Source organism: Necator americanus, chromosome III (genome assembly GCF_031761385.1).
Source record: "Necator americanus strain Aroian chromosome III, whole genome shotgun sequence".
Taxonomy (NCBI): Eukaryota; Metazoa; Nematoda; class Chromadorea; order Rhabditida; family Ancylostomatidae; genus Necator; species Necator americanus.
In genome coordinates, this window is record NC_087373.1 from 5,105,183 (window position 1) to 5,244,762 (window position 139,580).

At 39.1% G+C, this 139,580-nt stretch overlaps 8 protein-coding genes across 13 annotated transcripts; 4 read left to right on the forward strand and 4 right to left on the reverse strand.

Annotated features, from left to right (window-relative positions):
* Window positions 1–13,850: 13,850 nt before the first annotated feature.
* Window positions 13,851–30,816, forward strand: RB195_008655 (uncharacterized protein; the record flags this gene model as incomplete). The annotated part of the gene is made up of 38 exons (XM_064195261.1): window positions 13,851–13,951; window positions 14,638–14,692; window positions 15,694–15,806; window positions 15,885–16,013; window positions 16,384–16,492; window positions 16,788–16,956; window positions 17,939–18,046; window positions 18,460–18,605; window positions 19,507–19,586; window positions 19,789–19,874; window positions 19,929–20,017; window positions 20,615–20,739; window positions 20,906–20,998; window positions 21,099–21,186; window positions 21,350–21,476; window positions 22,293–22,414; window positions 22,902–23,003; window positions 23,056–23,144; window positions 23,220–23,366; window positions 24,153–24,271; window positions 24,337–24,503; window positions 24,573–24,655; window positions 26,111–26,219; window positions 26,301–26,402; window positions 26,496–26,586; window positions 27,299–27,447; window positions 27,540–27,631; window positions 28,378–28,474; window positions 28,531–28,677; window positions 28,780–28,866; window positions 28,927–29,044; window positions 29,345–29,451; window positions 29,512–29,688; window positions 29,756–29,916; window positions 29,981–30,118; window positions 30,220–30,325; window positions 30,414–30,527; window positions 30,718–30,816. 38 exons carry the CDS (start codon window positions 13,851–13,853, stop codon window positions 30,814–30,816), a joined length of 4,341 nt encoding a protein of 1,446 aa, XP_064046406.1.
* Window positions 30,817–33,327: 2,511 nt separating this feature from the next.
* On the reverse strand, window positions 33,328–37,870 carry RB195_008656 (uncharacterized protein; the record flags this gene model as incomplete). 2 transcript variants are annotated; one of them, XM_013449208.2, is made up of 4 exons in its annotated part: window positions 33,328–33,391; window positions 34,390–34,573; window positions 34,845–34,963; window positions 37,827–37,870. In XM_013449208.2, 4 exons carry the CDS (start codon window positions 37,868–37,870, stop codon window positions 33,328–33,330), a joined length of 411 nt encoding a protein of 136 aa, XP_013304662.2. The 2 variants fall into 2 exon arrangements, with proteins under 2 accessions (XP_013304662.2, XP_064046407.1); XM_064195262.1 differs by lacking the exon at window positions 37,827–37,870 and having other exon boundaries at window positions 34,845–34,944.
* Window positions 37,871–42,788: 4,918 nt separating this feature from the next.
* RB195_008657 (uncharacterized protein) lies at window positions 42,789–45,311 on the forward strand (the record flags this gene model as incomplete). Its single annotated transcript, XM_064195263.1, has 3 exons — window positions 42,789–42,921; window positions 44,958–45,032; window positions 45,238–45,311. 3 exons carry the CDS (start codon window positions 42,789–42,791, stop codon window positions 45,309–45,311), a joined length of 282 nt encoding a protein of 93 aa, XP_064046408.1.
* Window positions 45,312–45,321: 10 nt separating this feature from the next.
* Window positions 45,322–55,282, forward strand: RB195_008658 (uncharacterized protein; the record flags this gene model as incomplete). Of its 2 annotated transcripts, none has more annotated exons than XM_064195264.1 (4): window positions 45,322–45,361; window positions 45,783–49,872; window positions 49,922–53,624; window positions 53,885–55,282. In XM_064195264.1, the coding sequence occupies 4 exons, from the start codon at window positions 45,322–45,324 to the stop codon at window positions 55,280–55,282; spliced, it is 9,231 nt and encodes a 3,076-aa protein (XP_064046409.1). The 2 variants fall into 2 exon arrangements, with proteins under 2 accessions (XP_064046409.1, XP_064046410.1); XM_064195265.1 differs by lacking the exon at window positions 45,322–45,361 and having other exon boundaries at window positions 45,770–49,872; window positions 49,922–53,612; window positions 53,885–54,995; window positions 55,057–55,196.
* Window positions 55,283–65,307: 10,025 nt separating this feature from the next.
* Window positions 65,308–93,423, forward strand: RB195_008659 (uncharacterized protein; the record flags this gene model as incomplete). 3 transcript variants are annotated; one of them, XM_064195266.1, is made up of 9 exons in its annotated part: window positions 65,308–67,122; window positions 67,212–68,143; window positions 87,373–87,482; window positions 87,615–87,678; window positions 87,840–87,937; window positions 88,963–89,135; window positions 89,194–89,265; window positions 91,243–91,370; window positions 91,430–91,601. In XM_064195266.1, 9 exons carry the CDS (start codon window positions 65,308–65,310, stop codon window positions 91,599–91,601), a joined length of 3,564 nt encoding a protein of 1,187 aa, XP_064046411.1. The 3 variants fall into 3 exon arrangements, with proteins under 3 accessions (XP_064046411.1, XP_064046412.1, XP_064046413.1); XM_064195268.1 differs by lacking the exons at window positions 65,308–67,122; window positions 67,212–68,143 and adding exons at window positions 93,175–93,283; window positions 93,383–93,423 and having other exon boundaries at window positions 87,377–87,482; window positions 91,430–91,520; XM_064195267.1 differs by lacking the exons at window positions 87,373–87,482; window positions 87,615–87,678; window positions 87,840–87,937; ... (2 more) ...; window positions 91,243–91,370; window positions 91,430–91,601 and having other exon boundaries at window positions 65,308–67,141; window positions 67,243–68,147.
* A 1,182-nt stretch (window positions 93,424–94,605) lies between these two features.
* On the reverse strand, window positions 94,606–112,176 carry RB195_008660 (uncharacterized protein; the record flags this gene model as incomplete). Of its 2 annotated transcripts, XM_064195270.1 has the most annotated exons (30): window positions 94,606–94,803; window positions 94,895–95,008; window positions 96,394–96,453; window positions 96,527–96,667; window positions 97,126–97,308; window positions 97,903–98,052; window positions 98,109–98,162; window positions 98,223–98,312; window positions 98,508–98,532; window positions 99,056–99,141; window positions 99,475–99,602; window positions 100,658–100,758; window positions 101,082–101,193; window positions 102,212–102,321; window positions 102,500–102,594; window positions 102,696–102,790; window positions 102,904–103,021; window positions 103,089–103,216; window positions 103,275–103,417; window positions 103,479–103,578; window positions 103,642–103,835; window positions 103,943–104,076; window positions 105,129–105,269; window positions 105,486–105,613; window positions 105,696–105,820; window positions 105,958–106,114; window positions 106,442–106,539; window positions 106,654–106,724; window positions 107,178–107,315; window positions 112,120–112,176. In XM_064195270.1, 30 exons carry the CDS (start codon window positions 112,174–112,176, stop codon window positions 94,606–94,608), a joined length of 3,474 nt encoding a protein of 1,157 aa, XP_064046415.1. The 2 variants fall into 2 exon arrangements, with proteins under 2 accessions (XP_064046415.1, XP_064046414.1); XM_064195269.1 differs by lacking the exons at window positions 98,508–98,532; window positions 99,056–99,141 and having other exon boundaries at window positions 98,109–98,312.
* Window positions 112,177–114,526: 2,350 nt separating this feature from the next.
* Window positions 114,527–114,843, reverse strand: RB195_008661 (uncharacterized protein; the record flags this gene model as incomplete). The annotated part of the gene is made up of 2 exons (XM_064195271.1): window positions 114,527–114,646; window positions 114,724–114,843. 2 exons carry the CDS (start codon window positions 114,841–114,843, stop codon window positions 114,527–114,529), a joined length of 240 nt encoding a protein of 79 aa, XP_064046416.1.
* Window positions 114,844–128,563: 13,720 nt separating this feature from the next.
* Window positions 128,564–134,377, reverse strand: RB195_008662 (uncharacterized protein; the record flags this gene model as incomplete). The annotated part of the gene is made up of 17 exons (XM_064195272.1): window positions 128,564–128,736; window positions 128,825–128,993; window positions 129,053–129,199; window positions 129,758–129,895; window positions 130,122–130,276; window positions 130,435–130,555; window positions 130,786–130,878; window positions 130,952–131,041; window positions 131,124–131,371; window positions 131,975–132,077; window positions 132,267–132,362; window positions 132,425–132,508; window positions 132,595–132,742; window positions 132,811–132,922; window positions 133,320–133,401; window positions 133,563–133,729; window positions 134,290–134,377. The coding sequence occupies 17 exons, from the start codon at window positions 134,375–134,377 to the stop codon at window positions 128,564–128,566; spliced, it is 2,214 nt and encodes a 737-aa protein (XP_064046417.1).
* Between the last annotated feature and the right edge of the window lie 5,203 nt (window positions 134,378–139,580).

Here is a 139,580-nt window from a genome sequence, read left to right on the forward strand (position 1 = left end):
CATGAATCACGATACAGTTACGTAAGCGGTTGCGCAAGAAGCGGTACGGTGGAGCGTAGCGGTTGGAGTCGAGTAGGGACCACCGTGCATTGCTGCAGTTCGCCATGGTCCCACCTCGATTCCAACCGCTACGCTTCACCCGCACCGCTTCGAGCGCAACTGCTTGCGCAGCTATACCGTTCATCATGTCGTTTTGACCCAACTATACCGCATCCGCAATAAATGAGCAAATAAGCAAATAGATGTAAAATAGGGAATATGGCTAGAAAAAATTGAAAGAATAGTTCGGACTTAGACGATTTTCATTACCCGGAGAATGTTGGAGTAACATTCTGCTTCGGGAAAAATAGAACTCTGAGAAATCCTCTCGAACAACTCGTCCAATGGGTTGTATTTGTCATTTTAGCCGAAAACATCCAGGAGTGATGTCATGGGCGATTTTTTTGTGTAATATCTCATCTTGTCGACGTTTAACATATCGTAATATATCCTTTGCATAGAAAACAAAAATGACGTGAACGACCTTTCAAGCAGTGAAAAATCGATTGAACGGATAATGGTACTGTTATAAATGACTCCGCCCTACCTCTTTTGCTAAGAAATTCCGTTAGGTGTTGGTATTTTTGTTCTAAAAGTGTTTTCTTGGAAGTAAATAGATATTCTTGAGAATTTTACCCAACTTTCTGATCAAAGAGGTAATGTGTGTTCGCCTTAACGGATTTCCTTTAAAGGTATCACTCCACGTAGATCGTAGATTATGGAGAGAAGGGTGATTCGTTCATTTCTTCATAATTGCCGTAAAAAAAACGGCTCTGAAGATACGACTTCGAGCGTTCCGGCGCGCTATTTTCTACAACAAGTTCGATTGGAGCGCGCCAGCCTTGTGCACGCGCCGCATCTTCCGGTCTTTCTACGGCAATTAGGAAGAAATGGACGAAATCACCCTCCTCTCCATAAACTATGACCCCGTATGGGAACTCTCCATCTGAAATCCGCACCACCCCTGATTCGTAGGGTGATGCCTTTAACAGATTTCCTCTAAAGGAAATTATTGGGGCGGAGCTTGGATTTCGCAGGCTAGGTGCATGGAAAACAAAGTTGGCAATTGTATTCATGTTTTCTTCTTATGCCAACGGTATTCTGGTGAAATTTTATTATTGGGCTGCTTCTTTATCAAAGGCCTGAAAATAGTTCGCGGTCTTTGATGCTCTGCATATTCCATCAGAGTCCTCCTCTTTCTTCTTGTCAAACTTCGATATCGTTCTAAACACACTACGCATAAATAAAACAAAATAAACAAAAACATGAATAAAACATAAATACAGTTTCCATTGTTGAAGTTTCAAGAAGAGAGCACCTGAAGAAACTTCGCGATTTTTCCCCATAAAGAAGAGCATCCACGAAGAGGTGTAAAGATTAGGATATGGTTTGTTTACGTAGTAGACGGTAGGGATGGGTTTTTTTTTAAAAAATGGAGTATAACCATTTCAAAAAAAAAAACGGGCGAGTGTTCTGCTGTTGATAAGAGATTCGGCTGCACCATCGCTGGTTCGGTGGGGAAACCAACTCTATCATCCTTCTGCGGTTGAAAAATTGCCTCCAGACTTTTCTGGATCGTAAGAACGCTGACTGGCTGGCTCCCGTAATTCATTGTACACGCCAGACATCCGCTCGTAAATTTCAAACGATTCTGAATTGAACTAAAACGGGTTGGCGCATTCGAAAGCTTGAACAGATTTGCGTCAAACCCTTAATCCTTCATCCTAAAAATCCTAGCAGAATCCCGATACAGTGTCGTTTCCACTTCGTCTTTTGGAAAAACAAACAACGAGCATCAGGTGGTAGTGTTATCGTACCGTACTAATAATTGCCTCTAAGCTTGAGTTGGCGAATAATTTCTTTTCGAAGGCGTATAATTATTTGCAGAGTTTTATTTTCTGGATTCTGCAAGTTGACGTCCTCATCTCCGCAAAAATGTACTCTGTTCGCTTAAAGGGAGACATTTCTGCCCTGATTTCGTCGTCACGACGAGAAATCGTCAAATCACCGTAATGAAGAAAACAAGCACATGATCCGTTCAGAAGTGCAACCAACCTTTGCTTGCTCGTCCTATTCCAGTCCACTTTTCTTCGATTGCCTTATACAACATATCCAGCCATCCCTTCATGGATTTTATATCCCATTTCTGCAAAAGATCGTTATTTAAATGGAAACCGGGAAACCGCTATTCTGGTGATGTCGTTTCCATTAATTACCCGCTCATGGCAGTTTTATAGCTGTGTTGGTCATGCGTCTGTGTTGCGAAATGTGCACTAAGTCGCTTTTCCCAGAGTTCACAGCGGGATAATTGGGTAAAAACCACCTGAAGCCTGGCGCAGTTGCGTAAGCGGCTGTATTCGAAGCGGCACTGGGTGAGGTGGCGACTATGAGGGCCCTCATAGTTTTACTCGGACTTATGCGATGAGTGCAACTAGTGAGGGTCCCATCTGAAACTTCGGGCGAAGCTGCACCGAATATAACGTCCTTTTTACCATCTTCACTATAAAGTGAATTTTGTGCTCCAAATTCATCTCTATAGACGCAACGCAGTCGCGTATGCACCGTGTAACCCTGCCAAGGCTTGAGAAAAGAGGATTTTACAAATATTTTAGAAAATGCATGTCACCAAAAATTACCGGGGACCTGTTGTTCCTGTTGGCTCTGACGAAAAATCTTCTGATTCTGCTAATTCTTTGCATGAAAAAAAAAATGTCCAGAAAATTGTCTTTCGATATCATTCACACTAACCAGATATTAACTGACTTGGACTAACCAGAATATTTATATTTATATTTATATTTTATTTATTATTTTGTTTTCATTTATTTGTAATATTTAGGAATTTTTATCTTCTATTAACTTTCTCTCACAAGTTTTTCCTTCGATATTTTCTCTAATTCAAAATTATCTCACCACGATCTCTTTTTGCTTCAATTTCTCTCGATTCTTTTTCTTCTCATATTTGAATCTGTATTGAAAATTGGCAATTGCGCATATTGTTCAACATTTGGGCATGTGATTACAGACATTTTTCTCATGTTCTGTTCCTGACTCATTCAACATGCATAGATGATACTAAGATCAAATTTCAGGAAAGAAATTCTGACTGTACAATAAATAATTTCAGTGAACCATCGTCTAATGTCTGTTCAACAAAGGGTATTAAAAACTTTCAGTCTCTAGCTTCCGTTCTATAGTGTGGTGTATCGTTGACTCAGTGGTAGAATCCTCGCTCAGGCGTTGTATAAGACTATAGAGTGAGTGCTAGAGATTTGGGGTTTTTAATACCCAATCTGAACACCAGGACTAGGACAATGGTTCAGTGGAAATATTTATCGTACACAGACACAGAAATGTGCAAATTCACAGCTGGAGCAGTTTTTTTTTCTTTTTGTTGAAGCAACAACTTGAACGCGTTTATTGGCATGAATGGGAAGCTTTTGCTCAATATGTGGACAATCGTTGTTTGTTTTGTGGTTGACTGGTATTTTTTGCATATTTCCTTGAAAACGGACTTTTGTATGCAACAACGTGTGAATCTAACCAATTACTGTGACCGTCGAGTTTCAGTTTTAAATGCAGCATACCACGAATCTGAGGTGGTACGGATTTCAGGTGGATTATTCGTATACGGGATCGTAGATTATGGAGAGGGGTGTGGTTCCGTACATTTCTTCCTAATTGCCGCAGAAAAGGCCCGGAAGATACGGCTTCGAACGTTCTGGCGCGCTAGTTTCTACAAGTTCGAGTTCAAGTACAAGTTCGATTGCAGCGCGTCAGCCTTGTGCACGCGCCGCATCTTCCGGGCCGTTTTTTTACGGCAGTTAGGAAGAAATGGACGGAATCAGCCTTCTCTCAATAATTTACGATCCCGTATACGAATACTCCACCGGAAATCCGTACCACCTCAGATTCCTGGGGTGATGCCTTTAAGCCATCAAGTAATCTCTGAATGATGTCCATGTCAGATTTCTCGTCTTTGTTCTATTGAAATTTTCGTCCTACTTGTACGTTCTTTCGGTTCCACTGGACCACAGATTGAAATGCTTTAATTACTTTTCCAGCCTTCTTTCCTGTTTGGAATGCAAACGAACAAAAATGGAATTGGAATCCTCGGTAAAATTCGTTTTATGTAATTGCATAATAATAGAAGTTCGATAATAATAACAACCTATGTGAAATTACAGAAATTGCTTGAACCCAAAAACCCTAGAAGTTTGCTAAGATGAATATGTTGAAAACACAAATGCTTTTAAGTCGTGCATAGGTAGAAACGGTAAAACTTAGATGCTACGGCGGTGGGTAGAGAGACTCTGGATGTTATTTCTGGAGGTCCTATCTTCCTTTTTTCTCTTAGTAGCTTTCGTCCTCATGTCATAGGTCCTCTAAGAGAATAATGCTTGGGTTCAAGGGACCTGACTAACCTAGTTATTCACATCCAGAAATAAGAGCGCTAATGAGTGCAACAACCTCCCAACCCGACTACCTTAGCAGAAAAAATCGTGGTCGGAACTTAAAGGCATCACCCCACGAATCTGGAGCGGTACGGATTTTCGGTGTGGTATTCGTATACGGGATCGTAAATTATTGAGAGAAGGGTGATTCCGTTCATTTCTTCCTAATTGCCATAGAAAACGGCACGGAAGATACGGCTTCGGGCGTTCCGGCGCACTATTTTCTACAAGGAGTTCGAATGGAGCGCGCCAGCCCTGTGCGGCGCCGCATCTTCCAGGCCCCGTTTTTTTACGGCAATTAGGAAGAAATGGACGGAATCACACCCCTCTCCATAATCTACTATCTCATATACGAATACTCCACCTGAAGTCCGTACCACCTCGGATTCGTGGGGTGATGCCTTTAAGATGGGCTGATGAACATTAAGTGTACTGGGTTTCGTTACAATACACCTGGACGAAGCAGAAGTTGTTAATCAATCCCTTACCCCCACCTATTCTCAAAAAAAAATCCGCATCTACCGTCTCTATCCCTGTTCATCTCGGAGTCAGCAAGTGCACTGTCATACCATCATATTCATCCTTGCGCAGTGTGTCCGAGATGTTTGTAGTTAAACCCCATCGCAACACTTCTGCGCTAACCACCACAGTAACAGCCACGCGTCGGAGCTGATCGCCGCCGACCTGTACCAGCTTGTGGCGAGCATCGTTTGGGGTCGTGGAGCAGTTGTCCATCTTCGTAGTGTCGCGTTGTGGAGAATGATTTGTGCATTTTCGACACGTTGTCCCTCCTTGTTATGCCGATTCACTCAATATGGGCTTTTCTCACTATATTAACCGTCTAACGCTCCGGCGCGAGTCAACTGAGGGCTCCTGGTAGTGCTGGTCGTGGACGTCGAAAACAAAAAGGGCATCTGATGTCCGTCGTGGTCGTCAACATGGGCGCTTTGTTCATGTCGGCAACAGGCTGCTGACACTTTTACTAAGTTCTTTCTCTCGGTTTTTTTTTTCTCGAAAAATTCTATCCATTCCTGCATCGTCACATGCAATCGTGAAACCGCCACATGCAATCGTCTTCCCCTGTGTCGGCATTCGTCTTGATAAAATCCCGGAAATTATTCATTTAATCCGCTTGCAGCTTCTCGGCCTTTCCAATGCCGTCGTGAACGATTCGATGGCGGGTATGGGGGACGTGACGCCACTTGGCAACGACGGATTATCCCGTGTTTTTCTCCGGATATTAACTATGGATTCCTTGCGTGTTGTCGTTCCCCCCAGTATTTGACGGCATTGTTCAATGCGTGTATGTTGTAAAGTCGTTTCACATTTCAAGCGTTTTCATGTGTAATTGATGTAAAGGCAGCTTTTGACGGCATCTTTTGACGTTCACACCTTCGTTCATCACATCTGTTCTCTAGTGTTCCTGAGTTGAAATATTTTTAAAACTCTTCAAATGTACAATTCCAGGATGACCATAATTATATGGGAACTTAAGAATCTCCTATTTACTTATGATATTTTTATAGACTTTAGACTCTTTTCATTTCAAATTTGTTTTTTGGGGTGCTCAGAAGGTGCGGTGAGAAGACAAAAAACAAGGTAACGATTTTAATCACATCCTGTTTTTTTTTCTTTCTCGGAAAACCGCGAAAGCTTTCAAATATTTATAGCCGTCTTCTTTGAACTGTTGAAAATGGCGAAATTAAAACCAGCATCCAAACACCAAGTGGATTATTGAGTTTTGGCCGATTCCTAATATGTATTACTTTAATATAAATATATTTCTCACGGGATTCTTTCAATTTTGTGAACCTCTGGTCAGGAAAACCTCCAAAAATGCAGCTCAAAGTTGCCAGATCTGATAAATGTCATTTAAATTACAAATAGATTTCAATTTGATATCGCGGTAGCGTTGCGGTAGGTACATTTGAGGGCCGAAATCTAGTGATGCATAGGAATTTAGCAATAAGAATTTCTCTAGATCCATATATTCTTCTTCTATACTTGCTTTAATCATAAAAACTATTTTTTACTTTTTTTTTTTAAAAACATAGTTTACCTTTTCCACTTGATTCTGACTCAGGCAATTCGAGTTATTCTGCTAACTGCTGCTGACATTTTTATACAGGAAGAACTGATAGCACAACATTTGCACGATTGCACCACTCATTCATTCTGCGCCTATCGTATGCTATCTTTTTTCGTTGCTCATGCAAACTTGTCGTTCATCTTTTCCCCGTTTCCGGTACTTTACGCTAGTGTCAGAGGGAGAAAGAGAGAGAGGAAAGAAAATTGAGGAGAGGCAGTTGTTTTGCCTTTCTTTATCCCCTTCCCTATTACCTTACTCTCTCTCTAAACTTTCGTCGTGGACAATGTGAATGTACCGAGATCGTTTCGCAATTTTCACTTTCCTTATCGTATATACAATCTAATCTCTAAGGAAATATTAGTTGTACTACTAACTTGCAGCTAAAATTCTATTTCGCCGCCTATGCTACCTTCTCTGAGTTTTTCTGATGCCTGGTCCGCATTATTACAACGGTCAGAACGTTGTTTTCGTGCTGTTGTTTTCGATTACATTTATTTGAGGTTCCGAGAAAATGAGTCCGCTCAAAATGAGTCCTATTCCCCTTGCTAATCACCGATCACCGACACGTGTTGGTAGCGAGGTTACCTGAGTTGTCCTGGAGCGATTTCCAACGAGTTCCACGCCGTTTATAACCATGAAGCCTCAGTTTCCCCCTTGTTTTTACATCCTATGGTTGTGTTAAGTTGATGGATTTCTCAATTTTAAGCGATATTAAGAGGATTTTGACGCTCGTGCAGATTGTGAAAATCACGCCCTCATCCAGACTTCCTTGTCTTGGATGGTTTGATACGTTGATGAAGAAATTTCCCTGTAGCTTGCCTAATTGTTGTTGACATTTTTGCTTAATGTTTTGCTTCACTTTCAACCGTAGTTGTGAGTTTTTTTTCTCTTTAAATTTCTACTGATAACTTTTTTCACACCTGGAATTCCTGGCATTTCTCACATCAGCTAGATTTCCGTAGCGTTTACGACTGTCTGATGTGGTTCGAATGGAGGTGTTCTGATCAGTTCACAGTTTTTATTGCGATACTTTTTTTTCGTATTGTAATTCCCCTATATGTCCCCTATAATTCCCTAACTATCCTAGAAGCCAATTCTTCAAAATATTCCACCAAGGGTAGCATTTCCTCTTCTGTTTCCCCTGCTAACTTCCTACATTTGCGATATTTACAAAATTGGATCAATTCTTTCTCGAAAAATCCGCATTATTGCTGCAAGCTTGGAATTCTACACGAAACCCGACCTCAATGTTTACAAATACCTTAATTGAAGCTTTTAGCGTTTAATCGATTCAATTCATCAAACATTTTTGTGCTAAATTGGAGAATTAAAAACATTCATATTGAACAAACAACTCGTTGCTGAATGCCGTCGTTTACACACAATTTCAATCGTTATTACAGAACGCTGCCGGACGTCAATAGAACATTTTCATATTTGAGCGAAAAGTATGCAGTGATGCTATAAAGGTCTCAAACGGAAACGTAGAATTCGAGAAGGTCCGATTTCCGTTTTCACGTAGCGCGTGATGTTTTATTCCCGTTCTTCGTTTTTTTTTTTATTGCTGTGTGCATGTGATTGAATGGGTCTGAACACCTACGTGTACGTATCCAATGTTTGTCTCGTGACACATAGCACATATGTGAGAGATTTTCATGCCCACGGCCCAGAATTTTTAGCACGCACAAAATCTGCAACTGACACGGGGTACCATGTAGTGTCAGGATTTCAAAAATGCTACTCATTAAAGCGTAATCCTTAATTTTTTTCAATGTTCACTTTGCTAAAAAGCTCAGTTTAGAACTAACAACTTTATTTTCTGTTTATGGGCGCTATACAGATAATTTTAGTGATTCAACCCTTCTCCCTCACCGTTTCGTGAAAACACTTTTAGACGCCGATGCAAACCAGTCAAAATGATTTGATTTATGGTGCAATATGGCGTAAGTGGTCGCTGTCGAAATGACGCAGTTTTCAATCGCTTGCTCGGCTGTCCATGAGTTTCGCATTCGCCGTCCAGCTAATGGATTACTTTTAGCCTGGAAGCCCTTTTGAGGAAATATTTCAGTGAGGGCCGGATCTAGTGTCGGTCCACCTCGGGACCACAACAGGGATCAGTATGAAGATAATAAATATATAATAATAATATTCGAATAATATTCCGAATATTCGACCGGAGTGTATAGTCGGGTAAAAACCACGTGAAGCACGAGTGTAGTTGCGGTGCGTTTGCGTACGCGCTCGAAACGGCGCAGTGGAAGCCGCAGTTGGAACCGAATTGGGACCGTCGCAAATTGCAACGATGGCTGGTGCCAGCAACGGTTTCACCACGCTCCTGGCCGCTACGCTCAACCGAAGCGCCTCGAGAGAAGCCGCGTACGCAATTGCGTACGTGCTTCATGTCGTTTTGACTCTACTATACTTATCTTTGTTCAAAAGACCGCGACGCATCTGCCGCAGCGCGTACAGTTAGTTCGTAGGCTTGACGGGTACTCTGTTTACCTTCTACCCTGCTCCAATCGAACGCGTATCGCGGCCGCCTGGATAAAATAAAACACCGCGATAGAGAGGCCTTTCATACCTTAGCAATGATTTTAAGTCAATTTCCGGAAAACACTTCAATATCTAATAAGAGATTACATCGTTGAAAGATGTATCATTTATTTGCTTGATAAGGATCTACGATACATATGTGCCGCTTTCACTACTTTTTGCTGCTTTGTTATAATTTAAAATATCGGCGTCATTCAAATGTAGGCGATCGTCTCAAAATGCGTTCACATTAGGAATTCCGTTGCGATTTGGCGAATTTGTTCACAGCACACACACACACACACACGCACATATACACATTTTTTTCATGTGTTCAAACACAGAGCGTTAGATGATTTGTTCACATTTCCGCTACCATCGAGAAAATCGTCCGTCTTTATGCGCGCGCGAGCGCCATGTCATGTTCACAGCATCGGCAGCGGCGGTGGTGGCGGCGGCCGTTTCCTATGTGACTCAACGTTGTTATCAACGTATCACCTGGTAATCTTTTGCCTCTTGTAATCCTCTTCTCCTCCACCCCTTCCCTCCTCGCTGCCTATGCTCGTCAGGTTCCTCACTTATGATTGACGAGAAAGATTCGTTCACGATTCCATTCATTCATTCATTCAATCATAAATATCCGTCAAGTTCACGAAGATGCCTCTACGACGATATTAAATGTGTTGAGATCCGATCATTTCGTCGAGTGTACGTCCATTCCACATGTGACCTCATTTTTTTTTTGTTGTCTCTGTCGTTTTGTTATTATTGTGACCTTTATGGAATTCGCTCCACTTACTTTTGCAAGTTTTCAAGTGTTACGAAAGAAAGAAGAGGAGAGCACTTCTCTATTTTCTGAAATCTTCTAATAACCAGGAAGTGATGTGAGGTGGAGTAGATTATATTTACACTGCTCAGTCAACATAGTACCAGTAGTACAACAGATACGATTGTCGGAGCCGAATCTCTGAGCTGAACTCCTTCCTTTTTTGATGTTTCGGGAAATGATACATCCTCCTCCGCTTCCTGATCGATGGCCTATGATCCCATCTTCATTTGACCATGTCCGAAATTTGAGGTGACCTTCACTTTGGAAGAGTCCAAAAGACCCTATTCTACCTATATAACCATGTTTATACCGAGTTCACCGAATTTCTCCATATTTCCCGTACTTACCCGTCATCCGTCTTATGTCGTCGTAGTTATTGTTGCCGTTGTTTCTTCTTCTTTTTTTTGGAGGGAAGAAGGGGTTGACCCCGCTAAGGTCTTTACTTTAATTCGAAGATATTAGTGATCTCGTCATAAATTTAGCCTTCTAAGGGCACCACCTTTTAGTGGTTTTCGGAAAAATCCACAAATCCCAATGGGGATTTGTCAGATCTCCATAGATTATTCCTCTCCACATCCGGGCGGTGAGCCAAGTTCCTCATCGTGACACCGCCCACTAATGTACTTTGCGCAAAGCACTCAAAATCGACGCTACGCGTTTCTCTTCTCCTGTTCTTTTTTTTTTCCTCGTCTCGTTCGATTCCTCGAGCCTATTTGCCCATGTACTATTGTAATCGGTCATGGGCAGTGATTACAAGCGCCAAACTGTCACAGCGTGTTTGAATTTCCGGGCTTCGTTCGTTGATAAATGTTCTTTGTTTTGTTCATCTTCTCTTCTAGGCGGTGACATGTGAATCCGATTGAAACTTTAGAAACTTCTTAATTACTATTGTAAATCGTCTTCTTATACGTTTTGGTGGGCTTTCGCTGGAAATATTTCACTCGAATTTTATTCGCTTTTTTTTCCGAACGATTTTGTCTAGTTTTTTCTTTGGTTTAATTGAAGAAGTTAATTCTAAACATGTTTCCATTTCATTTTTTTTTTGAAATATTCATATTTCATCGTAATTGTAGCATGCATCAGTGTAAAATAAACTTATCGACATGTTGTACATTTGATGAAATATATATTCCTACTTCCTACTTATTGTTTTCATAACGTTTTTATTAGCCGATAGCTGTGGGTGTGGGATTTCCCCATGTTCTGAGTACTTATATCCCCCAGGACCACGGATTATATTGAATTTGCTGAGAATTAGAGTTAACTACAGACTACAGTTAGCTTATCGCTGTATTTCTGACAACACAAAACAACCAGCTTTTCCTGTGCTGGTATATTTTTACTGTTTTTTGTTCGTTATGCGATATTCTACATGAATCATAATGTCCAATTTGATGTGGATTTTTTATTTATTTCTCGTATATGCGTCATGAAAATAGAGTAAATCAACCATAAAAAGGTTTAATGACGTTGTTCTAGTTTTTATTGTCATTTTGAGTACGTTATAGGCAATGTTTCGTTAATGTTGCTATTAATTTTAGAATTTATAGTTCCGAGGTTTTTATCAGCTTTTTATGATATTTTCTAAATTGTGTGCGTGTGTTACCTTGAAAACTTTTCCGATATATAAATAGTTACTAGCCTTTCATTTTCCCCTTTACCCCTGTTTATTGATTCCTAGGATGTAACGTGTGAAAAGAAGGAAATTGGAAACGGCGTTCATTACCTATAACATTAAAAAGTATGACAGTAGTATGACATTACAAGTAGGTAGGTGGTAAATAACCAGAAACACAGATAAATGTCCATATTCTTATCATATCAGCGGTTTCGCGCTTGTTTATTTCAGAATCGCTGGAAGCGCTTTTGTACGAAGTTGAAAGAACGATTTCGTCGACATTTCATTCTAGTAAACATGTTAGTTTTGTCACACAATATTATTTAAATTAAAATATATGCGAACTTTACGGGTCCGAATTAGCTATTAAAACAGACGCGGAAATACTCGCTGTGAAAATCCCTGTGGATCCATATGTTCAGCTCGTCGTCTACTCTACGGAGTGCTTTTTTTTTCTTTCTGTTCTCTTCTAAAATCCCCCGAACACTTGTGTTGCAGATTCCGCGTGTAAATAGTACGAACATCGATCTATTTTTTTTTCTAAAATCCTAAAACGTGCGAGCGTTTTCTCTCGTTGTCTGGCATCAACCGACTAGAAACAGCCCCATTGTTGTTACGTGTCACGTGTGTATGTGTGTATGTCTGTGTGTGTATGTGTACGAATTGAATTTGAAAAATGGTGAAATTATTTGGTAACTCGATTCTTTACTATTATTGAATTACTCTTTTATTGTTTTCGCTGTTTTTTTTTCTGTATTTGGTTGCTTTGTGTTGATATTTCCGTCTTATTAGACGGGGGCATCTGAATATTTCACTACTTTCTTCTGAATTTGATTGTTCCCACTGGTTTTTTCTCTACTTCCAGAGTTTATTCTTTTGGGGGCTATTTGGCCTTGTTTCAAAAAAAAAGAAAAAAAAAAAAGAACGCGCATGAAAACGTAACCGTTGGCCATTTGCCAATGTCTTTCGCATAGTTATTCTGCGAGTTTTCGAAGCTGTCTTCGAAGTTTCGAGACGTTCATAAGAGTACGGTAGTGAATACAGGTTATGCTTATTGTTTGATAAAACCTAGCTACATTATTTCAAACGAAGAAGTAGTAAGAGGAATCTCTTGTCGAGTCGAATCGCTAAAATTCAACCCAAGCTTTTGAATGTTATGTTCTGTCCTATCGATCAATCAATACCTACGATCACATCCGGTCATCTAAAACGTAACGTATCCGTTTTACGCTATACAAACGATCACGATATCTCGATGTTTCGCGTCATCATTACGTTCAAAGTCCACAAAATTCGCGACGATTCGATGTGTGAGTCCAAACGTCCAAACGAACGTCAATACGTATCGCGGATTCTTTGTTTTTCTTGATGCAATTTTCTAAAACTGGCACAATTCCATTATTGAACGTTATTTATCGTCATATAATATATCTTTTTTCGATCAACGCAACGTTCATTTAGATACTTCGTGGACGTACGTACGTACGTACGTATATGTGTATGTACTACGCCAAAACAATCCGTAGCACCTTGTTTTCCACAGTCTCAGTGAGTGAGTGACCTTACTGTGACCTTATCGAGTCGCTACTGCATTTGCTCCTCATTATCGATCTTTACTGCTTCTAACTACTATATCTCTTTACTCATCCACTCAACTCTAAATCTGTTCCCAGTTCAACCATCGTTTATACTCATTTGTGTTGCTGATGTTGTTCTTAGATGGGAAAGTAATGTGAATTGACAAAATATCAACAAACACAATAGTTGAGAAAAGTAATTCGTTATAGTCGTCGTATATTAAGAATATAACTGAACACAAGCGTTGTGTTTGTGTCTGTGGAGGTGAGAGGAGGAGGAGTGGCGGCAATCGGCCAGCTAGCACTGTTGTTTTGTTCCGTTATTGATTTCGGGATTTCGCCGCTTCGCGACGTCGCGCTGCGCAATTCGCACAAAGACCGTCATCGCATCGTCGCCGTGATCGTCGCCGCCGTCGTCGCCGCCACCGCCGTACGCGCCCGTACGGCCGTCGTGGTCGTCGTCGTGTCACCAGCCGCCACCCACGCCGCCCGTGTCGCATTGCTTTTATTTACCTCATGCATATCGGATGACGTCATTCATGTGTTGTGCTGCTAACACGTGACACGTCGCTGCTTCCATCGTTCGTTCGAATCAATTTGCACTTATCGTTCGTCGTCGATCGATTTACGTTTACTCTCTATCTCACTGTCACTCATTCTCTCTCTCTCGCTCATTTTGCAGAACTCGCGACATTCTCATGGAGAGATAGTTATGATGATGAAACGACGAAAAGTCCGCGAAGCGACGTTGTTTTGTGGCGATTCTAAATCGCTTTTGTTTCGATATGATCGTCGGTTTTCGTGTAGTCAAAGGTTAGTGCTACTATTAGATTTTCCATATTTTTTTTTTCTTTGTTGTGTTTTTAAACTATGGGAATTCTCCTATAAAAGAGAATAGTTTAATAGCAAATAGTGTTGTTCTATTTTTATCTCTGTTTGTTGTCGTTTGCGTCTTTCCCAAATTACATTCGTGTTGTTCTAATTCTACGTAGGGATGTTATTCGCAAATTCTTCGATTTCATTCATTTTTTTGTTCTCTTTTCGAAACTCTCAGACACACTCAGAAATGTTGCACAATTTCAATGTTTTGCTAAGGTCAACATAACAAACAACGATTTCTTCGTATCCATAGTACTCGAAGCCTACATATAGAGTAGCCTAGCTGTTCAAGTCTCATTTCAGGGAATTGATAACTAAGAGCGGAGCAGTTAGCTAATAGTGGATGTAGTTTTGGTTATTTCCTTTTTGTTTCAGTATCTTTTGTTCTATTCGATAAAATTTTTATTTCCATTGTTTCTGCAAATACTTTCTTTTTTAAATTTAAACGTGTTCGATTGCATATTCTAATACGATGAGAAGAACTCAAGACCCCTCAATTTTGGGTCTCATTTGAAGTCAAATAAGATGTGTTCACGAATTTCGCTTTAGTATGAACTAAATAATTGATTTATTGTTCTTTGTATTTGTCAAATATTTTCACTAATTTTGTGCAATTTCAGATTTCTTAATGGAAACATGCTCATCTTGATCTCCGTGTTTGTATTGTTTCTTTGTGTGAGTTCTTATTGTTTCTTCTTTTATTAATTCATATATTTGCAAAACAGTGATATAGGACCCGACCATAGGGTGTGGTATGATTAATTGTGAAATGTTCGTTTATTTAAGAGGTTCCAGTTTCTTTTCGACTCTCTTTGTGGTTTTTTTTTCGTCGTTTGTGTCCATATCTTTCGATTGAACATGTTTTGCTTTTCTCTATCGGAAAAACTCTGTGCGTCTTCAATTAGGTCTCTGATGATGAAGTTCTCCTTTAGGAGGCCGAAAAAGTAGGAGAACAAGTTTCTAATGTTTAGTGTGTCCTCCTCTCTTTTTTTCTTTACTCTTGTGGTCACCTCATTTTTGGTTTCGACGTTTTTTCATCTTATCAGTGTGACATATCATTTTAAAATCTCCGACTTATCAACTTTATCAAGGCTTGCCTGGTTAGGATCCGGTAGTTCATAATCATGGCGTGCGTATACGATGGGTAGAAGTGTTTAGACGGATAGGGAGGGGATTTAGTCTTTTGCAGACATAGGAGTAGTAAGAAGAATAAGAAAAGTAGGAATATTTTGCAATAAGTGGAATAGAAATGGTTCGGACTTAAATGGAAGAAGAATTAATTTAAATGTCTTGTTTGGCAATATTCCGTGGTAAAATTTGTATAGAACTTCAATATTGCACACGGTAGGGTTGGAACCTCCTAGATTGGTACTATTTAGTTGCAGTATTCATTCCCTTCTCACTTAAATTAAGAAAAAATTAAATTAAATTAAGAGAAAGAAATGTTTCAATCACAAGTGCAAAGTTTTATAGCACACACTCTTCTTAATAATTGTAACTGTTCGAAATAAGAATATGAAAACGAGTAAATTGTGTATGAGCTCTTTTTTGAACCGTACTTTCCCATATTGTGAAGTGTGGATATAGATGTAATATCTGAAAGATTCTTCGAAAAAATGTTAAGTTCTGATTTAACCAACTTATTGAAGCTTCCAAAAAGAGTTTATGTGTTGCAGGTGGAAATTTCTGTAGCATTACCCGAACGTCGTTGTGGTACACTGGATATACGAAATCATCCGAGTCACGGCTACAAGCTTGCCGGTCACAAATCCGTGTCAACCGCTCATGTGTTAGTGTACATGTTATGTTACTCCATTCGATATTCATGAATATACTATCATAATATGAAGTATTTTTTCTTTTTAAGTAACTGTAGCGTAATGGAAGGCTCTATGGTGATGTCCTTGATACAAAATTCGAATGTGACTGAAGCAGATTTCCCAGTATTTCATCATTTGCGTGAAATTACCGGGTCATTGTTAATCTTCCATGTGAGGTGAGTTCCATAAAACGCTTCTACTTTTTCCACTGAATTACTTCTTCCAGATTGTTGCCTCTTGTTGTTTATCTCAAGTACATTCGTTTCTATTCTACATCTTCTTAGAAAAGTTATGGATCTTTGTCTTCTAACCGTTACTCTAATCCCACTTCATTTTCGTTAGACGGAAGTCCTTTTATTTTTTGCACGCATTTGTTTTTTCTTCTATTGACTGACTTTACTTTCCGCTTAACTTGATCAATCCATCTTTTATCAAGTATATCTGATTTTTAACTTCACTTCCCTGAACTTTCGTCCGATTTGCTCCATCAGATGTAATTTTGTGAGTACTTTTTCATCATATATTCATCCGTTCATTTTCTTCCAGGAAATTGTCAACGCTATCAAGGGTCTTCCCCAGTTTAAGAATAATCGGGGGACAGAACTTAATCCAACATTTCTCCCTGATTATTTACCAGAACGAGGACTTAACGGACGTGAGTAGTTTTTTCTCTTCTATTTTTCGTTTTAGCGTTGCTAACAGTGCCACAATTGCTTTGTCTCATTGACTATGAATTGTGATGCAATTACTGTTGAATCACGTTTCACTAGCTGAACAAAAAATTTGTGGAATGGGACGCGTGGATTATGATGAATAGCCAGTACGTGGATAATTGAAATGACTGGAATGGAATGTATTCAATAAGTGTCAGAGTGTTTTTGGAGAACCGCTTTCCGTATCTGGTGAAATAGGACGGGAAAATTCTTCCTAATATGAACTGATATTTCCAGATCGGGCTCTCGAAACTGCGTTTGATTCGTAATGGAGGAGTACGAGTCGCGGAAAACAACAAAATGTGTTATTCACGATATATTGATTGGAAACATCTCATGGCTGGACCGTTGAATGATATCTTGGTTGATGACGCTGTAGAGATTGGTGTTGGAGAAGGAAAAATCTGTGAGTTTTTCAGTGTGGGGGTTCAAAACTTCTTCAAAATCTTTTTTTTATGGATTATTATTGCATTTTGTTTTGTTGTGCTTCTTGTTGAATGTTCTTTTTATTCATATCACCGCAGTGCTAAGAACGGTTAGATTGCTGAAAACAATTAGATGAATGTAGGTGCACTAGTCACAGCTTCGATTGCATTCTGTCTCATTAAGAGTGATTCCAAAAATACCTATTTTTAAATGGAGTCAACAAAATGAAAGTAAACCGGAGTGCACTGAGAAGATACTGGAAGCCAAACCTTTCCATTGTATTAGAATGAAGTAATTTTCCGTCACTTTATAGATAGAATCATTCATTCTTTTCATAGGCTGAGTGGAAAAGAGGTTTCGGAGAGGGAAACCTTTAAAAAACGTCAGCTTCTCAAATTTGATATGATTTTTAATGAGACCCTAAAATTGCAAAAGAAAAAATCCCAGCTCTTTTTTCTCGTGGCACGAAATACTATGATTAAGTCTACCTTTTTAAGCGCTGTTTATATTTGTTTCCGTTTTCTTTTTTCTGCCAATTTCTACTATTCCGATTTACGAATACACATACTACAAACGTTCCTCGAAATCTTTTGTGGCGGTGATCGAAGCGCTTTTTGCCGCCTTCATATTCCAGGCGAGCATTGGAATGGGAATGGTTTTAATTCCATTTTAATTAGATTCCAGTACTTTTATCGGCACGTCTTTGAAGACTAGTTTTAACCTTGTTGTAAAAGTATTCTCGTAAAGCTTACGGTTTATGACTATCTTTCTGTTTGCGGTTTGAAAGTTTTTCGATATGTAGAAGCTAATGCATCAATGGTTGGTTTATGTGTACAAGTCTATATTTAGCTGGAATAGCTTTCACATTTGTAAATTTCTCTGGCGTACCGAGTTTTATATCAGTCATATTAAAATGCAATGATATTTGATGGCATTACTATCTTCACACATTTCTTTTTTAGTGTCATGTACTGATGACTGTGAAGTGGAGGATGAGTCAAAATGTCGACATGTATCGCATTCTCGTGGCGAGCAGCTATCATGTTGGAATAAGAACACTTGCCAAGAAGGTTCGCAGTTTCTTAATTTGCTGGTTTTTTTTTAGTTTTACGCCTCAGTACTATATAATTGCTTAGATCACAGGCAAATCCGGAAAAATTCTTTGTTAAAATCACATAGTTTGAGCTTCTATATTATCTGCCTTCGGCGTTCTCTGTTTTAAATTTGTCTCCACCTTTGAGTCATCCACAGTTGACTTTTCTGATTAAGATGGCGGTAATTTTAGAGTAAAATTTGCGAGTAGTTGCTATTTGAAAGTGTTCGTTTTTTGTATTTAATATTGAATGTTCACATTTTTTCGAATTATGATTTGACTGCTGAACTAGTCATGTGATGAGTAATCTTTTGAAGCGCCGCAAATGTTCGCTAATTATATTGAAAACAAAAAAATGATTCACTCATATAATTCGTGTTCTTTTTCTAGATTGCCCCTACGATCGTATTAATGGAAGTGTGGGACCAGGATGTGCAGATTCAAATGGCGCAAAATGTCATGAACAATGTGTGGCGGGATGCACGGTGCCAGATGATGACAAAGCATGCTACGGATGTTTGCACTATAATCATGACGTGAGTCTCTCTCTGTTTGAAGTCTATTTTAGTGCATAGAACCGTTTCTATTATGACAAATGTTGCTCATGCTTCATTTTATACAATAAGTACTCAATTTAGAATAAAACTAAACGAGAAGAAAACTTCTTTGGCAGCATCCACTACATTTTATGTACAAAGTTTGCTACGTCATAACAAATACGTGTTATCTTGAAAAAACACAATCATATGAAAACCCATAATGGTAATTGTCTCATTCACAGAGGAAAATCGATTTAATTCTTTCTACTTTAAAACGTAGACAGTGAACAGCGGCGTAGTTGTTTGGTGTGCGAAATTTCCAGTTCTAGTTCTCTGGACGGTGATGAGAGTAAGGAATCTCCGAATTAGTGGAACCTTTCATAATTGCTTGAATTCCTTTCTTTCTACTGTACACAGTGAAAATCTGTGAAATGATATGCATTTTGATTTATTGACTATCGGTTTTTGCCGATAGTTCATGTTTTTTATTTCTGCTGTTCATAAGTTTATTATTCTGTTAGAAACTAGGAAATTATTGACATTTATATTGGAATTCATGTCTTCCCCGTCTTTCCCTCGAAGTCTATGGCCTAGGGATTGATTTTTTTTCAGCAGTTTGCTTTTCGTTTTTTATAAATAACTCATTGTTTCTAACCTCAGTTACAGTGTTTTTTTTTTGTGCATGTTCCTCCATATCAGCAGCTCCTCAAATGCAGCAACTCTTATCTCAAAGAAATGTTACGTCCAAACTTGGGTGCAGAAATTTTTGAATATCTACCAGAAAAAAAAAACTTGTTAGTTTAACAACTCGTGCAGCTTCAATGCTGCCCATTAATATAAAACAGGTGTTCAGCAAATAAGCAAGCACATGTGATAGTTTTTATTGCGATTTTTGCAGGGCGCGTGCGTGGAGAAGTGCCCAGCGCATTTGTTCACGTATCTGAATCGACGATGTATAACGGAAGCTGAATGCGACGCGTAAGCATTTGAATTCATTGAACACGAAATTCTCCGAATTACGACTTGTCGATTAGAATCGTACAAAGACTTGTAGACTAAAATCGTACAAAACCCGTTCGGTACATGATTTGAAATGTATATGAGAATTACATTAGGATTCACTTCTATCGGTTGTATACGTATCTAAAAAAAGCATTCATGGATTCCGATTTCATTCCAGAATGTCAGCGCTTCGAGGTGGAAAAGATGTCTACAAACCGGCGAACGGGGTCTGCGCAACGCTTTGTCCAGAGGGACTTGAGGAAGGTAAGTAGCACTCTCGTGGTAATGTGCATTCACTAAGTAATTGTAATTTTGTAGATCCAACGAATAAGAAACGCTGTCGAAAGTGTGCTGGTGAATGCGTACGAAAATGCCCTGGGAACATTACAGTGGACACTATGTCAAAGGTGCATGTTACTCGTTTATTCTTACCTATAATAGGGTCTATTTTATATTATTTAATTTATCTGAAAGAGATTGGCTTACATTGTTTTTGAGATGAAATTGAAGAAGAAGATTTCTCCGAATGATTCTTTTCGTAGCTTTCTGATAAAATAGTGATCATTACATTATTATTGATGTTATTCAATGTCGGTGATTATTATTTGTCGATTCATCTGCTCTTTTAAAAATGTGATCCCTGTAGTTTCGGCCATAATTTCCCCAATTTCGAGAAATTTCCTTCCCTGCCGAGAATTATCGGGTCAAAGTGATTTGTTTCCTTCATTACCGGTTAGTGATACCTGGAAGTGCCTTTTCTCAAATAGTTGGCTTAGTTGAATCCTATCTCTCTAAATTTTATATTTTTCAATTGAGCCTGTTTCTTCTTCTTTTTTTTTGAAGAGCCAAATTTTATTTTTTCTTTTATAAATAATTATTAACTATTAGATATGACAAAAAGTTTCTCATAGTGCTATGGAATATCTTGAGAAGATATCGCTGTTAGAACTCACTTAAATTCTCCGTCGTGATTTTTTTTTTACTAATCTTCGTTGTAATTTCAGGCAATGCAGTTGAAACACTGCAGTATTATTGAGGGTTATCTTGAGGTGGAAATGCGTGTTGGGATGAGTACCGTTGCTGCTTCACAGCTAACCGATGTCTTTGGAAAGATCACAACAATTGACGGGTAGGATATTTTTTTACCTGATATGGCTTTTGTTTTTTATTTTATTTTATTCTTTTTAAAAAGAATCTGAGTGGTATAACTGGTCCTTCATGACTTTAAGCTATGAGGCTTTTTAATTTTTACCTATGGATAATTTTTACGTATGAATAATTTTGACTCTGCTTAGGTACTTTGTTGTCCGATTGTCTCCATCTTTTGTGAATCTGCATATGTTCCGCAGTTTGACGCGAATCACTGGTCGGTCACTTTATCGAGATAAGTGAGTAAGAATCCATGGAAAAAAATTACATTTTCCATTTGTTTTGCTTGTACTGTTTAAGAATAGTTTATTCCCGTGAGTTATGTTGGTTCCTTTTCAGATATGCTATGAGCATCTTTGAGAACTCGAATTTGCAAAAACTCTTCCCGCCAGAAAATCGTTTAGTAATAAATACTGGCTCCGTTCAGGTACGTGAATGATTGTCGAGCGAACTTTTTCTCGTTTCCACTATATTTCTCGTCCCTAACATTTTTTCTTATAATTGGCTTTAATTAGGAATTCTATTTTTTTTTATCAAGACGGTGTAAACCTTCATCTTTTCACTCGCTGGTTTGAGTATGCGTATTTCAGTTCCAAAATAATCGCATGCTTTGCTACTTCCGAATCAAAGAGTTGATGGCAAAGTTGGGACGTGAACACGAGATGTCGGAAGAAGATCAGAGCCTCAGCTACTATAGTAATGGTGACAAAGCTATCTGTGAGTGAATCTACCGAAACTTTTCATCTTTTTTTTTGGTCTCATGGAGTATAGGAAAGCGGAAAATCCACGCTAAATCCTTTTTAAAACCAGTTCTCGGGAGAACATAGCTTAAAAAAGGTGTACATCTTGAAAACATGAATATGCTCGAGATATTGCATCTAGGAGTGTTTGAAAGGGACTCATTGGTAGTTTTTTTTCAGTCATCTGTGTTTTTAGTTGCAGAATCCTATAGCTAGACGTCTTATTTTGATCAAAATACTTCTAAGTCGGATGAAAAACAACCATGAATAAAGAAAATAAATGTTTTGGTTTGTTGAAGTTCGGTAGGAGTTAGGTGAATAACAAATACGACACGAGATCTGTAGACTACAGATTATCACACGAGTAGAAATAAGATTGAGTGTCGGGTAGATCAAAATGCAAGTAGAGGAAATCGATGTGGATATCTTTCAGACAGCAGTGTGACCACTATAGGTCGAAATACAGATTATATAGAACTGTTTTGTGATCAGCTAGGAAGTAAAATTGTGAGAGAGCAAGTCTTATCCGGAAAACTGAACCAGTTAGGGTCAACAGGTCACTGTTTGATAGGTTTAACTCAGCCAACTACTTGACCATAAAACAACATCTTTGTAGCTATACAGTAGGATACATACATGTACTTCTAGTTGCAAAATACTTAATCAGATTACTCGAGTGTAAATTGGAGTTGTTTGACTTTTTTGATTAGCAAAATGTAGATGTAGATATGAATTTGGTGTGGATTTCAAAATTTTAGGCGGTGCCGATAATTCGATACGTTCTTTTTTTCAGGTGAGGAATCGTCATTCAACCTCACGGTAGTGGACAGCGCAGTGTCACAGACTGCATTCACCTTACGCTGGCCGGCACTAAACACCTCGGATATCGATCACAGAAAATTCCTAGGATATGATGTGAGTCAGCTAAGATTACATCTATAACAGGTACATCCCATGTTCTCAACAAAAGGGCAAGTTTATACAAAGGGAAAGAGATATATTTAAAGCTACACATAGACTTATTTCATTATTTCCGTATCGTCATCATAGTTTTTAAGAACGGCGCCAGAAAGGCAACGATATTAACCGTAAATTTGGCGACAATGAAAGAAAAACAGACAAACAAGAATGGCGTGATGTGCGAGATTCTTTTTGTGGTAGATCCTTCACGAAAACATGAGATTATAACGTTTCATAATTCTGCATGCACCATCGAATGTTTTGGAACCGGTACCTCCGTCAAAACAAGTGATTGTTGCATTGAAAATTGTGGACATTTGGGGAATACTGGATTCCAAACACCTTAGTGTTTATTTTTCCTCATTCTTCTCTTTTCGAGTTTCTATTCTTGTCTACTTGTTGGATAGCTGTTAGAAAGCTTCCAGAATCAGTTTTCGTTCAGATATTGTACAAAGAGGTCGCATGGGAGGACCCTAACTTATCGATCGACGATGATAGATCATCGTGTCAAGATACAGATTCTTGGTATTATCACTTTGAAGGGGTAAGGAGATATACGATATATGTTAATATGAGGAACAATGATTTACTTGTAGGTGAACGACAACATTGAACGTATCAATGGAACTGGTCCAGAGTACGTTACGGCTATGATAGGGAATAGCCATATCAAACCGCATACATTGTAAGTGCCTTCAAACTCAGGTTTTTGATGTTTTTTTTTCTTAAATTCTAGTTCAAATAGTTGATTCTTATATAGATATGCGGCATATGTGACGACAAAGATGGTACGTCATCAAGGGGCACGAAACGCTGTTTCAAACATCGCGTTCGTACGAACACGATTTGCAGTACCAGATCCGCCTCGTTTGACAAAAGCTGAAGCATTAGGGACTGAAGAAATCCTGTAAGTCTTCTTGAGTGTGAAATGTTTGAAAGACATCAAACTACAACTGATTGATTACCTCAAATTGAATTTTCTTGACGTTGTTATTCGTTTACAAACGTTCGACCAAAAGTCAATTCTAAAAGTGTTGTTGTCAGCACGCGCACAGTTGGCTGCGGCGGCTGGATCAAGACGACATATTTGTTTTCGCGGCTGTAATCTTTGATTAGAAACGTGATTGCATATGTGAATCGTGTGCGATGCAAAAATGAGCGCTACATTGCAAAAGCACATGATTGCACAGGAAATTCAGGGGGAAAAGTACAAATGTATAACATGGCGACGAATGAAAAACGATGAGCCAGAGTGATTTTCCCGGTTCTGTGGTTTTGAAAATGAATCGGAGCTTATTTGAAACAGTTAACATCCAGTTAGTTCACTAATCAAAAATTCTGTAGCAGCTGAGTTGAGCTGGATGAAGCTCTTTTCTTGGGGATTTAAAAATTCATATTATGAAATTAATTATTAAGAAAATTATTTTCAATCTCTTTTCCTTTTATTGTCTCCAGATGCAGATTTCCACGCTTTTTTGTACATTTTACAACATTTGAGCCATATCTGTATCCATACTATTTAACCATGTCTAAGTATTCGTATTTCCTCGGATGTTCCTATACTTCTTTTCAGCAACTCTAATTATTCAGCTAATTTGCTCATTAATTAGGCTCGCTAGAAAGTTTTTGGCATAATGCCAGAGTGAAAACTATAAATGCACATTTACATTGCTAGTTAGTAATTTTATTTCAGGCTTGAATGGGATCCACCATTGCAACCAAACGGTGATATTTCTCACTATGTAGTCAGTTGGAGAGCAATGGATGATTTGCACATGAATCAACACATGGGAGCTGCTGTTTGCTATGATGGTGATTATTTTACACAATTTCGTGGCAATCAATATCGAATAGTTTTGCTATTTCACGTGCTACAGACTCTTCTCGAAGTCTCGATCTTTCACTTGGTATTGCCGAAGGTTTGCGAGAACCATCGACAACACCAGCTCCAAAAGCAGTTTCGATGTTGCTAGGTGAAAATAGTGAAGGACAAAATAGTGATACATGTCCTAGGCACGAAGGATGTTGCAAATGTGCTCCAAAGGTATTACCGGAAATTCATGAATCGTTTATGGTAAACCGTAACGATGATATCGATGATCTATTGTTTTAGGTGGTTTCGTCAGAACTTGATGAGAGTATTGAGTCACAAACTGAGTTCGAGAACGCTGTGCATAACGTGGTTTTCATTCAAAAGTATGTTTTATATGATTAACACCTATCTATTGTTATTCGTCATTGCATTGTTTTTTTTTTCAAATTAGAAGTTGTTTACATTGCGATATCAGCATCAGGAGGTTGCTTATTGTGATAAACACTACAGGATTAGCAACGATAAGGATTTGGTGATGGAAAATGTGGTAGTTAATTTGCGCCGGACGTTTTTTTAATTTAAGGACGTTGTTGATGTTAGGGACGTGATTGGGTCAGCAGCCCCTTATTATCTCCTTTCTTTTTTTTGCAACGGGTTGTGCGAATAAATGAAAAGTAGCTACACGTGATCTCAGCAACTGTGAAGCTACAGAGCCACGAATGTTCCTACAAAGACTTCTTTACAGTAACAACGGGGTGAAAATTGATTCTTTTATTGGTTTACAGTGTTCTCTTTTGAGGAAGTTTTCCAAGTGTTGCTGACCATAAGCTTAGGTTTACTTTCGTTCCGTTTACCGTTGTTCTACATTGGGAAACATTACTTTCTGAAACATTTGGAGTAAAAGAATCGTGAGATTGAAGTTCTCCATATGACAAGAACCGCTGATTTTTAAACACGGTGTTCTTTTTTTCGATTAGATGAGTTGTATGATTTGCTCCGAAATCAGCAAAGATTTTTCCCCACCCTTTGTTCCTCCCCTAGAATGGATTTTGAGTTCTTGTTACAAGTGTTCCTTCGTTCTTATGATCCCAGAAGCATCTCGATCCATTGTTCGGTTCATTCTTCTGAGTTGGTTCTAGTTTTTGTATATTTAAGTTTACTGCATTGTATGTATAGCTTTGTGTAGTTTTTTAGGCGTAGTACAGAGCTTATGTTTGCTTTAGCTTTGAAATAGAATATAGCATAGGCTGTGGAAGTTGATTTAGTTGTGCGCATAGTCACGATCCGCTGAGATGTGGTGGATACGACGACGAAGAGGAACGTCCATCCACCGAGAACGTGACCGATCCGGATCGAGGCCAGGAGCGTGTGCGTCGCAATCGCTTGCGTCGAACGATTAGGCATCGTAAACGACAATATACCAGCGGAAAACATCGAATGTGGGGTTTCCATGAAATGCGATCTGTGCTGTGGACCGGTTCAAATTCTTCCTTGCAACATTCTTTTCTCATTATCTGCTTATTCAGCTAGTTGTAGGGTCACCGTTTCCAGTACACACCTATGGATGAACCTATAGCTGACCGAATAACCAGACATTGAGAATAAGCAATCGTGCCTCTGTGGATCAAATAGTGTTGTGAAAATGTGCTCACGAGATCCCCACTGCACATATTTAAATAGTTTTCCACTGGAATGCGATGTAATGGTCCCTGTAATGTAATTGTTCCGTCCTACCACCTTTGCCACCCTTTTCACTTTTTTTTTCGGGATAACTATCATTTTCGTTTCGACACGAAGCTTAAGATCAGAACTTTAAATTCAAGAATTTTCTTTTTCAGTCAGCTAGCACGTCAACGTAGAGCCATAACAGCAACAGCTCAGCCCAAAGATGTTGTTAATGGGAGTTCGACGAAGAAAGACCCACAACCTCCGAAGAAGAATGGGAGTGTGAGTTTTTTGTACTCTTAAACTATATCTTTTCGAAATATTTCAAGACCAAACGATGTTGTTGAATATATGTCATTATAGGTGGCTAATTTATCTGAGCCTGTGAAAAATGACGCAATTACTGCTAACGTTACAGCCACCTCATACGTCATAAGGGGCCTTAAACACTATACGCGATATTTTGTGAGTTTTGTTCCTCTGCGTTCATTTTTTTTCATGCGCTCGTGGAGATTCGGTTATTATGTGAAGAAGTATGTAGTATATCTCATCTCCTAGATCCAAATCACCGTTTGCCAAGATCCTACCGCTCCTGAAACTCATTGTTCAACGAGGAGAGCGTGGCAGTATGTTCGAACAAAGCCTATAGGTAAATAATTATCTATATAATTTTACCTTATATTTTGATTTTTTTTTGATATTGAGAACTGAACTGGAGACGATGAGTGATTTAGCCTTCACATGGTGGTGTGGGGAGGGGACTGTTGAAGATTTCTTTTCTTTCAAAAGAAATTTAAAGATGAAAGAAAGAAGAAGTCTAAGATGTTTTAGGAAGTGAGAAACAAGCTTTTGATTATTATCGACCCGTTCTAACACTTTCCACCGTAGAGTCCTTAATGTTCAGTGATGGAGTAGTTTCAACTACGGTTAGACATAGGAAGCTTTAAAAGAGGTGGAAATTCTCTTGTCGAAGTGATCTGTATGGAAGTTGTTGTTAAAATAAATTTGAACTATGCGGTTTTTTACTTGAAAAAGAACAGAATAGTGAGTTTTTTGCACATATTTATCACCTGTTCTTTTGTTCCTTGAACAAAAGAGATTAAAGATTAAATGACCCAGGAGTAAATGGGCATTTTCCTTCTTTGTTTCGTTCATAAAGTGAGATTTATGTAGTGGATCTAGGTTCCAACTTGGGTAGTCAGTCTCTCAGCCTGTACTGATACAAGCAATTTGATGTGCTTAGGAAAAGTGTGTTAGACGTGATTAGTACTTATCGGTCCGTATTTTCTAGTGCAAGTTCGAAAATGCTATTAACTTTTGTTAACATTTTTCAATTTTTTCTGAGCATGTTTGTTTTTTAGTGGATGCTGACCGCGTTGATAACTCGACTATCAATGTGGAAATACTGAATGGAACTTCTGACATCAGAATCACATGGATGAAACCAGTTGATCCGAATGGACTTGTAGTTGCATACAAAGTGAAAGTGATCAACACTGCTAAACAATCGGTTAGCTCTTCGTTTCTAAGTGCTTCTAGCATGTTTTCTCTCGTCTCTCGGGAACCAACGCGTGCTGTTTTTCTGAATTTCCCTAATTTTAGACTCCGGTTGACCAGTGCATTCCCGTTTCATCTGACTGGTCTCCAGATGTGAATGGTGCAGTTTTCGAGGGTTTGAACGATGGCGACTACCGGTTAGTTTTTCGATATTATTGATTATTCAACTTTTTTCCTTGAAATTTCTTCAATTGTAATTCTTTTTGCTTTTTGCAGTTTTCATAAATAAATGTTCACGTTGTAGAAGGTTGAGGGCTATTATAGGTGTTTTAAAGGCATCAGCCCGCGATTCTGAGGTGCTACGGATTTCAGATGGAGTATTCGTATACGGGGTCGTAGATTGAGGAGAGGGGGGGGGGTGATTTCGTCCATTTATTCCTAGTTGCCGTGAAAAACTACTAGTCCGGAAGATACTACTTCGAGCATCACTCCACGAATCTGAGGTGGTACGGATTTCAGGTGAAGTATTCGTATACGGGACAGTAGATTATGGAGAGGAGGGTGATCCCGTCCATTTCTTCCTAAATGCCGTAAAAAATGGCCCGGAAGATACGGCTTCGGGCGTTCTGGCGCGCTATTTTCCACGACAAGTTCGATTGGAGCGCGTCAGCTGTGTGCACACGCCGCATCTTACGGCCGTTTTTTACGGCAATTAGCAAGAAGTGGACGGAATCACCCACCTCTCCAAAATCTACGATCCCGTACACGAATACTTCACCTGAAATCCGTACCACCTTAGATTGGTGGGGTGGTGCCTTTAAGAGAGTAGTGGCATTTTCCATCTTATGTTTATGTTCCTGTTTGATTAAATCTTTGTATTCGTCATTTCTGAAGTACAGTAGTTCAAGCAGACAATATTGGGAACAGCGCTTGATACTTCCAGAGTTGAACTCCGCACAGTATCTTTGGCAGGAATCTCTCAACCGACCTACGCCGAAGAGTTATTCCAGATCTATACACCTGGATTCTGGACTGTTAAGGTAATTTCACTGGAACTAATTCCTAAACATCGGTATGAAAATGTTTCTTTTTTCAGAACATCTTACTATCGTTGTTTATATTCCTTCTGTTCGCTATAATAGTGGGAATAGTCGGCTACTTCTTTGTGAAGAAATACTACTCGCAAAAAGTGAAAGAATACGCTACACAGCTGATCTCGGCAAATCCAGAGTACTTGTCACAGGTTTGATGGAGATCTTGTTTTTGGCTAATGTTTCGAGAACGTTTTCCGAGAAGAACTTACCATTTTTCGAGTTGTGGTAAGCATTATTTCATGGATTTTCAGGCTGACGTCTATAAGCCAGACGAGTGGGAGCTTAAGCGGTCTGACCTTACCCTAGAGTGTGAGATAGGAAGAGGAACGTTTGGAAAGGTGAATGATTTAATTAGTTGATGTTTCTTACAGTTATGAAGTTCAGTGATGATTTTATAGGTGTATCGCGGATACGGTAACAATGTTCTGTCAAAATGTGGTGACACATTTGGCGTGTGCGCTATTAAGACGGTAACGGAGACTGCGAACTCCGCTGAGCGTCTACACTTCCTGCTTGGTGGGTCATGATTTAGCGTAACGTCACTTTTTGAACGGATAGTATTCTGAAATCTTTTGGTTGTAACCAAGTTCTGGTTGGGTCCCTGCGCGAAAGTTTGTTAGAGCATGAAGTAACGCACAGAGACGTGAAAAAAGTGATTCAGAAAGTCATAACATGGGCAGTATTGTTTTAGTGTTTTTACCTTAAGTAAAATGCTTTGAAGTAAAAATTTATTTCTAATAATATGGTGGCTTGGAAAAATCTGGAAACGGAGATCTCAACAGATTATCTACAAGGTCGATATCTTTGCTTTTTTAGAAGCAAATGTGATGAAGTCGTTCTCAGCAGAAGCCTTCATTGTCAAGCTATATGGTGTGGTATCTGATGGACAACCAGTGCTTGTGGTAATGGAAATGATGGAAAAGGTTAGTTCTATTTTTGTTTGTTTTTCTTTTCTTCTGTATCCGCGAATTTTGAGTCTTTAGGGTAATTTACGCGACTACTTACGTTCACGACGTCCTGGTGCGGAAGAGAACGTGGAAAATCTACCAGTACCAACCACTGCCGAATACTATGAATGGGCAGCTCAAATTGCTGATGGTATGGCCTATCTGGAATCGATTCGTTTCTGTCATAGAGATTTGGCGGCTAGGAATTGTATGGTGGGTTCGAGTACATTTTTCTTAAAGTACGATCTCTGCAGTTACAGTAAATGAGCGATTTCCTTAGGTTGACGCGAACAATGTTGTAAAAATCGGTGATTTCGGCATGGCCCGTGATATTTACTATCATGAATACTACAAACCAAACGGTAAAAGGCTAATGCCTGTACGATGGATGGCACCGGAATCACTTCGAGACGGCACATTTGACATGAAAAGCGATGTTTGGTGGGTGATTTAGTTAAATTTGAATGAAGTTAGAAATTCTAGCGTTAAATATTTAACTTTTCAGGTCATATGGTATTGTACTATACGAGATGATCACGCTCGGTCAACAACCATACCAAGGTTTGGCTAATGAGGAAGTGTTGTCGTTCATTGGAGTATCCAGAAAGACATTGGATCGTCCAATGGATTGTCCCGATTTCTGGTGAGTGTTGTTATAATTTTTGGATGATTTTGTCTTTTGTTTTTTTTTCTGTTATTGAGGAACTTGCCAATGTTATTTTGTAACATTTTGTTCTTCTACAGGTATGACCTAATGGTCGAGTGTTGGCGATACGTTCCTCGTGAACGTCCAACCTTCCGCCAAATTGTTGAACATCTCGTACCTCTTGCTAGTGATCAATTCCGAGAAGTAAGTAGCTGTGTTTATCTGTTGAAATTTTGTTATTCGGTGTCATTTTTTCTCCATATTTGATTTGCAAAAATGTTTTTTCTTGTAGGCGTCGTGGATCTATAATCACCCAGCAACTGATTATGCATCAGATGCAGAGCCGAATTACGTTCCAGAAGGTCATGGAATGCGTGTGTTGAACACCATCGAACCCACGGATGAGGTGAGAGGTTTCATGTGTTGTTGTGGGATGTTGCCTTTAAATATGTTTTCATTATTTTTCTCTACAAAACAAAATACAGTAGTCAAAGTCAAACTCTGAGTCTAGCAAATCTGACTGTACGATTCTGCGCACGTGCGGTGCTGTCTTCGATAAATTCACTATTCGACGTGATTTACCTATACGATTTCAGGTTGAATATCGCATGACAAATCGCGCTGACGGTGCGAAACCACGCTGGGGTGAAGGGGACTCGTTAGACACCGATTGTGAAGCAGAAGATGAAGTGTAACATAAATGAGGGTTCCTCAAGGTAAGAGGAGCTAAAGGAATAGTTATCGAATCGTTCTCGATCGTCTACGTGTCGCCTCAGCGGGTACAAGTATGTGTGTTGTCGTTGTAATAATTAATTTTGCTATTATTATTATTATTATTGTTATTATTGCACTTGTAAAGATCTTCTATAGTTAGCTGTGTAGTAACATTAGCCCACCATTTACAGTTCATGGAGCTCATTGCGCATTCATTGCAAGCATATCGTCGTTTCTTTTTTTTCCTTGTTGTTATTGATTTATTTATTTCTTCATTTGATTTTCGAAAAGCTCTATACATATATCTCGTCGTTTGTTTTTTTTTTCTTTCCTCAGTCGTCATCCTCCCTCTTCTGTCCACTGTCAACGATTCTACAAAACTTGACTACGTCGCTTTCGATCCTATATTATTGTATATGTACACAACGGGTGTAAATACATAGATGACGCAAAGAAGTACAGTATGCGGCGTTGAGAATTATTTCCTTAAAACTGCGCAAAGGGATTATAGAAGTTTTTTTTCTGTTGATTGACGAATTTTTCTCTTAGCTAAATAATTCTCAACGTTGATTATATATGTTTATTCAATTCTACCTGAAAGGTATTCGAGCACTATGACACTTGGTGGGCGTGATCTGTTCATTCCATTGATTTTTCTCCTTGTATTATTAATATTCTTGTTCCGTACTTTTTTTCCACATTTTTTCTCATTATCATCCATATTCGTTGCATACTCACTCATCTACCTTCTTGTTTGGTTTAGACAACACACATCTCAGCGCGTTTTTTTTTTTTGTTGCTTAAAAACATGTATGTAATGTTAGCGAGAAGTCGTTCAGAGCGTCATAGGTCCCGCAACGAACTCTGACAGTTGTTTCTTTGTGACGGTAAACGAGTGCGTATCGTCTAACACTACATATATGTGAGCTTATATTTGTTTGTGAAACGGGTTTGTACTAAAATTCAAAGATTCTATGAAGGCGACCATAAATAGCCGGATTTTCGAATGTTCATAGTCTCTCTCTCTCGCGCGCGCGTTCTCGCTCTCTCTCTCCCTCTCCCTGTCTCACCGCACGCTGTGTTGTTCACCTCCGGGACTGACTTCTTTTAAGACTCGGGGCCATCCATATTACTTTCGTGTCGCGTACGTGTTGTTCATACGTTGGTGTTTCACATTTGTATATTATTTACATTATAAAAATGTTTATTGTTTGTCATGCTTGAATATGTTGTACCGTATTTTACGAATTTTATCCAGGAAATCTATCCTCCAGTAGCTTTTTAAGATGAGAAGCGAATCTTCCAGCTAGTTTTTACTGTCGTACAAAGAACTTGTGCTGACATTCCTTTTTGTGTTCATCCGAGTGGAAAGGTGAAGTAAAATGAACAGTTGGTAAGAAAATTTCTGCGAATATTTATTCGATCAAATTTCGTTGATCAGATCAGATCAGTGATCCGGATGATTCACAAATACAGCAAAATAATGACAGAAATAAATAAGCACGAATTGCGTACGCAAAAATATCTACCCATGGATTTTTGAAGATGAGCGGCGAGACCTACTAAGGAGAAGACGAGACGAGGATCTATCCGACATTTTACAGGAGAGCTTCGTGTGAAATTTTTCATTTTATCATGGCAGCCTGGTAGATTTCCATAGTCGAATTTTCATTGAGTCGTAAAATTGAGAGCATAAAATAAGTAGAACACATAATGTGCAAAATCAGTATAAATAAGGCAAATACAAGTGATCAGCACATGAAAATCCACACCGGCGCCTGGAATTCCACAATAGATTTAATAGCGTAGCATACGTTACTGTCAACGAGAGGAGCCGTTGTTTTAGATGCTAAGAGATTTACGGTAAATAAAAATACTTAGTCAGAGAAATGTATTTTCTAGTTCTCTGCTTGAAAATCGAGTTTATTATGTGTGAAAAAGGATAGAAATTCTCCATAAAGGCGCTACAAGGAACAGTTTCCTCGTTTTCCTTAGCAGTATTTGATGGTTCGTTTAGAAAACGAATGTATGCCAGAAAATTCCCGATAGAATTTGTCAGGAAAGTGATTGGACAAAGGGTACTTCCGCTATTTCCTTATCCCGATGAGATTCACTTATTTCATAGAGTGAAATCATTTTTTTTGGAGTTGGGCAGGGTCCCACATCTGCAATCAATCGAAGGTCTTAATCTAGAAACTGACTACCTCGTCAAATCACTTGAAAATAGAAAACATGCTATGAGAAGGCGCTGATTGGTTGTGCGAGACTAGAACTCCGCCCACTGCTAAACGTGTGGTCTGGACGAGATTTCCAGCGTTTTCCTGTGATCTGGACGAGTTTTCGGGTGTGTCCTTAGCTTTCTTAAAGTTTTGTAACACTACAGCTGTTCAACTTGCGAAATTGGAACGATTCCCGACGTCGACAGCACCGACACATTGAAATACACATTAGAATCAGAAGAAGAAGCAAAAAAAGAAAATCACATGCTGACGTTATTTTCGGAAGAACATCTTCATTAGCGTGACGACGTCTTTTTGAACTGGAGCATTTTTGTCGCTGAAAAATCTTTTTTAGGATGAAAAAGTCAATGAAACTCAAAGATAAGAGATCATTCAAGGAGATTAGAGGAGAAGAGAGAAGAAAAGATATGCGTGCTACCTAAAAAATAAATTTTTACTGTATTCTGTATGTATTCTGTATATATTTATTCTATTATTTATTATTTATTTATTTATATTGTATATATTTATTCTGTTATTTATTATTTATTTATATATTTATTCTGTATATATTATTTCTGTATTTTATTTCTCACTGTGTTCTGCATAGTACCGCCAAAGAACAGTTCTACCTTATCCATACTCGAATATTCATTCAATTTCTTCCTAACAGTACTAAAATTCTAAAAATACAGCTTAGCTGTTATGAAATGTATAGGAGCGAATTTCGAGGGGTTGAAATTTTGAGGCATGTACGAGTCGAGGTATAATCGAACATGTGCCTTATTTAAAAACAGCACGAAACTGACAATGTTGGGATTTCTCCAGAAAAAAAGCATAGGGTTCGGGTTGTAAATTACGAGTATGACCGTGATCATGCTTATTTCCAGTCAGTCGTTCTAAAGGAAACGACGTGGGAGACGCCCTCCCTGAACGAATTTTCTTACGAGGCCCTTTGGAACGCCACTTCTGCACACGTGCTGGTTTCCTCAGCACTCTATTTACTTGTTTTACTTGAATAACTTCCTGGAGGAACCTCGTTGCTTATCGGCCGCTCGCTCGTGGACACAGTGCGCATACAGAGGCGGCGGGTTTTATGGTGTATCGTAGGAAAAAAAGATCACTAAGGTCGTCTTTCGCGCCGTTTGTCAGAACAATAAGGAGGAATTCAGCGTGCTCACGCTCATACTCCTGATCCACACCTCGAATCCCCTTTTCCTGGAGAGATTCCAACATCGTCAATTTTGTGTCTGTAAAACCTTATCTGTTTATACTTCTACCGTAGCGTGAACTGCAAGCGTATATAGTGTTGAATCATTAGAAAAATGACTGAACCTTTCAAAAATCCATTTGTGGAATTTTTCAAATTCCTTCTTCTCGAATTCGTTCGGATGTTGTCGTTTCCAATCAGTTATATGGTAGTTACTGTGCCAATATTGTCTATCCTTAGTGAGTGGAGGATTTGGAGACGGAGATGGAGCTTTGTTTGGTCGAGGCGATTGCAAGCCGATAAATGATTCTGTAAAGAAACGCTCAGACATGAGCATCCAGAAACGCGATGAATCCGTTTCAGAGATCGTTTCAGGATAGTCTTAAGAAATCAGAAAGAAGAAAATCATTGGAAAATTAAATTTTTGCTTCTATTTATATGGATTTTCGAGAGAAACAAGAAACGAGCCAATCGTTTCGAGTTTTCTATATTATTGGCTCCAAAATTCGAAACATGTGAAAATTTCCAGTAATTTCTTTGTGGATTCTTTAGTTGTCGTAGATTCTCGGTAAGAACTCACCTTTGTCCTCTTCTTCTTCATCGTATCTCGAAGAAGGCGTCAACGTACGACGTCTTGAACCAAAAACGAACTTATCGCCAGCGCTACGCGATCTTTTCATGTCTGTACAATTTCTGCTGCTAAAACGTTATAAACATTTTCAAAAAAAAAAAAGAGAGAATATGTGTATTACGTTTGGCGAATTATTAGGCAACATTTAAACCAAAACATTAAGATTAAGAGCTTTTTGGTTAGATTCACTACGAGTTAATAATTAAAATACACGGAGCGCTTTGGAAGTCCAAGTTTTTCGCGCAGGAGAGTTGTCCAGGAAAAAATAGAGCAATTTTTTTTTAGTTCGAATGTTCTTTTGTCTTGAAACCTCGGCATATTCTGCCTGTGTTTTGCTGTAGTGTGCTTACGAGGTTTTTAGATGGAACCTTTATTTGCCTGACGTTTCGGCCTTTTCGCCGTCTTCAGAGGCCTAAATAGAGGATGACTGGAACAATGTTACGTTTATCCCGTCAAGTGCCACACCACCCTGGGTCAGTGTTTCGATAATCGTTCAGGGTAGTGAAAACAAAAAACAAAACAATATTCTGTGTGTAGATCAAATAATCTATGTCGTCGCTGGTGATCTACACGCAGTAATACTCATTCGCTGGTTCACTGAGTGACAAATGCGTGCTACCAGCCGCGCCACATCCGGTGGAGCAAAACGTAAGACCATTTTCAATGTAGATAGGTTTCTGTTTTCACTACCCTGAACGATTATCGAAACACTGACCCAGGGTGGTGTGGCACTTGACGGGATAAACGTAGCATTGTTCCAGTCATCCTCTATTTAGGCCTCTGAAGACGGCGAAAAAGCCGAAACGTCAGGCAAATAAAGGTTCCATCTAAAAACCTCGTAGGCACACTACAGCAAAACGCAATTTTTTTTTTGTTTTGAAATATATGCAAAATATTTAGTACTGAAAGAAAGAGAGATTGAGAGCAAGAAATGGTCCTGTATATTTTAATGCTTTTATTTGTAAACATGACTTGCATATTCTTTTTTTTTGAAGAGAAACCATCATACGCTTCAAACAATTGGTATTCTGCACCTCTATGTGCGAAAATTAGTCCCTCGCAGCCCGAAAATCAGATTCCAGATACATATTCCAAAGTCTAGTCGGCTTCCAAAGTTTCCGAACAAGTAATTCGTCAGGATATCATTTCCAGAGATGAATAATACCGGACTTAGCCATAATTCCACTAAAAAAAAGTCAAGCCAAAGTCAAACAATTGGATTAAGTTGTGGTAGTATCGAATTTTTGACCGCTTTGTGCGTACATTAATATTTTCCAGTTCTTACGCTTTTACGTTTTTTTTTCGCTCTGAGCTTACCTATTTGTTATTTGCAAAATTACGTTTCAAATTTTTTGCACATTTCATTAATTATTGTCATTATTTCAATTCGACAAGACTCCGTAACCGCACACCTCACATCGTTCAGTAAGTTTTTTTTTGAGTTTTGCATGTTTTTTGCAAGTTTTATCCATTATTTTTATTATTTCTATTTAAAAAAATTTATTTAAAAAAAAACCACTTTTCTTCTCTTCATCATCTTCTTTCCGTCCTTTAGTTGTGATTTCAAGAGAAACCTTGTAGTTTTTATTCAGTTCCAGTGTAAAGTTTACAACGAAGCTAAGTTTATGGCTAGTTTTGCTTTTTAATTCTAAAATTATTTGTAAGTTTTTGACTGCACCTTTAATATGGCTGAATAAGTAAACGTATATTGAAAGGATTCATGTTTTCTTTTTGTGTCAAGGATTTTGTGGAATTTTTCAGTAGCCAGAAATTCCGACAACCTCGTCTTCATCAAAAACTAGTCTCACCGATCAGTGGGATTGGTGAACCACGGGGTTCTTACAGATTGTCACCCAAGGTGAAATGAAAAAATAGCATTGCCAGAGCAAGAGGGAAAAAACTGTAGAAATAGGTGCAGGAAATTTTTGGCGAAGCCTGCAGCCGCACTGGTACTGTAATAAGCGCTTGGCAAAATACATAAATCCGCACATCGTTCCGGATCATCTTGTTAATCTTCGCCTTCGGTGGGAATCTGTAAGAATGCGGTGGTTCAGTAGCCCCGCTATTCGGTGAGACTGGCTTTTGGTAAAGACGAGGTTGTCGAAACGTCAGCGCACTAACAAAGTTTCACCAAAATCTCGTTGGCACAACAAGAAAACATAAATCCAATTTACAATGCTGAGGTCTTAAGAAGAAAGGAGTTAGAGATTTGAATATTGAAAATGTTTGTGCTTATACGCCTCCTTGAGGAGGTTAACCACGCAATATTGGGAGGTACAGCGAGGACATTAAAATTGATACAGGTTAATTAAATTGTGTAGTTAAATTGTTATAAATTGTTGGAAGTTTGCCGCTTGCTGTTCCACAGCCGTCCACCGCGGATGCACGTGGTATTGTGGATAAATTGAGAGCAAAAATATCCGAATATGTATGAACTTAAGTCGTTTTTATAAGAAATACATGTATAAAACTGACTTATCCCTGCTTATTCTCATTCTCATTCTTTTCTCGTTGCTGGATTTTCTATTGTTTATTTGTATTCATTCCTTACCTCTTACTCTGGCCACGCATTTGAGCGTAATAAATAAATAAATAAATAAATAAATAAATAAAACTTTAACGAAATTCTAGTGAGCTCTGCTGTTTCCTGTTCATGTTTTATGTTTTGTTGCACACCTATGGGTGTTTACAAATAAATAAATAAATACACGGTAGTAAAAGAGAGCGATGCTATCGTTGAAGAAATACTGTAGCTCACCACATATCTATCTATATATACATATCTCAGCCTACAGTATCCAATGTTTGAGGTAAACATGCGAAAAAAGCTACAAAATAAGGATGGAGGAGAAAAGAGGATGAAAAGAAATAGATGAACAAAAATAATTAAGGTATAAATAGATATGACCACAGCTGTTCTCCCTCTCTCACCATGGTTGCAAAGTTAACAGACCACCCACGACGCGTTCATTCATCCTTGCACGCGAGGAAACTAAATTGCAAACCTGTGGACTTTCGGAAAAAATTGGAAATTGAATGGAAAATTACGGTAGCGACCTTGAACTGATTCGATTCCTACATATTAGATAATGGAACGTGTGAAAACGTTTGATAGAAGTAAAATTGCCTTGACTAGAAACTAATTTTAGAAGAAATTATGAAGAAACCTAAAAGCAATTTTCTGAAGGTTTGAAAGATCCAGAGAAAATCAAGGCAATATCCGGGGAGTGTCGATTTTTCCGGTGATAGGTGTATTGCGAATTTCCTAGAATTCTTCAGAGAACCACAAGTATGATTTGTGTAATCAGTGTTTTCGCTTCCGCCTTGGAAAGTTTTCTTTTTTGATTTTTTTTTTCACTTTTTTTAGAATAGAGAAGTGATCGCTCGGGAAAATTTTGATCTACCTGATCACATGCATTTACCTTCTCCTTCGGTTACGGATCTGGACGTAAACAGCATAAACATGTATGACCAATCAATTTGTTTACCTGATAAATATGATCTATGATCATGAACAATAACCTTCTTTAACACTACATACATAAAAAGAATAAATAAAGTATGAAATGCGTTGATTAATTCTTCTAGAATGCGTCGTTCGACTTCAATTAAGAATCGCAGAGGTTTATGATCGTTACAATCCAAACATAAAGCAACGGGATGCAGCTACAGTACCAAGTTATTGTCCTTATCCTTCTAAACACCGCTCCGACGTTGTTAAAATTGTGCTAAACAAGACCAGCATCATTTTATCAACTTCGGAGAGGAGAGGTGAGAAGTTTGTTCGGATTCGAGGACTTATTGGGGATAATTATATCCGGGACTATCTATATTTTCACAGGGATATTGTGCACAATACCTACTGTATCTCTATACACTGCTGAAATCCAACTTGCGTTACGGTCGCTCGAGAAAACCTTGGAAAAATCACAAGAGAAAAAGATAATAAAAGAGATTAAAAAAGATTATATTAAATTAATATTAAAAAAGATTAGATTAAGAGGAATATTAAAAGAGATTAAATTAAAAAAGGATATTAAAAGGGACTAAAAAGTATCATATAACTAGTGTGCAGTAAATTCGATGGACGTAAGGTCCACAGACAGAAGTCACTCCCTTCTCTTTAAGCAAACAAATAAATCCTGAAAAGTGCAGGATGGTCCCGTAAAGACTACGAATTCCTTCGCAGATTTTTTTTTAGCGCCATCAACAAACTCACTATAGTTTTTTTTTGTTGAGATTTTTCTTACGATTGTAGAGAATTATTAATGGGCTGGGCGCTCGAAAGCCAAGCAAACAACATGTTGATCAAGAGATAACGACACATAGAATCGTTGTAGCGTTATCGAAACGGCGAGTTTACGCCCTTCGTGTGTGGTCCCAGTTGGATTGCAGCTGACTCGTACCAGAAACGCTGTCAAAATGGTTCGGAAAACTAGATATCGTGATTAATTTAGAGTGAATTAATTGTTAATAATTATTATTTGCTCACTTATAGATTCTTATCCTACGAAATGTCGATATATAATAGATGTATTCATAAATATTTACCTATTTTTATTTTATTTTTTAAAATTTATTTTATATTTATTTTACTTTATAAATATATTTATTCTGGAGAAGACAAGAGAATATTCTAGCAGCTGATGTATTGCGAGATCGTTGAGTTGTTGAAAAATCCAGAAAATTCAGAAAAACTTTGGAAAATTTTTCCGCCACCACGTGACAAAAGCGACTCGACAACATTTCAAGTGGAAAATTTTCAAGTGAAAGAAAAAAAGAGTAGAATAATAAAATATGCTAGGCACTAATGCAGTGTGAGGTTAGGAAATCGAATTAGCACTTCATTTACTCAGGACGTGGCCATGATGACGGTCAAAATGGAGTTTAGTGAAAAAAATTCGGGTCTATAATGCAATTTGCAAGCTGTTCACAACAATTTTAAGCTGTTCCCTTACTTTTACATTACTTATTGATGGAACAATCCGTTATGCATAAACTCCTCCAACCAGCACATATAATTAGATCTAAATACATCAATAATGGAAGCTATAAAAAATTCGCGCGCTGCGATTCATTTTCGGGTGTCTGCGTAGGACGAGTCTACAGTAATGCCTGCCGACGTGGTGGAGTTAGCTGCTTTTGTCTGTCCTAATGATTCGTACACGATGAAAACCGGTGAAAACAATTCCTGTCGTGTGTGATCACGAAAAAACACGTTCCTTACGCGTTGAAATCGTGTACATTCACGTAAATACACGATTGTGGACCAATATCAGCGCTTATTTTTCTTCAAACGACCATCATACATGTTCGATTGTGGCACGTTGATGTTGGGTTGTGGAAAAGAGCGCGCGAATTCCTGTGGACGCGTCGCGGTCGTTCCGATAAACATAAGTGTAGTTAGTTCAAAGGTTCTCGTGTCTAGGGACCTCGACATACTTCTGTCTATGGTTCCTGTTAGTTCGCCTACGACTTTTTTAGATGGGACCTTTATTAGTTTGGTGTTTCAGCTCTAAAAACGTCATAGCGACGCTAATAGAAAAATCAAGTAGTACAGAACACACATAATCGCACCACCATATTTTGCTTTAATTAATTAATTATTATTCATTTTTATTATTTTTTTAGAAAATAAAATTTTCTCGACAGGATTACAGACATGTGGAAGAACAAGAGATCATGTACCTAAGTACATAAGAGATTATTATTTGTTAAGGTCGCGGATGGAAGTGGAAAAAAAATGGAGGGAAAAAATGGAAAATGGATTTGTTCGTGTTCGCAAGTGAAAATGATCCCAATCATGGGTGCTGAACGGGCGGAACTGAGAAATCACCACTACCACCTAGATTCGGAAAAGGTCGAGAGGAGGGACGGAAGAATTCTCGGAACGGCTTAAGTTCTACCGTGTGGCCGTGGATCGGCATTACCGCGCTGTCTCATTAAAATGAGCAATAGAGGTTTGAATGGAGATCGTTAGAACGAGCCTCTTTTAAACGAGAAATGGAATTAAAGTATTAGGTTGTCCTTATTTTGAAATCGAATGTGGTCTACGTAGAAAATCGGAACGCGAATCTACCACAATTTCATATTAAAAGATGATGGAGAGGGAAAGAGAAGGATTTTTTTTGTTCCGTTGGAAAAATTTTAAAAAAAGAGGAAAAATTAAAAGATTGTTTCCACGTACTGCTAGAGCACAGACTATTTTATTTGTGCACTTTTTTCTTGTAGCAAAAGGTGTTTGATCTCTCGCTTGTGGATTGAAATCTGAGAGAAATTTCCCGAAAGAAATGCTCGAAAAATTGTTGATCTTGCATTTCTTAGAGGTATGCCATAGATCCTACGAGGGAATACATTTGCCAGAATCCAGAACAGACAGGTATTTCTTCTCATTGTCTCTGAGGCAGTACCCATGAGCCCAGAAGAAATAGAAATAGACGAAGAAATAGCTTACTGATGTCATTCTTAATTAGTTTTAAGACATTCAGGATTTTTGAAGGCAGTGAAATAAAAATTGCTTTAGAATCACATTTATGATTTTGTGGAAGGGACATGTGGAAACTTTTGCTTGCTCTTTTAATCGAAGTATAGAGTTGTAGAATAAAGAGAAGATTTTTGGATAATTATAATATAAATACAATATAAATAAATATACATAAGCCATACCCGATCCTATAAGCCTATAGTTTTTCTAAAAAAATTTTTTTGTTAAATTGTCCGAGAACATTCGACTTAACCTAATACAGTATACAAATATATATATATATATAAATACACAATATATATAAATAAATACACAATATAAATAAATATCATAATAATAAGTAATACATATTAAACATTTGTAGCTCTACCATTTGGTGTTATGGCTATGATTTTTCTGCACTAAAAAAATATTAAATTATTTTTTATTGTTGGAATAAGTAGTGAAGAAGTTTCTAGAAGGAAGAATCCAAAAAAAACTCCGGATTACGCAATTTTTTGGATACGATTTAAGTGATTTAGTGCAAATATGTCAGTTAAGGTAGAATTTCCACGCATAGCAGAGAGAGAGGGTCAGATTGCTGTTCTGGCCACACCCGATCCTAAAAGCCTACGGTTTCTCCGGCCTAAAAGCTCCTAATAGCGTAATTTCGACGCGTACACCATTAAGACATGCTATTATTACACGGAATAAAAAAAAAGAGCATTTTCAGCGCTAAAATGTTGATTATTTACCATATCAACGACATAATGTCGTTCTAATGGAGACAAGAATAAAAAGATGAGCGAAAAAGAGAAAAAAAAAACGCATAATCAGGGCAAGCTATAGCAACAAAAACGCAAAAATATGTTAGTATCGCGTTGTTGGCGCTGGATGCTTCCCCTTGGGGAGTTATGAAGATTAAGTGCTAGTGATTTTAACATACTCTGGGCGAGCTGTTATTTTGAGACGTGAAGTGAACAAAAATTGCGTGATTTCTCCGAATTCGACAAGGATTCAAGCAAGTTTTTTTCCGAGAATAATGGACACAACATAATTTATCTTTTGTCAGGGAATTTTTTGGAAAAAAAGGACCAAAGAATTTTATAAGATAATAATAATAGATATAGATAGTAATGTTAGATAATAAGAGTAATGTGTTAGATTGTAAGATAATAATATATGGATATATATTAGAAGTAAATATATAACTTTTAAGCTCAAGAATACGGTAATGAGGAGGAAAAACTCGGATCTGAGTGTGTCCACAGACAATAACGATTGCGTGGCGAAAAATTTGTTTCGAATGCATCGTTTCAGGGATGGGAAAAAAAGCGGAGCGGTTATCCGCGGAAAGTTTGGAGAATGTGGTGCGCTGATGCTTCGGGAACAAATGGAAGAATCGCGTGAATAAGATCGAGTGCTCGTTGATGTGCTGGAGAGGAAGAGGAGGAGGAGGAGAAGGAGGAGAAGAAGAAGCTTTAGCAGCGCGACAGCAGCAGCGCGACAACGGGAGGTTGGAGGGGAGGAATTCCAGCAGAGCGATTCCTCGTCGATGTGGTGGTGGTTGAGGCCGTTTGTGCGAGTGTGTGTGTGTGTGTGTGTGTGATGATAATGATTGTGAGAAAGAATCAGAAAAGCAGCGTAAACATTGAGTTGACTCCGACGACGATGAATAACACACACAGAGGCACACACGCATCATTGCATATGCAAAAAAACAAACAAACAACTCGATTCATAACTCTCGTAGCTGACTGGCTGGCTAAGTGGTGTTAGTGGTGGTGGTGGAGGAGGTGGTGGTCGCCACTTCTCCACGGGATCCTCCTCTCGGCTCCTCAGCTAAGCTAAGCTCTGGAAGCTTTAAGAGCGAGCGAGTCGAACGTTTGCGTGTCATGTTTCACATGCCCTCCAAAACATTCAAACTTCAGTTAAATATCGGCAAAAAGTGGCTGGATATGGCATCCTCGGACACAAGACAAATAGTGCATGCGATCCGAAAGAATCGAAGAAAAAAAAAACAGGATGTCATGTGTGAAAAAGTTGGAAAGCTGAAAGAATTACTAGAAAAAAGTCCGCAAGCTCACATTCACTTCTTCCAAACATCCATCACAATATCTAAATCTAATTTCAGCAAATTTTTGTGTTAAAAAAAGAAAAAAATTTGCAGATTTGAATTCGGATACATCACAGCAACTTAAACAAAGAATAAAATGCTTTATGATGCGGTTCTCAGCACCAGCTGGCGAGATCCCGATAAAATGATGATTAGTTGTCAAGGAAACGAATCGCTCGTTTACGGACACTATGCGCTGACGATTTTATCAAAGGAGAAAACGACGCAATGAGCACTGTAGCGAATTTTTACAATTTTTTTCCTTGCTAAAAACTCGAACCCTGACTCTGATTCTAACGCTAGTGCTGTTGATTTATTTGATTCATCTTTTTTTCCTGGTAATAGTTTTTTTCTCCTAAATTTATCACTGAATGTTAGTCACAAATTCATAAGCAGATAATAGATAAAATTATTTATTTATGACTCTGTAGTTAGTATACATAAATAGAGATAATAAATAATAAAATAGATAATAGAGAAATAATTAATTAAAAGGGACCTCATATGAAATGAGAACCAGGTCTACAGAATCTGCAAAAACTTATCCTAAAAATTATTTCCTCGTCCATGAAACCAAAATGTTTTCCCAGCAACACATTTATGTCTAACTAGAGAGAGAGAATGATAAATTGTAAATTGAAGACGAAGGTTAGCAGAATATGAAAGACGGAGCTTCAACAAAAAGAAAAAAAACTAGCAATAAAGTATGTTTTGTGGTTGAAAGAGAAAAAAGAAAAGAAAAGAGGAGAAATATTCCGCCAAACATAACGAATCCATACGAATATTAGCGATCCCGGATCCCGACAAATCCGAAAGACCGAAAGGGATCCCGAAAACAATTATTATGTACACCAAGAAATACATACAAAAAAAAACAAAAAGAAAGAAAATAAGAGAGAGGGAGGAGGATCCAAAGTTGCAGATCGATGCTACTAGATTGTCTCATAGGTTTCTTTCTTATTTTTCTAATATTTTAATTTTTCATTATTTTTATTTCATTATATTATTTTACAAAAGAGTTTTCCTTATGTAAACTTTAAACGTAGATATTTATTTTTCAAAAAATATAGTCAACAGAGTAGTCAAAAGTCTTCGTTCTTCCTATGATGGATTATAATTAGTACACCCTTACGTGGGTTTCGAAAAAAAATAACACAACAAATATTTGTAAACAATCATAGACAAGAAATATCTCATAGATTATTGATTGTTTTGGTATAAGATTCAGGTTACTGTGAATCAAAAATATAGAGTATAAAGTAAAGTATAAAATAAATAACAAAGTAAATAGAAAAAATAAAATAATCATTAAAAAATAGATATGACTTTCTTTATCTTCGTTCACTGTTGATGTGAATCGTGAAAAAACGTCTTATGGGACTCTCTAATATTAGCCGCATAGAATTCAAATACGTTGGAGCTATAAGAAAGAACTATGAAAGCATAGTAACTGGATATACTTAGTTAGAGAACGTTAGTGCAGTAACAAAAGTAAAGCGTATAGTATCAGTTTTCATCGTGCTTATCGCGGATCATCGCGATTGCTCGCCGCGCGATGGTATGTGAGCAGGACGGGTGCGCAGCTTATCTCCTCTCTCATCTAAAAAACAGTGTTGCGCACCCGCCCTGCAGACCTTCTTAAGCCTCCAGTGAGGCTTCTTTGTTTCATTGTCTTTTTTTTATATAATAATTCCATTTTTGTTCTTTTCTCTCTTGTACATTTTTTGGTTGATTTTTATGAGGTTTAATTACCCAAGTTTGAGGTAATGAATGGTTGATTGCGTTGGGTGGTCGAGTGTCGTTTTTCGTAACCGCGTGGCACAAGGCACGAGCTTAACCGCTACTTTATGGTGCATGGCTATTTCGATCTCGGACGCACGGACACAGGTACGATAGGGATTTTCGGCTAACGAAAGTTCGGATTTTGTCGCTTCTTGTTGTGGATTTCACGTTTTGGATCGCTCTCACACTACTTCACACAATCCTTCTTCCTTCACTTTTGGAGTAAAACATCGCTTTCCCCTTTGGACGACGACCCCTTTTTTTTTTTTTTTTTTTTTGCGCTTTTGAAATAATTTCGCGTTCTCCATTTTGGGCGACGCCAGACAAACAGCGCTCTCTATTCTCCCGATTTTCTGGACCTAGAAAAGGCACAAGATTCTGCCTGAAACAAAAGTAACATTAGCCTCATCCGTACCGTATCAGAGCTATTTTCTTCTCAGTTCATCTTCATTGAAGATTTTTTTTGTTTTGTGCGATACGCATGCCCGGTTTGGTCTTCTCAGTTGGTGAAAAATGGTTGGTCCAGCATCACTAAGAACAAAAAAGGCCTTACTGACACGATACTGCAATAATTTGTCTCGGGTAATCGAGAGAATCGATTCTGCTCACACCGCCGCGCAAGCTAGTAGCGATGACGCAACATCTCCTCCACGCATCAAAGCATCGCTGTTTGAACTCGACGCCACGGCAAAGCTAGCGGCAGATGCCTTGAATGCTTTCACGGCAGCGCTGGACGAGATCGATGAACTACCCGAAGAACAAGACAAGCAGGCGAACGACTACATTGACTCATCGCTTTCGTTGATTGAGCGCGCTCGTCTGATGGCGATTGAACTCGACGCAAAAAACATTGGGGACCGGGAGGAAAATGACGAGAGAGGATGGACAGAGATGATGAGACCAAAACTTCCGCCAATACCCATACCCATATTTACGGGAAAGCTTCAGGAATACACCAACTTTTGGACACTTTTCGAATCCAACGTCGACAGACAACCACTCACCAATCTACAGAAGTTTAACTATTTATTAACCGCTTTGCGAGGGGAACCCCGAGAACTGATTAAACGATATCCAATAACCGAAGCCAACTATACGCACGCCATTCAACTTTTGAGGGACAAGTATGGGGACGAATCTAAGCTCATCGCGGACTTACAATCGCGCCTTGAAATGACGAAGGCAGACAACAAATCTATCTACGCTCAACGTCGCCTTCTCGAACAAATTCTTCCCATAGTAACTCAGTTGGAAGAGTTGGGAATAACACTGAATGGCTCGTATCCTACAAAGAAGCTTCTCTCCAAGTTTTCTTACACATTGCAGCGTCAAGTTCTGGAACGCTGCCTCTTGCAAAATAAGAAAGAAACCGATTGGATTATGCGGGATGTGCTCTCTGAGCTGGACGATCTGATAACCACACAAGAACAGATCAGTGAAATGATCGATAGCATTCCCAACAAGTGTGATGATCGCAGCAGAGATTCTCATAACAACAACAGATCGAAGAAATTCCTCATGAAGAATGCGACAACAAAGCCTGACCCGAATGCATGTATGTTTTGCGGATCAACGCAACACAAATCAGCTGATTGCACAAGGATTCCAAGCATCCACCAGCGACGTACCTATATGCAACAACATAGGAGATGCCTCAACTGTGGGAAAGAAGGCCACTTTGTGAAAGACTGCACAAGTAAAGGATGCAGGTATTGCACGGGGATGAAGCATCATCATACCCTCTGCCCCCAGAGGCACAACTTGGGAGAGACCACAGACCAAACCCCACCAAGGGCAAGGACAAACACTAATACTCCACAGAACAGACCGCCGGTACCCAATGTACCTCGGAATACGAAACGACATGTGAAAACTGCGGTAGCGACGGCACAACCAGTGCAGACTACCGACAGCAGCGCGACCTACCCGGACATAACGGATACTGCGCAGCACTCACCGCAAGATACATCTATCCTTCAGAATAGTACGGTAGACGCCCTGGACAATAAGGTATTGTTACTGACAGGAGTAGCGCGGGTACGGGATGAAGCGCGTGATGACTGGAAAGAAGTGGAGATCCTCTTCGACACAGGAGCCGACCAGTCATTCATAAGCTCTGCTCTCGCAGAAGAATTGAACCTGAAATGTACAAAAGAGAAGGAGCTCACTATGTACACTTTCGGTTCTACTGACCCTAAACCGACCAAGTGTAGGCACACAACGTTGGACCTGTGGGATAATCAGGGACAAAAACATCCCGTACGGCTATGTACCACACCGGTACTCACAAGTAAAGGACAAACGACCCAACTCGACCACGCGGACCTAGCGTTTGTGGCACAACACAACATCCACCTGTCCAAACCTACGTCCAATTCCACATCCATACCACAGATATTACTCGGATGTGATCAGTTGTGGGGTTTATTGGATGCTCCCCTTCCACGCTTTAAACTCCCATCGGGCCTGCTCCTCATTCCCTCAAAACTCGGATATTTGCTGACCGGAAAGCAGCACACCTTCCACGGAATAGAAGGACAACAGAATGAGGTCAATATCAGCATGATCACCATGGTACAGGCCTTCACAGAATCTGAAGATGAGATGAGCCGATGGGACAGATACTGGACAATGGACTCAGCCGGTATATGCGAGTTCACGGGAACTAAAAACGAAGAAAAAACCGCAGTTAATGAACAAGTGGTTATGTTCTTCAATAACACAATCGAACGCCGTCCTGATGGGTACTACGTTCGGTTGCCGTATAAGGACAATCACCCCCCACTACCGGACAATCGGCAAATAGCTCTGAAACGGTTACAAGGAGTAATACGGACGCTGAAATCGAGTCCACAGTTATTACAAGATTACGAAAACACATTCCACACCCAGCTGGAAAAGGGAATTATTGAACAAATTCCAAACAACCAACCAGGTATCGGACCTATCGTACACTACATTCCACACCAACCGGTGGTCACGCCCCACAAAGAAACGACAAAATTACGAATTGTGTTTGATGCATCCTCACACTACAAGGAATGCCCTTCACTAAATGACATACTACACCAAGGACCATTGGTATTACCGGATCTTTACGCGATACTGCTACGTTTTCGAATGTTACCTTATGTAGCAATATCGGACGTGGAGAAAGCCTTCTTACAGGTACACCTCAATGAAATGGATAGGGACGCCACGAGATTTATCTGGGTACGCGACGTGGACCTACCAGTCACTGAAGACAACATCGTCACATACCGTTTCACCCGGGTCACATTTGGCCTGAACGTATCGCCATTCCTCTTGGCTGGTACAGTAACCTACCACTTACATCATGTCGTTGAAAACAAAGAATTGGCGAAGGAAATCAAGGACAACTTATACGTGGATAACCTGATCCTAACCGCACGTACCCCTGAAGATCTGGCCAAAAAAGTCGTAGATTCACGCGAGATTTTCCAGGATATGGGGATGAACCTGAGAGAGTTTTTGGCCAATGACGTTAATCTCAAGGACTTCATCTCTCAAGAGGCTTGCGCGAAAGCAGCGGTGCAGAAAGTGCTAGGGATAGAATGGAATGCAACAGGAGACTACCTCTCCATGTGCTGTACTTTACCATTCATAGGCCAAGTCACAAAAAGGATTGTAGCGCGACAAATAGCGGCCGTATACGACCCATTGGGGTGGCTGGTCCCACTGCTGACGCAGGCAAAGCATTTCCAACAAACCTTGTGGAAACACAAGTTCGAATGGGACAATATTCTTCCAGCATCCCTCCAGGAGCAGTGGCAGAAAATCACACAAAACATCAACGGGTTTGCCCGTACCTTTCCACGACGATTTTTCACACAACCTCAAGACAAGGACACTTGCATCGCAGTGTTCGCTGACGCCAGTGACATCGCCATGTCCACATGTGCGTACCTATTCGATGGAAAGCACTCCGCGCTGGTAATGGCTAAATGCAAATTGCCATCGATAAAAACGACCACTACAATGCCAAAGATGGAGATGAACGCATTAACAATGGCAGCTCGATTGACATGGTCAGTATACCAAGCCATGAAGGAGCCCTGGCCAAATATGTCCGCTTCTCCACCACAAATTGTCATCCTTTCGGATTCCCAAATTGCATTGAGCTGGCTAACAACGTCAGAGGAAAAGGCCAGTCCAGGTGTCCTTATTTCCAACCGAATAAAGGAAATACGCAAGATCACCGCGGCCCTAAACGACGAAGGTCTTACAGTACGTTTCGCATATGTAAACACAAAAGACAATCCTGCTGATGCGGGAACACGGGGGCTGAACCAGGAACAGTTACAGGACCATCCCTGGTGGACGGGGCCAGATTTTTTACGGACACCTATCAACCACTGGCCCACGATTTTTTATCCATATGACTGGCAGGGTACTCACGAAACGGAAGAATTGCAGCCTCCCACTGAAGCAGGTACAGTCTCGATCACAATGAACTCAGCATCAACGAGACTTCTGCAAGAATCCTGCAATGACCTGATCGACGCCAAACGTTTCAGCTCCTTCAAGAAAGCAAAGAGAGTGACAGCATGGGCGCTGTTGTTTATTAAAAAACTGATGCGCTCACTACCACAACAGTCAGTGGACAGGATATTCCAGAAAATACCAGAGCTACGGACCATACAGGACACAACAATACTTTTGGGGCAGCACATCAAAGCGGCACGGATTGCGCTACTCCGAAACCATCAATCTTCATTTCTATCACATTACCATAAAAAAACTGCGGAATGACACTTTGTGTCTATATCAAGACAAGGACCTTCTATGGCGATCACAAGGACGCCTCCAGAACTCGACATTAGGAGCAGATGCGAAATCACCCATTTTCGTGGCTCCGAATACACCTCTGTCACAACTCCTCATCAAGGACGCTCATGGCGATTACCATCAAGGTGTGGAACATACAATCGCCACAATTAGACAAACGTACTGGATACCAAAAATACGGCAACAAGTACGAAAACTAGTGAGCAAATGCGTACAATGCAGACGACTAAATGCCCTTCCTTACCCATATCCAGACATGACTGATTTACCACAACAAAGGGTTATGCGCAGCCGTCCGTTCCAGCATATCGGGCTCGATTTCTTCGACTTACCCTCCACACACCTGGAAGCCGGTAAAACTCACGGCTATGGTTGCATTTTCACCTGCATGGTTACCCGTTTGATTCATCTGGAAATGGTAGACAGCATGAGCACGGAAGATTTCATCAACGCCTTACGAAGATTTGTGGCTAGAAGAGGTGTTCCTGACTCTATCACATGTGATAATGCCCCGTCTTTTCTGCTCGGAGCCAGCATTTTAGCAGGTTCACCTCAAGGGGAAACCCTCAGCTCAAGTATACATAACGCCACATCAAATCAAGAGATTCAGTGGAACCACATCACTCCCTACGCACCATGGCAGGGCGGTTTTTATGAGCGCCTCATCAAATCCGTCAAACACGCTTTATATAAGTCACTACGAGGCACAAATCACCGTTCCGGAGACCATTTACGAACGATCTTGACGGAAATTGAAGCTTGTCTCAACTCAAGGCCGCTCACTTACCAAGGTGATGGACAGGAAGACTTTTCTTCCATTCGACCAATCGACTTCCTCCAAAAGGATTTGACACTAACCCTACCAACCACACACCTCACAGATCCCATGACAAACGATCCCGACTACCATACCCCAGACGAGATTCGAGCCCTCCAAACTCGTCAAGAGGTCATTGCTTCCTTACAATCATCATGCGGTGCCACGGAACGATTTTGGACTATTTGGCAAAAACATTACCTGACCTGCCTACGGGAAACGCACAGAAGGACAATCTCAAGTAAACGACAGGGACGAGAGACTCCTACCATAGGGGACGTGGTTTTAGTAAGCGATCCAGTAATTCCACGTAATGAGTGGAAGCTAGCACGAATTACCGATACTCGAGCAGGACGGGATGGGGAAATTAGAGAAGTCGAGCTTCTCACGCCAGCGCGCAGAAAAATACGACGACCTCCAAACCTTCTCATCCCTCTGGAAATACAGCCTGCTACAACTCCGTCCCACACCACACCAGGAGATCACGCAGTATCAGACGGGACAGACGAACAAATACCCACTTCTCATCCTTACAACCTGCGTCCGCGACGCGCAGTACATTACGCTGATGAGCAAGTGGTTACGACAACTCAAACTGCAACAGTCAGACGTTTCCCACCAAAATGGTTCCTATTCTACATCATGATCATCACATTGTTCACAACTTCGTCTACTTTTGCCAACAGGGATATAAGCATGACGTGTAGCAACGAAGGTGTGCTCGTTCATACATCTCGGAACGATCCGTTTGAAATCTGCGCGGACCACCATTGTCAAATGATCACCCCAGTGACAAACCCCTTCCTTGTCAAATTTCCACCAGAGGCAACACTTCATGACTACCTAGTGTCACTTAAATGGAATACCGGAGATCAACTGGCAACCATGGAGACAATGTGCCATCGCCTCAATTTCTGTCAACAACTCGATTGTTGGATATGCTCAGCGGTCGTCTTCAACCCCGAGTGTTGGCCAATGGGTGCAATAGTCATCACAGCACTCCTCTTATACGTTATAGTAGCCATACTATATGTACTCCTGTATGTTCCCATGACTATGGGAAAACCGATCCGTATCATTCTCATCGTGCTGAGAAGGATCCTCCTAATTTTGGCATCTGCACTCATAAAGCTCTGCATGACACTATGCCGCAGGATGAGACGACGACGGCCACAATCGCACAGAGACCGTTTGCTAGCAGTTTTGGCAATAACTCTTGCCGTATCCACATATGCGATCCATGCGTGCCAACAAGTAAATGTACTTGAACATCGCTCCACTGTATGTAACAACTACGACGGACACGAAAGTTGCTCGATTTACCTGAACGAGCTTCTCAAAATCAACACTTTCCATCGTGAAGCCTGTCTACGACTCACTCGAAACGTAACCTTGATCGCAAACGTCAAACTTCGTTGGAAAGGCCTCTACCTACACTGTGAACAGGAGTCGAGGATCTTCACACGAGCAGTGGAGCTGCAAAGGATTGACAGCAAACGCTGCCCGCACATGGGCTCGTGTCAAGGTCAAAAATGCGCCGCGATCCACCATTCAAGTCTGATACCGGAACTTGAGGAAGGAAATAAATATCCAGGTCGCACAGGCTGCATGGAATCGTGCGGCGGCCCAGGATGCGACTGTTTCTTCTTAAGTTCCGGTTGTCTGTTCTACCGCGTATACGCGGTGCCGAAGAACAGCAAAGTCTACGAAATATTCCGCTGTACCCGATGGACTGAACAAGTAAAATTGGAGGTGACAATTGAGGACCTCAGCTCCTCTGAAGGAAAAAGGCGATATGTCCTCGCTATAACTCCGAACGTGCCCACGGAAGTACCGTCAATGACAGTTACGATGACGGCGGTAACTCTACCTCCTCTACCCAATCTCTCCAAAGAGTTTGTCACAGATGGACGAGATGTCGCGATCTGGAATAATCCTTTTACACCGGACCTTCTCTGTGCTTCTTGGCGCCACGCTAGAGACATGAACTGCACCCTCAAAGATGATTGCAGATGTCACGCCGCGGAAAACAGTGTCAGCTGTGCATGCCCTACAAAAGATATCCTGGCATATTTCAAGCAGCTCAACTTAGTTCTCCCAGTGAAAACAGCTTCCTGGGAGCTATCGCGACGACTCAATGAGACAGTCACAGCAAAAATTTCACAAATGGTATCAGCGGACTTTGTTGTTCAGTTCAAGACGGTCATCGAGACTGCGAATCTCCTTGTCACCAACAATGTGTGCAACATCGCCAACAGCGAACTGGAGGGATGCTACCACTGTGCGAAGGGAGCTACAGCCAAGGTCACCTGTAGATCATCAACTAACACGCTCGGAGAAGTCCTGTGCGGTCGCCATGCCTTTGTGGTACCATGCGCTCCCACTTCACCTGAGTCAAATCTCTATTTCCACTTGGATTCCGCACGCCAACTTCTCAATTGCTCGATCAGATGTGGAGAAACCGTGCATTACTTCGTTCTATCGGGTATTCTACGGTACACGAGCAATTTTCATGCTGCAATGACTGACTTTATTCAAGGGAACACTACCGCTTACCATGGTTTCCAGCTCCCAGACTTTCACCACATACTGAACGTCTTCATGGACTGGTACAAAGTACTGTTTGTCAGCATTCTGGCAGTGATTTTTGCCTTATTGGTGTCCTACTTGTGCCTACAATCTCTGGGAATACGCCTCATGACGCTCCTTTTGCGCGGCGCACTTACCCTGGTATGCTACCCGGTACGACTGCTGGCAACCACGCTAGAGAGATTTCGCACACCACGACCAAATCGGGACGCGCATGAAAAATGGCTCTGACCCTACACGCAATGAGAATACCCATCTGTACACGATTAAGAGACAACATTCGATTTTTTTCTCTCTCTCTTTTACACAATAACAAAGTATAAAACAAAAAAAAAAAAAAAAAAGGAAGGATACCATTTTCCACAGATAACGCGTAGGCTAGTGAATCGCCAATGTTGTGCCTATTTTTTCAGCAAGTTATGGAATTCAACTCGGCTCCTCCATCGCCAAACCCTACCCATTCGGCATCCACTTCATGTCAGCTACGTAGCTTACAGCACGACTATGGAGAGCTGCTACACGCTCTGCCGCAACTCCCCACCCCCCAACAGCTCGTAGACCAGATTGCGCGAACCGTGGAAACGCTTCACAGGACGATGCGCTCCACCCTTCACCTGGATACTCAAATAGAGGCCCTCCGAGCGGATGATAGTTCGTGGCAGACCAGATACTGGAAACACAGCATGGCAGCCGCTTCCGTGGATAAGCTACGCCTCGAGTTGCTTCTGTCGCGAACGACACTCACGTTCCTTTTTTCCTTTCCTCCACTCCTCGTAGCTACACGCGTGATATCGCTGGAGCAATGGAACGCCAAACTAGCCGAGCCGCGCACAGATACTGAAGGTGATACCTTAGCCATGGGACTCAAGGACTTAGAGAACACCTTTTCAGAGCAGCTCGGATTCCTTCAACATTACTCCGGACTACTCCGAACGATTGGCGAGAGCATTGCGGAAGACCAGTTTCAAGATCAGCAGATCGAGGACGAGGACAACCGATTCTTCGAAAACCTGATAATACGCAAGCTCGACAACATCACGCACATACTACGAGGATCCCAACTGGAGCATAGCGCGACGCAGACCGAGTCTGCGGAGGACCATCGCGGCGCGGAGGCTGCGGAGACGCAGGATTCGGGCGCGCGGCGGCAGGAAAGCGAAGAGGGACGGGAACAACGCGCTATCGACGACAACGCAGAATTCATGGAAGAACTGCAAGAGGAAATCCGTCCCGACGACGTTTTTGTCGTTGTAGACGAGGTCGTGGGAGCCGAGGTTACCGAGGAGAACGCTTATCACGAGGAGGCGCTGGCACCAAAAGATACGAGCGAGACAAGACGTCTCAACGAGGAGATATCACGTGTTCTCACCGAAAAAAGGGACCTGGAGCGACGGATTCACGAGATGGCGAACGAGAAGACTTGCCCTCGCCGCAGATTTGAAGCAGGGCAGATCAGGAACGAAAACGAAACGACGATGCCGTGCGTCTTTTGTGGACTAATCGGCGTGCATTACTCGGACGCTTGTGATGTCTACCCCGACACCCGCCGGAGATGGCGCATAATACGCGAAGCCGCACGTTGCAGGGTGTGTCTCAAAAAACGCTGCACGGGAGGACATAGGTGCGACAAAAGGACAACGAAGTGCCGGTACTGCGCCGATTACGGACATCACCCTTCGCTGTGCTTTCGGCCTCAGAGAAGCGAAGAAACCCGACAACAGCTAGAGGAGTTGAAGCGTCGGCTGCGGCAGAGCGTGCAGCGATTAAAACTCTTAAGAAGACAGTTACACCTTCTGCAAGATGTAGAATAATTGCTTCATTTAAGATTTGTTTTTGTTTGGCTCGCCGATTGTGTATTTTATTCTGGCAGTGTCTTTTATTTGGGCCGCGGGGAGTATCGCGGATCATCGCGATTGCTCGCCGCGCGATGGTATGTGAGCAGGACGGGTGCGCAGCTTATCTCCTCTCTCATCTAAAAAACAGTGTTGCGCACCCGCCCTGCAGACCTTCTTAAGCCTCCAGTGAGGCTTCTTTGTTTCATTGTCTTTTTTTTATATAATAATTCCATTTTTGTTCTTTTCTCTCTTGTACATTTTTTGGTTGATTTTTATGAGGTTTAATTACCCAAGTTTGAGGTAATGAATGGTTGATTGCGTTGGGTGGTCGAGTGTCGTTTTTCGTAACCGCGTGGCACAAGGCACGAGCTTAACCGCTACTTTAGTGCTGCTTTCGTCAAGAAAATATTTAATGAGGAAACTTTCACTGTTGGCCCACCAATGGGTCCCACCATCAATGATATATTCCTAATCGGTCGATCTACGCGTCTTAGCATCGTAGTAATGAGTTACGGTTACGGAAGTGATCGGATAACTTCTCGAAAAAGGAGAAAATCAGCTAAGGATTGGTGTAATTTACAGCGTTTATAGATGCATAGGCATAATTAAGAACCAAAGCGACGACGAACGACACCGGAATGAAACGATGTTGAAACGGGAATTGTAAAGTAAAAAGCGGGTTTCAATATGATATAAATATCGATTAAAAAAAAGAACGTTAGAAAATAAATTATTACTATTCAAAAAATATAGAAATAAATATAGAAAAAAAGAAAAAACAGAAACGAATGGAATGGAAGAGGAGCAAGAAAAAAATTGCTGAGAAAGAAAGAGAGATAGATAAATTTCCCAAAGTTTTCTTCCCCTTTTTTGTTGTTTTTTCGCACAAAAATTTATATCCTTCATCATTGCCATTCAAAAAAAAATTTACTAAGGATTGCAATAGCCCACCAAGGCAAAGTATAAAATAAATGATAAAAAATAGATAGAAAAAAATAACCTAATAAAAATAAATATGACTTTCTTTATTTTTTATTGTTTATTTTTACAAAAAAAAATGAATTCTTTGCTCTACATGTTACTACACATAGTACTTTCAGTAGTATACATAATGTTGAATTTTTATCCTTAAATAAAAATAGACAGTAGATGTAATAGTTGTAACAGATTTAACTCTTATTTTTCATTATTTTTTCTTCTTATTTTCATTTTTCCTAAATTTCAAATCTTTTGCTCTACATTTTACTACACATAGTACTTTTCAGTAGTATGCATAATGTTGACCTCTCTACTGACTAGGATTGAAAAATCCTTATTTGTCCAAGTATCCGATAAAAATATATTTCTTTGGATCCACAAATCTTTCATCTTTGACTCATAGGATAAAAACGAACCAAGTGAAAACGCGGCGCACAACAAGAGGACAACCTCACCCGACTAAACTCAATTGAGTTTAACCCGATAAATTCATGTCGTCCGACGACACGACCAACCAGTACAACTTTAGTTCATGATTTGCGTCCTAGGAAAATCCTTCAAAAAACCAATTCGACTAAAGTATGCGAATAAACGCGACTGAAACTTTGACCATCATTTAGGGGGGGGGGAGGGGGGGAAACATCGCCGCCCTTCCGTTCGGGGTCCATGCAACGATGGCATTCGAGAGAGACATGTATTGAGCTAGCAATCCTTCTAATCCTTGCACCCACCATCCATGAAATATGACGAACGCCGCCGCCGCTCGAAAACTTAAGGACACCACAAAAAACCACAGAGAGGAATGCGTTTTAGGAGACCTTCATGCATGAAGAAATAGCATCAGATTTGAAAGAGTGAACCTTTTTGAGTCAGAGAATTCAGCTTAACGAGAAAAATGTTTACCAAAATATTTACTCATTATAAAAAGAGCAAAAACGTCCTTCAGAAAAGTAGATAAAGTTTTTCTTTGTTATAATATGTATTATGCGTATATAATAATTTCGAAAATTATTTTATTTTATTTATTATTATATTATAAAATGTTGTTATATTATTATTTATATTATTTTTGTATTTATTTATTTTATTTATTTTTATATTATTATTTATTTTCATTTATTATTAGTTTATTTTTCGGTGTATTTTATCTCTATAATGTGTACTGTTTCTCTGTAGAACATAACACAAAAAAAAGAATATTTGAGTGAATCAGAGAAAGGCGAGATAGTATGAATAACCCAGAGGAACAGACGATGAAATTCACCAAGTGTTAACGAACGGTGAAGAGAGTATTGTTCAGTTGTATCGAAAAAAATCCTAAAAATCATAAACGAATGCCAAAAAAAACGTCTTCTAGGAAAATAGATCCATTTCCTGGATACGGTTTGGATAAAACGTGCTCCAAAACCTCAACGATTACGAATTGTGAAAGTGAAAAGCATTTTCGCATCCCAATTGGAGTCATACGTCAGTGACTTTATCCTTTATTATGTATATGTATTTAAATATTTTATCGTCAATTTTTTTCGTGTATTTTATCTCTACAATACGTATTTCTTCACATTTCTTATAATTGACAGAGAAAGAAGGAGGAAAATAGGTCCAGAGAAAATTTCAATAATTTCGGGAAATGTTCCTCCTTGTAAAATCGAGATTTCTCAGCGCAGAAACCTAAGCTGATCCCTCTTTTGTAATGTTTCAGGAATCCTGGCAAGGTATTTTCAACCCAGGTAACATTTTCGTGAGTGGCTAATTGTTTGCTTTCTAAAAAAAGAATTGGATGGGGTTTTAATTACAGCCCTATCCAAACAATTAACGGAAAGAAGCGAATAGGTTATGGGAAGAAATCCGATAGGTGCAAATTATAACGAAAGGGTAAAAACGAGAAGAATGAATGGCAGGTGAAGAATTCTATTGTGTAAAAGACGATTCGTTAGATGAAATATCCAGAAAGGACTGCATTCGTGAGTAGACGATAAAAAATATCCAGACAGTATGACGCACAAGTTTGCATGTCTTACTTGATTAATCTTGCATAAAAATGTAATTCCTCGGGACTCACGTTAGAAAATGTCCTGAAGACAGCTGTCCGTTGTCCTCCGCTCAAAAGGAACAATGGAATTCTATTCTTGGACCCAGTACTAATTTCTAGGAAGAAAATCGGGATGTTATTCCGATGTGACCAGGTGAAAGAGCAGAAAGTGCATTCATGCTTCAGTGATTTTTTTGGTTGTGGATCAACGTTGATGCGGATAAGGATAGTTTTTGAATTTTCATATATTTATTATCATTATTATGTTATATTATTATATTATTTATTTATCATTATTTTATTTATTTATATTTATATTTATATTTATACAGAAGTTTTAGTTTCTGGTTCTGAATGAGTTGGTGCCATCGTTGTCCATTCCTCCTTCATCGTACGGATGGACGAAAATGTGAACGAAAGAAGGAGGAGAACTCTGAGCGGATGAGTCCTGGTTAGCCAGAGATATCCTGTGGATATCACCTCAAGAAGATTACAAGATTCATGGACATAAAAAGGTTAAAAGTATAAGGTTTTTGGCGTCAATAAATTCGGTTGGGACCCGCATCGCCACGTTCACTTCAATTCAGAATCCTCTGAGGTTAACGAACGTGTATTTGGCCCATACAATGACTTACGGCGGCTAGCCGATGTCCCAAGACAGTGTTTTTATGCTCCCAGACAAGTCCGGCACCAATTTATCGAACCCTGGAGGGATGAAAGGCTTCGTGAGCACTGGGGCGGATTTGAACCTCTGATCGATCGTGCAACCGCACGGGAACCTCTTACCGACTGCGCTATACCCGCTCCACCGATAGTAAAAAAAACTCTGCTAAGTATATCTAAGGACCTACAGAGCATCTTTCAGTCCTTACAATTCAAAATTTTTAAAAATGAGACCCATCACCACTTATGTTGCTTGGTGCGACCGCGGCGAACCCACTGCAACTCAAGCACTTCCGCCGTTCCGAACTCCTACCGCGACTTCCACGTAATTTCTTGTTTTTGTTGACATGTCGAGTTGTTTCCATTTTTGTTTACCTTTGATGCTCCATTGCTCTTTCGGGTCCTCACTGTATAAACAGCTGATTTTATAGAGAAGTGAAGAATTCCTTGATTTCCTCCCAATACCAGCCACAAATCTCTTTTGAAAATGTTTTTTTTTTAAATAAGAACGCTGTAGACATATGAGGTATGTGTTAGAATTCCTTTAAAAAAAAAGGGGATAGAAAAAATTTGCCACAGAAAAAAAGCTAAAGATGCACAGCGGTAAGAGAAATATGGAACGAATCATGTCAACTTTTGTGTTGGATACTGTAGCCTACTGCAAATTCTCACTTTGTTCTTAGTACAAAGAAATAAAATTCTTAATTTGCTTACGTCATGGCTTTATATACGAGTTGATGATTTTGTGACTTTCTAATCAACATCAAATTGTCGTATACGTTTGTTTTACGATTTTAATTTCACATCAGTGCCGGCTAATGAAATCCGACGATTCCAGAAGAATATTGTTTTTCAACGTATATTTGTGCTGACTTTTGCAAAGTGAAGCAGTGGAAATCCTTGGATATTTTTCATGTTTTTCAGTTATCGGAGCATTTCAAAAAAACGCAAGCGTATTCTCTGGAGTTCACAAAAAAAAGATACACGACTTTAACAGTGAAGTGGATGAAGTTGCTGCTACGATTAGGAAATTTGTCAGCCATGAATGCAGACGTTTCTTTGTTTAGAAAAACCTAGGATTTTTTTTTTTCATGGAAACATAAAAACAATGTGAAACAAATCGTTACTTCACATATTCGACCAAAAGTGAAACTCTCTAGAAAAAAAAACTCGCAAAATCACAATAATTTTGACGTAGCTTTAAAAATACATATATGATAGTGAACGTTAGAAAACTAAAAGATGCTTGTTTAAAAGAAATAGGACAAAAAATCTAGAAATTTTCGAGAAAAACGAAAAGGGGAAAAACACTAGGGAAACAATGCTAAAAAATGCGTTTAGATGCCAAGAACGGAATTGTGAAAATAAAAACAACTACGAATAATTAAAATTCCACAGAAATTAGCCAATAATTAAGAAATCGATGACAAAATCTTTTGAACGATGTGTTCTACCCTTGCATTTCTTTCTTTTACGACCCGGAAATTTTGTCATGGTTAGACGATTTCAGGAAAATCAAGAACAGCTTTAGAATCAACTGTCTAAGGCTTCTACCCGGCAGAGCAAAGAAAAAATGGCTTCGCAATGCTAAATGAGCGAATGAGAACGAAAAGAAAAGAAACTTGCCATTGAAAATGCTTCAAATCGTAAAAAAAAACAAAAAACAAAAAGCAGGCAGGAAGAATGAGTGCTATAAAAAAGGGATGATTTTTACAAATTCCCATCTACATATGGATCCCTCCTGGAACTGTAGACATGGGTTGTGTTGAGAATCTTCACCGATTCCGTTACAATGCTTTGGAAAAAACAACAACACGAACGGCATAACCGAGAGTCAAGTAACATTACGGGTTTACGGGTATCTGAGGCTCTGGAGAAGGCGACGACCCCAGAACGTCAACCAAAATAAAGATCGATTTTACAAAAAACTCTTGGTCGTATGCCTAAAGGTACCGGAAAATTGATAGTGTTGAAGTTTCCATGGAACAGTAAGGAATTCAGGCTATAGATTAGGAGAATGAGCCTGGCCACACTCAATTCTCCCTAACCGACCTGAAAAGGAGCGTGGGAAACGGCCTTAGGTCCCACGAAGTACGTTAGAACGCACCGTTCCCACACACGCACCGCGTCCACGAGCGAGCGGTTGAAAATCAATAAGTGCTCCTCAGCGACCTACTCAAGTAAAGCTGTGAATGAGAACAGGCTGTGTTGAGAAAACCGTAACTAGAATAAGAATGGCGAGTTCTAAAGTACCTCATCGGAACTTGAGCCATTTCCCACGTCGTTTTTCCAGAACGATTAGGAGAATTGAGCGGGGTCACGTTCATATTCGCAATCTACATCTACTCGACAAGCTCGATATTGTCCCATCGAGACACTAACATCGTCAACTTCGTGGTAAGGTGCCTTTAAGAAGTACTAGTAAAAAATCTTTCATGGGTCCCATACCTTATTTATATGTGGATACATTACGTAGATAGATATGGCTGGCTATGAGCGAATGCCAAAATGCGGCAATTTTAGCAATGCGTAGGTAATACGAATTTGTTCTCCCAGCACTATGTATGTCCCACCATAAAAGCACGGAACCATGGAGATTTTGTGAGATGAAAGCCGGATAAGGCTCGTATCGTGAAGAAAAGCATGGCAATATTAGCAGCAATACGTTTGTCTTGGAATGCGAGGAAAACGCACCGAAAATCGCCTGGAATGGGAAACCATGGAGATTTAGAGTGAGTCCTACACGTACATAGTGGATTTCAATCGACACATATGGACATAATCCATAATTTCTGCATGGATGACCATAAGCCACATGAATAATTTTCATATTCCATTCATCAGGAAATATTTGAAGTGATCGATAGGGAAGGAAGGTGGAAACGCCAAAAAGTATATATTTCTAATATTTTAACGAACAATATGAGATATGTGAAGATTGATGGTCTCGTACGGATTAGTTCTGGGGTTGCTGATTCTTAGTTCTTGGGTTGCTGATAAAGGTTACAAATGTACCTATACTATACTTCAAAGGTGCTCAGAAAGGATAATGGACTCCCTTTTATTTCACTCAAAAGGTAGCCAGGATCCTATAAATTCCTTATGTGAACAGTAACAGACTCTCCTTACTTTCCGGACCGGTTCTGGAACAAAAGAGGAAGAAGATCTTAGTTAAATACAAGGAAGCGAGGAATGTTGGTCTCAACCAGTACGTACATTCAGAAGAAATGAGAAAAAGAACAGCTGCGGTCGAAAGAGACACATATACGACTCGGCGTAAAGCCGATGAAACGTGCTTTTCACAAATTCCACGGTACTGTAATTTTCACAATGTCATTGTATTCGAATTTTAGGTGTTGTATCCTTCAAAATTAACTGAGAACATACTCTAAGGATAAAGGATAGTACTGTTTGGTTCAATCAGACCGCTTGAAATGCGCCACCAAGGTTTCCTTCAATTCAAATCGTTTGTGGTTTACGAACTTGTGTCTAGCTTATAAAAATTAAATTAAATTTAAAAAATCAGAAAAATTAATTAAAAATTAAAAATTGAATTAAAACTTGTGGGGCTGGCGGATGATGAAGTCAGTGTTTTTTAATCCTAGCAGACGCTTCTGATACTAACTTATCCGGAGGGATATCACTCCGGAGGAATAAAAGGGTTGGTAGGGACTAGAAGATATTCGAACCTCCGATCGATCGTGCAGACACAGTGGAATGTCTTACCGACTGCGCTACATCTATCCCATTATTAGCTATTATTTCTGGTATTCTATTAGATTAATAATTATGATTTTCTATGAGTATGTAATAATGATTAATAAGTTAGATTAATGCATAAGTTTCCCTTCCGTCACGAATCTCAGTAAATATTTTCTAAAATGAACTGGGCTGTAGATCAGAAGTCAACGCTCGAGCAGTTTTTCGATTACCTCCGGCCAGGAGGACGGGTGGAGCTGCTACTTGAAGTATTTGTTGAGTGTAGGAAGAGTCTGAGGGAGGAGGACATGTGCATCAACCTAATACGTAGAGGAAGAACGTGCGTTGTAGTGTCGTGCGTTCATTCTCGTTAACACATCCGACGACGACTATAATTGCATCTGACATCGTCCATATTTTGTTTCATCCATTCTAAGTCAGCTATCAATCCATAGGAGAATCTAGTTAGTATGGGATCAAGTATTTGTGAAATAAATTCTCTCCCAAAGTGGTTGTTGATGATTCCAGGTGGATTAGTGTGGATCACTCCAAGAAAAAGTGAAAAAGGATGCAAATGTGGCTTTGGTGTGTAAAAAAGGAAGTTCGAGGTGTCTAAGGTGTAGTTTGGCACAGACGAGGACCAAACATTTTCCTTTCTCTTTTTTTTTTGTTTTTTTTTCCATATAGAAACTTAAATTGTTCATGCTTACCATTAAAAAACATACCAAGGATTTCTGTAATAGCCCTGTATGTAAAAATCTATGAACTTTAAAGACTATAGAAATCAAAATAAATCTAGATAATAAGTGAATCTAACTGCGATAAGTCCTCTCAACTCGCTCCTCAATTAAAATTGCAAAAAAAAAAGACCAAAAGCATTAATTATCCGTCGTGTGTAGAAGATGAAGATTGATTGCGATAGATGCTGTGAGGTTATTCTAGTTTTCCTCGTGACAGTTCGACGAACGAATGAACAAAGAGGGAGAGAAGTGCCGCGTGTGTGGCTTTGGATGAAGTAAATCTAAACTGAATGCCCCTTCATTATTTTTTTAGAAATATTTTTATATTTTTCAAAAATATTTTTCATATTGAATTTAGAGAAGGTGGAAACGGTAGCTAATATTTGTTTATGCGTTTGAGTTGCGTCAACAGCAGCTGATCGTGTTAATGACAGAGAATTTCTCAAACATCTAGGTTGGATATCGATAATTTGTCATCCTGAGATCTCAGAATGCATCTTTTGGGATGATTCGTGCATTCAATTTTATTAGATGTTATTATTATTATTACTATTATTATTATTCTCATTACTAGGTAAGTTACATTATTAATATATATTAAAGTCAGATAAAGTCACTGGTGTATCAATCCACTTGGGATGCGCCAACGCGTTTTACTGGAATTCGTAATCGTTGAGGTTTTGGAACACGTGTTGGCCTCCTACAATGACTTACAGGGATGAACCGATGATCAAGTCAGTGTTTTTATCCTCCCAGACAAGTCTGACAGACCAGTTTATCGACCTCGGAGGGATGAAAGGTTTGGTTTGCACTAGGGCGGTTTCGAACCCTTGACCGTGTGGCTAAAACGGAGCTCTAACCGACTGCGCCACACCCGCTACCTTAATATATTATTATTAGATATTATTACGATATTATTACGATATTATTACTAGGTAGGTTACATTACTAATGTATATTATTGTTAAATATTATTATAATATTATTATTATTATTGATATTCTATCGAACATGTTCGATCGTACTTGAATCTTGGCATGTTGAATACGTTGCTTTTTTAAATTGATTTCCTTGAGCTGTAGCCAAGATTGGCATTGATCTTTCTTTATATTATTATTTATATAATTATATTTACTGTTTAGTTTATATTATACTATGTGATATTATTTTACTATTATTATTATCAGATTGGCGTTGATCCTTTTTTATATCATAATTCACATTATTATATTTATTATTTATATTATACTATACTATATGATATTATATTATTATTGGATTGTTATTGATCATTCTTTACATATTTATATTATCTTTATGATCTTTCTTTTATATATCTATATTTGTCTATATGCATATTTATATTTGCCTTTATATTCATATTTATATTTATATTTATACTTACCACGGATCTCCCTCACTAGAGGGATCACAGCCGGTTAGTCGCGAGGCTACGTGGCGCGCCCCCGGGTGGCGGATAGGGGGCTAATCGCGGACCAAAAGCGACCTTGCGCTTGCCCAGAGACGCAGGTGGATTCAGGGGATGGACTCCCTGTTTCTGCTGAGCCAGGACTGACTCATGACATCCTTGTATCCCGCACGTCGGTCCGGCCAAAAGCCTGCAATCAAGTGACTGGGAGGTGCAAGGGAGGCGGTTTGGAGTCGCCTCCAACAAATAAGCTCCACATGTCCACACCGGGAGAACGGAAGTTCTCCCAGAAACTCATGGGACTAGAGGCTTGCAACCTGCCCATGGGTTTTAAAATTTTTAAGCAAAACACAGTAATAGAAAAGAGTCTCCTGATTCCGGAGGAAAGCCTGGTACGGTAGCGCCAGGTAGGACGGGGTTGCAGGAGTCATGTAGGCTACCAAAACGGAAAAGGACTAGGATGGCGATCTGTACTTATAACGCACGTACGCTTGCATCGGAAGCGGCCATCGAAGATCTGATGATGCAAGCCAAGAAGATCAAGTACGACGTCATCGGACTGACCGAGACGAGACGACGTCACCCTCTCAACGCCGTATATGAAACTGGAGAAGAACTGTTCTTAGGAACATGCGACAGTAGAGGTGTTGGTGGAGTTGGCGTCCTCGTCAACACGAGTATGGCAAAGAACATCGACTCTTTTGAACAACTTACGACCCGAATCGGACGTCTGCGGATGAGAAGATGTGGCCCAATACCAGCTTTGACTATCTTCGTCGTTTACGCTCCAACATCAAGCTACGAAGAAGAAGAAGTCGAAGCTTTCTATATGGACCTGGAGAAGTTCTACCAAGAAGATCATGCCTTCTACAAGGTCATAGTTGGCGATTTCAACGCTAAGGTTGGCCCAAGAAGAACGCCGGAGGAACTTCACATCGGGACCCACGGCCTACAATGGAATGACCAGGGAGAGAGGCTCTCCGAGTTCATCATGACGACTAAGACCATCCATGGGAACTCGCAATTTCAGAAGCCCTCTTCTTTACGCTGGACGTGGGAGTCACCCGGTGGAGGGTACCGTAATGAAATAGACCACATCATCGTCAATAAAAGGTTCTGCCTGACGGACGTCGGTGTTGTACCAAAGTTCTATACGGGATCGGACCATCGCCTCCTCCGAGGAAGATTTTCCTTCACAAGGAGAGCAGAGAGAGCCGCCAAGTTCAGAGAGAGAAATCCCAGGACTACCATCAACTGGGATCTCTTCGCTACGCTAGTCGGCTTTTGGGAAGATTCTGCAATGGACAACATCGACGAGGAATATGACCGGCTTGTCGAACACCTTCACGACTGCGCGAAGAAGGCTGAGAGTTTTAAAACCACCAAGAGGCGTCTATCTCTTAAAACTCTTGAGCTGATACGCCAGCGTGGAGCAGCACGAGCCGCAGGGAACCAAGAACTCACGTCCGAGCTCGCAAGGCTTTGCCGAGAGGCGATAAAGGAAGACCTTAAAGAGAGAAGAGCAGAAGTGCTGGCTGAAGCTGCAGAGGCGGGGAAAAGCATCCGCTATGCCCGTCGAGACTTCGCCAGTCGCAAGACGAGGATGACTGCTCTCCGGAACCCAAAGGGAACAGCCATTGCATCGAGAAGGGGGATGGAGAAAATCATCTACGACTTCTACTCTGATCTCTTCGACAGCCATGTCCACTTGCCTCCTCACCATCTGAGGGAAGATGGACAAGTCATTCCAGAGGTTCTCCCGTCCGAAATACGACATGCTATCATGTCGGTAAGAAATCGTACGGCACCCGGTCCCGACAGAATAAGACCAGAACACCTGAAGAGCCTTCCGCCAGTACTTATCAACACCCTGGCGAGGCTCTTTACACGCTATCTGTCGGAATGCAAGGTTCCTAAACAGTGGAAGACCAGCAAGACCGTGTTGTTGTATAAAAAGGGAGATCCATATGACATCGGCAACTATCGCCCAATCTGCCTACTGTCCGTCATCTACAAGCTCTTTACAAGAGTAATCCTTAATAGGATTGAAAAAGTCTTGGATGAAGGACAGCCATGCGAGCAAGCAGGGTTTCGAAAAGGATTCAGCACGATTGACCACATTCACACTGTTTCGAAACTCATCGAGGTATCACGAGAGTACAAGATGCCGCTCTGTCTCACCTTCATCGACTTAAAGAAGGCTTTCGACTCGGTTGAGACGGAAGCGGTCGTGGAAGCCTTGGACAACCAAGGCGTCCCTACTCAATATATAAAGGTACTTCGAGAGTTGTACAGTAACTTCACGACCGGAATTTCGCCATTCTACAAGAACATCATCATTGACGTGAAGAGGGGGTCCGACAGGGTGATACAATTTCACCCAAAATATTCACAGCCACCCTCGAGAACGCAATGCGAAAGTTGGAATGGGACGACATGGGAGTGAAGGTTGATGGTCGGCAGCTACACCATTTGCGCTTTGCTGATGACATCGTACTGGTAACACCTAGCATCAGCCAAGCGGAACGAATGCTGACCGAATTCGACGAAACATGTGGATGCATCGGTCTTCAGCTGAATCTACAAAAGACGATGTTCATGCGGAACGGATGGGTCTCGGATGCCCCATTCACGCTCAACGGAACGAACATATCCGAATGCACCAGCTACGTTTATCTGGGTCGGGAACTGAACATGATGAACGACCTGACCCCCGAGCTGGGCAGGAGGAGACGAGCGGCTTGGGGAGCGTACAAGAGCATCGAGGATGTAGTGAAGAAGACCAGGAACACCCGGCTCCGTGCTCACCTCTTCAACACCACCGTACTTCCTGCTTTGACCTATGCTTCGGAAACCTGGGCATTTCGCAAGAAGGAAGAAAACGCGGTGAGCGTCATTGAACGCGCAATTGAGAGAGTGATGCTAGGAGTATCCCGTTTCACGCAAGTGAGGGACGGGATTCGAAGTTCTCTCCTACGTCAGCGATCGAAGATTAGAGACGCCGCCGCGTTTGCCAAGGAAAGTAAAATAAGGTGGGCCGGACACGTGATGCGCTTTAATGACAACCGTTGGACCAGAGCCGTGAGCGACTGGGTTCCCCGCGATATTAAGCGCACTACAGGAAGACCGCCGACCCGATGGTCAGATTTCTTCACGAAGTCCTTGAAAGAAAAATATGATGCTCTTCGTGTCCCACGCGAAAGGAGGAACCACTGGGCTACTCTGGCACGCGATCGGGACAAATGGAAGAATTACTGGCGCCCGCTCGACCAGTTCGAAGATCAACGGGAGTCAAGGTGATCAAGGTGATTTATACTTACATTTATATTTATATTTGTCTTTTTATGTACATTTATATTTCCCTTTATATTAATATTTGTATTTATATCTATATTTATATGTATTATATTGTGTTATATTATGTTATTATTACCTACAAAGCTCTTCAAATAGTTTTTATAGCGTTGCTAAGTATTAATCATCCGTAGTAATTTATACAATTCATCAAATTTCTAGCACCCTACGCTTTTCAGGAACATAGCTCGTATATTTTATATTTCTATGGGACCTAACATGCGTTAGAGTAAAATTTATATGAATAATGTAGCATAGCGCGAGAGATACAAATAATCGCAACGGTTTGATCCCAGAGTAATATTTGAAAGTTATGCTTCAAGCCTCTTGTTACGTATTTTTTGTCGGTGATTGTTTACAAATATTTGTTTTGTTGTTTTGCTAAATTTTTTTTTCGAAAGTGTGCTAACTACCATCCATTACTCACGGAAATAAGTTCATTTCCTCCGAGAAAAAAAAGGAAGAATCTCGCAGAAAAAAAAAACACAATAGAAAGTAATGTTGAGAGAATGGGCTCCCTTATCCTTCTGTTTTTTTTCAATTCAATCAAATCAATCAATTCGATCAATTCCTTCTTCTTGCTTACTACAAGAAGATCCGCAGAGAACAGTATCGTTTACAAGATCCGTTTTAGTTTTATAATTAATATAATTTATAAGATTTATAAGATATAAGATGAAATCTTGCCAAAAGTATAACCTATTAAATTAATTGTAAAAATAATGTGAAATAAGGTAATGCTCATGGGTTTTTTGTAGTATGTAGTTAAAAAAGTCCTCAGGTTTTGGACCCTTAGTATTCTTTCGTCCTATCATGATGTACGGATCGTAGACTTGGGTAGATCCGGCGACGGTTATGGAAAACCTTGATTGCATGGAGAGAAAGCCGTTTGGACGACTGCTAGGCTACTTTTGGCCTTTGATATGCCATAAAGAAATACTTTACTCGGAAGTGGACGTGGTGTACCGGCGGACAAAACGGCGGAAAAAACGTCAACATCTTGCACGACCTTCTGAGGTAGTCATGGAAAACCGCCGTCTTCGCTTATTTGGTCATGTTATGAGGAGACCGTCTAATCTAATCAAGTCTTGTCCAAGTTGTCCTGAGGATCCCTCCAGATCCTAATTGAAAAAGGCCTCCTGGTCGTGAAAGAAAGTTCAGGACGGAGGTGATGAAGGAAGATCTCGGGACACTTTGGCGTTGACAGGTAGTTCAGTCGAGAAAGGGGAATTCCAGCGCTCAGCCCGCCGATTAAGTAAGTTGCTGAAGATCGAACAGGTGGGCTCGGATGTTCAAGGATGAATCGGTGAAGTGTGGTAGCCGAGTTACAGATACGTTAAGTAAGTGAGTAAGTAAGTAAGTAAGTAAGTAAGTAAGAAAGTAAGTAAGAAAGTAAGTAAGTAAGTAGGTAAGTAAGTAGGTAAGTAAGTAAGTACTTCTACTTATGCTTCTTAAGAGTGTGAATACGAGGTTTTTAAATGGAACCCTTTATTAAAGTAACGTTTCGGATTTCAGCTCTTTTCAGAGGCCTAAGTTGAGGTTCGAAATCTTGGGCTAATAAAGATTCCATGCATTAACCTCGTAATTAATTAATGCAATTATATTTAGTGTTTAGTTTATATTTTTATTTATACTCGTAGACACACTTAGAGAAAACAATCATTCCCTATAATCGCTTCTCAGTGAATCGTCATCATTAGCATAGCATGGCGCTTCGTTGACATAGTAACTTCGTTCAGGAACTCTCCAGTGAACCAATATCTACGCCTTCGACTAATTACTCAACTAGTTATAGCTATAAAAAAATTTTTTCACAAGATTGTGGAGATTGTTTACTAGCTTACTATCCAGAAAGTCCACCAGATAGCTTTTCGATTTTCATCGAGTCTTTTTTCCTTTTTTCTATTGATTCACTTTAGCTATAACCAAAATTACTATTTATTTATTCATTTAGAGGTAAAGCTAGTCACTGGCGTGTCAATCCACTTGGGATGCGCCAACGCGTTTTACTGGAATTCGTAATCGATGAGGTTTTGGAACGCGTGTTGGTCTATACAATGACTTACGGTAGCTGGCCGACGGTTCAAGTCAGTGTTTTCATCCTTCCAGACAAGTCTGGTACCACTTTATCGACCCCCGAGGGGATGAAAGGTTTGGTTTGCACTAGGACGGTTTCGAACCATCGACCGTGTAGCTACAACGGACCTCTAACCGACTGCGCCACACCCGTCCCATTTATCTATTTACTAATTATTTATTTACTATTTATTGCTTGTTTAACAACAATATTCATTTATTTATTATTCTGTTCTGTTTATTTACATTACTATCAGCTAAGGTCTTAACGTTATCGCTTTCATATCGTTTCATTCCCGAATGTCTGCCTCGTGCTCCTTTTCATCTTGTTCTTGATTTCTTGAATTTTTCCAATTACTTAAAAATCCCGTGATCAAGGAGGATTCTTCCCATCGAAACGATAAATCCGCAAAGGAGCTGGGAATTAAAGAACCGGACAAGGTTTCACAAAATTTACAAATATGTACTTGGCTTCTTCTTTTCTTTTAAGGTTTCTTTTAAGGATTTTAACTAACCCTACGTGGTACTGCTAGTACTCAGTAAATAGCTGGAAGTTGGTAGTGGAGCGTAGCCTAGATCCATAACGTACGGCCCCAAATAATTGGGTCGTGCAGCAGACATGTATATAATTATTTAGCATTATCTCGGATAGCACGCACTGCTACGGCTATGCTCCTAATAAACGTCATTTTGTATGACTTTTGACATTTCTCTTACTTATGTAGGTTGCTTTACGTATCTTCGATCGCAACATTTCTAATCCCGGAATAAATCCATAATTCATAATCATAATAAACAGTGCCGGTAACATTACTTCCAGATCGACGGGAATTTTTTTTTGTGTGTGAAATAATTTCAGCTAGCTATACAACTATACTGTACCAAAGTTTGGTTCCAGAAATCATACAGCATCACAGAAACGTTCCATCTCTTCTTCAGAAAACTATAAGAATTATTTTATTAAGATTATTATTTTTACTTTATATTTATATTCATTTTTTTATTTATATTTGTATTCGTTTTCTTTTTTCTTTTATTAAGATTTAAGGTTTCAACTGATGCCGATGACGACTAGTAATCTCTTTGAAATCCTACATATATAAAAATATAAATTATATAATAAACAAAATATTGTAAAATATATAAAATGTATAATATATCCAGAATAATATAATATCTAAACAGAAATATAAAATTTCCTTTAAATAAAATTAAGTAAGTAATAGATAAATAAAGTAATTAAAATAACTAAAATAAAATAAAATAAATACAATTCGAGGCTAAAACACAAGTTTTTTATTTGGACCATCGGATAGATTTTGACTGGAATGTATTCGTAGTGATTCGCTCTTCTCAACCACGAATACGCAAAAGCATAAATCAAGAAACCAGAAGATCAAAATAGAATTTCCAGTAATTTAATCGGATTAATTGCCGCCTTCCCTCGTATTGTTTTCGCATTGTGTTTGTAGAAGAATGAGATTTCTGCTGGTGACTGTAAAATTTAAACATATATACTGGATCCAGCAACGAGCCAGGACGTCTCAAACATTACAGTACTAATCGAAAACTAACGTTTCTTTTCTTTGATCTTTTCCCATTATTTTTATTTACAATTTCTAGAAATCTCTATTTTCATCTCTCCTGAATGCCAGGATCTAAAGAAGCTGAAAGCTAAAATTTTCCAAGTTAATTTTCAAATTTTCACTTCAATTACATGCATGCCCTCACTTTTGAGTTTAAATGAATCCATGGGACCTTCGTCAAATCCAAAAATTATTTGTGGCGAATGCGACGGAAGCACATGCGAGTTTTAACCAGAATTTAGCTGACTTACTCTGAACGAAGCTAAATTACGAGAAATTTCAAAAAACAATAACATTATTGATGCACTGTAACACGTGTGCAATCGCGATCGTCCTAATCAACGAAAAAAAAAAGTTCCAATAAACTTATAATCTTACCTACATAAAACGGATTGCATTCATAAACCTTCCCGATTGTGCGAAATATCATCCGCTGCATTCTGATGAACTTTTCAACCGAACTATGTTGTATACTATGCTGGGCAGCCTGCAAATCCTCAACTGAATGGACAGTTTTCTTCCTCTTTTTCACTGAGAGCAAATCCCGCAACCAGTATATTTGTCAATGGAAGGATAAATACGATGGGAATGGCACAGTCATCGACATCTTATTCTAATCCGTGCTAATATGATTTGATTAATTTGTAGACATTAATTTGTAGCAGTTCGTCGCGGGACGCAGCCGTCGCCCGTCACGCTATCCTTACGTCATGTGACGTCCGGTTTTCTTTGCACGACTCGGAGATCACTGGGAACATACTCCCGTACTTCACTCATTTCCATTGAATTGTTAATACATATATACGTTATTTTACTTCATCTATCTATTCCTTAAAGGCATCACCCCACGGATCTGAGGTGGCACGGATTTCGGATGGAGTATTAGTATACGGGATCGTAGATTATGGAGAGAAGAGTGATTCTGTCAATTTCTTCCTAGTCGCCGTAAAAAAACGGCCGGGAAGAAACATACTACCGTATTTCATTCACTTTCATCGAATTGTTAATAAATATATACATTATGTTAGTTCACCTATCTCGTCCTTAAAGGCATCACTCCACGAATCTGGGATGATACGGGTTTCAGGTGGGTAATGCCTATACGGGGTCGTAGATTGTGGAGAAGAGGGTGATTCCGTTCATCTCTCCCTTTATCAGTGTAAATCAGTATAGGCGGCTTCGGATGCGTTTCCTTACGACGTCCTCTATTGCAATGCGCCACCATCTCGCCTACCCGTCCTGAGATTCATCCGAATGGGTTTTCGATGAATCGGTATAGGCACGATATAGGCATTACCCGCCTCAGACCTGTACCACACCAGATTCGTTGGGTGATGCCTTTAAATGCTGCATACTGGTGGACCTTTGCAGCGTGATCGACTTATTCGCAGGCTAATCCTTATTGAACAGGAATGTATGCAACACAGGCGCATTTATTCATCAAATCCTGTCTATCCGGTTGGATAAACATTGGGTATTGGATATATACCTCAGATCTGATAAGTTAGGAACAAACTTTACAGGTGCCTTACTTTCCAGGCTCTGACGAAGGCGACAACGCCGAAACGTTAGCCGTAATAAAGTTTGTTAACAATCTTGGCTGTTGCTTAAATTTGACTATCGACAAGTTGCAATCTCTATGCCAAGATTCAAGGAAGGTCGAACTTTCGCACTTCTGCAAATCTTACAGGAACACTACAGAAGCAGTTCCTATAACGACTCCAACGTTCCTATTCATTATTCTTCACTTATAGATCTACAAAACTTCGTAGCCTTATATGTATTCTCTTTCAGAGAAGTGTTTTCAGGAGCTACCTCGAGAATTCTTTCTCCGCTACCTTATGTGACTTCTCGCCCGATTCTTTTCTTCTAGTACAGCTGCAGCAACTTTTGGACAGCTAACAAACACCATGCATCTTTGTTAGACGGTCGGTACTGTATAAATAGCCCCACACGAATGTTCCTCTACATTCGGCACCTCCTACCTCCAATCCTTCACTTCACATCTCTTCAGTTAATTCCCTGCCTTGATAAAGTTAGAGTGTAAATTAATCCGCTTGAGACCCGCGCTACTTCGTTCACTTCAATTCAGAATCGTTTGAGGTTTACGAACGTGTAACTGGCCTATACCTGCTGGGGCTAACCGATGAGTCAAGTCAGTGTTTTTATCTTTCCAGACAACGCTGGTACCAATTTATCGAAGGGATGAAAGGCTTGGTGAGCACTAGGGCGGATTCGAACCTCCGATCGATCGTGTAGACAGTGGAACTCCTAACCGACTGCGCTACACCCGCCCTACTACCTTGATATCATTGATAATTCACATTTCGTTAATCGTTGATTTGCCAATATACTTGTGTACATGACAACAAAGTTTAATTACCCAAGTTTGCGGTTATCCGATATCGACGGCCAATATATTGTGACAGCAAACAAACTCGCCTGGAACTGTACATAAAGGAAGGCGAGCAGCTATTCATAAAACCGTCATAGTCCAGAACTAGACCCTTAGGACGTCCCAGTCCCAGCGAAGACTTCCGTATCCTCCGCTTATTGATCCATATGTTTTGCCATATGGACCGAGACTCCAATATGGGACCACCGCAACGCAACCGCCGGAACAAAATCTGTGCCCATACTGTGTGTTTTAGCAGTGGTTTGTCGTTCGCTGGTCTGACAGTGTCCAAACAATCTACTAATGACGCAGTTGTATGACTAAAGGAATCACCCTCCTCTTCTTAATCTACGATCCCGTATACGAATACTCCACCTAAAATCCGTACCACCTCAGATTTGTGGGGTGATGCCTTTAATACAACTGAAGGAGCAGACGGACACTAACCAATGTTTTCTGTTCTTTTTTTTTGATTTTTAATTCCACTTTTTCGTTAATCGATCAAAATCAACTGCGGATTTATGGTAAGGAAACTAATGCATATTGCATTGTACATATACTCTATAATCTTATAACATATGCACCGGCGCTTGAGTGTGGTTGCTAACAGTCGGTATTGTTCTCTCGTATTTATTCGATTCACAGTCTTTTCTCTGGTCTCTTCTCTTATCGAATATTATTTATCCAACCGGATAAACACACTCTTGTGGATAAAGCCTAAGTCCGGAAGTACCACTGTACTTGATTTGCATTAGAAGATTAACTTAAATGCATCACTCCACGAATCTGAGGTGGTACGGATTGCAGTTTAATGTGGAAAATGCTCGTTGTGGAAAATAGAGTGCTGGAATGCTCGAAGCCGTATCTTTCGGGCCGTTTTTTGCGGCATTTGGGAAGAAATGGACGGAATCACCCACCTTTCCATAATCTACGATCCCGTATACGAACACTCCACCTGAAATCCGTACCACCTCAGTTTCTTGAGGTGATGCTTTTAATAACATTGAATCTCAGTAAAAGACACAAATAAAAAGTCAAAAAAGTCACTGGCGTTAATCAATCCACTTAGGATGCGCCAACGCGTTTTCACTGCAATTCGTAATCGTTGGGGTTTTGGAATGCGTGTTGGCCTAAACAATGACTTGCGGGACCAGCCCCAATGATCAAATCAGTGTTTTTATCCTCGCAGACGAGTCTGATACCAATTTATCGACCTCGGGAAGATGAAGGGCTTAGTTGGCATCGGGGCGTTTTCGAACCATCGATTTTGCTACCACAGCGGATCTGTAGCCGACGAAAACACAACTAATAGTTGGAAAAAAGAAGTTGTTAACGGTTACCAGTGAATTTATCCTCTTAAGGACAAATATATTTAATATGAAGTCTGACCTTAATAGAAGACGCAAATAAATCATTCCACTCTTTGAGAATTTGCAAGCTGCTCGAATATAGTGCTCAACATAGCTCGCTCAATTGGGAGATGGGCTTTTGACCACATCAAATTTTTTGCGTAGAAAAATTTGTAGAAAAATAAAAATAAAACAGTATATTCTAGCTGTGGGGATCTTCCCAATACATTTCCGATATCTCCCTTCATTCGAATTTTTTTTAGCATGTACTACTATTGTCCTATTTTTTATTATACTTTGTTCATATCTTACTAATTATATCTCATTCATTTTAATTTTTTTAAATATTTATTCTATTACTTATGATCATTGATAATGTACGCTTCAGTAACTCTGCTTCATGGATTTCATGTGGGACTTGGAATCCTAACGATGGTTTTAACTTCGCAACGACAAGAAATATCTTACAACAAATTCTTAATATTTTTTTCTTTTTTTCCTTTTCCTTTTCCTATTTTCTATTATTATTATTATTTCCTTTTCCTATTCTCCATTATTATTCCTATTTGAAGGATTCTTTTAGCACGAATCTAGTGATTGGTCTGAACATAAACAAATTATTTTGGATATTCCTATGATAGAAATAAACAACTACAAATTAAATAACGAATACATCTTGTCTCGTACATATACTGAACACGGAAAAACATCGCACAGGCTTAAGAGAGTCTTAGCATAATTTTGCGGGCATTTCTCTCTTTATCTCGTTTTCTCTTCAACAACTCACAGTCTCTTAAGAGGGCAAATCATTAAAAGTGTATTATCCATGCCTCCAAACCACTTTCATTCCTTTTTTCGTTTCGTTTCTTTCTTTCTGTCTCCCTCTTTCTTCTTTCACTTCTCAGAAAGTCCAGTTTACCCAACTAAACGCAAGTTTTTGCCCTACCTCGAAGTAATTTCTTTAACTTCCGAAATAATCGATGCTATACCCAACAAATAAAATTCAACTCAAACCAAATTTCAAATAGAAATAAGGCGATTTCAAATACATACGTGGCCGCAAAAGTGCTAAAAATAAAGCTAAAAATCCAGAGAGTTCTTGCATTTTTTGTAGTATAAGTCTTCTTAATCAAAAAAAAATGACAACAAGACTTTCACACGGCAAAGCATTTGAAAAGTTCGACTTTCGCCAACTCTCTGGATGGCAAACCATAGTAGTATTTAAATTTTCTCAATTTCCTTATCTTCAATTTTAATTAGAAATACGTACTATGGAATGAGTTTTAAGGATACGGTCGTATTTTGGCCACTCGTATTGTCGTATTGATTTTCAATGAGCTGTAAAACGAGGTTGTTAAAAATTTTTGTTGGCAAACATTTCGGTGGAATCGCCTTCTTCAGTGGCTGAAATGGCCGATTTATCATCCTGATCATCGCCGCTGGTCTCGCAATTCATTGTATAGGCTAACACACGCTCCAAAACAAAACAATTTACAATTTAAATGACCAAATCTTTCCATAGCGGATACACGGATAAACTCTATGAATACTTTCCAGCCACCAACTTAACGACGACACTGAATACTCCTCATCTTCCAAGATTTTGGCTTAGTTGTGGAGAGATCAGCTCGTTTAAATTATAAATTGAATCGACCATTTCGACGCTCTGAAAAAAGCGATTTTCCCAAACGTAAACCAATAAAATTATTTAACAACCTCGTATACAGCTCATTGAAAAACAATGCGACAATAAATATCATCAAAAATTATTGCAGATCAGAAATTACGCTATTTTCAGAAATAGAAGTTTAGTTTTCGTGCCGTAACAGCCTTCATCACTAGTCATAGTGAATTTGTATGAATAGTAAATTCTCATCCATGCAGAAAATTAGAAACATTAACATTAACAACTAATCTTTTATAAACAACAGATAATATATTTACTTTTTAAATAAAAATCAGAGTCAAGCGCATTTAAAGCTGTTCTCTTCAATATTAGGATTAAAAACAAAAATTGTTGGACAAATAAGGAAATTGAGGTTTCTGCTACAACTCTGTAACTCTTCTGCTCGAGAGCAAAAAAAAAAATTAGTTCTCACCCAAAAATCATATTTTTAGAGTTTTGTGAAGTTCCAGAAAATATGTGGGACACTTTTTGTGGTTTATCGCAAAACATAAGGAAGATAAATAAAGCCAAATAGATAGATAAGTAAAGATAAACGTATTTTACTATGCCAACGAGATCCAAGTGGAATATTTTTTTTTAAAGATAAACGAATAAATAGATATAAACAAATAGACACAATAATAATGTAATAACAATAATGACATAATAATATAATAAAATATAATAATAATTAAATAAATAATGAGATAAGTAATATAACAATAGAAATACATAGATATATAGAAAGATTAAATAAAATAAATATTATACACCGATAAATAAATATAGGGGCGGTTGTGGCGCTGTCTCGGATAGAGGTCTGTTGTAGCCACACGGTCGATGGTTCGAAACCGCCCTAGTGCCATCCAAGCCCTTCATCTTCCCAAGGTCGATAAATTGGTATCAGACTCGTCTGGGAGGATAAAAGCACTGAATTGATCATCGGTTGATCCCCGCAAGTCATTGTACAGCCCTACACGCGTTCTAAAACCTCAAGGATTACGAATTCCAGTAAAACGCGTTGGTGCGTCCCAAATGGATTGATGCTACAGTAGCTTTATCGTTTTTTTGGTGAATATAATGACATAATAATATAATAAAATATAATAATAATTAAATAAGTAATGAGGTAAATAATAAAGTAAACAATAATAAAGTGAATAATAAAGCAAACATAGCTTTTTCTTAATGAACCCGTAGAGCCAGAGTCTTAAAAAAATAGTGTTCTTCACATGTATTCGATCGTTTCTCGAAAGGACCCCCCAGGGTATAATTGACTACTTACGTCATAGGATATCGAATATCCCACCTTCCCCTACCACTTCGTCTCATATAATAATAATCCCACCGAGCAGGTAAATGTTGTTCGCCCCTGGCGAATTCACGTATCGGCCGGCGCTCACGGCTGCGCCTTCCGCTCGGCCGATCCTATCCTACCGTTTAGTCATCGTCATCATCATCATCGTCATCATTCTCTATGATATCATCGAAAACTTCGTTCACATACTTCCAAGGGAAATTCCATTAGTTCTAGGGAAAAAAACTATGGGAAAAACTATAACTAAATCAACAGCTGAATCAGTACGTGTTTTGGAATAGTTATTGATTCAGCCGCAGCATCCTTATCCTAATAATCGTTTCCTTCCGAGTTATTACGTATCTTATCCCTACTTTATATACTGCTACGGTCCTTTTTAACCTACATTAATTGTAATAACCGAAGGGTCCCACCAATTTTTGTTACTTTTTCTTTTTTGTTTATTTATATTATTATTATTATTATTATTGTTATTATTATCATTGTATATTATTGTATTATTATACTATTTATTTTTCTTTTGTTTATTTGTGTATGTATGTGTATGTATTATATTTGTGTATGTGTTTTATTTAAACTATTTATTATGTATTTATTTATTTATGTAATCTGGAAAATGCGAACCCTAATTCATCCTCACACACAATGATTTCATACAATTCCAGCGAATTTTAGTACTTTTTTATTCTACTATTATTATCTTTATTTAATGTTTTTATTATCAAATATTAACATACTATTATTTTATTCCATTTTTTAAAAATAATTACCCTTCAATTCTTAATTGTTCTCAACACTTGCATCATCTCGTATCAATTTGGTCTTGTTATTTCCAAAGATGAAGTGATCCTAGGATTTGACGAGTCGATCTCTCTGCGCTGATAGGCGCACTGATAGATGACAAATAATGGATTCACAATTTTTTTTTCTTTCGAGGTCGCAGAAAAACTATTTCACCATGCGAATAGCGGCTGAGAAATGTTCACCGCATCGCAATTGTTCATCACAGTGGCGTTTTTAGATCTACAAACGTTCACGTCTAAAAATTCTGGGATCTTTACTCTACTCGATTTTTTGAATCCATGTTTAGCAATGTTTCCTTCAGCATAGATCCACCAAAATATCCTTCTCCTCCAAATAAATTAACATATACTTATTCTACAATACTTATATTATTGTGTTTGGATAAATTTAGTTGGATTTATGTTGTTACGAGAAAAATTAAAATTAATAACTTGGCGAAAAACGTATTCCCCATGTGGACTACAGTTGTCTTTTTTTTCTGTTTGTTGTTGTTTTTTTTTTTTGATTTAGCTATTTTTCCATTTTTTTTCTTCTCCAATGATTAAATCAGACCTAAGAAAGAAAAAGAACCTATATACTGTGTGGTCTCGAAAAATCTTTTATTTTTGAATTTTATTGATAATCACAATAACATGTAGGCTTCAGTTGCGGCGGAGTAAAAGAAGGTCCTGGTCCCTCGTGGCTAATTTTTCCCAAAACGCGAACGTCTTCTATGTTTTAACTGTTTAATTTCCCTAAAATTCCATTCCTAATTCGAAGAAAAAAACCCATCAGAGATGAATCCAGCCCCGATTTCTCCAGAACAATACGTCTTCATTTTCTGGGTGAAAAGAAATCCTTCAACAATATTTCATTCCGTGGAAGAATTCTTCTCATAGGAAAGAAAAGAACCCCATCTGACCGCTTTTTCGTGTTCTTTCCATGAGAACCGCACGTAATAAACCTAAATTCTCATCGTAGCGATGCATCAAAAGTCCAGACTTAAATGGACGCGTTCAATCCTAGGTTGTCTCGGTAACTGAAAAGAAATTGACAATTCAAGCGAATGGATTGGCATAGATAGGAATGTCCTCTAGGATAAATGAGAAAAAAACCGAACACGAATGCTGGAAAATTTTCTCAATTAATCGCCGGATGAGGTGCATGCGACATGCGTTCACACATACCTCATGTGCGTCCGCGTTCAGCACGTCGTTCGTTCGTTCTCGAATGATATGTTGGAGATATAGCCCACCTATCGACTTTCATGTGTTACCGCCCATGCAGGCCCCACAGGATAATCCAATTATATCTAGGATGGGCTCGTTCCTTCCTTCTGGAAAAGGATAGTTCGATTTTCTCCCACATCTCTCTGGTAGAAACCACCGTTTAAGTTGGGCTTTTTTCTTTTCATAGAACCTGTCCCAGATTTTTCATGACCTCAAGCAATCTCCTTTTCTGCACAGTGTTTTGGGTATATTATCTCAGTAGAATTAATTCTAGGATGGGCTCGCTTTTTCTGGAAAACGATGATTCGATTTTCTTCCTCATCTCTCTGGTAGAAACCACCATTTAGAGGCATCACACCACGAATCCGAGGTGGTACGGATTTCAGGTGGAGTATTCTTATACGGGGCGTAGATTATGGAAAGGAAAGTGATTCCGTCCATTTCTTCCTAATTGCCGCGAAAAAAACGGTCCGGAAGATGCGGCTGCCGTGCTCCAATCGAACTCGTCGTAGAAAATAGCGCGCCGGAACGCTCGAAGCCGTATCTTCCGGGCCGTTTTTTTTACAGCAATTAGGAAGAAATGGACGGAATCACACCCCTCTCCATAATCTACTATCCCTTACAAGAATATTCCACCTGAAATCCGTACCACCTCAGATTCGTGGGGTTGACGCCTTTAAGTCGGTTTTTTTTTCTTTTCAAGGAAATTTTCCCAGATTTTTTTACGACTTCAAGGAATCTTCTATTTTCTATCGTATTTTGGGTATATTAACTCAGTACAATTCAATTATATCTACGATGGACCATTTCTTCTAGAAAACAGTGGTTCGATTTTCTTCTCATCTTTCTAATAGAAACCACTATTTAAGTCGATCTTTTTTCCCCTTCTCGTGGAAATTTTCCCAGATTTTTTTCACAACCTCAAGCGCTCTCTCCCTTTTTTTTATCGTATTTTGGCTGTATATTCTATGGATCTACCTATGCCTATGTATATACATACATCTCGACCGCTGAGTATATGCACAACACCACTACTAACTTCTGTCCTAAAATCTGTCGCGCCAACCGTCGGAATTCTTGGGAGTGGGCGAAATTAAGTCTTGAAAATACCATATTCCAAAGAAAATGAGCTGCTGATTTCAAATATACTTCAAGGATTTAATTTTGAGAAATGTGTGGCCTGAAAAGAAGCAAATTTTCCCCAATCTTTGTTAATTACTTTCACATCAGTCCTGCGCCAATCCTGGTGGCATATCCGGCGGATGCATCCCCGTGGAAGGAGGAGTTGTTCATGGGAATTGTGCTAATTTCTTAAAATGAGACGAAATGTTTATTATTTTCGTAATCAGGAATTTATTTAGAGCATTTTTATACTCCACATCATATGTGGGTTCGAAATTTCCATTTCTCTTCGGGAATTCACAAAAGTGCGCATGTCTCTATCTTTGCCTTATATTATCTTATAAATATTTCATATTATTTTCATTTTAAAACTTTTCAACTTTAAAAACAGACCATTTTTTCTAACACACCAGTACATTTCGCTGAGAATTCCATTCGATTTTATTCGCAGAATCTTCTAGAACCATCCACATTCTCCCATTCTACGCTTGTATTAGCGAATTCTACATCTATCTACAATCCTCTTTATTTCCCTTATTCCTTTATTCATTCCAATTTCCTCTTTCTTTTCCCATAAATTTTACTTAGAAATTAAGAAGAAAATAATAAAGGAAATTTCCCTGTGAAAAAAATGAAATGCTTGCTGCTTTTGTTTTGTTAAAAATTAATCGCGAAAATCATTCCTAGCCATGTTCGTTCAACCAGTAAACGAATGCATCGACATGCCACAGGCCAATGCCAATTTTTACGCATTTCTTTTCGTTTCTCTTTATCTGTTAAATGCATTACGAGCATTATTAGTGCATTTAACAAATAAAGATATAATATATTAGTGCAAATTTACTGGATTAATACTATTCCCAAGGTGTTGACAACCATTCAATCATTTTTCTTTGATTTTTCGTGTGTTTTTTTTTTCTTCTCCGAACATATGTCTCGCTGCTGTTAACTGCAGGAAACTATGACCATCGTCACTGGAATTCGATAGAATTCGATTAGTTTCAGAGCTTATCAAGGGCAGACGAAGGACTTCCGTCCGTGCTGCCTTGGCCCGTGATAAGCTCTGAAATTCTCTTATCATTCCATGCCGTATGACAGTACATATCTGTAACAACATCCCTTCCATGTTCCTTCTATTCTCTATCCGTACATTTTCGTATTTTACAAGCTATTTTCAATTTTCGAGCCAACATTGCCCCAAAATCAACAACAAATTCAATGAAAAAAATTATTAGTGTTATATTAAAATTGTTAATATTATAAGTGAGAAGAAAAAATAACAAATAACAACAATTTGACAAATTCCCGATTTATTATCAATTAATTTATTTATTCTTTATTTATTATTATTATTATTATTTTAACAATTTATTATTCCAGAAAAAAAAAGTTATTATTCGATAACTACGTACTAGAAGTACTGAAAGGTGCGGTGTAGAAGTAAATAATTTTCATATTTCAACTAAACGTGACCTATAGCAAATGCAAAGTTGCTCATAGCAACGAAATTCTCCTGAAATCTGAAATATTTCACCTTAAAGAAGTCATCTCAGTAAAAAGTTCCTCTACGTACCTGGATATCTTCCCGTCTCGTCCCGTCTCGTCTCGTCACTTCTTCATCACGCCCCAACTAGTTTAACGAACTTGTGCACAAGTTGATTAGGCAGTTCCCCACAGACGCTGCCAATTTCCCGTCCCGTTTATTGATTTTCACGACTTTTTCATTATTTTTTCGAATTGCGAAACGAAATCGAATCATCTAAGTTTTTCCACACACAAAGAGTGACGTTAGAAGGAGAATATTTACTTATGTGCTGCCGTTGTGCTGCTATAGTAGCGAGGGAATTGATTTTCAGTTTGAAATGTCGCCTCTATCTACAAAAAGGAAATTTTTGCTTATATTCACTATTAGGTTAAGCTAATATTTCCATTTTCTATTTTTTTTTAGAAATTTAAAGTTTTTTTTTAAAGAAAAACAGAATTTAGTTGGAGAATTTCCTGAACAGCAGCAAAATAAAAATTACCGCTAAAAATCTGAAAATCCGCACCTAGGGGACTTGTTCGAGGGGCTAGTCATAAGTATAACATTTTTTAAAGAAAACCTTATTATAAGTCTTATTTGTATTTATTTATATTTATAATTATTTTATTTTTTTTTATTTATAGTCACAATTATGTATTGCGCTACATATCTTTAGTACGAAAAAAACTCAGCTATTCTTCTCAACGTTCTCATTTATTATGCCGAAATTTTCCTTCTTTTTTCTTCTACCCGTTCGATTCTTTTCTTCCCATCGGGACCTATTACAGTGGATAAATCACTGTGCATCGGAATAGATATGCTGTTATTGTTCTTTTATTCCTTTTCTTCTATTCCTTTCATAACTCACTTTTTTCTGCGTTGAACTTTCTGCAGTGATTTACGCACTGCTAAGCTGTCCTTTTACATAGCCTGTGGATATTTTGAGCATCCAAGATCTCTCTACTCGAGAAAATGGACTTCCTATTCCCTCTTCATTATAATGTCAATTGTCAGTTCATGTATTTATTGATTTAAATTCAAAAAAAAAAACATCAAAAAAAAGAATGTCTAATTTAGCAATTTTCAAAAGTTTCAGCAAATTCATTGCGTAACCGATACCGTTTCTCTTCTATTAACTCATTAAATAGTTAGTTGAAGTACAACAGCTGCATTTCGGTTACAATTAATTGATTTCTGCCTTCAAAGGTCCCTAGCGACTCGGCACATGATTGTTACATCCAATTATATTTTTGTTAATTCTTCTGAGCAATTTATTTCTCTATTGATCAGGTTTCCAGTCTAATATATGCATTACGTATCCAGTCATCGATAAAAACCCAGCCCTTAGGAACCCTACGACCAGGATCGCAAATAGTTGTCAAATAAACCGAAAATCTCATCCGTAGTTTTCATAATGTAATTTTATAATGTTTTTCTTTATAATGTAATAATGCTATGATATTATGCAATGTTTTTTTAGCTTATTATTTTTAGGTCAGATTATTTTTCCCCAGTTTATCTGCCAATCAATCAATTTGTTCGGACGAAATTGCCCACGAAATATGTACCAACTAATCAATATGTAACTTTTCCACATATATTCCATGAAAAAGCATTTCAGAGTACTCCGCAATCTTTAGAACAAAATAACGATAGTTCCAGATAAGCACGGAGAAATAATAATAAATATAAATAATAAAAAATAAAATGAAATATAATAATAGTAATAAAGATCGTTATTTAGATTATTATTATTTAGATATTTAGATTTATTTTAGATAATTATTTGGCTCAAATATCTGTCGACACTTGCCAGTTCACAATACTAAACATAATAAAATAAATACATAACATGAAATAATGGATAAATTTTTGTAACGAAAAAAACCATATCTATTAATTATTTCTATAATTTCTTATCTCGAACTATTATTATTCTATTTCAAAGAGTTCAGAATACTCTGAAGTGGTTTTTTTTTTAAAGTATACGTAAAAGAGTTGCACTTTACCGATTTGGTGTAAACTTGAGAATGATTGGGAAAAAAACAGAAACAAAAAAAAAAATAAAAAATGAAATAATTATTCTTTTCTTCGTCAAATATAAGATGACTGTGTGCTGTGTAAAACATGGGCAAAATTCTAGTGAGCTCTATTCCATCTTGTTTTTTTTTGTTGTATGGCATAGCTGTACGTGTTTTCGAGTAAGTAAATAGATAAATAAACAAGTAATAAATAAATATATAAATAACAAATAAATAACTAAATAACTTCTACTATGCGCTACTAGTATTCGAACTGCTATGACTTAGTGTTGCTACTACTACTTATTATTATTATTATTTAGTTAATTAATTACTCTCCTTAATTATTATTTATTACTATTATTTATTTAGTTTATCTATCTTTATTCACTACTATAACATGTAGTTTTCATCCCTTTATCCCCTACAATGTCGTCATAAATTAAACGATAATTTTTTGTAGCCCAAAAATTACATCTATTAATTATTTCTATGATTGCAATAATTAAATATTAATGCGCATGTGCTGAGAGGACAGGAAAAAAAACGTCAAACGTTAACCCAACAGCTGGCGGCTGCATAACCATGACTTTTTTTGCTCACATTGGTCCATGGAATCATTTTTCCAGTTATCGCTGTACTCGTGTACTTCAGCGATTTCAATCGATAGACATAATTTGTATTGAACGTTAGAAAAGTGAGCGCGTATGATCGCAAACTGTGATTCGCAGTTTTCTAGTTCTTTTTAGTTCTTCAACGTAAAAAGTAGAAAAAATAGACATAATTTGTATTGACCGTTAAGAAAACCGAGGCAGTATGACTCGAAGCTGTGAATTTTCAAAATTTTGAAAATAAAAAAAAAGATGAGATCTCCTGTGTTACTGCTTTCACCTATAAAAGACGTGCTTTCACATGAAAACAGCTGCACTTGAGGCTATGAGGTCATTCATTCCATAAATTTGAAAATTCACAGCTTACTATCATACTTCCTTGATTTCCTAACGCTCAGTACAAGTTATGCGTATCGATCGTATCGAAACTAAGTGGACCCCTTTTTTCACCACATGAAGACAAAAAAACTCGGGAAGAAGCGAGGAAGAGGAGCACTTCTTATGAATTTCTCGTCATAGCCTAAGCCTTAAATTCACTTTGTACTTAGTGCAGAAAGCCGTGAGAAGTCGAGTCAAGTTTAAAGGCATCACTCCACGAATCTGAGGTGGTACGGATTTCAGGTGGAGTATTCGTACACGGCATAGTAGATTATGGGGGGAAAGTGATTCCGTCCATTTCTTCCTAATCGCCGTAGAAAACGGCCCGGAAGATACGGCTTCAGTCGTTTTGGCGCACTTTTGTACAGGGAGTTAGACTGGAGCGCGCCAGCCTTGTGCGGCGCCGCATCTTCCGGGCCGTTTTTTACGGCAATTAGGAAGAAATGGACGGAATCATCCCCCTCTCCATAGTTTCCCATCCCTTATACGAATACTCCACCTGAAATCTGCACTACCTCAGGTTCGTGGGGTGATCCCTTTAACCAAAAAAAAAAATAGCCATCCGTATCTTACTGCAAAGTGCAGGAATGTAGTTTGATTTTTTTGGGGAATTTTTTAGCGTTAAAATATGACTTCCTGCAGTTTGCACGTAGTATGCAGGTACGTAAGTTTATTGTCCGCTTCGTCAGCTAACCGGAGCTAACCTACCTATTAACTTACCGTAATCTCTTTCAATATCTTTTTTTTCTCTTTCTTCGGATGCATCTGGATAAACCCTCTGGTTGTTTTTCGGATAGCACAACAACTACTGATATTTTCCTATGGAGCACTAGCCAATAAAGAAAAGATATACGCAGTCAAGTGCTGAATGTGGTCCCAGAAAAACTGATCCTAGAACTAGAGCCAGTATAAAAATTCACATTATTTATAGGATGACCCGACAGTTCACACACCAACTGTTCAGTCCTTCCTGCTTGGAACTGCATTCTCGTTACAGTACTCATAGGAACGAGAAAACTTAGACTCTCCCTTAAACATGCAGAACTGATCTGATTTCTCGTTTCTTTATTGCCTCCAAAAGCTCCACGCTATTTCTCAAAACCATCATATTTCAGATTGATGGTGTTGAATGAGAAACGAGTTCTAACCGTTGTTTCTGGTGCATCACGTGGAATTGGTAAAGAAATCGCTGTTCAAGTCTCAAAACGGGTTGCGCCTAATTCAGGTGAGCGTGAAATGTCTGCAATTACGGACTATGTACAGCTGGCTAACAATCACAGAAATGCGATTCGTCCGCAATTACGTACTATGTACTACATCTGCTAGCAATACGATCATTGAAATGCAATTCTTTCAGTCTTTCTTCTCACTGCACGAAATGAGGCCACATTATTGCAAATAAAGCAAGAAATACTAAACAGGTACCATGTTAATTTTACTTAGCTATTTCGAAAAGAGAAAAAACTTCAAAGAACACTTTTTCAATAGAATAACCTGAATGGATTCAGAAACATTCAAATAGGGAAAAAAATTCATATACTATTATCGAACTGTGATCTGGAAAATCAATAACGTTTTTCAGCTCAGAAAAAGCTCAAGTATGGATAGTTGTTTGTGATATGGCTTCATTCAATGATGATGCGATCAATACTTTCAAAGAGGTGCTTGCAGAAATTACAGGTAGGATATTTACTGGTCCTTTCACTTAATCAAATATATCCTGGTCCCCAAAAACAACACATTACAGAAATATTCATTCAGCCTAAGCGTCAATCTTTGCATTCTAATAATTGTCAAATCCTCTGTATTCTCCTGTGCTTCACAATTCTGTTATTTCTGATTTTTTTTTTGTGCATTATCTTTTCCGTTTCTCACATCCTTATATTCATTTACTTTTGACTTCTTTTTTCTCTCGTTCTTCTAATTTTCCAAAGACAGTATACGATGAAACTGAAGATGTTTTAATCTCTGCGGCACGAAAAATCCGGTGGTGCAGATCACGAGTATGGGCTTGATCACGCTCAGTTCCCCTTAATTGTCCTAAAAAATAGCGTGGGAAACGGCATTGTGGATCGAAATTTTCCACGACGCACCTAACAACGTGCAAGGCATGAGAGCCCAGCTGGAGTGCGCCAGTGAGCGGAGAGTAGCGAGACGATCGTCGGCAGTCTATCGACGCAACGCGCGTACTTGCACTCGCATATGGAACGCGTTGTGAGGGGTCTCGTAGTGATTTTCGATCGATGGACACGTCTCCCACGCTATTTTTCAGGAGAATTAGAGAAAATTGTGCGTCGTGGCGTACATACTCGTAATACTTCTGAACCTACTTTTTCCTGCTTCCTCCTACTTTTTTTCCTCCTATTTTTTTTTTCGTGGAGACATCGTCATCATCGTCAATTTCGTGCTATGCCGCCTTTAGTCATGTACCATGGCATCCCCTCAATACAATCCTCCTCTTTTCCTTGATTTTTCATGGCTGATTTGGCGGAAAAGGCGAACGTCGTTGAAAATTTCTTAGTATCCCAAAATATGCTGCAAATTTCTGGAATTTAGCGGAAAAGACAAAAAACAGTTTCATAATACGTAAATATAGAGTCTTTCTTCCAATTGTAGCAATTAATTTTTCTGGAATTCGGATCAACCTCAATGTGCCTATTATCCTTGCGCTGAGAATTTGAAATGAATAGTTAATGATTTTTCAGGGATGGGACCTTTCGATAGCGCGTTTGTGTTCCATAATTGTGGCACAGTTGGCGATGTTACAAGGAAGAGTGCCGAACTAAGCAATCCAGAACAATGGCAGAATTACCTCAACGTTAATCTCATCGCTATGGTTCAATTCAATAACATATTATTGAAATCGATCACAAAAGAGGTACCGATCAGTGCAGTCTTGCGTACTCTTTGCGTTCACATCGAAACAGTGGATTTAGGTGGCTAAGGATCGATTCATTGTAAATATTACTTCATTGGTTGCCGTTCAAGGATTCCCTTCATTAACGCAGGTTCGTAATCGCTAATTCGAAATTTCACTTCTCTCGCTCGCATGGTGAATGCTTCGAGTAGAAGTTACTTACGTTGAATCAATAACATAAACAGAAATATTCTGCCTATGCAACACCCACTAATTATACCAGAAATTTATTGTAAATACCAAAGGGATTTCGACAAAATTGACACTTGATTTCAACTGAGATTAGCTAGTGCTAGAGAGAATTCAAAATTCAGTTAACCCGGTATTTTATCGAATTAAAATCAACGACTACAACGCTGCACATTAAACCTGACAGCCTGATACCAACTAATTTTAGAGAATAGGTGAATAGATCATTGTAGACAAAGACAAACAACTAGCAGAGCACAGTGGTTCCGTTTCCAGATCTAAAAAAAATCATCCAGAACATTGTTTTCAGCAAAAATATGTACGAATAGAGCATAATTTTTTGTAAGTGTCGTTCACTTATAGTCGATTCAAAACGACATGAAGCTCAGTGCAATTCCGTAGGCGGGTGCGCTTCAAGCGGCGCGGTGGAGCGTAGCGGTTGGAATCGAGATGGGACCACTGCGAACTGCAGCGAGCGAGTGCTACTAAGAAGAGTCGCCCCGACACTGGCCGCTACGCTTCATCCCAACGCTACGACTGCAGTCACGTACGCAACAGCACCGTGCTTCACGTCGTTCTGATCCGACTATACTTAGAGTATTGCTATACTTTTTGGCTGCGTGCAGTAATTTTCGAATAAGAATTTCTTTTAAGATCTTTCGAACGGTCGAATATTCGAGTGCTTGAGCAGACAAGTGTTCTCGATGCTGCTAATTATTCGAATATTTGAACATACATTTCAAACCCTCGAAAAACTGGCCTTCTCCACTCAGGATTAAACCTATAGCAAGAGAAGCGAAGCCTAACGTTTCTTCACTAGTGCTGGATAGCAATTATGAATATGAATTTCTTGTGGAACAGAGAAGACTACCACACTAATTTCAATACGAATGCTTAAACTATCAAAATCTATCAAAATTTAGCCTCCCTTGCCAACGTGCAAAGTTCTGAAGTGAACGTGCCAAGAAAAGTCACATGGAGGATTCCTCTTGCACGGAATTTGTCAGAACATATTCATGACAATCATGATAAAGAAGCACACAAATAAGAAAATGTGGATCCACAAAGACAACAAGCGACCAGGAAAGTAGCAAATAAGAACAAAAACAAATTATGAAGAATAATGACAAAAATAATGAACTAGAGACGGTAACAGCTATATATTTGCAAACCACGTCCGGAACACTGTCTACCGTTGAAGAGGAACCAATATCGAAAATTTCCAGGAAGCCTTCTACCGTTTAGATACTAAAGCAATTATAGGAATAGAGTGTACATCGCTTAAATTCCTTTTGGTCATGAACTTAGTAATCGTCCAGAAAACAAAATGAACAATATTAGCAATCTATAATATAAATAATATAAATACAATATAGTAATATAAACACAATATAAGTATAAATATGGAATATTCGGTGAATCTTCATCGATAGAATGATACTATCACAAAATTTCCTCAATTTAGACATAATACTGACGTTTACACAGGAAAACAGCTGCACTTTTTCATTCTATCGTTGTTTGTGACTCTATGTACGTATTTCAAAAGTCGCACAGTTTTTTTTTCTCTTCAAGTCGAAGCACACATGATAATTCTGACCCTACTTATCGCTAAGATAAGGAGCCCATAAAATAATAAGAAGATAAAATCATAAAACAATAAAAGATGCAAAAACTTACCAGTGACATTAGCGAATAATCCAGGAACATTCCGTCACATCGTTCTCGTCTCGGCACACAGCACCAGCAACGCACCCGTTACAACCATACAGTTCCCATTACACTGTTTCCATTGTCCTTTTAAAGAAAACAATTCAGTCCAAACAAATTCGGGACCATTTCCGTCATTGCACAATCTGTCTCACCTTCACATTTACAGTATTCTGTGGGTAAAGCCGCACGAGAAGCGTTCTTTCGTGGTCTGGCTGTCGAAGACGACACGATAAAAGTGCTCAGTTATTCGCCTGGACCAGTCGATACTGCGATGCATGATATCGTCGCCAAACAGTAAGTACATTTGAATCTTTTCAATTTCTCTGCACTCAGTCAATAATCAATATGTTCAGATCATTCGATGAGGGAATCCGAATGGCATTTTCTCACGATAGTTCGATAACTCATGATGCTCATAAATCGACGTTAACTCCTACGCAAACGGTTGTGAAAATGCTCAAACACCTTGAAGACAATACATTCCAATCCGGGGCCAGAATTGATTATTTCGATGATGAGAAGTGATATTAAACATTTTACGACATAAAAAGAGTCCCACCTGCACACAACACACAACACACAACACACACAGACATTACAGAGGCGAAACGGAAGTGTTTACCATATTCTAGGCTAATTTCCTAATAATCAGCTATATACTAATCTATTTTCTATTATTCTACTGTATTAGACTACTATTACACGCTCAGACAATAATGAACAAAATGTGTGTATGGTAAGGTCGAAACGACATGAACTACGGTCCAGCTGCGTAAGTGACTGCGCTCGTAGCGGTTCAGGGAAGCGTAGCGGTTAGGATCCGGCGAGGACCCTGGCAGTATTCTTCGCTGCAAATTATGTTGGTCCCACCTCAACCTCACCTCTCTCGCGACTCGGGTTCGAGCGCAGCCGCTCACCATACCTCATGTAGTTTTAAAGGCATCACCCCACAAATCTGAGGTGGTGCAGATTCCAAGAGTATTCTCGTAAGGGATAGTAGATTATGGAGAGGAGGGCGATTCCGTCCAATTCTTCCTAATTGCCGTAGAAAACGGCCCGGAAGATACGGTTTTGAGCGTTGCGGCGCGCTATTTTCTACAAGGAGTTCGAATGGAGCGCGCCAGCCTTGTGCGCGTGCCGCTTTTAACAGCAATTTGGAAAAAATGGACGGAATCACCCCCTTTCCATGATCTACTATCCCGTAAACGAATACTCCACATGAAACCTGCACCACCTCAGATTCGTGGAGTGATGTCTCAACCCGACCACGTGTATAAACTCCTAACTGTTTGAGCGAAATAAACTCTGAGGTTGTAAGAAAAACTTAATACTGAATGACTTGTAGCAATAGAAGAAAAAGAAGAAAAAAAGATAGAGGAAGCACAGGAACTAGTCTATATGGATCAAGACCAACACACATTTATTTAACGGATTTTACGAATGATATATAAATGTAAAGACGATACGATAATGCTATGATCAAGGAGGATCTGTAGATCTTCCAGAAAGTAAAATATGAGGAAGAATACATTGGCGAAACGTGGCGGCCTTTTTGTGTTTGTATCAAAGGACATGTAGATGAGATGAAACACTCAAACCGAGCGACACCTCTCGGAGCTCCTGGCAGACAATGTTATGAAAATGCTCCTTTCTGTATAGCTGCCACAAACCTATCGTACGAATCCAGAATTGTGACTTGCAGAACTTTGGATAAAAAGCAGTAGAAAGGAAGAGTGTGTAGCCGTGACCAACGAGCTGGTTCCTTGTCAATACCTTTGCGGGTTTTGATCTACGGGGTCATATGCGGATCGCATACTAATTAGTATTAGCGGAGCGATTTTATCACGCGGAGGTCCGCTAATATCACGATAACGCGGCTTCTTTAGGTAAGCACGACGATTTGGGTCTCTGTTGGTATTTGGTTCCGGATACGGCATCTTATAGAATGATGACTTGATTTGGATTTGGGAGGATAAGTTACAAATGTTGTGACTTTCCAGAATCTCATCAAGGCGACGATGCCGAAACTTTAGTTACAATAAAAGGTTGCTTACAATCGTTGATCTTGTTTCGCATTGATAATCGACAAGATCCGTAGATCATCGGGTACCACTGTACCTCACGGACAATTCTTCTCATTCGCGCTCCAGCCCTCGCTACTCTTCGGGATCGAAAACATTTACACAAAAGTTTTGTTCACCGTCCTGGTACGTCGCAATCATTGTTGGCTGGAACGTTACGTTGGCCCATGGAGGATTATCCACGAGTCGAATCTGATGACCTCCTTACATCCACTGAATTTGCAGGTCCTCAACATGAGAAACATAGTACGGACCCATCACCATGAAGACCGGTGAGTGAATTTACGTATGGTCTACATTAATATACTATGTGGAATCCTCATAAATCGTATGTAATCCATCTGCGTGCATGTGTGTGCTGTTTACTCGTTATACATATGATGGTTTTTTTATGGCTATCACAATAAATTTGAGAGTAGAATGTTATCTATGTGTGCTCTAAGGATATTGTGGGAACAGTTAAGCTTCTGGAGTCTTGCGACAGTGCTCGGAAAGAGCTGAAGGGTCTAACTAACCCATAGAAGCGCAAGCACCCTCTTTCCTGAGTCGCCTGATGTAAACAAACAGGGATATAGATATATGAGGGTCATCCACCAATGAAAATAAGTCTCAGGGCAGGAATACATAAATCCTTCAGATATCCCATTGCTACACTCCGTTTCTACAACTTCCTAGCTCTATAGTAGGGTCAAAACGATGCAGTTGCGTACGCGGCTTCTCTCGAGGCGGTGCGGTGGAGCGTAGCGGTTAGGAGTGCACTGGAACCCTTTCTGGCACCACCCATCGTTGCAGTTTGTGATGGTCCCATCTCGGTCCCAACTGCTACCTCCACAGCGCCCAATTTCATAGTTCATATTCATCAAAATTCAGTTCTTCACATTCATACAGGACACAGCAAAGGTCACATATCTTTAAACTAATCTTGGACGGCAAAACGACTTTCTACAAAATGCAGAGAATGTTCGTGTTTATATTTATGCTTCGAATAACAACACTTTCAGACAGCACATTGCAGCTGTCGTCATAAGTAGTGAAAACGTTCGCAGAGACAGAGCTCAATCATTTTTGTTAGATGCTTCTATAAATAATGGCTCATGCATCGGAAGCAATCACCAAAACATAAATCAATCTTACTAGGCGATCTATGGATATCGTTAATCAAATATTCTCATTTGTTAGATTTGAAATTTCACGGGTCATTGTCAACAACCTAGCTGCGTCGTAATTACAAAACAAAGAAATCAAACTTTAAGCTATCATGTTTTCCTTCATCATATATCGACAAGTGAAAGTAGAAAAAACCCGGAAAATAAAAGAGGTTTTGACAATAACAAATATGATAAGTATGTAAAACCCGTTGACGATAAAACAAAGGGAAAACCAGTGAATTAGTGAATCGAAGAAAGACTAGCAAATCTTTCAGAGAATTACTATTACATAGAATTGACTTAACTAACACCAATAATAGATGGATACTCATCAAGTATCCGATGATATGAATATCCGTGTGCAGCTAATATTTTGCCAGAGCGCCATTCTTCTGGATCGATTGATCTGCTCCAGAAAATGAATGCTTCATTGTGTGTCGGTGGGATTCCAAGTAAATACGCTAATATACCAGCATATATGTCATCGAAAGAGTACAACTGCAAAGGAGTCAATGTCAATTTTTTGAGGGAACTAAAGAAAAAACTACTACAGCAGAGAACAAACGAATAATTACCAGAAGCAGCTCACCTTGACTAGTTGCATCGCATAGTAAAAGTACGAAAATGTTTCACGTGACAGCAATACGGCTCCTGCTGATATATAAGGAGGATATCGATCGAAAGGATACAGCTTCAACGAGGCCTTAATTAGATCTGACTAGCACTGCAGAGGTAAGGTAAAACGAGTGATAAAACGAGAGAAACGAGTACAATAACAATCATCTAAGAGCGGTATTATAGCTAAAGCGCCTAGAAACCCCGGAAAATGTTGTGAATGGTTCAATGATGTGAATACCGGAATACTATTAGTACCAGGGTTGTATTATGCGAAACTATTAGAACATGTTGTTGCTCTATGATCTAGAGATGATGATAGCATCATGACCTGGTCTGCTGCTTCAGTTGTTCCCCCAATTTACACATGAATCTGCTCTGTGCACTGATCCGGACACCTACAGAGGCAAACAGTAGAGAACTTTTGACTCAGGTCAAGTATGTGTTTATAAAAGTATCCAAAACCACTTCTGCTCTAACAACCCCTTAATCGACAACCATTGCGCATTTCTTCACATGCATTGAAAGATACTTTCCCAGTGGGCACAAGATTCCATACGGTTACTCATCAAAATTACAGGTTCAAGAACAAAGAGAAGTGGACAAGTCCGCTTTTTCTAGTCGATTATTCACCATGTCCTGACCCTACTCCAGGAAATGTATATAATTGACTGGTTCCGGATGAACAGCTGTTTTAATTCAATCTAAGAAATTACACCATAACGTAGAAAATTACCTTAGATTTTGATATTGCTTCAATCTGCTGTAAACTCTCTGACTAAAGCCAATGATCATAAGGTGTTCGAGGGACGGACTGAAGCAAGAGGACAGCCGTCTTCCTCGAGGTAATTTTTCTTCATAGAAAAAATGCTGCTAACGAATGTAAGTAAACTGATACCTCATTTTCTTTCACAAATGACACAATTCAGTCTAGACACGTTCACGAAGAAAATCATACCTGGGAGGGAATAGCATTAAGGATAAAGGATAAAGTACATGGCGTTGATTAGTCCTTACGGAATGCATTCGACTTTAATTTAGAACCGTTTCAGGTTTACGAACATGCGTGTAACCTTACAATGACTTACGGGGCCAGCTGCTGTGTCAATACAGTGTTTTATTCTGCCAGACAAATCTGATACCAATTTATCGATCCTGGAGGGATGAACGGCTTGGATGGCATTAAGCGCTATTAGTGGTTTTGTAATTGACTTTCAAATTCAGTAGATTCGTTATTAATTTGAAAGTTATACATCTAAGAGTTGTTTTGTTCTTTTAACTGTTAACAGAATATCTTGAATCTATCTCAAATAGAAGAACAAAAACTAAATAAAAAACTGTTGAAGAAAAAAGGAGGAACTAACGCCTCAAGGAATAGCTGTTCTCTACATACCCAAATGTACTTTCCATTAGCAACATGACAATCAGATTAGTACTTTGTAGGAGATCCACAAAAGAGTTTTCAACACTTACCGCATGCTTGTGGAAGCGAACCCTGAACGGCGTCGTGTCAAATCTCCAGCCTTCATATAACTAAGGAAATAACAATTTCAGTGGATTAGGTGTTATTGATAAATATTGACAAACGAATAAGACCATAACTCACATGTTGAGAGACATTTTTCCTAGCAATATATTGGAGCAGCGCACCAACTTGGACCATATAATCGTCATCGACGAGAAATAGAAAGTCAGGCGAGGGACATCCGTGGTTAGGTTTAAAGGCATAACTGATTGAATGGAGAAACTGGAAAAAAAAGTTACTAAAACTCTAAAGACACCTTGACCTTTGACGATAATCAAAGGAAAATGCAGAAGAATCCTGCCCTCAAGCGGAAATTCTAACAAATCTAGGAGTATTGCGACCAAAATTTAAGTGAACACACCGTCGTGATAGTGCTGAGTAAAATTTATGCAAAAAGACGAACAGAAACCACATCTCTGAGTCTGCAATGAGTTTTCGGTGGAGAAACGTAAATCTGTTACTGGAACAATTGCAACAGAACAGCAGATAAATGGCAGTTGTCCGCCACGTCGAAGTGAGCTGACTTTTGATGCAATCTGACGTAACTGGTTTTCTATTTCGATTTCGCAACTAAATTTCAATTCTAATCGTAGCCACAAGGACTTCCAACTGCGACCGTATCACTGCAGAGCAGATATTGATTGACCGAAGCCATCCATAACTATTTCTGCTCAACCCACCTTCAAAGTATTGTTTCTATAGGTATCCACAACATCAACATGCAGGATGTCACTGTGGTTGTGAAGTTCTTTCAACAAAGCGTGCTTGACGGTGACCGGTGCATCCGGCGCTGTTCCCAAAATGAACACAACTCGACTGGAGTTTCTATGTGATCCCCATGTTCTTCGAATAGCATTCCTTTGCTGGAAATACTGCTTAAAATGTTCCGAAATTTTACAGGTGAGAAAAATTGAAGGATGTTTTGTGGCTGCACTATCACTCTGCAAGTACTAACATTGAGACGAAAGAAGAAGGATGACGGCCCTTTTCCCCAATTTCAAAGTTATTCTTAACTGTAATCCATAAAAAGAGTAACTGCCACGAAAAAAATAAGAAAGTTTGCCGGCTTTTTGCAAATAGACGGTACCAGGGGTAAAAACTCGGTGTTGCATCCAGCTGGCATGATTTGAAGAAATTAATAAATAAGTAATAGAAACATAACATTTTATTAGTTATTACAAAACTCAACTACTGTAAACCAGTAAATGCAGAATTCTCTAGTAACATACGGCCGCAAATTGCTTTCGAGCGAGATCAACTTCACGAATATTTATCTATTATTTATTAATTTGCGAGAAAAAAGTTTCTTTATTGAAAACGGATGCAAAAACGACTTCCTTGATGAAATCTGGTTCTAGTTTTGTCTTATTTTAACTTGCAAAACTCATCGCTATCAGTTGCAAAAGACGAAGAACCAAAGAAACTGTTGTGAAGAAGAAAAAACTACTGTCGCTTACTTGTTCATTGTGGACAGACGATTTAACAATCACGAGTAACCTCAATGTAGGGTTCCACCTATTACATTCAGGTTCCACAATACGGTGGAGAACCCGGATATCATTTTCAACTTGCGTTCGCGGCGACTTTTCAGCAACTGCTCGTCTGGTCTAAACACACTATATCCAATAAAATTATTGCAAAAAGAGTAAAGGAGGAAGAGAACCTCAGCGGCTATATTCACGTTGAAAGGTGGCCATTGAAACTCATCGAAGCTTGTCTCAAATAAATGATCGAATACGCCACAAATCCAGAGCAGGACAGCTGTTATAAAAAGTACTAGCGTCTGATGTCGAGGCTGGGAACATTTCTGGCGACGCATAAAAAGCATCCAACTCCGTGACAATGTAGTTTCACTTCCGGTGTTCTTCTGAATGTTTTATTATAAGAACGTAGAAGAGGAGGAGGTCTCAACTGCCACTCCTAAGAGATATGATCTATTGTGGTTGAAAAAGTGGGTAAAATAGCAGAACATACAGTCAGAAATCTATTTCGGATTCATTTCTGGAGAACTTCAGCATAATTAAAAAAATTATCGAATGACTGTGCTCCTTCACGAACTTACCAGACCTTCACCTTTTTCGTATTTTCTGTATATACAATATTATTAGAGAATATAGCCAGCAGCTAGAGAACGGCTGTTTCCCGGAGAAATGAGTACCGTGAAAGTGCGTGGACAGTAAAGTTGTCATCCGAAAACGCCGTGGTAGTGCGAAAGCAAAGTGACGGTGGAGCAACAACGAGTGTTCTCGAATTGTGCGCAAGTGTAGATCAAAACCAGTACAATCTTCGCTGCGCTTCAACGCTAATCGAACGGCGCTGTAACCAGACTATTTTTGACTAACTGACTAAGTCCTGTCAAGCTTCATCCGAGTGTACGATTGATGAGACCCACTTCTGCTGCTTTGTTCTCAAAATAGAAGACCGGACTGTTATTTACAAAAATTTGAAGTATAATAACACAAAGTGTTGAACTGTTGGCCCTCAATCATTTTTTGTTTTCATGCTATTTTTACCTAAATATATGAGTAAAAAAATTTCTTTTCTACAGTGCAAGGGTCCATTGTCGTATGTTCGTCACACCGTCTAATTTTGTGAGGGAAGGTGAAGCACCCGTACTCCGAACTTACCAAATTAGAGCGCATTTTAATGGTAGGACAGCAAATGAACATTCCAGATGACCACCCGAACGAGGATGTCTTCAAGAAATAACCTACAGCGTAGGGATTTTTACACAGCTCGATTAACCACGACATTATTTATTAGTACATCGAAGATGAACAAGGACAACGTATAAATGTTGATAAGATGATTTTCGTACGAATCAGATTTTTCTTAAAATATCCATAGAAATGTCATAAAATGCAGTGAGAAAAAATGAAACTGAAATGAAATCTACCTGCGAAATTCACACCATAAATTATTACCTGATTAATACAATCACAAAACCAGCAATGAATGACAATTTCAAGTAACGTTATACGCATAAAACAGAACAAAATTGTACATACAACCATGGGTTGTTAGATTACTTTAACAGCTTTCGCTTCAATTCTCGGTTCAGGGGATATGGGGGCTGTGGAAGATGGCTCTGCATCTTCATCTTCTTCCGTCAGTGGGATCGGACCTGATAGTTGCCAATTGCGCCAGCCGACAAGCTCTGTATAGGTGAGATAAGCAAGATTAATTTTAAGAAAACACTTCATTTCAAGCCTAAATGATGGTTCTTCCTCGAGAAATTGAAGAAATTGAAGAATTTTCCTTTATTATCAACACTAGTCGATTTAAAATATCAATTTTTAAAAAATTTCCCTCATCATTTCTTTCATTAGTGCCAAGAACTCGAGCTGAAAATTATCCTTGTCGCTAATTAGCAGCTTCTTAAAGGCAGCATACCACGAATCTGACGTGGTGAGGGAATCGGCGGAAAAAACTGGAGATGGGGTTGTAGATTGCACGATCCGGGGTGGTTTCGTTCATTTCTCCCTAATCGCAGTGAAAAAAAAAACGCTTTGAGAACCGCTTTTATTCCTGCGAGGTACGGTAGAACACTCCTCTATGTACACGTTCCATTCTGCTCAGCAGTCTATTCATTAGTTTCACTTGAATAGGCTGGTGAGGAGACCTCATTAATCTTCGACTTCTTGCAAGTATAAGCGTCGGGTGCAGCTGCAACTGAAATAGTCATAAAAAACAACGTTTTTTTCACAATAAAAATTAGGTAGAGACAAACAGAACCACCCCAGCTCTCGGAATCTACAACTCCATCTCTAGGTCTTCCCGGCGATTTCCTCACCGTGTCAGATTCGTGGCATGCTGCCTTTAATTATATTTATACTCGCAACTCACTTTTCGTAGTTGCCAAAATTCAGTGCTCTAATAGAATGGAAAATCTAACAGCAACAAAAGAAAACATATGTCAGAAAAAAAAAGTAAACGCGCTTCTTTACTTCTTGGCATTTAGTGATTCTAATTAGATCAGAAACGAAATATTACGAAATATCTTCCAGAAACATTGAATGAATCAGGAATGAGAGCAACGCGCAAGAATTCTATAAACTGTCTAATCGTAAAACACGTTAATTGAAACTAAAAACATCATACATTCCCAATATCTCGTATATTTAGTTTTTAATTACGAATTCTACTAATCACACTGCAACTGGTCGCGCAAGATGAACGAAGTTCAAAAACCGAGATCAACCGGAAACACACCGCTGTCCATCAGCTCTATCGAATTCAAGAACTGGTTTCCGTTGAATCCACCAATGGCATAGATCACATTTCCTGCCGTCACTACCGCATGCGTATTTGCCCTAAAATACAGCTTTTACAAACTAATCAAGGACGAAGACGAAAGATCTCCGATACTATGCAGATGTAACATCACACAAATTCTGAGCACAATGCAAAAGTCTCGAAAAAAAAATATTTTTTTAAGTTTCTGCCAACCAGTGTAGAGCAAAACATCCCATTTTTGCCCCCTGAACGATGTTGGTGCCCATAGTAGCCCTAGTCTGCTATTCAACGATGGAATTCTCTACTTTTAGCAACATTTGTTAGCAAAATTGCAAACGGCACCAACTGTAAACTACAATCTCGTCTGAAATGAGATCTTTCGATTACAGTATACTGGTACCTAGGCGTGGTGAGGGGTGGTCCGGGGCGCCAGGCGGCGGCCGGATGATCGAGCACTTCAACAGATGATAGCGACTGCTGACCGTCGTGTCCACCGATCACATACAGCGTGTCTGTGAGGAGACCATTTGCGATGCGAAGGAATATCGACATGCGATGTCAATGAAGTAGAGAGTAATAAGTGCGGAAAATGAATTAACGGGACGACGAAAACTACACACTGCAAAACAATTGAAGTGGTGTACAGTAATGACAGTGTTTATGACTGACATCACGCTACAGTTTTCGAGAAGGATGACAGCAAAATCGAAATCACAAAATAGATTATTGCAACCTAATAACTTCAGCTAATTCTAGTCAGACCAGTCAGAAATTTTTCTAACCAACTAAAAGTGATGTAGCACTATTATGAAAAAAAAAACTTCAAAAAATAAAACTTGATCGTACTATGTGACCACAGAGAGAGCAGTTACTTCATCTAATTATTATCTCTTTTTTTAATTTTAGTCACAAGCAGCTCTACTTATAATTCCAAGCAGAGTTCTCAAATACCCTAAGGACAGATAAGTCTCCGAAAAAAAAAACTGAGGCAGCTAAATTACGCTCACTACTGAAAAAAAATGTAAAACGAGTGCTTATTTGGGAGTGTTGCAACTCCGAACTACAAAAGAAAAAATTAATTCCACAGTGGCAAAAAAGAAAGACGAAAGTTGGAGGAACTTTTCGTTGGTAAAAATTCTAAAATGAGCTGTTAGGGTAATGTTTTATTAGTGTGCGGATATGAGTGAGGATTGAGGTAAGGTTGCTGATTTGATAATATCGAAACTCCAAAGATTTCAGATGGAATTTCACACAAAATGACTAACGAAAAATAGGACGAGAATAATCTGCAACACAAACCAAAGGGTACGAAATAGTAGCTGTCACGATTGCGCAGTTCAGTCGATTCAATTTCAGGGTTTGGCTCTTCAGTTCAAAAATCATACTATATTTTAGGTAGAAAAAAAGTAAGAAAAGAACTGTCATTCCACGCAACAACAGCTATTCGCGAAAAGAAAGCGAGGATCAAGAAAATCAAGAGAGAAAGAACATGGAAAATGCTGCAAAGTCAAAGAGAGAAGAAAAACTCACCACGTATTACAGCTACGGCACATCCTCTTCTTGCAACGCGCATCTTCGACAACATGCGCCATGTATTCGTTTTTGGATCGTACGCTTCAACACTGTCCATGCAATTCCATCTGAAAAAAGTTCCGATGATGACACATACTGGAAGGTAGACGAGCTGAACAAAATAGCATCCAAGTAAAAGCTAAAAATAGATTTTTTCGCACTAGTTGCTAGTTTACAGGCAGCTTATACTCCAACTGCCACCTATTGTGACATATATTACAGTACATTGTCAAAACAATGACGAACCTGTCACAACCTCCACATGCGACAACAAGACCACGCCAGGCTATTACTCCGGCCTGATATCTAGCTAACTCCATCGGCGCGATCGGTTCCCACACCTGAAAATTCTATCTTCAAGAGCGAGAGAAGAATGCAGAAACATCAAAAATGGCATAAATTCCACTTCAAAAACAAGTTACAAAAAAGCAACGAGTCCTACCTGACGGGATACGTCGAATCGCTCACAATCTCTAAGTACCTCTTGATCAGATGAACCACCTACACAAAATATGAACCCATCCAGTGCAGCACAACCTTCAAAACAAGGAGGTAATCACAGAGCAGTAGGAAAAATGTGAAAGAATACCCAATTTGGCAACCAAGCTGAATCTAACAGATCTCGTTAGGGTAAAATGAAAAGAACATACCATTGTGGCTTCTCGCTTTACTAAGAGGTGGAATTGCAGACCATTGATTGGTTTTTGGATTGTACACTTCAGCAGTTTTCAGATCATTATTGCCGTTGCTACCAGCCACAGCATAAACCTAAAATTCAGCGAATAAGTCGACCCGTTTCATTTCATTTGTAACTACGAATGTGTCATGAACTAACCATTCCATTCAGAACGGCACTATCAAATCGTCCCCTTTCATCCTTCATAGACTGCAGTTGTTTCCACTCGCCTCTTACAACATCATACTCTTCGACAGATTTCAAACATTCACCTCGATCGTAGCCTCCTGAATTTTGCAGTTGGATCTTGGCAGATACAAATAGAAAATTCCCTAAAGAACTCACCACAGACAATAATTTTGCCGTTGACAAAGGAAGCTCCAATTGCGCAACGCGCTCCATTCATCGTAGCCAGGGGACGTCGCTGACTTCCTGTGCAGGAAATCAAACGAGACAGCAAAACTGATTTCTGTGGGTCGACGCCGCCACTAGAAATGAATCAAAAAGAATCTTTTTTAAACTACCAGCAGAACTACCTTAACAACTTACTTGCTGGCTTTATTTTTTGTTATATCCTCATCATCGGTAAGCTGGATGCTCAGTACAATTAGACGACGATAGAGCACACCAAGTGCAACCCAGTAATCAGCTGCAATCAATAATTTGGTTTGAAAATATAGTCAGTTTAATCTTAATCTGCTAAGGCACTCACAAGAAGTTTGATGCATAGCAATAAGTCGTGTTTCTATAGTATCTTGTGGGTCACTGTCATTAGAATCCAACGAATTCAAGGATTCTGTTGAAGAATATCGCACATTTGGAACACGGCTGGCATTAAGTCTAACTGGGACTGCTCCAGTTACACGATGTTGAATGGGCGCGTTGAAATTCGCTTCCATTGATCCACTAAACGAGAGAATGCAATAAAATAGAATTTCATAAGTTTTTCATAATGACATAAGACGTCAACAAAGGCAACTTACAAGAAAACAGGAAAAGAAAACGTGACTGACCTTGCCGCTCTTGCAGCATCTTTCCCACTTCTTTTGTAGTCCTGAATAATATCACAACTGCCAACAGAAGACTTATCATCCATTTCTGCACAATCTGTCAACATCTGGTCTTCTCCCAAATAAAGCAAGGTTGTCTGAAACACTACAGCTCTGAATTTTTGCTTCGCAATTTCTATTTCGATATCCGTGACATAAGCACCAGCTATGCTTATGCTAGCTAAAATTTCCTCATATCCTCCCATATAGGGAAAGAGTTTCGAAAAAAAAGACACAAAAAAGGAGCTAACTATACACTAATGAAATAGGAGAATAGATAAAATAGATAGGAAGCCGAACGACTACACATAATTTACGGTCTCCAGAATTACCGTATGAACTATAAGTAACAACGGTCATAAGTGCTCTTATACTGTTTTCAAATGGAACGAGCAGTAAGCAGTCCCCTGGGTGAAAATTTAAAGCTTGCAATGCATTTATGTGAGAAATAATGAGTGTGAGCAGTTGCTAATGCTCTAAAGAGTGTATCATCAATGGAATTGAAATAAAATACTTCTAGACAATACAATGCTTCTTTGGCATGTTTCAAATTCGACCAAGAATTACCATTTACCTATTTTCTGAAAGACCCGACCCTCAATGCAACATTTGAAGAAAACTGTACATCGATATTCAAAATGTTCTTTTCTATATAATGCATGTAATGTTCAAAAACTAAATCTAGTGTTGGTGCCGATGTTTGAGCACGATCACTGATAAAATTTCCTTCAAGGGTAGAGCGATCGTGATGTTTATAGTGAATTGCGGCTCCTTAATTGAGGGGCTGAAATAACTCCGCATGCTTTGGTGCAAATCGTTCCAAGCTTGAGACATTAGCTTTGGAGTAATTTGAGACTCACAAAGACTGCAGTGCAGACTCTTGAAATCCCCAATAGCGTGCCACTCTGCCGTTTGCCTCCGCATACGTTATTGTTTACTCGGGATCTCCCGGCAATGTGTTACTTTGTTTTTCAGTATTTTTTTCGTATATAACACCTTCATGATGTTGTCAAGAAGGAGCAAACAAAACTATATTACGCGTTTACGTCTTTGCTGGAGCAAAGCTGTTGTTAAAGTGTAATGTTTTCCAATCCTATTCCAAAATTAGAACTGTACATAAAGAACTTGTGTAATATTCTCAGAATCCCACCTTATGTGTGAGCATTTCAATAGAGTGTTCTGCTCTATCATGAGGTAGTCGATTAAAGTAGTCAAGTGCACTTTCCGCAATATGAGTGCCTTTCTCGAGGTTTGCAGCCCTGCCATCCTCTGCAGGCAAAATGATCCGCGTCTGGAAAAGAGTTTGATGCATATAAATTATACCTGCAAGACCTTCCAAGTGAAAAAATCATGAAAAAGCCCTAAACATTTGTAGGAATTACTGACTTTTACTCTACGAAGAAGGAACACCATAAGAAGCAAAAAAAGGTAAATGAAAAGGTTTTAGAGGAATTCAACTAAGATTTTGAATTAAAATGAGAGAAATAGGCACAATTAGGAAAAATACCTTAACACACGGTAACTGCGTGAACTCCACACTTTCATCAACAATCTTCTCAAAGTTCTCCTGTATAAAGGTATCGACTTTCCCCAGTAAATACACGTCATTGTTAAAGTTGGCCTGCCGTCGTATACCTGCAAGTGCCTTAGCGTTCTATTGATTTTAAAGGTCTTTTTCGAACGAATATATGGAATATATGGAATACAGATGTCTTACCAATACAATTCTTCAAATTAAGATTCTCCGCAAGAAAATTGGCGCACGCCTTCACGACTGGAGTCATTTGAAGTGCAAAAGCAGTTTTGTACAGCTCAGCAACCTTTTTGGAGCTGATTTCGAGGCTGGAAGACATTAGTTTCGTAAAAGTAGCAACATTTCCGAGTTTTTGAAGATTTCACGAAAATGAATGAAGAAAAAAACAAGTGTTTAGTGGAGGAAGATCAATTAAACCAACGGGACAGGACAAAAACCAACTTACTAGGAAGTATATGCGAAGTTGACGAGAGCTTCAAAACAATCGTAGTCAGTTTGAGCAAAATCGAAGTACGCCATCGGCTTCTTTGTCGATGGTGCCACAGCCAATGTTGTGGTGAACTGTGTACTCGGCTCGTTCTCCGAATGTCCATTGGTAGATCCTAAATATATTTTATATGCAACATTTCAGTAATTTTATATATAACGAGGCCTACATATATAAAACACTTTCAGTTCTAGACTCAATCGGCCAAAAAAAGGAAGTACTATAACTCTAGCTTGTTATGTAGGAGAAAATCAATCTTAGAAAAAAATCCACTCATTATAGGTCTCCTAGCAACACGCATACTCGATGCGGAAACAAGATAGGCCCACTTTCAAGGAAAAGTAATTTTAGTAAGATTGAAGCAAAAACTATATTATACAGAATAAAACATCATTCAAGTGATGCAATAATTTGAAAGACATGGAGAAAGAGCTAACTGCACCTGCACTACTTTCGTCCTCATTCTCCGTTAGAAACATGTCGAAAAGGGCAGGAGATACAGCGGCAAGAACAACTTTATGTGCAAAGATCTCGCGTTCCCTGCATAAGAAATGAGATTCGCAGACGCATAATGTAAATGCTTGAGGAAAAAAATCTCTCAAGAAAGATTTCTGTTGTTACTAAAAACACAAGTAATCGTATTATAGAACTCACCTTACAAAAAGGACAATGTCACACAGTTCTCTGTTACACCGAAACGTGTTCAGACGGTTCAGTAAGTCATTCTGTAATGCAAACCGATCTTCTAAAGAGTTTTAGATGTAGGCTCAAGAAAAAAAAGACGCACGATAGAGATATTTGAAGGCATCACCCCACGAATCTGTGGTGGTACGGATTTCAGGTGGAGTATTCGTATACGGGATCGTGGATTATGGAGAGGTGAGCGATTCTGTCCATTTCTTGCTAATTGGCGTGAAAAACGGCCCGAAAGATGCGGCGCGTGCACAAGACCGGCGCGCTCCAATCGAACTTCTTGTAGAAAATAGTGCGCCAGAACTCCCGAAGCCGTATCTTCCGGGTAGTTTTTTACGGCAATTGAGAAGAATTGGAGTTAACCCCCCCCCCCCCCCCCCTTCATACATCTACTATCCCGTATACGAATACTCCACTTGAAATCCGTACCACCTCAGCTTCGTGAGGTGATGCCTTTAAGACAAGCAGCTGTAGCGCAAACTAACCTTGATCGATGAGTCACGAAGCACAAGTGGGTAATCTTCGCGCTCATCGAGCGCTTCATTCCCCCATTTATCTGTGTCATCAGCACGCATCGAAACAGCACACCGTACTCGCTTTGGCACTAACGTTAGTTGGTCACCCTGTAACAAGAAATTGTTAGCTTTCATTTAATAATACCTTAAGGAACTGTAATTGTATGAATTGTCACTACTGCGAGAGTTTTAAACTTTATCCACGGTAAACCTGCAAAGTAAAAGAATTTGTAGATGTATAAATATCATCATCGTAACCAGAGCGAGACATTTCCTTCATTTCCTGATCAAAGCCTCTACAAACTTTGGCTTAGTAGCTAGCTACCAATGAAGACACATATCTTCACCTCTCTCCCTTTTCTACTCACCTCTAAATTGATAAAGAATCTGAACCGCAATTTTTGTTTAAAATAGTTATGTTGTACATACTTTAAAAATAACATTAAGACAGTGCCATCATTGTTCACTAACTACGGTTAACGCTAACCACAGTTAATGAAAAAAATGCTGACGTGTCAGATAAAATCGACCCTCAGTAACGGAGAAGAAAAAGAACATAAAAGGAATAATTCTGCACATGTTTGTACTCCACTTTAAACTTTATCTTAAACTCTGATTTCCACTCTTGGAATCATTTTTAAGCCGCTTTGATGCATATTTCCTCAAGGAACAGGGAATGAAGTTAGGTGTGAGATTGTTTAAAAAAAACAAGAGTACCATCGAAGTGTGATGAAATGGTGACGGTGGTGTAGGAAACAGACCGGATTAATAGTCGAACTGCTCTCTGCTTGACGCAAACACTTGCAGAAGGGTAAGAAGACTGTCACGGTGCGCAGAAAGATGGGCAGTGGGAACGAAAACCTACATACATAACACAGCGGCAATTCCATGTCTAACAGCAAACTTCATAGGTGACGTTGCTTATGGAAATGCCTAATTAAACTAATTAAGGTACTAACTACTAATTATTTGCTACTATGAATTGAATGAAGTTGAAGTTAAAATCAAGGACTTCTCAGTTTTAAAGGCATCACCTCACGAATCTGGGATGGTACAGATTTCAGGTGAAGTATTCGTATGAAGTATTCGTACGTTCGTATGAAGTAGATTATGGAGAGAAGGGTGATTCCGTCCATTTCTTTCTAACTGCCGTAAAAAACAGCCCGAACGATACGGCTTCGAGCGGTCCGGTGCGCTATTTTCTACAACGAGTCCGTTTGGAGTGCGCCAGCGTTGTGCACGCGCTGCATCTTCTGGGCCGTTTTTTTACGGCAATTAGGAAGAATTGAACGGAATCACCCACCTCTCTTAAAGTACGACCCAGTATAAGAATACTCCACCTGAAATCCGTACCACCTCAGATTCGTGAGGTGATGCCTTTAAGTTTGTTGAGTTGAGCAGTTCGTAGAAAATAAGTGAACATTGCACCGTCACCGACTGCACAGAATGACTCTGGCAAATGCAAACTACAGAGTGCACTTCGGATAACGAAAACTTAGCCCGCCCCTTCGAAAGAAGTACATCTATATATCACGACTAGATGAAAAATCGTCTTTCGGAAAAGTTAGGCTTGAATAACTTAGTCAACACGGATAAAAACTCGTTGAAATAACGATACGAAATAAGAAATGAGGACCACACCATGAATAACACTTTTTCAACCAACGTTCCAGAAATATCTTGATGACGAAGTTCGTTTCTGTCCGGGAAATATGATGATATGACTGCTGTGATAATGCTTCTATCTATAGCAGGGCAGACGCAAACATCGGACTTCTCCTCAAATTCAAACACCCGTATGGCGACAGATTATCGCGATAAGGCTGCTGTTCGCAGCGAACTGTTCACGTGCGAAAGCGCTGCAAATGTAAGTAGCGATCAATTCCGTTCTCATGTTTCCCCTTAGTATTAAGACAGTTTTTTTTTCTCATTTCTGCATGCAATTTTCATCGATAACGTGAACTTCTTCGGCGAAATGGTATTTACGATGACATATTTTCGACAACCGAGATGTCTTTCAGAGGTGTATGTCTTTGAAATATCAAGGCATTTCGTCGCGCTTGCTTCCTTCATTTGTCATCCTACCATTTCTTGAAAAAACACATATGATGATATATCTTCAGTGAAATTAGAGACATCTGCAACTGTGGTCGATGTAATAGATCACTGCCAATATCAGCTATCGATCCAACGGAATACGGTAGTTAACTTGCCGTCAACTCAGCAAAAAAAAATGGCAATGACGCAAAACAGTGGATGAGTTTACATTGCTAACTCCGTTTGAGAGCCACTCTAACACTAAAAGAAAACGAAGGACGTCATATTTCTTCAATATAACTAAACAATAGCACGTGCAATTCGACACTTTGAAAATTGTGAATCAATAAATGGTTCTTTTCCTACTAAACTATATCCTGCAAGTCTTGCCCAGTTATGTTAAGGAATTCTTAGATGCTGAAGTAACGGCTTATCAATATCACGTGTAATCCTTACAAGAAAATTCAAAAACATGGAAAACGCATGGTTCATTGACCACTTGTCTCTGTGTGCTCAGAAAAGAATCGGAATAGATAGGAGTTGCTGGCATCGAAAAAAGAATGTAAATAAATTAAACAGAAAACTAGTAGCAACTAGTAACATCTAAGTACCACGAAGTAAATCCATTCAAAGTTGGTACTAAAAAAAGTTTGTCTTTCCTTTTTCTAAGTCAATAAATACACATATACTTCGTTCGCCTTATGTTGTTATACTATATCAAAACCAATTCTGAATAAAACTGAGTAACTGAATAACTAACTACAGAAATTGAGTATCAATTCACTTCGATCCCATATAAAGTAGGATATAGATGACAATCTAGTATAATCGCTAGAAGATCCAAACTCTTAGATGAAAATCTCTTTCGGATATCTTGCAAAAATTCCACTAATAAGAAAAGTTGCTAGAAAATTTCCATACGCATGAGACAATAAGAAAATAATCATCATCTTGCCCAATCCTGTTATCGTGTTGCATGTGAGAAACATGCGCGCTGCAAGAGTTCTAGGTCATTTTCTTATATCAAATACGGAAAAACAACAGGGAAACTTTCGCCAATATGGATGAACACTCCATCAACCAACTGCAAATACTTCTCTATTACACATACACGCTCTGAACGAAATCTGATTTTTGTCCCTTTATTTGAATAATGACCAACGCAAGACTCACTCAGCTTCCTAAATGGACGCCTACGTTGTCATTTCTTTTGCTCCGCGAAAGATTTATGGATTGCTGGAGCTTATTCAATGACCGCTTGGCGAGAAGCTCAAAAATAATGGAATAATTGGGATTATTCATGGAACTATGTACTCTATCAACTTGGTCTATAAACTAACCAGTTAAAATGCGCACATCAGGAGCATTTTGAACTAAAGTAACTATGAAGAAAAAACTATGAAACATTTTGGTCCAAAACACCATTTCACATTTTTTTTTCTTAAGTTGTAACGACACACAGATAACAAAACGACACAATCGCAACTACGTCAGTGTTTCGGTGAACAATGAAAGTCACAAGAATCAATGCAGGTACTCTAGAAACATCCATTAGTCCTAAAAATGACATTTTTCTCTCTCGTCCAGTTGCTAATCGTTTCTCTTTTTCAGAACACAACACATGACAAAATTTACTTTCTACAAGAAACTCTAGCACACACTCAACAACGCAGTTTGCAAAAGACTTTTAAGCAAATATTATAGAAAAATCCTTAGCGATAGATGAAAAGAGTATAATTTGAAAGGTAATCTATTGTGACATTGAAGTCCATGAAATCAACAACATTGCTGCTAACACTTCAAACTTCCACTTGTTTTGCAAAAAAAAAAGATATTATGCTTTTTTATCTTCTACTGTTCATACAGAAAATCAATCAGAAGAGAAGAGACTAAAAATAGAAGAGCCCCATATTACCGTTATTCCTTGAGAATAATAGAAATCCTCAGTCTATTTTTTTCTCATTTTCATTTTTCCTTTACAAAGACAGTATCTATAGCAAATGATCGGATTAACAACAATAAAAGCCAAGAAAAAGAGCAGACTACAGCGCTCTACGCTCTTTCAAAAATGTAATCCTTGAAGTTGACAGGAAAAAAGAACCGTCTACAAATCTCAAATATCAATAGTTATAAATTTCTCGTTGGCATAGTGATCCTAATCGAACATAACAGTTGGCTGGCAACGCAGTGGTGCTGACGTTGCTGAGGGAAACATTGATGTGAGCGCCAAGAACATCAAAAGTTAATATGCGTAGGGTAATTATTATTTGCAGCTTTATAAATAGATATTAAGTTGTTTAGTAGACAATATAGTAAACTTAGTAGACTAAACGGTGCAGAATCATCTCTCATGCATCGAAGTCTCACTTTTTTTTTATTAAGAAATCCTTATGTTTGCCTAGCTTTAGGATTTTTTTCTTGGTGGAGTGATTAGATAAAGAGAAGCCAAAACCTTCCTGACAGCAAAAATAAAGTCTGAAACACCGAAGATTAGTTCCAGCATAAGTCGCTGAAACGCCAGAGCGCACAAAAAAAAAACAGCAGAAATAACTGAGCAGCCTTCTCTGCAAAGCGATTTAATGAATGGTGCAGTTTTTTCTTTCATAATAAAACACTCTGTCGAAAAGACGAATCAGCCAACAAATTATAGCGAAAGAGAAAACAAAGGATATAAACAAAAATAATGCAAAGCACGTTCTGTTAGCATAAAAAACAATGCAGCCATAGCAAATCCATCCCACCCACATAGCTTCATAATCTTCGTACGTGTAAAGGCAAACAAGAAACGGGAAGCAGTTGCTATAGGATACGAAAACTAATGAAAAACCGCACAACCAAAACGTGGGAACGATATCGAAAAGCAATGATCACTTGCCTTCTTTGTTTGCTGCTCCACTGTAACTGATGGATTGTTCTTATCGGCGGATATCATGGTTATGGACGTGATCGGATGAAGTTATAATTGAGTACGGAAAAGTCGAGTCACCAGGAAAACTTCTTCTTGTAGCTGAGATGATTCAAACGTCCAGTATCAGGAAGTGACACACTTTTAACTGAAAGCAAATCATTAGGAGCCGAGGGGTGTGTGTGTATGTGTACGACACGAGATCGATTCGCAACTCAAAACATCGCACTATGAATGGGAACGAGAGCAGATATGAGCCAGAATCGTTGAAAAGGTTCGAGGATCCTCTGAAGAAGATGCCCGTTACGACAAGAGATTGACGGACAGCACAAAATGAAACGCAACGGAGATAGCAGACAGGAAAAGTCCAAGCAAAAGGTTTTTTTTTACATGAATCGTGATAAAAGGTTGCAGAGCGAAACTAGCAGATTTCTGCAAAATTCTAAACGAACTTCCTTGAAAGAAATGCATGTGGAAATGCAGAATGAAGGAGTTCTTTAAGGAATAAAACCACTAACATAGAAGAAAGATATCTTATGGAAAAATGTCAACACATGAGGTGAGAATTTTTCGAGAGACGAGAAAGCCTAATTGATTATGAGTAGAATTCGACTGTGAATTTTACGGAGTAATTCTTGTGTCTTGATAACTCATGATACTTCTGTCTATGTCCTTTTTTTTCCTAATAGGGTATCTACAAAGTTTTTTGGAACTAAAAATAAAGATGCAACCTAAAAACCTCCTGGGTGCACTATTGGAAAGCACAGTTTTACGCGGTTTTTCTTTTGGACTAAAGGGAAAGTTTGCTGCGTTCGCTTTGAAGTACTTTTTTGAAAAGGGAAACATGGATATTGCAGAATCGATACTGTCCTATGCACCAGGCTACGTTAGCGTATCTCTTTTTCATAAAACTACAATTTTGTGAATTGGACAGTAGATGTGGTCGTTCCAAGTAGAGATCAGTTCGTTCCATCCGAACAGCATTTCAACATGTTTTCTGTGACTTAGATCAACCTTTCCTCGAGCTATAAATAGTCACAAAAATTACTCTAGATTATTTTCAAAGTATCAAATTCATATCTGAAAGTATCAGTAGTTTTTATGTTGTCCTAAGAGGCTTACGCACTCAGCGCTCCACCTACACCATAAGCTCCACATTGAATCGCTTATCACTATCAAATTTGGAATAAACAAAAGTCCTCGAATGTACTGTAATTTCACTCATGTAACTCAGGGTGCTTTAGGCTTATCTGAAAAGTGCACTCCTCACGGAAAACCAATATATTAAGCAGAAGCGCCAAATAGTATATCTGCCCCTCTATTGAAAAACGATATCGACCTCTATAGATGCAATATTTCCACAAATAACGCTATTCAATAGTGTAGATTTAATATCAATTATGTAAAGCATTCATATCACATTTGGAAGAGAACGGAAATAAACTATTACAAACGATTAAATTCGAATTCAACTGGAATACAAAACGATGCGATGGATTTTCAAATCAAATATAATACGATAAAGCAACAAAAAATGTTGCATTAGTGCCACAAAGCTTAATGCGAAAAATGCGAAAGGGTTTCACATAAGCTAACTGCATGAAATACACTTAAACAATAAATGAATAAATAAAAAAAGTAGATGGAACAGAAACAATTGCATATTTGGCTAGACTTGTGGAGAAAATATGCTGTTTTGTGTGAATGTTCTATGAATGTAGTTTTGAAATTGCTACAAAGTATTTTGTGGGAAAATGTAGCATATTAACAGAAAATCGAAGAATATAAACTGGAATAGTTAAATATTCAGCACGTGTGATGCGTTTGCACAACTTCGTTTACGTAACCGGTTGCTTATTTTTTTCGGAATGCTTTCGTATCGATTGAAAACGACCGCACCTCGTCGGATGTTATTAAGCCAGTCAGTCATCCGTCCACAATTGAACACGAATTATTCACTCTACTTTATTTACCCAATCTCAAATCGGTTCAAAAAAAAAAAAAACTCTTATTCATAAAAACAAAAGTCAACAAATTAAAATATATACACCATGTCTCTGTCTCCAAAATAAGGAAACAAATCTGTCTTCAAAAGCATATAATCATCATAAATTGTTTTTTTTTTAAGATGAAACGTCACTTCAACGGGAATATCAAGTGTTAATGTGAGATAGAGCAATTCTTGCAACTAGGCATAGACTATTTACACATTGTAGTCTTGGCAAAGTACAGCTTGGAGCAATTCGCTACAGGACGCATGAAAAAAACACGTACGTTCAAACCATCAAGAACGACAACACTGAAACGCGTTATCAGTCGTAAAGTTGCATGAATATCAGGGAGTGAGTGAAGTGGCGGCGCGCCACGTTCCACATATTCAAAATAGATGCTGGTCGTGGGGCGCTGGATGGCCGAGCAGCCGGTGGTCGGACGGACGGCCGACCGCCGCCTGCAGCTGTGGCGTCCACACGAGGGGTGGAGCGCCAGCCAGCATCGTCTGGAAGTTCAAAGATCTCTCTCTCTCTCTTCCTATCGAAAGAGCGCTACCAGGCACTCGTGTTTATCATAACACACCAGTGAGCCATTATTCGCAAGTGCCCGGTCACTCCAAAGAAAGGCCGTTTGGGTTCTGTGGCGAATTGCTCCAAGTTGTACTGTACCACGGCTACACTGTGTAAATAGTCTATGCTCCATCTCTCATTGAATGCGATTCTTTTCGGCGTTGGAATATGGAATTAGTTTTCAAGCAGTGAAACTGGTAACATTCAAAATAGGGGAAAATGTAGTTTGGGAGGGGGAGGGTGGAGGGAGTACTCCCTGGTGCCCTAATTTCCTGACGCTCTCACTTACTTTTTTCCCTTAGTGACTTCAGTTTACAGGTCATAGATTCTGTTAGATTAATGCTTAGGCCTTAGCGCCCCGATTGATTTGGTCATTTACTTCGAGAAATAAAGGCACCACGGGTAAAGTGTCGTTTGGGGAGGCACTCAGTGGCGCCCTTTTTCTCGAAGTAAATAATCAAATCAATCGGGGCCCTAAGGCCTAAACATTAGTCTTAGAGGATCTATGACATGTAAACTTGAGTTACTAAGACAAAAAAGTAAGTTAGAGTTTGGAGAAATAAAGGCGCCACTGAGTGCTCCCCCCTCCCCCAACTACATTTTACCCCAAAATAGATTCTTTCCTTAAATCTGAGCTTCTGTGAACCCAATTGAGCGCTAAATTTGCAGAAAAGAATCACCTATAGATAGAAAAAAAATCACTCGTGAGCGAGTTCGAACGCAAGATATGAGCTAAGGTAGTCAAGTCGAAATTTTTAAGTTTATAGTGCATTTGCACAACATGCAACATGACCAGCTCTTAACAGTGGAATGTCTTGACTAAAAAAAACAACACTAGCGCACCATAGCTCATCGAATATTCGCTCGTCAAATATCCATCTCTTCCGACTCAACAATCTTTGAGAATTGACTTAGTGCTGGTGCACTAATGGAGCGAGAAGAAGTGAATTGACCTTTGCGACGACATCGTCTGGATCTGAAAATAAGTTCAGCCGAACTAGAAAACGTACTTGTTAAATTGAACTTCTCTTCGGAAACGACTATTCGTTCACTTGGCGCATAAATTCAATTGAAATTCAGACACTTTTCTACAACAACAACAACAACACTACACGAAACTAATGCGAAAGGAACAAAGGGATCTTCAAATAAATGAGAATAATGAATCTTCTCACTGCTTTCAATCCTTTCAGTTCTCAATTATTATTTTTGCTTTATGAAGTGGGAAAAACAGGAAGTTGAGCCTTTATCTTTTCCGCTCTGGAATAATCAGTTCAAATCCAAGAGTTGAGGCAAAATTCAATGTCGATGTACCACTTCACAAGTACTTACACATTGATTCTGAGCAGTTGTACTAACATTTTGTAGTTTACATTTTAAGGTTGATTGATTTCTTTCTCAAATCGCAAAAATCTGAGATCTCCGCAGCACAGTCCGTTGTCGTGCGTCCGCGTTAGGGTAAATTACCGTAGACGTTTGCGCAGACAAATATTCCTTCGAAATCATCCTTTGAAACTGCATGCTAGTACATTTGAAACAATTTCTCTCGTAAGAGTAACCAAAGTTAACTAGTTACCAAGTAAAAAAGCTTGCAAATCCTTCTTTTTAATCTTTAGATTGCTTCATTAACTTCTAGACTTTGGAATTCTTCTTTTTTTCCCACATTCAATTACTATAACTGGACCCTACAGTTTAAATAATCCACCAAATTTCAGCTCTGTTTGGGACATCACACTTCCGTTCTACTGGCGGTGGTTCTTGAACCCTGGAGGGATCTACAGCACGCTCCACAAAACATTTCCTGGAATTTTCTCTAGAAGAAGAACAGAGTTACTTTCCTAATAGCAACATATAAAATGAAAAGGAAAAGCACGGTGAAGGTTATCTTTATACAGATTACTTACCGTTACGAACAACTTTAAATGTACTTCAATAAAAAAAAATAAAACACAAGTGTGACCGTACACTGGTGGGTCGTAGTGCGTAAGAAGGGCAACAAAAGCGCTGCTGTGAACCTTACAGTTGATTGTTTTTATCGTTTCGTAAACAACTAACAAATGAATGAAATACGGTCAACATGTAACATTCTAATCTATTTGTACACAGGAAGTAAGAAGTTGTTCCGCAGTCGCGGTCATCACAACAACATTAACGCAGAAATGAACAACCAAATACGTTAGGTTAGGAGGATGACATGTGAATTTCACGTGTATAGCAAGGAACTAAGCATTGCCGAATGGTGGTAGGAAACATTAACAACGGCAGGAAAATTTGTGCTTTGACGCACGTAATCCATGCTAACATATGTTGAGCGCTTCTTCGAAAGCATATGTCAAGTTCTCATCAATGAATGCCTCCGGGCAACACCAGAGAAAGAAAGAAAAAACCCCACTAACCTCAAACGTCTTGCTTCATTAAAGAATCGCAGATTTTCTCGGGGGCGTGGGAATTACCTTACTCTTCGCCATGCGGTAATGGTTACAGACTCCGTTCACAGGGAATGTCTCCACCTTACGAGGAATTGAAGATCAATCGGTACCTTAGCAATCAATATCATCAGCACACCAATCAATAGCTTCAGGACACATCATAGGACGGTACCAGGCAGAGTTGCAAAAAAGCCCCTCTACAGTATCGTCTGAATAGTTTACTTCTTTCGTTGCATTTTGTTTGAAAACAAATACAAAGAAAGACTTTCAAATCATCCTTAAGTTAAAGAAATTGAAAGAAATCTAAAGAAGTGTATTATTCGCGCCTTGAAGAGCAATGAATCGAACGTAATGCATTCTGCAAAGAAATGTTGTCGCGATGGTAAACATACAAAGAACGATCACACCACCACCACCACCGTAAACAACCAGAGAATCAGCAAAACAACTGAAAACACTACATTTGTCAAAGGGGTTTCTATGGATAAAATGTTGTAGACCATCAGATTATTACAAAAATTCTACACTCAGTTCTCATTACCAGTTATCAGTGGGACGACCTTAAAAGTAACCGCAATACACGGTATTTCTATTCGCAGCGCAATGACCGTAATGCGTCTAATTGCTGGGGCGAAAATCATTGAACGTGACGGTACAATTTCTTCTTCTTCTTCTAAACGCACACGTACAATTTTGGGATATCGAGAGGTAGACACTTCAAAAAAAAAGAGGAAAAAACCGAGAGAATAAATTATTAGCCAAAAGGTTTCTTTTAGGACGAAATTCCATAGGGAATAAATTTGTCCATAGAATATTTCAGTTAAGCAATTTCAGTTAAATATTTCTTGGATCTAGTATCTTTCTTTTAGCTTCGTATTTTAAGTGTTATCGGTGCGTTGTTGGGAATAAATATCGCTGCAAAATCACAAAATCTCCTATACATAAAGCAGGTGAATTTCTCATAACATAAAATCTTCGCAAATCTTCACAACATATGTCGTTTTTTTTTAATGTTTCATTGATTGATCTGTGATGGTGGAATGCACAAAGTACGCATCAATTGTCGCCAGACTCGATAATATCGAATATCGACGAGGGATGCGCTTAGATCAGAGGCGAAGGACGGTGTAAAAATGGCGGCTATTTTCTGACTGATCTGACTTTTGCCAGTTGCGAGGAACTGACACTTGCACTTGAGCGCTTGAGTTTGTACGAGTAAGAGGAGAAAAAAGAAGTATTTTAGCTGTTACTATTAATTTTACTATTACTTTTATTACTATTAATTTCACAACTATCATTACTAGTATTAATTTTTCTATTGATTTGAATATAGCTATTTTTCATTACCACAAGCACATAGAGCGATATTAATGTATACTTGACAGCCCAGCGATATTTATTGAAGTATTATTAAAAAATTTAAATTTAAATTTATTTGTTGAAATACACCAATGCCGCACAAAAAAAAAGAAAAGAAATATTTTGTTGCACAAGTCAAAACAACAAAAATCAACTACTCTGCACTATCCAATACTCAAAAATATATGGTTTTATTGGCCATAAAAGCTATTTGCCTGGCCAAAGCCAAAACAATCCACTGAAACGTAACGGATTCTATATAGAACCAGAAAATGCGAATCACACGAGATAATAAACATTGTTCAGAAACAAGTGGAAAACCTATGAATATAATTTAATGAAAACGTAGACATGAAGAGGAGAAAAGATGATCGAATGAAACTTTTTCAAAAAAAAATGTGAAGTTCATGCAAAGAAAAGTGGCGAGGAGATCGAATAAAAAGTTGTCGAGATGGCGCCAAAAGGCGGGAGAGAAATCTTTGACCTACTCCTTTCCCGACGTTTTTTCTCCTACGTTCTCTTCCTTTGTTTGAGATTTTCCTTTCTTTTCTACGTCCTTTTCCTATGTCCTAGAATACTTACACGTTCTCTACCTCTTTCCCATCTTTCATTCTCACTCTGACAATATTTTTAAATGTATAAATGTTTTATAGTAAAAATTTGATGTATCCAAAAATAATACGGTATAAATATAAGAGTTTATTGGACTAAATGTGTTGAAAACAGCGTTCCAAGTGTAAGGTGACATCGAGGACTTCAAGGCCGCAACGAGGCGGCTTATCAATCACTTCGGCTTGTTTTCCAGCTTAACTAGACGATACGCGAAATGTTCGGGTGTTGACCTTCTCCACATTTATCGAAAACTAGTTGGAATTCGCTATTGGCTAAGACTGCACTGATAATTTCCATTAAAAAGGATAAAAACCATTGGCGCATCAATCCATTTGGGATGCGCTAATGTTATTGTTTTTGTTTTGCTTTTGTTTTTGTATGTTTTTTTTAGTGGAATTCGTGATAGTTGAGGTTTTGGAACGCGGGTTGGTCCATACGATGACTTAATTTTAATTTCCATTACGTTCCCCAAAATACCAGAATTTTTCGATATTAGAACAGAAAAACTGATGGGGGAACTCATAGAACCAACAATTAATTTCTTCGAAAATTAATTCTAAAATTAAAACAAATTAAAATGCTCAAAAACGACCTGTTTGTAAAATTACAAACGAAAATCGGAACTTTGTCCACCGACAAAATAAATGACCTCGGATTTTCTACTTGTTTGTCCACATTCTACAACCTGAAAATTGTTTATTTTTCTTTTATTTTTATTTTATTTTACTTTTCTATTCTTCTATTATTTCTTTCTCTATTTCTTATTTTATTTTACTTTATTCTTTTTTAAATTGTTCTTAATTACAAGAAAAACGAAAAAAAAGTAGGAAAAAGAAAAAGAGAAAAACAAAGAAAGAGATTCACAAGGGTATTTTTTGTCCTTCGAAATGACCTAATAGCACATTCCCGTTCGCTAGATCCCCGAGGGTGGATTTAATGCTGCGAAATGTAAGCGAAAACATGATGGAAATTATCCTTACTGGAGAAATTATCCGTATAGGAACAGGTAAAGTTTATCCATTCATCGTAAATTAATTTATTCTCGATTAAATTCATCTTTTTTCTCCGTCCTACGTAACACTCCTTCCGAGGCACGCAATTTCCCAGAGATGTCAGAATTCAGTAGTGAAATCACCACTAGAGCTGGGTTTATAAGTACTCTGCCAAATAATTGATGTCTCATGAATATTAAAAGGAGCGCGTCACGAAACTGACGTAGAGTGGAAACGTGATAGAAAAAACTAGAGTTCGGTGTGTAAATTATGAATATGAACGTGGATCTGCTCAATTTCCCTAAATCTTGGTGAAAAACGGCGTGGAAAACGGTGTTTATTCCTACGAAATGCTTGAAAGTGCTCCATCCTTATGTACGCGCCGCGTCAGAGAGCGAGCGGTCTGAAATCGATGAGGTCTCTTCACCTGCCTATTCAAGTAAAACCGATGAGTGGACCATCGAGTGGATCGGAGCTTGTACAAGAATGGCGCTTTCTAACCGTTTTCTAAACGTTTCACCCACGTTTTACATGTCACACGTTGTTAGGTGCCTCGTAGGTAAATTCGATCCTCGAAGCCGTTTCCCACGTCATTTTTCGGGACGATTAGGGAGCACTGAGAGGTTCCACGCTCATGTTTGTAATCTACATTACAAACGTTATGTTTTCCATCGGGTTTCTACGTCAATTTCGTGATAGACTGCAATTAAACCTTCCCTCGGCAAACATGAAACCATATCCGTTAATTCCTGTTCTTTTTTTCTCTGCACATACCATAAGAACCTTGTCCAGTTTCTCATTCACAAACGTTTTGTTTACTGGTTTTCTCGGCCGTTCCCACCGGAGCAGTTCAATCAACCGTGTAAAGCATTGAAATGATGCGATGAAGTCATATGATAGCGGTAGAGGTGTTGCTGAAGATTTTACATTCTTCTCGCCGAGCCGCCATCTCATCTACATTCCAAGGTTTTCAAAGGATTCCATGAATAGATCTGATCAACTGATGTCATTCGACCGATTCCACTAACGCAGACGGCGCTTGACGTCAATGAACACAGAGCTTTCCAGTTTTTTTCTCTCCAACGTTGATGTCGGCGGAAGCCACTGGTAATGAGCGCAATGCGATCAAGACACAAAAGGTCGAAGATAGGAGAACCAAACACTAATCGGAAATAGATCTATGAAGGTGTATGGTGGGTTGTACAGTAAAAACCGGATCACCGGCAGCATTATCACTATACGGAAGCGTTCTTCGATTCATTCACATAGACATACATAGTTCTCGGAGTTGCTGTCACTTGACAACTTTTGCGCAGCCCTCGTGACTCTGTCACGGATGTCTAATCCAATTTCCCCACGACTGCATGCAGTAAACAACAAACAATCGACATCGGAACGGCGTCAAAGAACGACCACGAAATGCTTTCGATTCGAAGTCACGGGAATGAATAGAAAAAGTCAGCAAATGTGAGAATAGCCGAACTCTTCGCAGCATCTGTGCATAAAATCGAAAAAAAAGCAAAACACAGCAGAAACAGCTGACATTGATTGAATTTCTTGGAAGTGTAAGATAAGAGTCCTTGATCGTGACGCACATAACGTTAAACTCAACACTTGACGCAAATCTCCAAGTTTTCCGACATAGGAAAGCTTGGAAATAATTACGTCAAAATATTTAAATGGATATTTTTCCCTCGACCGATTACTTCGATTCAGGACTATATTAAAACGATTTCTTCTTCGACGCGTTCTTTTTCTTAAGCTTTCTTCAACAATGGATTCTGTGCGCCAGCATGTTAGATGACCTCAAGGGGAAGTGGTCCTCAGTATAGATTTTTTTCTTATAATAGCAAACAAAGCGTAAGCAGGTAAACCACTAATTTTAATTTGAAAAAAAATTTGTGAAGAATTGATCAAGCTCTTGCGAAATGCAACTTTATAGAGAATTAGAAGAGTGAGAAATAGAATAATCCAGTCAAATCCAGCAATTGGTGGAATAAAAATTGAAAGAAAAGAACTATTCATGGTTTAGGCCTGAATTTTGCTGGATTTGAATGATCTAGTATTTTCTTCATACGTTGAGCTGGACACGAGATTGTCATATTATTTACTGGAAAAAGGATAATGTATCTATCCGCTTGGGACCCGCGCCACCACGTTCACTTCAATTCAGAATCGTTTGAGGTTTACGAACGTGTAGCTGGTAAATACAATGACTTGCGGGGCCCAGCCAATGTGTCAAGTCAGTGTTTTTATCCTTCCAGACAAGTCTGGTACCAATTTATCGAGCGATGAAAGGTTTGTTCTGCACTAGGGCGATTTCGGACCTCTTGCCGACTGCACTACATTCGCCCTATTATTTATTATTATATTATATTGTTCCTTTATGCTTGGCTAAAGTTTCGACGAGAGCCTGAAAGGGTGAAATTGAACATGACTCATCCGAACAGACGTCCTAATCGCTAAAAATAAAGAAAATCCTAAGTCTACTATTGAGCCACATAGTTATGCACAAATGGAAATGTAGATAAAATGAAATGTAGACCTTAGGATCGGATTACTTTCCTGCCGCTGTTAGACATGCGTGTTGAGATGACTAACGCGAAAAAAAACGATACTCTTAAATAGGGGCGAGTTCCCGCATGATACACAGACATTCCTCTTTGCGATTCGAATGAGTTATTCTTTTGCTCTGCTTCATGGATTCTCTGGATCCGAGACACCTACATCGTCTACAGGCTACTTCTTTTCATTCTCTAACAAATTTCCTTCCAGATAATTGAATTTTAATTTATCTAATTAAAAGGATTTTTGTAAGGGAACAAAAAAAAAAGGAGTTTGAATTGAATTTAATTAAATTGCATTTCTTTTCATTCCCCTTTGAAAGTGTTGTTAGTTGAACTGCATAGAATTCCGTCACGTCACTTGCGAATTTCGAGTTCATTTCCAGCCGAATAAACTAAATTTACATGCGGACACTAGACTGCATTGATAAAAAAGGTAAGTTGATTCGCGGTAGGTTTTGCTATGGAAAAAAAAAACATTTCCTGATGCATAGGAGAGTTATCCCATGTATTCAAAGCGTAATCAAGCGTTCATTCTTGAAGAAATCCGTTAATCTCAAAGAGTATCCACAAATAACACTAAGGACATGAATATATGACAAACATATTTTCGGAATTTTCAAATAAAGTTCCGTAATCTAAAGCTAGTAAAAAAAAACGCCAAAATGAAGCCTTCTATCCCTTGAAGGCATCACCCCACGAATCTGAGTTGATACGGATTTCAGGTGGAGTATCCGTATACGGGGTCGTAGATTATGGAGAAGGGGATGATTCCGTCTATTTCTTCCTAATTGCCGTAAAAACGGCCGGGAAGATGCGGCGCCTGTACGAGGCTGGCGCGCTCCAATCGAACTCGTTGTAGAAAGTGGGGCGCCGGAACGCTCGAAGCCGTATCTTCCGGGCCGTTTTTTACGGCAATTATGAAGAAATGGACGGAATCACCCCTCTCTCCATAATCTACGATCCCGTCTAAGAATACTCCACCTGAAATCCGTACCACCTCAGATTCGTGGGGTGATGCCTTTAATCACCCTGCCTCTTCCCTCGGAAGCAGACAGAGACAATTCAGCTGTACTTTTTTCCAGCGCAGTTCCTCCGACGAGTTCCACGGAACGACTCCGACGAGTTTAAAGTTCTCGTCTGAGCGCAAAATGAGAAATGAACTCACACAGCTGTCATGAGGACTTTCGACGTTCGTCAAAAGTGTTCGAGAGTGAAAAGCGATAGACATTAGCTATTATATTCCATTGAATGGTCTAAAATAACTATTCATTCTATGCGAAATCATCAATCATCGCCTATTCATCGTCACTGCGCTGCAAAACGTGTTCGCCGATGTGAATGAGATCGAAATTACGGAGATTTGCGGCTGAAAGGTAACAGAACATTGGGTAGATTACAACAAAATGTTCTGATTCAAAGCAACGACATTCGGTATGCGATAAACAATGCAATGAAGTTAGTAATCAATTAGGTAAGAACTCTCATTTCCTTTTCTGCTAATTTTCTGGAAAGAATTTAACAGATATTGCAAAGTGCATGGGATGATCAGATGTACTTCTAAAACTCCTTGCAGAAACTATGAAACTTTGAAAAGAGTTAAAACATTTGATGCAAAGAACAACGATTGAAAAAAATGAGCTAAGTGAAAAATGAAAAGCTGAGAAAAACTTCCTGCCTTATAACCACACACTAGCGGAGCAAAAAAAAAGAATAAAAATCTAGAAGTTAGACTTCTTGGCAACCAGTAATGTCATAATTGACAGTCAATTGGACAAAAAAGATGAATAAGTAATAAGTATGAATAGTAGTAATAATAATAATAAAATAAGTCTGGAATTTTCTGTAATTTGTAGCCCGCTTTTACCTTTTTCTTCTTGATTTTACGTTTACTCGGAAAAAAAATGTCGTCAAACTCCTGAAGTTTTTTCAGCTGATCTGTAAAGAGAAAAAAATGATTGCATTAGACCTTTTCGGGCTTTTCAGTTTTCCCTTAGATGACGACTTCCTCGCCAATCATGTTGAAGGAGAAGTAAACAGCTATTGACAGCATCAAAATCACTTCCGTATTTACATCCAATGGAAAGTTTTGTAATGGTGTTTTCACAACAACGAGCGCAAACAAATTTTGAGCATTGACGACGACGAGGGCAGCACAACGACGAGTGCGTAAATCGCTACACTTCTATTTTAAGTAGCCCACTTCTCCTTTTTTTCTTCTTGATTTTACGTTTTCTCGGCAAAATTTCACCAAAGTCCTGGAATTTTTCAGCTGCTCAGTAAAGAGAAAAAATGGTTGGTGCAACAATCAAGCGTACATTTTTTGAAAATTTCCCAAAAAGAATTTTGTATCTTGAGTTTGTTACGTCAGGTGCATCCATCCACTTTTATGAACAGAGGGAAGCTGGAAGGCTGGTATCCAGAATTGATGTGATCACATACATCAATTCTGGATTTACTATGAAGTGGAAGAACTAACTGGTTAAAGGCATCAACCCACTAATCTGGGGTGGTACGGATTTTCGGTTGAGTATTCGTATACGGGATCGCAGATTATTAAGAGAAGGGTGATTCCGTCCATTTGTTCCTAATTGCCGTAAAAAAAACGGCCCGGAAGATACGACGTCGAGCGCTCCGACGCGCTATTTTCTACAACGAGTTTGATTGGAGCGCGCCGGCCTCGTACAGGCGCCGCATCTTCCCGGCCGTTTTTACGGCAGTTGGGGAGAAATGGACGGAATTACCCTCTTCTCCACAATCTACGGCCTCATATAAGTATAACCCACCCGAAACTCGCACCACCTCAGATTCGTGGGGTGATGCTTTTAAGTCGAAATCGAGTGTAGACTTAGATCAGCACGTATGTGGGTAATTTGTGATCTGCTATGCCACGATCGTCGCCTCTGGATGACGTCTTCCATTCGAGAACATCGGCGAGTTCTGTTCGCAAACGAACTCACGAAGCTGACTGGCATCAAATGCATTTTTTAGCGATGTGACATTGGAAATTCCACCGTACGCTCTCAACAACACATATGCTTGTTTTGGTTCGCTGAATATCCTATTCATTCCCCGACGGCCAACTGACTTGATGTCAACCATATTCATTTCATGGGCCAAGTATAGATTGAGTGAAAATGAGAACTTTTTCAAGGTGCAGTAAGGTGACGTCTCTTTCCAACGTCAGACTGCCATAGAAACGTGTGCCAGCAATGAATAATGAACTAAATAACTAGTAGAATTATCGTTGTTTCTCCGAATCTTACGACGATATTCGGAGAAGCAACAAAAATAAATGCGCGTATACATATGAAACAAAAAAGAGAAACAAAAAAAAGTTAAAAAAATGGGGTGTAAAAGGCAGAAGTTTACCTTTTTTAGTGTGTTATAGTCGAGTCATAATGACACGAAGCATGTGTGAATCCAAACAATGGTACTTCAACTGGATTCTCGTTTAATAAAATGAATGGGAATGAAAAAAGAGAAAAAATTAAGCATGCAAACGAAGAAGAAAAGGATGAAATGAAAGTTTGTTCTATTCGTGAAAATTTCTTGTGTAGGCGGGCTTGGTGGAGCGTAACGGTAGGGATCGAAGTGGGACCATCCCGGACTGTAGCGAGGAGTGGTGTTAGTAAGAGTCTTCCATCGATCCTAACCGCTAAGTTCCACCTCTCCGCTTCGAGCGCAGCCGCTTACGCAACTGCATCGAGCTTAACGTCGTTTTGACCTGAGTATACACATAGATGTTCCAATATGACGAATCTTATTTCTTTTCGACGATCGCGAAATTGTTTTGAATGAAAACAGACGGAGGACTGAGGGAGTGCGTGTCAGATAGAAAAGAAATTGAACGCATACGTCGCAAACGTTCTTGCGGTCCTAAATGCCGGGTATTAAAAGAAACGATCTTAAATCTTTTTGTCTTTTTCCAAGATCCATTATTTTTAAATTTTCACCTCTATCTTTGCTTTTACGATACTACTTAACGTTTTATTCGACGCAATCACATGGAAATGAGATGGAAGCAGGGCAAATGCTGGTAGAACTAACGCAGTGCTTAAAAAACCAGTGAAGCACGGAATTTTCCGGAATGTGTAAAGCCAACATAAGACAAAAAAAAACTAGAGAGTGCGCAAATACTGCCGTATGGATTATAAGAGCGCTCTGGATTTATCATAGTACTGCTCACATCACTAGCAACAGATGTGATTTATGAAAGCGACGTGACGCATCGGGTATCATTACAACGTATGTCATCGGTTAGTGTTGTCAACAACAACAATAACAACAACAACAGCGGCTTTGTCTGCTGACGACATACATACGAAACTACATCGTCAATCAAAAGCAAAGGTCCTATGTTCGCAAGAACTTCAACGACGCGCACCTTCATCAAAGATTCAGCTCTTACTTCCTTCATTTAAAGTTTTCCAGCGCTACTAGTATGAGAAATATGTGTTTCCGAGTAAAAGTGGTTCGAAACCACAACCATTGTCCTCCCTGTAACACTAAAAAACTAAAAATAAATTAAAAAAATACAATATATAAGAAACAAATACACTAAACACTAAAAATAGCGGGGATCATATACACATCAGGATCAGCAGAATGAAAAGATGAGATGTATACTAGGTGTATATGTGAGATATATTCGACGAGGTTCCATGTAAACATGAGAGACCACGGAATAAGAGGAGACGCAGAATGGCAGAGTTTTTTATTTGTTGGTATCTGATTATATGGGTGATGCGCGCTGTGTGCATGGATGATGTCATTGGTGTGTAGGCGTACATTCTATGACAATGACGACCTACATAAATACTCCTACATACTTTATAACTGAGGTTTGCTTTCAGTTCAGCGCATAGGAATTCGACTAGTACATTCATCAGCAGCGGTTAAGGACATGAGAATAAAAACGTACTCCAATCTCCAAGTCCTTTTTTTCTCGAAACCTCCGCATTGGGAACTGGATTTATGTTTTCTTCTTATGCCAACGAGGTTTTGATGAAAAGGTACTTCACCGAACCTTACCTGTAAGGTAAATCAAAGACGAAAAATAAACTGAATGTACACGAAAGAATCAGTGGAATAAATTCAAGATGGGAAATATGAAAATGGAGAAATAATACTAATAATGCTCTAACCTTGTAATGAAGCAAAATTGCCAGAAAAGCCATAAAGCCCGTAAATCCATAAAACTAAACAATATAGGCGGTTAATCACCAAAAATCTCAAACAAACTCGTCGTCTGGGGAGACATTTGTGTACGTGCACTATTATCACTGAGACCGAAATCAGGTAAACGTTGTGGCAGTCTCAATAGCAGACACTAGTACTTCCTGGTGTTTTTCTGACGGTATTTTCAATCCTTCGATAATTCAGTGCAATCACAACGGTCGGGTGAATGATGTAGTATTTCTACACAGGAAAAGAAATTGCCCGGGCCACCGCCGTGTAGTCCTCTAATTTTTGATTGGATCGATGTTCGTAGCGTTATACCTCATATCTGATATCTAGTCGAAGGATTCCACTCTTTCTTCATGAGTTAGACAGGATCGTTGAAGCTGTCAACTCTACAGAGCAGTCACTGACAGTGCAACTGGAATCTATCCGACACTGGCATTCAGATCCATAACAATTGACAGACAGTATAATTCCTTATTCATTGACTTTATGGATGTTTACAAAAGATGAAAAGGAAATCAAAGACTTCAAAAGTGATAAAACTAATAGTCCTTAAAAGAAAAAGGCCGTAAAAATTAGGCAGTTAACTGTACAAGGTATGGTAGAAAGATTGAAGATGATAAAACTCTAGCTATTTACATGCATATAAAACAAACAAACAACAAATAAACACATAAAAATGCAGTGAAACTCCACAGAAAACATCCTCCTCAAGCCATATCATCAGAATCAGACTCCTCCGATAATTTCAAATCTTGTGGGCTCGAAGAACGCTGCGATGGTTTGCTGCACTTTTTTGAAGGTCTTCCTCTCTTCTTAGGATATTTTACCACCGGTGGTTTTGATGGCTGCGTTGAAATCGCAGCGAGGTTTGAAGAGGAACCTAAGAAACAGTTAAATACGCAAATAAAATCTTCAAAAGACACTACTTGTTCAAAAATTTGTCACCAACATAAAAAAGGAAAACTTACCCGTTCTCCTCGCCAAATTAGCCAATGCCACTTCCATTCGTTTTGTTAATGTCGTTTTTTGTTCACTAGGAGATTGTTGGAGATTGTGGGCATAGGATGTAATGTGACGTTGGTAGGACGCCTTGTGTGTGATAAATTCATTCCATCGTTGGAGTGCAATGAGAGTTTGCTGTAAGCGAAATCACTTATGCCACTAACGAGATCTAACCATAAACAACAAATTTTAACCTTCTCAAACTTTGTATCATCCCATCCAAGTCTCATGTATAACAGCGATCGTACTTTCTCAATATCTACGCTTCGCCAACGGAATTTTTCATTTGATTTGTCCACATTTGGCCGGAAGTAGGCAGCGACAATGTCAGGATTAACCACCTTAAATTTATGTAATAAAGAACAGATAAATGCTATGCCAAACTAGCAACATACTGATTAACACAAGACTCGAACTACAGGAATATTGGGAGGTTGCTGTTTACTTTGTGGTATTCGCGTACCACGTAGTTTCCAAATAGTTTCAGATTAAATGACCACATGAGTCCTATTTGAGGTTTCAAAAAGAAAGAGGCATAATTATGATTCTGCTGCAGCACCGCTGATTATTTCAAAAAAAAAAATCAAACAAACAAAAAGCAAAAAAAAAAAACAAGGAACACAATTCATGAAATGATTCGATTGTATTTTGAACAGTGAAATAAGAAATTTGGGAAACTAAAAATGTGTTTACCAAGTATCAGCCATGTCCCACAAGAAAAAAAACAGTACCAACGCTAGTAATTTTACGTACTCTTCGCACAACCCTACTATTTTTACAGTATCAATCAATGTTTCCCCATATCTGTCTTTGAAACCAAGTATGAATTCTTTTGTTTTCGAAATTTCACTTGTCAAACAAGACCAAACTCAGAAATAATCTGAAGTAGAAGCTCCAACCGATTTAATTCTATCCATGTCATTGTTTTTCTTGATAAGAGTTCGAAGCTTCCGACGAATGGGTACTGGCTCAGGAGCCTCCACATCACAGTTAAGCGTCTTTAACCACTCTTCCAAATTCTTCAATGTTGAGAGTGTCTGAAATTTCACGCTGCCATCAGTGATACCACAATGTTCTAGCTGTCAATAAAGCAGGGTAGCACAGTGAGCTTTTGCCTTGTATTTCAGTGGGAAACACATGTATTTCGAAAGGTAAGAAATATTATAGTTACAAAAAGGAACTCCACGAGAACTTGCTGGAGAAAAGTGACGGAAACTAAATCAACAAAGAATTTAAAAACTAGCATTTTTTTCAGAAATATACCTCAAGCTCCTGAGATTTATCTTCACCAGTGGATCGTGTCACAGCGAATTCGGAAAGTAATTCAATAGCGTTGACGACCCCGACTCCTGCCAAACCAGAAGAGTAGTCGCCTCCAGAAAGTAGAGCAATTCCGACAAAATCTGATCGTGATAATCCTGAACAGTTGGTAGAGTTGAAAACAGACTATGTAGAATCTAAGGAGGAAAAATAAGTTGGGGAAGAGAACGGCTTCGTTTGCCCAACTTTCTGAGATCCAATACAGATGCTGCACAATCTCGATCTTCTGATAGGATAAAAAGAAGAATAACTACACCTAAAGACTGCTGAATGATGCGTGACTGATAATGTTGCACGTTCTTGTTCTTCGAGAAAAGATGTCGATATACGTTCCTCACTCCGAATGCCCAAACATCACTGTCGTCAGAAACGACGCCCTACAAAATAACCTAATAAGTAAAAATAACAAGAAAAAATAAAAGGAAGTTTTACAATAGAAATCACAGTCGGAAGTCCATCAAATTTGATAAGAGAGAAACACTATTCGTCTTTATTTCAAGGATTTTCTCTCTCTCTCTGTCCTCCTTCAAGCTACTTAAGATGTATGTAAAATGTTAATATTCTTCCGATGGTGAGAATCACAGGAAAATTTCTACCGGGAACCCACCTGTACCAGTCCTAACCGCTCCAACTCAACGCACTGCGCCTCAGCTTCACCAGGAGCTTCAATCCAAGGAAAACCACAAGCGCTCAGAAACTCCTAAAAAGCAAAAATTCTGCACTGGAATTAATAAACTTTGGCAAGTTTACAAGTCCATAGAAGATTAATCTACCTGCAAATCTTTGTACAATTCAGAGTCACGGGTGCGTTTTGCTCCACTTTCACCGTCGTTTTGACGTTCTATCCATTGTGGATCATCATCCTAGGCTAACACACCCTTTGAACAGAGTCAAATATGAAATATGGTGGTGATTCTTATCAATAAGGCTATGAAAACTACAGACCAACGCCGGTTCCCAATTTTCTTCAGCGTCTGCCGAAGTTGAAGGCTCTAGGTCATCAGATTTGTGGTCTTCCTCGCTATTAAGCATAGTATTCGGTGCAGAGGTGGACGGCTCTTCATGCTTCCCTTTACTCTTTGTGTCTATTTCTTCCTCGAGCAAATACTGCTCTATTACGGAGTCAGTAGAGGGCACATCAATAAAATCGTCAGTACCGGAATCAGATGACCAGTCGTCCGTGCGTAAGATAACTGAAAACGAGTGAACTGATAACAAGGCTAAAGGTTAGCGGAAAAAAACTGATAGGATGTGTAAATGAGAGAGCTTGTTGGATGGGTGTTGGACAGTACAACAGTTTGAAGCGCCATATTATAGCAATAAGAAATACCAGCTAAACCAGAATGCAACACAGTGAATAGGGCGCATTTAGTTGAAAAGTCCTTATTTTTCCTGCTAAAAACGGAAGAAATAAGGTTTTAATTGATTTCCTTGAGCTGTAACCAATATTGGTATTGATCGTCTTTATTAAACAACGGCTAACGTTTCGGCGCTATCGGTTCAAAGACAGTCGAACATGGGCAATATTCAGGAAGAAATAAGGATTTCACGACAACCAAGTATTGGCCTTTCTGGCCCCTTTGCTAATAACACAGGCCCTCAAGCTCTGCACGGATGAGTCAGTTTCAAGAAGTTCTCGCAACTTTCACATATTTGAGATATTTTGAGAGAAGTTTTGCTTGGTCTTGGGAGAGTACCACCAGTGATAAGAGATTTGGAGAGAACATAAAATAAAATGATTCTAAACGAATTAGAGAAAATTCGTAAAAACTAAAAACAAGGCAGCATAATAGTACCTGCATCAGCATTTCTGTGCCCAATGTTACGTTTTGCATGGTCTTCTACCATGGTTGTTTTACTATAGAATTCCGGTCCGTTTGAATCTTCGTTGAACGACTCCTGAACACAGATTGAAGAATCTCGTTAAGCGGGGTTGTTAATACTCAACGGCTGCTAAGTAACGGTAACAGACAGATTAATAAAGAACAACAATACCAAAAATATTGTTGTGAATTGAAATTTAGTCGTGAAAAACACCACTGGAATGAATATTTGCTTTAAAAAACCAAAGCAGAAGGAAAAAGATACATCATCGTCGCTGTCCACTATCGAAAACAAAGGAAGTTGAGAATAGGAATCAGGTAGATATTCTTTTGGCAGCTCGAGATCGCGATTTTCGCACAACTGAAAATACATTTCTAAGAAATTAGCTATTAAAAGTTCTAGAAAAAGAGCAAACGCCTTACTTGCTGAATGTCATTGTTCAGTCGACTTCGTACAAGGAGTCGTTGGAGTTGGAAGTCGCTGAAGGTTTTGGAGTCAGATGGAATCTGATAGAATACTTTGGTAAACGAATAGGATAATAGTTAAACTAATGGAAAGAAGTGTCAATGGAAAAATAACGATATCTACAAACCTGCGATGGTTTAAGTCGAGATGCTCTGATACGTTCCCTTTCCTCCATTAAAAAATCTATAGCGCGAACGGGCGGTGAGTCTCTCTCATTCCGTTTGTCTTCCAGAACCACCACTTCTTCCTCGTCATCGCTCAGTTCAATAACTTCACTAAAGTGACAAATCTACAGCTTTAGATACATCGCACATCACCTAAATGCTTCGAAAAAATAACCTACATGGGTTGGGGAGGGAGTATGTCAAAAAGATCGTTTTCGAACCGTTGCCGTTTCGACGTAGTAGCATACAATTTATCTCGGACTACCTCTATTTCTGACTGAGTCTGAGAGCCTAAAATTAACGCAATATAAAAGTCAAATGAAGAAAACGTGGAGCTACGAAACTTTTAAAGTAAACTATGAGATGAATAAGGCCAGTTTATCATTTCGTCTCGTCATTTTTGAACGATTATTTCAATGAAGACTGCTGATGGCGACGAGCAAACAATCGGTTGCCTTGGGCCGATATTCAATGATGTTTCATCTCAGCGAGTAACAAAAGAAAAATAAAATGGCCTCATAACATCCAGCACGATTGCATTGGAAATCCTTTCACGGCTACTACCTTTACAAATTTAAGGATAACCTTTCGAAACAAAGCTTACGGCAGCTACATCTTCTAACTAAAAATGAAATTAAGATTTTCTGAAAGTTAAATTAAAAAGTACAGAATGAAAAAAGCATCACACCGGAAGCAAAATCCAAGAGGTGTCGTTTTTTAGCTTCAGTTAAGACCATGTCATCGGCATGTTTCCTAAGACGACGTTCGCTCTAAAGAGATAAAATCCTAGCTAACATTCACATATCTACTGTTACTGCCTAAAGTAAACGATTTGCAGGTAGGTAAAAGGAAAAAAAGACAAGAAAACGACCGTTCGAAAGAGGTGTTGGAAAGACAGCCCTTGGGAGTTCTACAGGCAAAAAATACTTACCAAGACCTTTCTCTTGAATGACGGTACGCCCTCCCCATCAAATACGAATACAGGTCTAATCTTATAGTAAAGTAGTTTGCACATTCGTGACACCAGGAGTGCTAGATGAGGGCAACGAATGTCGCCTGGGTAGCCGAGCTGTGCTTGATATATCCATATAGAAACGTCTGAAAAATAAGCTGATTAAGACAGTCTAGCAAATAAAAGCGATCATCATCTGTATCGATTCAACCTGGTACGTGTATCAACTAAAAAGCCTGGAGCTGTCGGTTGCGCTCGAGGTAGCAGTTGCAATCGAGGCGGGACCCTTGCTAAGTTCACTCTGTAGTTCAATTGAACCTGGAGATAGTCCTACCCCGATCACAACTATTGACTAAACGCGCAGCTACGCCGACCAGGCTCAGGTCGCTTTGACATGAACGGACCTTACAACTGATTTTTTTTAAGAATTAGAGTAAAAAATAGTTACGCTAAGAGCGCGCGAAGCAAGTTAAAAAGGAGTCGGCTATCTTAACTACAAGCTCTAAAAGAACCATATTCGTCAAGGTTTTCGAAAGCAACCAGGAAAAAGGAAGAGGAATAAGGCACAAACAGCCTTATTACTGATGGTTAAAGTAAACTTAAACATATTACAGATTCTATAAAGGATGGACTTATTAAAGATGCACCTTTTAAATCGTAAAACGTGTTTGTGTATAAAAGCAACACTGGAAACAACTACACTCACCAACAGCAAGAATTTTTCCTTCCAAAGCTTCTAAAGAAACTGGTTGACATGTTGGCTCCAGTAATGGCCAAAGGCCGGCGATTCCCATACCCAAATGGGATCCTCAGCACGAATTGGAAAGAAGTTCTCAACTACGCGAACTGCAATCTGATTCACTTTTATAAACTTCGAATAAGAAACACATTAACTAAGAGAAGGACACGGAACGACTTCGAATAAGAAACACATTAACTAAGAGAAGGACCCGGAACGCCTAAAAAGGAAAAGTAGCACGAAACGGTTATTTAAAGAAACAATCGGTGGATATAGAGACAAGCGATCGAAATAATAATTGGAATATGTTCTGAATTTTGTTACAACACACACATCTATGTAGAAGACCTTCCATATGCGCAAAAGAAGAGAAATCCTGCATTTCGAATATATTCGTTTTCAACGGACTGACACCGATGTGTTGATTAGAGCGCACTATTCAATAGCTCGCACAGATTATCCTCTCTCTATTCTTTTTTTCAGACATAAGAAAAGTTCAGGGATGTTTCGTCTAGTTAACAATGCAAACGGAAACCTACGATAAATCAAAATATGTATTCGTTGGTAGAGTATTCCGTGTGCTGTGCCGTTTCATTCCATCGTTCCCTTATGGAAACAAGTGATTTTATTTTAAGTACCGGAAGAAACCAGCGATAGGCTTTGAGCTGTTTGTTATTTGTACTATTATATTGTATTATTTCTGAAGCTCGTTTATGTCATAATTTATGAGATTTATGTTGCTTGCGCCTTTTATCTTAAGTGCATCCTACATAATATTAAATGTTTGCAGTAAAGTTCTATAGTATCGGAACATATCGGTAAAGACGACATGTAGTTCCTGTAGTTTTTTTGTCTTGTTCTTGAGGAATCTGACTCTCTGAGCATGTAGATTCTTAAGAACATTTCACGTCTTCACTAGCTTAAGTACATCCAAGATTTAAAGTGTGCCAGTAAAGTATGAGTAGAAAGCAAAAATTTCTTACAATGGGAAAGAAGTACAATTGATAAACGAAGTTGAATTTGACAGAACTTATCGTCTACAGTCTACGGAGCCGACGCGCAACGCGGCGACTCCTAGTACCTATGCCTCCGAAAGCCAGCACTTGGTAATTGGGATGGATAGAAGCAGCAATGCCGTAACTGCTAGAACTCAACAAGGCTATTTTGATAGATGATCAGTCATTGTTTTTATGAGCTTTTCTTACATTCAATTACTCCTAAAAGAAATGAAACACTTCTGAAGGAAAGAGAAGGCAGAAAATGCTTCCTAAAACGTAGAAAATCTCCAAAAAAAAGGTTTTCCATCCTTCCACTAAAGAAACCACAAAGACAGTCAATCCCAAAGAATTTGAATTATAAATAGCATTCTAGAGTAAGGATAGGTTTTCATGCAGGTGTATTCACTATATGTTTAACCCACACGAATATTCAGTAGTAGATCTGGAAACAAAGGTAATCAGTATGAAGGCCAGCAGCTTCTACTTTTTTTTTTTTTTTGAAAGTGCCTTTCCAGAGATGAGATATCACATTGAATGCATCCACGACTTCATAGTAATCCATCTGTGACACTATAATCATCTTCAATCGAAATTTTACTATTCACCAATTTACCTGTTCATCAATATATGCGCTTAAAGGAAACTTCCCAAGCACGTTCTTGCGTGCTTTGTAGGAGAAAATGGTCAGTGGGGCCGCTTCTCAGAACGTTTCTCAGGGCGACAAGGAGGAATTTAGCCTGACCACACTCATTCTCGTAATGTAAACGCAGAATCCTTCCTGAGGAGATTTCAACATTGTTTATTTTGTAGTATGTTGCCTTAAGCTGTGTTGTAAGAGGAGTAGTTCACCTTTCAGAAAAAAAAACACACCTACGTTACAATGAGAAAAAAAAAACTAACAATGCTAGAACTAGAGACATAAAAACAACAAGAACAAGCTGAGCGAGGGATTCGATGGAACTGTTCATACTTCGTCGTAATGCGACTGTTCTGCGTGTGCAACCTGTCGCATCCACTGATTCATCCAATGATGTTCCAGCTGGGTTCTGATGGCAATCCTTACAAAAACGTAGCAACCATCGTCGGCCTGTTCGTATTTACTGTACCAAAAATAAGTTAACGTACATGCAATGAATCTCAGGAACAAATGCTAGTATAAAATTACTATACATACTATACACTGCAAATAATATACAGTGTTCCTCCCACTTCTACGTGAGAACGATTTGATTCGGGTTCCACTGGAACCACTCCAAAAATTGCTCAATTGAGAAACTTGTAGTGCGAGTGCAGACTAAGTGGAGTAAGCAGCATATGCGTGTGCTTTTCCTTACACAGAAGCTGCTGCATCGTACATTTTGTAGGCGAACTCATTAAACGTCAACTCAAGTCGAACAAAAGAAGAGAGAAATCTTTTTTCCTTTTTCATTTTATTGGATTTTCATCTATGGAAATGGAGCATTTCAAGACAAACCGAGGCAAAAAAAGGGGTTGCGGAGACACTCAAAAAATGACTTAATGGTTACCTATGCAAGTTTCTTGAGATGTGAGCCACTAAACAGGGTTGATTGATTTAAAAATTGTGTGAATTAACATAACTGCTCTAATTGATCAATTTTCCGCCAAAATTCGAAGTACTGCTTCCTAAGCCTTTGTTTGGAAGTCTAATGGCCTAAAAAATCGTCCGAAATTTGATGTGACTTCCTACTGCTTTGTGGTTGGTTGCAAATTATTTCTGAAAATCACCGTTTGTAAAGCTGAATCAACGGAAGCTCGCAATTGATTTGCATACCGGAAAAAAATCGCTGCTGTTAACTTATAGACTTTTTGTGTTATTACTTTGATTACTACGTAGCCGGAGATTGCATCGAAGTACAGGAATGAATTCGTAAAATTGCATTCTGGTCATGGTTTGCTAAGAAGGAACGACAGCACATCAACTGTGAAAATCCTTGTTAAAGTAACGAAAAGACGAACACAAACGGTAAAGGTGCGCTCATTGGAAGTTCGGATGTTACAAACACCAGTGTTGTCAAATTAGGGTAATTAGGCTAATTGACGTAATTACTACATCAACCACCAGTGCTTAGTGACTCTAGAAAGAAAAGAAACCTACTTAGATAGCCATTTAAACGAAGCAGACATACATATGACATATGAACAGCATAAATAGTATAAATAAGCAAAAAAAACCATTAAATGCCAACCACCGATAACCGTTAAATCCCATATCTCCATGGAAGGGAAACTTACGATCTCACCGCGAAAACTTGTACGCCACCCAATGTTGGTGGCAAACATTGACAAAAATTCGGAAAGATCAAAAGAAACAATGTAAAGTGATGAGAGTGAGAGAAGAAGATTGAGGAGTATATGGAAAAAAATAGCTACTGACTTCGTATTTACATTTAATGGTTGACCATTATTAACAATAACTTTCCATGAAATGTTGTTCCTGCAACAGTTATAGTTGGAACAAAAGGACATGAAGCAAGGTGCTGTTGCGTGTGAACTGAACGGAGCGAAGAATGGTGCTACCGAGGGTCCCCACTCGATCCCAGCCGCTACGCTCAACCGCGGCGCTTCGAGCGCAGCCGCTTACGAAACAGCTTAAGCCGCAGTAACTGTCCTTCATGTCGTCTTGAACCTTCTATATCCTGATTATTTTATTTCGTCACCGTGACTTACGCTCTCGCACAGCTTTCACGTGGGAATATAGATGCACAAATTGCCTAGTCGCTGAAAAAGTCCAATACATAATATTTTCTTTCATGGAGTCTCAGCTTGGGCCCAACTATATGCTAAGAACTACGCCATTAACAACAACCTCACTAACGAAAACAAAATATTTCCGTACGTCTTTTTTCACTACGTTCATTATCCATTATGGTACATGGTCACGGACCATTGTTCTAGAAACAGGAAGTTGACTTGTTGTTGTAGTTGAAGGGCATAGCGTAAATAATGTTGGGTGTTTGTTGAGTGTCTACCTTCAGGGTAAAGTGTAGTTAGGGGCGGGGCGCTCAACCCTGCTCCAATTGATTTGCACTTTGACGCGCAAAAAAAGGTCTCCAGAGTGCAAAGGCTGTTCCTAACTGTCTAATGTCTTTCCTATCTGAGTACTTGAGAAGGCGATAGTTCATCAATCGACAGAAGACGAAGTATAGTTGGAGGTGCACTCAACCGTGCTCCTATTTCTGGAAGTGAATAGCTATGTCAATCGTAGACCTAAAACCTACGCATTAGTCTTGAAGGAATTATGACATGTGGGCTAAAGCTACTAAGGAAAAAAAGAAATAAATTTCCAGAAAGAAGAGTGTGGCTGAGCCCTCCCTCCACAACTGCGGTAGAGTCCAAACGACATGAAGCCACGGTCCAGTTAGCAGGTCAGTGTACGTGGTTGCGATCGGAGCGATGTGGTGGAGGGCAGCGGTTAGGATCGAGTGAGGGGCCCTGCTACCACCATTCATTGCTGCAGTTCGTGGTGGTCCCACCTCGACTCCAGCCGTTATCTCCACCGCACCGCTTTGATCGCAACCGCTCACGCAATTCCACCGTGCTTCACGTCGTTTTCATCCGACTATACGTTTTCACCTCGAGAGATCATTCACTGCAGGTGAACAGCTAAGTCAAATGGAGTTTTTTAGGCAAAGGATTAGTCTTAGAGGATTTGTGACATGGAAACTGAAGCTACTAAACGAAAAAAAAAAGTAATAAAGAACTGCAACTTCTAACGCTTTGATTTCACGAAACTCTCATCGTCTGTAATTAGATCTTAAATTTAATCACCTTAACCAAGTACACAGAGAACAATCACATCCACAACTAAACAGGCCCAGTTCTCCAATAAGCCGAGCTGAACACAACCAGGAATCGACCTAAGTGTCACCATCAATCGACGACACTCGACCTCTTCCCCCCGGGTCCCATATTTCCTGCGGGCTCCTCAGAGCCACTCCAAAAATTGAATTAAAAATGTAGATGTTATTTCCGTGTCAGGCGTCAAAATAAAATCTCAAAGAAAATCTACTTACTTTCACGTTGTCCATTTTCGGCAACTTAATTGCACCGGGGACCCTGGTCCCTCCGACCACTTCAAATCATGTACCGTATACTTTGCGAGTTAACTTCCCGCCTACGCAATGAGAAATATCAGAGCGGGCATTTTTGCTGCTTTCGAGTTTTTTTTTCTTCAAAAAATTTACAATATTCTACTGACTTTAGCGGTATGTTCGCATTAAAATGTTAGTGTTGTACCTA